Raw genomic sequence first — 133,603 nt, 5'->3', positions numbered from 1 at the left:
TATGGACTAAAATGTCTGAGTAATGATTCCAGGAGCTTGTTGAATCTGTGCCACAAAGAGTTGAAGCCATTCTGAAGGCAAAAGGGGTCCAAACCCAGAACCAGCAAACGTACCTCACAAAGTGTCCAGCGAGTGTATGTTTTGTCTGCCACTCCAGTACAATAAATCTGAATAGAGTTTCTTTAAGGTATTCGAAACACTTAAAATTGAAATCAATATTTATTTATTTTAACCAGAAGCAGCGAGCTGATTGAGCCCAGTTGGGAATTATCCTGAAAAAGATTTTCACAAAAAAACTTAAATTTGAAGGAGTTATTTGATAGTTTTAGCCCTCTAAACAGAGGCTCCTCTAACATCTACTGTGCTGGAGTGACAGTAGAGATTTCCTACCTCATTTACATCTGATATGAACATGCAGTCTGTATCTGGATAACTTATCAGCCGGGCCACATGTGGAGGTGGTGCTGTGATCTCATTTCAACCAGGTGTAAAAGTAATCTGTACAGTGAGAACACATTTAAAAACAAGAGAGAGCGGAAAAAAAGCAAAACAGAAAACCCAATCTCAAAAGGTGAAAGGTCACCTGACTCCACCTCATCTTGCCAACTAAAACAAGGCTGACTGAGACCACAGGAAGAAGCAGCAACTATCAGAGATGTAAGGGGGGAAGAAAAAGCTGTGTTGTTTCCACTTACCTGAAACTCACCATGTGTGGTCAGTCAGTCACAACTACATAATTTGCAGCTTGATATCAGAACAAATTGTGGGAAGGAAGTAGATAAGGAGAAACATTTTAATACCAGGTGGAAATGCAAAGACTCGTGGATTAGATAGCATTCTCCAGATAATCGTATCCAAATCTGGACTGCATTTTAAAATGAGGCTGGCTGATCTGAAATCCTGGATAAGGATAAGACGAGAGGCATTAATTAATTTTAAATGAATTTTCTTCTTTGACACGTTGATATTGTCACCGACCAATCCTACAGTGTGTTAGTGCATATCTTAAAGCCAATGCCTTTGTTCTGATTGTGTTACTAGGCTTCAAGTGCAATGGTTTCCACTGAAGGCAAATCTTTTTAAAAAATAAGAGCAGGTGACTGAGATAAGGAAGGCTGTATAGTTCCCCAGTGCTTCTGGGCTCCATGGCTTCAGCAAACCTTACACTAACAGGAGTAAACAGTCCTATTTGTTTGACACTATTTTCAGATGTGCATTGATACAGGGTTTATTCCTTAGAGCAGAGGTATCGAACATAAAGCCCGGGGGCCAGAATCAGCCCGGAAAACTCTTGTAACCTGGACGGCTTTGGAAAATCTGAAGGAGTGCACAGATTTTGAACTTTTAACTCTATTTTCACAAATTTTAGAGCTTTTTTTCCTTCTCTTAAAAATATCCCTTCGTTCATATAACACCAAATTAATTAAGTAATAGATAAACAATTAAATGACAAAAAGTTCCTGTTTTTCCACTATCTACTATATAAATTTATGCTTTTCATGGTAAGTTCACAGAAAAAAGTACATTTTCTTTTCTTTTCTTTACAGGACAGTCTGGCTGATGAACTACCAGAATTTACACATTTATCGTGTTGTTTCACTAAAAGTGAAACACATACAAGCTACTAAAAGTAGCTTGTATGTGTTTCACAACGTGAAATTAGTTTGAAATTCCTGATTTGGAGGCTGGATTTCTGTGGCACCGAAACCAAAAAAAATGGCAGTGATAGTGTGTTTCACTGATGTGTTTTTGGACATCACTGGTACTTGAGTGTAGAAGAACATTATATGTGCGACAGTGGCGCACACACTACATACTCAGATCAATTCATTGGCGGTTTTGGTCTTTTTATGGCAAACGTTGACAACGAGAACAGTATAAAGCTCACTAGCCTGGATCCTTAGGTGCACAGCCATGTGTTGAGTGTTTATGAAAGGTAGCAGGAAATATTTGAGGCATGCTGCTTGATTTCAGTGTTGCTGTCTTCAAAGCAACGCTGTTAGATGGCGCGACATCCCGCCCCCTCCTCCTTCGCTTCTCAAGTCTCCAGCAGAAGAAAGGCCGGGGTTAGGAAGGCCCTCTCCTGGGACTGAAGGCATCCACACCATAACACACTCATGTTCCGCTATTTATCAGTTGCTGTATTCATCTTTTCTGTTTTCCTATTCACACCACTATCAGGTTGGATGTGACACCACCCCCACAGAAGGTCAGGATAACACCCCGCACCACTACCACCACCGCCACCACACACATACAAGCACACTATAGAGTTATCCTCCTTGAAAGAGATCAAAGATGCTATTGATTGGTAAAGAAGACAAAAGGTAGCTGAGGTGGTTAAAGTAGGCCAGTTAGCATGCCGATGCCTCTACGTCTGTTCTAATGGGGCTCTGACGTTCAAGATAAATTCCACTGGTGAATGTTTAACATCCCATTAATGGGTAGAAGAGACCATAGAAATGTCTCTACAGCCCTCAACAGCTTTCTTGGGCATAAATCACTTTACAGCATGTTTTTGGTGCAAGTTTTGTGTCACGTGTCTTTGCGCAGGCCTTTAGGTGAATAATAAATTGAACCCACGTCCACACTAATCTCCTCGTTGCCAAATTAAGTGCAACTTTTAAAAATGTCTGGAAAAGCAATTCATATTGCCTCTGTTTGAAGTCGTCTGGCACATGCTGGGTGACGATGAATTGTCCCCCAAAGAGTTAATTGATGGAGAGGAGAAAACCTTCAGGGAGGGAAAAGTTCAGTTTTCTACCTCCCCGTCCTGTTTGAAGGAGATGTGAGTTGGCAGTGCAGGAGAGGCTTGAAGATTAATGTTGCAAAAGGGGGCTCTGACAGCCTTTCCGCTGGTTGTGGTTCTCTTGGGTGGCCCGATTGGTCTTGGATGTCACTTTTGCTACTTAATCTTGTGTATGTGAACCAGGCTGATTCAGAGGGCTGGGGGTTGGAGGGTGGGGCTGTCCGCTGGGCAGCAACAGAAGAGAAAACAAGAGTGTCACTCTCCTAATTTTGAGCAGATTACTTTTGGATTTTGCGCAAGTGAATGCAACAGAAATAAAATTCAGATTTGTTGTCGACATGTTATTACCGTTTTATAAAGCTTTAATCAGCTGATCAAATCACCTTCAAGATTTTATAAAATTAAATCAAATGGATTTAATTGGTTTGTGGTGTTTAAATATGACATTCTGTACACTAAAGATGGCAGTCCAATAATTAAATAATGCAATAATACCATGCTGTTGAAACAGATAATATATAAGGCCAGGCTGTAAATTATTAGTGTTTTTAAAATGACTTGTTAAGTGAAAAAAAAAAAAAAAGCCACCTCCGAGTTCCGTACAGTTCTATTATTATTGGATTACTACTGCTGATGCACGTTAATGTGAACAGTAATTATTTTTACCTACTTTAACAAGTATTTTGCAAAAATGAATCATTTTATGCTCATCAATATTCATTTCTTTTCCCCGCATCACGATAAATTTGTAAAAAATTATGAACCGGCTGTTAAAACCATTATTTAAATGTATGATGCAGCCATTAAAGAGAGAGAGTCTCAAATTTGAGTATTTCAGTTAGGTTGATGGGTAGACTGGATCTGCTGCAGGGATTGTGACTGGTTATTACATTGTAAGCTCTGTTTAATAAAAACAAAACACTAAACACGACTAATCAGGCACAGAAACAGTCTTTTACAGTAAGCTTCCTGTTTAATTGCAGAAATTTCTAAATAGAAACACAGACAATTTTATATACTTATAGTGAGTTTGCCTCACTAAAATAATTACTTCTTTTTTTTTTTTTAATAAAAGCAGAAAATGCCAACCAAAACATACATCTATCTGCTGTTGCACTTTAGTTGGAACATCACAAATTTGGGTTGTTGTTGGTCTAATGGCTTAGTCACATTAGAGTAAAAATAGGACATCAACTTTGTTACAGTTTGGAAAAACAATCGGTAAACTTGCCACAACACAAACTATTGCCAGTAGTTTCTGGTCGTCCAGAGGTTGAGTGTATAACGCCTTCAACCTCTGGGCAACCATTTTTGATCGTAAGGAAAACCAGGACGCCTGACTCCAAACTGACTGTAATCACTGTCAGACGGGTTGATAAAGCTTTGCAAATAACTGCTGTCTAATAATCTGTCTCATAAATGCAGACAGATTGGCAACACGTTGCAATCAGTCTGCGTCACTCTACGCTGATGAGCGCAACTTGTCTTCGATGCCTCTCTTTGCAGTAGGGGAAGTGACTCGACTGGTTGCCTTCTGATTTAAATCCTATGTAAAATGTTGCTCAGCACTTGTATCATTTTGCAGGTAAATTGCCTGCAAAATGTATCAACCTGTAACACCTACGTCACGAATTTTAAATCTGTGAGGTTCTGGCTGGACAGCTCATGTGAATCTGTGTTAGTAGACAGCAACATACCTGTGAGTTGCTGCTGATTTACCACTGTTGATTGCCGTAATATCACAAACAGATTGCGTGAAATTGCCAGCCCGACCCCATTAAATCCCAAACTGATGCTGACTGATAGCAGACCTACTCCACCTTATTGCCATTTTTTTCCCCATCTTGAAGCCCCAAAGTTGCTTTTAAGATGGCAACTTACTGGGCGAACACTTCTGCAGGCAGTCACACACCTGGTCCCCATCTTCGAAGCAACCATTTCAAAGAAAACAAGATTGCAAGTTCATCGGACACAGTCACAATAATTTTGGGGCAGTGGTATGGTCTCCAGTCTCTAATGTGACTGAATGCACAAATAAGCACTGTGATAGCCCCACTTTAAGCTCTGAGACTGATTTGTTACAAAGTATCCCTTTTAGATGTTTAGATGAGTTCACAGACCTTCCGAAAATATCTGTGCTTTTAATTGGGGGAGTAAAATCACTTGTTTATTAGCAGTAAAGCAGTTAGGAAAAAAAATCTCCATAACTGACCCAATTAGCTGTCAGACAACCTTTTTAATTCAAACAATCCCAGGAAATACAATTTAACTAAAACTTAATCTGCGTAGGATCAGATCATCTAACAGTGATTGTTCTGATCAAAAAAAAAAAAGAGGAAAAAATAAGTTATTTTACAGCTTGAAAAGAAGGAGAACTATAAACTTGTTATGACTACACAGATGTTAAACACTGAAGGGCCATCTGGTAGGTAAAGAGAGCAGTTTTTCTTTCTTCTTCTGAGGTCCTCGAATTGGCTTATCCTATTAGAGGATGTTTAGGCTCAGTTCTCAGAAAAACAGTAAACAGAGAGGGGATACTGCAATGTGACACCAAAGCAACAGACTGGAGGCATTTAATAATTCTCAAATTGACCAAAAAACATTTAAAAACTGACAACAAAGTGAAGACTGTTCATTACTAAACATATGAATTTAAGCCTGGGATTTGTTTAGTCCTGTGCTTTCATTAAATGTTAAATAAACGCAGAAACTGAACTTTTCTGAGGCTGTAGCTAGGTAAGTACACAGATATGTGTTAACTACACACATGCACAGAACTCTAGCTGACAGCTGACCAATCAGTCAGCGAGCTCCTTCCAGCTAATATCTCTAAGCCAGGCTACACTGGTCTCTTACTTGACCTTACTGACATTTAACCCTAATCCTCAACACCTTAAACGCTATTTCTGGCCTCAGCTCTAATCTTATTCCCACCATGTAACTTTGTATCTACAGCTTGTTACTCTAGCAAAGCTGAATCATCTCAGCACTTTCTCCAGTTTCTATTGTTCCCTCGGATTTTGTCAGTGACCGACTTTGCAGTTTCTTGCATGAGTCAGGGTGCGTTTCGTCATTGCATTAACGGCAACGTGACATTTGCCCGAAACCAAATATGGCTCCGGCAGTGATCAAACTGCTCCATGCCAAAAGTTTGGCAAAACACAGGTGTTCCCTCTCTACGCAGCAACTATGTTTACTAGATTGTCCCTGTGAAAGACTCAGTTTTTCTCCTTTTTCGCTTTCGCGTGAAAGGTTTGTGTTTTGAGAGCTGCAAGCTGCCCACATAGTGTCGTCACTGGAGCTGCTTTCCCCGTAAACTGTTTGGATTCAATGAGCTAATCCACCTACAGCGCTTGGCTCTGGGCCACGCAGCACACCAAACACACCATAATGTCTAAAAGGCTCAAATTTATAGGCAACTGTTAAATATTTACTACATATTAGCGACTGATTAATCACCTGTTGCCTGCACACTCACTGCATTGGCTTGTTAGGCCAAGGCTCGTAAAAACTACAATCCAACAAGGCGAATGGAGTAAATGTCACATTGTTGTGTTAGGTAAAATAACTCCACTGGGTGGTAAATCTATTATTTAATTTCACCTGTCTCAGAAAACACAACTTTGCCCTGATCCATCCTTCCTGATGTTCATGATATGTGTTGAAAGTAATTTAAAGCTGGCATCTGCATTACATGAAAGCCACATTACCTTCTGAGAGTGCAGCCAAACCACAGCTGTACTCTGCACATGTTCATCTGGTCTCCTGCAGAGAGAGGCAGTGCATGTCAGAGCCCTTTCTTTTTGTTATTCCTTGTTCTTCTCCACCTCTGATAGTAAATTCTCTACAAGGTCCACGAAAAAGGACAGTCGGAGCGTCATGTCTGTCAGTCTTCAAAGAGTTATGACAAGGGAGAGTCACTAGTAAAAAGCAGAAACTCTGATAGCCATCAGTGGGACGAGGACTCTAGTAAACGGAGCGCTGAGTCTAGACCACTTGAGACGAGCATGTTAAGGTCATACTCATAAAAGTACCCTAGACACTTCACTCCTTACAGGCCTGGAGGGGAAGAGACGGAGGGGGGAACCTGCACAGATGAGTCAGGAGATGCTGAACTGCAAGCTGCTACTGGGTCCCCGTTACAGAGAGAGCAATAGCTCGCATGTGCAACACATTATGAATGATGCTCACAGCAGCCTACACTGGCTGCGTGTGTGGCAGGTATGTAGGAAGGGAAGGGCAGTGGACTGAAATGTGACAAAGGTGTCATCACATAAAGAAAACGGGGGGGAAAAGGCAAATGAATTTATAACTTCCAGTCCACTGAAGAACTAAACAGATCCTTCAGTGGCCACCACTAATTGACCTTTAGAAGGAATGCAACACCTTCTCCTTGACTGACATTTGCTTTTAGCAGCTCCTGCGGGATGGGGCAGTGGGCTGGTGGAAGGCGATAGTGAGGGAGGGGTGAAGGGAGATCATCTGGAGATAAACCGCCATGCCCCCTGTCCCTCAGACAACAAAGAAAGTGAGTGATGTTTGTCTGAAAACCAAGAGCCGCAATCCCTCGTTTTGATGTGTGGGCCACCTGGGATGCGGGTCTCCGTCAGCACTCGGGCCGAGGAGAGAGGAAGAGAAACAGGACTCACACAGATCTCGTCCTCAGGACAAACAATCTCAGTGACAAGCCGGCCGCAATCCCACGGAAGTCACCCAACAGATGAGGCATTCAAACACGCAGAAAAAACAAGGGACGCTTAGGTGGCTACAAAGGGGCCAGAGCAGCACAGCATGGTTTCCTCCAAAGTTTGAGGATTAAAGTTTGATCCCTGCAAGAAACAAATTAATCTCATCTAAAACTCACAAATGGTAAAAAAAAAAAATAACATCATGAAGGTAGTGCTAACAAATATTTTCTTAAGCACTTTCTTAAGTTTAACTTTGAAGGATTTTACACAAACTTCAGCACCCCTGAGGTAAATATTGTGCTACTTTGTTTCCTTTACAAAACCTCAAATTTGGTTTCAAAATGCCCAATGCATGCATAATACAAAACAGGGGTTTTTCTCCTGCCTAACAAACTTTGGATACTTGGTGGAGATCATTTTGTATTGAGGTACATATCCAAATTTACCTCAATATTCCTGAAAAAGTGTAAAAGTAAGACGGTAAGCAGTATTTTGTCAGTACTCTAACACAGGACCATAAAGGAACAAATTTAAACAAAGACTACAGTTTTGCACATTTATCGTCTGGTGTGAAACTGTGAATTCACTCACACTGACCTGAGCTTTAGTTTTTAGGATTTATAGGTCTTGAGACTTGGGAAGCTTCTCTAACCCGCTCCTGCAGCAGACAATTTTTTTTTTTTTTTGCATTTCCACATTGCAGAAAAACAAAAAATAAAGAGATAATGAGGAAGTCTGACTGCCAGTCATCCTAAACTAATGTGAATAAAGACTTCCTTGTTCCAATAGGATTAACTGGAAAGAAATGACTGTGGCAGCTGTCTGGTTTGGTTCCCAAGGGCCTCAATTTCCACTTGATTAACTGACATGATCAAATTACATGTAGACATTTAGACTAATTTAATATTCTCTAATGTTCATGTTTTTCTTGTGTGTGTGTGTTTTTAAAAAAAATATAAGACTGTCAAATTAAAGTTTAAAGTAAAAAAGCAAACACTCTGATGACTCATAAGGCATAACGATCCCGGCATGTCGCTGCAAAGCGTGAGTGCACTCGCTCACTGCTTGGCAGGGGTGTAACTCGTTAAGATTCTATCAGGTTTGAGCTGTTCATTAGTCTTATGGCTCGACCACAAACCCTTCAGGATCAACGTGTGCGACAGGAGGGATTTCTCTACAGTCACATTTCAGCGTCTAGTGGAGGGAAGCTCTGAGAAATCTAGAAACACAGAAATCTGGCTGACTAAAAATGAGTGAATTACTAAGAAACTGCTGAATTTTTCATTAAAAGCAATTCTGGTTAAGACTCCCATATTCTCTAACAAGAGACTATATATTTTTTTTGGTATTGTCTTTTAACCTAAAAGCAATTTCAAAGAGAAAGGCTTCATTAATATGTATTATTCATCAAATGAGCCACCTATTTTGACGTATGTGGAAACTCTAAACAACATGATTTTGAAATTTGCACCATAACTGTGGTTCATCTGCAACCGCTTTTCCATTAATCATCAGGTTAAGTTTAAACATATGAGATTGACACCTTCAGGGTAAACAAATCTATCGCTTTTGGTGCCGTGACACCAGTGAAAATGTCACGGTGCTGCAAATTTCTGGACTCGCCTCAATCATATCACAGATCTGGAAACCATTATTTAGTCCAGGGTACATTTCGTCACCAGCTTACATCATTTCGATGAGTTTCCGTCATTTATGTTTGTTGTTCAAAGGGGTGTGAGAGTGTTGAAGGCAGGAGAGTGCTGAAACAAAGAGGGAACACCCCGAATAGACCCAAAGGTCCCGCTTGATTACAGACTGGTATCTTTCTCAGATAAAACGTGAGCGAAAGTGATTTCTACACTCGGCGGAGAGCTTTTTTTCTTTCCCCCTCACTACGAGGGGCCGAGAATGGTAAGCGGCCCGCACAGAGCATCGGCTGTGGGAGGCAGAGTCGGGGTACAGGGCCCAGATGGATGTCAGGGCAACATCTGTTCCACCTCCTGGCTGGATCTTATCAGGAGAAACGCTGCCACACACGCTGGACGGGAGAAGCCGGAGAGAAAGAGGCATTCTTTTCAGAGTTTAAAAAAACATGCCAGCTTTTGTTTGTCCTGTAAACGAAAGTTAGGTTCCCGGTCGGGTCACACATTTGCATTTCACAAAGCTCACAGGGTTCATTTTGTGGTGTGTGATAGCATTTGTTTATACTTGTGCTGTATGACATGAATTTCTATCTTTATACATTAAGTAGTAGTTGCCAAAATATGAACATAATCCAGTTAATATTCTTATAAAATTATATTTTGTAAGAATATTCAGTACCTAAAGTGCTTAAATTATAACCATTTTAACCAGTTGGCAAAAATGCTGCAGCTGTTGAATGCTGACATGTTAAATGAATGCTGTCATTTAACATGTGAGCCAACTGCACGTGTACTTTTGTTGATATCTATTGTTTCTGACACCCATTTCAGGACTTCTGAGCACAGTGTGCTTATTCTACTCTTTGCTTTTATGCAACAGAAGTGACATGAAATACAAACAGCATATATTCCATAATGTTTTTGTTTTTTTTAAACAAGCTCTTTGACCTGTTTTTAATTAAAGTGGGAGAGAAAGTGTGAGAGAAAACACACCCAGGCAGCTTTGTCGTCACTTCACATCACAGTTTTGCTAAAAAAGATGAAATGCTGCAAACATGACATTGTTTTATAAACCCACATAGCTTCTGCTTCCAACAATATGAAATATCCTGGAGCACCTTAAATGTTCAAATGAATACCGGCCGTGTTTGAACAGCACCTGATGGAAGATTTCCTGTTAACTGAAGTAAGTGTGTGTGTGTGTGTGTGTGTGTGTGTGTGTGTGTGTGTGTGTGTGTGTGTGTGTGTGTGTGTGTGTGTGTGTGTGTATACACACAACAAACTGTAACTAAGTTGTAAATGTGAGAAGAAGAAAAAAAGCCCAGATAATGACGTGAATGCAGCACTCTTGATGTCAGAAAATCAAAACCAAAAAGACAAATGATAAACTATCATGAAGGCCGCAGCCTCGCATGGCGGATAATTGCTCGTGGTTGGCAGCTTTGAACTGTGTTGCGTAAGTTCAGCGTGCTTCTGTGCAGCGTCAGCCGCAGTCGTTCTCTAGAGGGCAATTTTCCTTGTTTTATCCTTTTGTTACAAATCACACCTTCACTTTATATTGCTGCCAACAATTAGGCTTGCCATAGATTTGTAGATCTCTTTGCATCTTCCTCCCTTCCTGTCTACCATTAATCAAGATTCATTTTAGTAAATTATAAATTATGCCTGCAGAGACTTGAATGTACTGTCTCCATCACAGTAAACATCCAGTTTTGGTTATTGTTGCTAGGTAATGTACTGTGAACGAAAACCGACTAGAAAAGTCTTGACAAACGACGATAGTTTAACTTTGAAGCTTCGTACTGAGGGTCTGCTGCCAACAAGGACGAGACACTCCCCGAGCCAGACACCAGGCATTAAATGAGCAGAGCAGGTGAAGGTTTAGCGAGAAGAAGACCGTCTGCGTCTTCTTCAGGGGAATTAAATCACCTTTACAGACATGGAGACAGAGTGGGGAGAAGTGGAAGCGTGAGAGGTCCCTCGCCTCTCTTCTTTCTCCCGGGAGGGCTGCTCCTCTGAGGTCCTGGCCTCTTCCCTTCCCCTGGGCACTCGGCATGCCCACGCTGAGGGAGGGCTACTTTGGTGTGACCAAAGGGAAGCAGAGCGATCAAGAGTGAGACAGAGAGATGGAAAAAATCTGAGCAAAGAAAAGAGAAAAAAAGAAAGAAAAAAGATAAGGAGAGGGAGAAAAAAGGACTTAAAATAGAAAGTGAGAGCGACAGGAAGAAAAAAGGGGGAGCGAGACGAGCGCAGCAGCCCATGGTTTGTCTCAGGGCTGCAGGAGCTTCCAGAGCTGGTGTGCAGCAGACTGAAGAGAAGCACGTCTGCCCCAGAGGCAGAGACTGGAAAACAGGATCAAAGAGTCGCCAGGGCAACCTGCATGACACACATTGTATTAAAGCCACACGGTTAATTTGAAAGAGAGGGAAGAAGGGCAAAAGGAGAAGAAAGGGGGAGGCAGAGGTAGCACAGAGTAGAGTATATTTATCAGGCACTCCTGTCTCACTCTGTTAACTTTCCACTCAGAACTTTCTTCAGCTGCTCCACTTTGACTCTCTCTTACTCTCTCTCTCTCTCTTTTAAACCTCTGGCTCAAACTCCTCTGTGTCATCTGCATTTTCCTGATTATCTTCCAGCAGCTCAGGTTTCCACGGGTCACGCTAAATCACAAACCAGAGATACTGTGAAGAAAACATGCAAACTTTCAATTCTTTAAATAATTTGTCCTAAAACATGAAATGCAAATAATCCATTATTCAAATATTTTTCCATTCATACCCATTTTGACCAAATTTATGCACAAAAACCCTTTAGCTCCATAGCTCTGCAATTATTCTGCGAATAACTGCATTACGCCCCTCGATAGCATTCAGAGGAAGTAAGAGGACAAATGTATCAGATATTTTACTTCCACAGTTTAAGAAGCAAAAGCGATCAAAATGCCAACAAGAACTGTGACGGTAATTTTCCTTTTAAAACGTAAATTGCCTTTTTTGAGACAAATGCAAGATGAGATAATAACAACAACAATGTAAATACTGAATTTATAAAGGTTTGGGTAATGAAATGACATGAAAAGGCCAACAGATCCCTAGTCAACAGATTTATTTTTCTTTCAAGCGAACAAATGCATCATTCTCACATCAGGTACAAAAAGTGGTTAAATCTCTACAAACCTGACAAAAATACTGATCAAAATAACAACAAACAATACAGAGTACGCAGGAAGGAGGAGGTGTGAACATTATTCATAAGCACATCTTCGGGACAACCACACACCTGTGGCACAATGAACATGACTCATTTTAAGAGGTGTGGAGTCCACCTGAGGGCAGCCGCACTGAACTGGCTCATCTAGGCCAAAGAAGCCCCATCGAGCAGTAATGGAAACAGGGAGCGGAGCTGGAGTGGAGGGGTAGTGTTGGTTTGGATGAAGTGGGGCAGAGGTACGTGATAAACAGCAGACGGGGAGGGGTCTTCAGACAGTTGGAAGGCATTAGTGTGTCGGACAGCGACTTGTCAGATGCAGCTGTTGCTGTGGCTGATTGATAGTTTGTATTTCACCCCGATGGGAGTCTGCAGTCACAAGCCAATGCTGAAAGGGATTATATCAAATTCAAAAGAAAAAAAAAAAACATACTGTAAAAAAACAAAAACATCATCAAAAGTGACAATTTTAGTGTTAAGCAACCAAGTCCATTACATTTCTCTACTTGTGGAGAAATCCAGCCTGGTCAATCATTATTTTTTGTTTCTTTTTTTCTTCTTTGATTTGAAAAAATTCCTAAGTGTGACTCGTGTGTGTATGACATATAAAAAAATCTGAATGCAGCTCTAAGAGGTTAAGATACAGAGCTAGAAAATATATCCTAAGTTGCACATTTACAAAAGCATTCAAACTCATTTCCACTTTCTCTGAAAGAATAATGTCTCCATAAACTCACCTAACACTAGTCACATGATTAGTAGTACTTGTGTATGGCTGCACAGGAGGGTACACAGCAATATACTTGTCTGCATGTACATAAGATACTCCATGAGATACTCAGACTACACTATTCAGATTAGATATTTAGACACGGTGTGACACACCGATATGCAACTACCGTTCATAACACAAGGCTTTGGACTATGCACTCCAATCACATGATGGCATTCGCTGTTACCGAGTCAAAAGGAGAAGCACACTTGACAGCCATACAGTACTTCTCAGTGGAAAGAACTTCAACCATGCCCACCCAAACATCCTGCAAAGTAATTAGTGGAGATGTTAAACATATCTACAGACAATCTGGGCTCCACTGTGTGTGTGTGTGTGTGTGTGTGTGTGTGTGTGTGTGTGTGTGTGTGTGTGTGTGTGTGTGTGTGTGTGTGTGTGTGTGCGCGCGCTCAATAATGACCAAAGGAATGCCATACCTTCCAAATGCCATTGATTTAATCACAATGGCACAAACAGCAGTAAACAAGATTTCTGTTGTCGGCAAAGTTCAGTGATTTCTTTTGACAAACTGCTTTACGCTGGGTGGGTTTAACAGTCGCGCTCCTCTGTCAGGCTGTAGTAGTTGACTGTCGCTTGTGCACGCTCTTCCAATTTGAAAAATGAGACCGTAGTGAAGGGAGGATAACATACAATACACATCTCACAGAGAGAAACCAACAACTGCTGTATTTTCTTGTGTGTGTGTGTGTGTGTGTGTGTGTGTGTGCGTGTGTGTGCGCGCATGTACATGGGCACCAGCAGGATGTGTTGGTGTTTAACCGCTAATGTCTCCTAGCATTAGCAGCTTTAGCATCATATCCTTGCCGGCTCTGTGTCTTTGTCCTCCAACAGGCTAATGAACTGACCGAAGCTCTCCTTCACCGCCTCCATGCTGTCAGTGGTGCTGCCCTCCAGGATCCAGCGCTTTCCTCGGGCCAGCGGTTCCAGCTCAAAGTACTTCTTGATCTGCAGCCAAACACACGATGCAATCAGCTAAAATAATCATTTGAAAAAAGTAAAATCTTATATTTAGCAGCTAACAACAGCTCCTGTTTTCAATACGAATAAAAAAAATATGAATCAACATTTTAATTTCCCCCCAGAACATCTTTGATCAAATTCAAAGTATAAAAAGTTCAAATAAAACAAAAACACAATCGTCAAACTACAGCTTGTAAAGGCATGTAAGCTGGCACATTTTCATCTCATATCCTCACCACACTAGGTCAGTTCACACATTACGTCACCCTCAAACATGTGGCAGAAAGTAACTGTATAATGTTGTGCTTTAGTAACACATAAGACTGAAGACATGGTACGTTTTTTAGACCGGTATCCAGTAATTGCTGCTGTTCGACCCCCCCCACCCACACACACACCTAAATGAAACACAACAGCCTCTCCATCTGAGGAATAAAAGGGTTGGCACTGCTCTTTGTAACAGTTATTATAAAGTTCATATGCTGGCTTTTGGCTGCTCTTGACAGTGGGGGTGCTGTGAGGTTCAGGGGAGAACCAGAACCAGCTGTTACGTAAAAACAAATCTCAGCAGAGGGAAACAATGTCTTAGACCTCCACTGAAGGTACTGCAGGTTGTTAGGGTTTCTGACATTTTCAAGCTGAGAGATATGGAAACAATTTTTTTTGCCCGATGTGAACCCAGTTCAGCCATCTCCTCCTGTTTGCCTTATAGCCAGTGAAGAATGCACAAACCAAATGTGTACTGTCAGCAGCTCTGGGAGAAAAATGCAAAGCTTCAAATGTAACAGATGCAATAAAAACACAATTTCCCACCTTATTAACTAATTTAGTCAGTTTCATGCTCAGTTTGACAATGGTGTATAAGCTTGCAGAAATGTACACAATGTGTACAGACGCTGGGTTGAAATATATGAATATAGGCATCTCTATTTCTCACTCATCTTTATTAGAATATTAAGCTACAAGCTAAACTACTGCGTTTTTTCGAATGCAATATTCACATTGAGTATTGACTGGCTGGAAAGAGGACAGCACAAAGCTATGCTCTGAAGCTATTTAAAACATTACATTAGCTATTATCAATTTAATTGATTTCTTTAGTGCTCATTTCTACACATTTCTGCAAATATCAAACCGAGATTAATGACTGCAGACAACCTCAGTGTTCTGAATTATACAAGAAAACAAGGAGCTATGTGCAGCAAATAAACACCACAAAGTCCACAAGGATCGTCACACAGTCAAATTACTTTTCAACTTCAAGTGAAATTGCTTTTGTCTAGACTGTGCTGGGCTGTCTAGCTGTGCCATGGTGTGTGGCATGAAGAGGACTGAGAGGAGGAGGAGGGGGTGCGCACTCTTTGTGTCTGCTCAAACCCAGCCAGCCATCCATGCCAGCGAGTGGGAGAGTGAGTGCCGTCTCTGCCCCCCTGAGCCGAGTCTCTGTCCGGGTGTAATGTGAGTTTAATGACAGATTAAGTCACCTCAGCCGCGTTTGGCTCAGAGGCCTGGCTAGAAAGCCGAGTGGACCCAAACAGTGTTAACAAATCTGTCTGGGTAACTTGAGCTGCCCTAGCCCAGGCTCTAGCCCCAGACCTAGACTGTAGACGATGTGGCTGGCTGCCTGTCTGGCTGGCTTACTTGTCAGCCTGTAGCCAAGGCCCTCTTCTGGAAGACTTTGGCCCCTACACTGGCAGACAGTCAAAAGTCCAGAAGTGACCTCTGTGCAAGTGCAGACAGGCTCAAGCTTCTCTCACTTCCCCTCACGGGCCAATAGAACACACCCAGGGGCATCTCATAGTGTGGCAAATACCTTCTTTAGCACTGTGCGACAGATGAGCGGCCTTACCAACGACGGCAGATGACTTCTAAAGTTTTCAGTGCAGCTTTACACTTACGTGCGCATGATAAAACCACTAATCTGTGATCTCAAACAATCCCCTTTTTACTTAATAGCCAACTGATATGAACACCTTCTTGCGAGCTACATTTCATCGACACTGCATATCAAATCCAGAGACTTTAATCACACAATTCAGCCATTATATGCTGCTAAAAACACTGCCTCAGTATTACATTACTGAAAGAATCAGCAATGTAATGCAATCAGCAGTGTGGCCCAAACCAGTTTCTCTGAGATTAAATCCTCCTAAGCACACTTATGCTTGCTTAAGGAATTGCGTGAGGCAGTGGTATGGGTAAGCCACACAAGACGTGGATTGCCAGATGGCTCCAAGGATGACCACTGGGTCATCCAGTCTAGCTTCTTCTAGGTCATACAGACCGGAGCGTCTTGCCTTGTGCATGTTAGAAAGCAGCTTATACATGCATGAGGGTGTCAAAAATTCTTTAATCGCTTGTGTCTGTGTCAGCAGAGTTCCTGCTGCTCGAGCCCAGTCATGCTAGCCAACAGTCTGCGCTCTCAGGAGGACAGACATGAAACCCAGGAAAGGTGAACTCTTTGGTAACAGCCCTGAATAGTTAGTACCTTCTGAGACTATGAAAAGTCTAAAGACTGGGAATGTGTAAGGAATCTAACATACCCAAGGGGCAGAAGACAGACATATAAAATAATGTTAAAGCATGATTTCTTTTTGGAATATGAGCCTCGACTTAAGTAAATGAATTATAGATCTATTTTTTAGGTTGTATAATTTGTGACCCAGTGTCCGCAGGGAGTGGCTGTATAATATAGTCAGCTAAGCTTAAGCTCCAAACCTGGCAAGCCTACTTTGGGCTATTTAAGATACCCAATGGGCATATATGGCACGTGCATCCAGCTGCTCCCTGACCTGTGCCAGATTACTGCATGTATGGTCACTCTTGGCATCATAATGCCATGGCAAGAGGATCTCCTGGCAGAATAAAAGAGCTTTAATGAGCTCTGCTCTGGCCTCTTGACCAACTAAACAAACCGTGGAGCCACCTAAAGGGGCAGGGCAGCTATGGAGATACCTGATATTGCTGTCTGATACTACATGTGAAGAAAAAAAAAAAACCCCTAAGAAATTTATATCCTCTCCTCTGCAGTTGTCTTCACCTTCTAAAAAAGCATAAAGTAGAGCAGGTGGCAGTGGGCTCAGATGTCTATATTTTAAATTATAAAGCAGAGAAAAAACAAAAACAACAAAAACTGTCAGAAGTTTTTTCTCAGTATGCTTATTTAGCATATATTTAGGTACACCAGTACAGTTTCAGCTTCTCCCAGCATGCCCTGGATAACAGGTTTACACACACACACACACACACACACACACACACACACACACACACACACACACACACACACACACACACACACACGACCAAAAAGGAAGAAGAGGAAGAAAGAAAGCAGCTTATATCTACATTGATGCACCCACTCAATCCAGACAGATACTAAGCTTCTCTGTCAGGCGGGCCAGACATTCAGGTACTGAAAGTAGACCATGCGGTTGTGATTTACTGATTATTACCTGTTGATTCTTGCACCACAACTATCAAGAAACCCAAAAAACACAGCTCCTACCATAAAAAAAACCCCTTCCGAAATGTATTAATCCATCACACTGTTGAGACAAAACCGACACAGCATCACAGACAGAGTACACAGAGAGCTGATACATAACTAAATGGTATGTAACCTAATGTGACTCACTTTTGTTGTAGTGTTTCCACAGCAGTAATTACCTCCAAAAAGTCAATTTCATGGATCATTTCCATTATTTTATTGGTACGCAGTGTTCCTTGTAGTTATTTCTGCTGTTGAATTTGTGCTGAGTAATTTGTGGTTAAGCACCTTTTCAACAGTGCGATGGCAGAAGTCCAAGTTAACACGGTGACATTAACATGTTCAGGATCTTTCTGATAAAGCTTACTACGGTTCAGTAGGTTGGTGCTATGTGGGTGTATTTAAGAAATCTCAAGTCGTTTTTAACATATTTGCAGAGGTTTACAACAAAGCCAGATGAAAGAGATTTAGATTTGTTGGATACACTCTTACAGCAGATTAGGACCGAAAGAAAGTTAAATGATCTGTGCTGTAAGCTTTCCATTTCTCATGTATGGTTAACACTTTCCTCGGGTTATAAAAGCCTGAAAAAACAATTAAATTAAATAGAGTATTATCAAATAATACTAATAACATCTTACTGTTTAAGTAATAAGACCATAAACAGAAGAACACAGTATGTTAATCTGAGAAGACGTCAAAACCTAAAGAGAAGCCGTTAAAAATACTCAGACAAGTTATGATTTCCTCCACACAACATCAAAACTGTTTTTTGAAACAAGGAGCGCTCATTGGTCAACCAACAGTTTCGGCCTAGAGCTTTTAATTAGGCTAAACTTCAGCAGAACCTTTTTTAAACAAAAAGAGCATCACTTCTGCTCACAGGATGAGAGCAAAACACATCTTTTTATTATGTGTATGCAAATAAATGAATAACATGGCCTTCGATGCCCTTCTCCTAATATTTACCATGACAACATATCTATGAAGCGTCACTGTCACATGTCAAAACCTCACCACACGAGCAGGCACAAAACTGGAGAGGGAAGCAATAGGGGGTCTCTTAACCAGGGAAAGTGGCAGACTCAAATATCCAAGACAATCAATTACACCATCCCTTGACATGTTGGCCCCTGTGAAGATATCAGTCACTTGGAAAATGGCCCACACTGGCGACTGCATTGAAACGGGAGGGTAATGTGAGATCCACTCACCATATAATAGATATGCCTTTGTTTGCTTTTCCGCCTTACCTAAAGAGCCTTAAAGACATGAGAAAGCCTGGAGGTCCCCAAGAGAGGAACACCTGGGAAGCCTGTGAATAAACAAACACTGTGCCTCAAATTGAGGGAGGTGTGAAACGAAACAGCCCACTGGCCAGTAAATAAACCCCAAAGCCTATGTAAGCACCTATTTAAAGCTATAACACTTTCAGTAATGGACTGAAGATTTTGCATCTAAGGTGGGCAAGTCAAGGTAGATCATGACCTGATCACTTGTTTGGTTAATGTATTAGCAGTAAGTAGGGCATGAAGTGAGCACTGCAGAATCCCTCTTTGAATATAGTTGAGACAGCCAGCAGCTGGCACAGCACAGCGAGAATACAATAATAGAGCTCAACAGGATCTCCATACCAAACCCTTTCCTATTGTGTGTGCACAGCAATATATATACAAGGGCTTCCCCCAACCAAAGACTTTCCCAGCCATTAGTCGCGTAGTCATTGCATGTTGTTGATGATATTAATTAAAACATTTAACTATATTTTTGGGATTCTTTTAAAAACGGTTTGAGTTGCTGAGCCCAGAAGAGACACTACAAAGGGTAACACTGTTGATGCTTTGCTAAATCACAGGGAAAGATGTCATATTCTTGGGGTTTTGCCTCTCCAAAAGATCCAAAACTTTAAATTGCCTGCAAATCATATGCACTCATCTAATAACAGCAGACATCAGTCTTTACATGTCAAAGCTGCCACATCACAAAAGGTTTGAGGTTTTGTTGTGCATTTGTATGTTTCCAGTCAAATCCCATTTAAACGCTATGGACTATGAATCTCGTCATCGGCAAGCTTGGGTCCATTTTAAGGGAGCAGTGATATGATTTACATGCCTCCACTGTTGTACAGCAGAATAATAGCTTTGCTTTTAGATGCATTTTGTTCAACTTCGTGTACATAAACTGACTAACGTGGCCCAGTGGACCAATCGATACTCTGACTCCCGGCCAGCGGACGTTTGTTACCGTACCCTACGCTCTACACTGACCAACAGACAGAGGTGAAATGCCAAATACACAAAAACACATTAGCTGTCTGGTAGCAATTATATTTTTGAGGGATACAGAAATGGAAGCAATCAGCTTTTGTATACTAAAGACCAGAGCAATCATCAATAAGAAGCAGTGCACAGCTGAGGACCTTGATGTTTCAAGCTGCAGTAGATTTAGGGCGCACTCAGGAATGCAAAGATCCATGAAGAAACCTACAGCTGTACTTTGAAGCAAATAAAGAAAAATGGATGTAGGGGGTTTAAGAACACACCAATGGTGTCAAAAAGACATATTGCAAAGACTTTAAACCTGAATTTTGAGCATGACAGGAGTGAGTGGGACAAACAAAGATGTGGACTTTGAGTTAAATCCTTTCATTTGCTGTGGAAACAATCCAGGTCTAGCTAGCATGTAAAAGCGCTGAGGCCACCCTGGAACCAGACCAGAGTTGTAGAACTGTTGGAGCAGGCAAAAAATGTCTAAAGTCCCAATGTCACAATGTAAAACCTGAGCAGCCTTGAGATTTACTGTCGTGTTCCACTCAGGTGAGACCACAAGGCTTCCCTTGGGCTCAGCTTAGCGCGGGTTCAAAGTGATTCACTTGCAGTACACTTTTCTTCAAAGCCAACTGACCACTGCCAGATCAGAGTTATCCTCAGAGGCTCTGTAAATCAAGGATGCACAGGGGACATTCTTACAGACTCCTTCACTGTGCTCCTTGGAACAATGTTATTGCTTTTAAGAGGTTACACGGTGATAATGTTCTTTCCATATAAGCATTTTGAAAATTTATCTAGAAGATGTGCATGAGAAAATTCCCATTTGGACAATGAACAGGTAGATCTTTTTTTTTTTTTTGCTTTGTTTTTACAAGCACAGAGGTATTTGCTTTTATTTTTCTTGCAGCAAGTCATATGACTTCCAAAAACGTCTGGCTTCCTCATGGGTATATGATGCATGTTTCAAATTTGGTAGTGACAACATCAGATGCAGTGTTTCTGCAGAACACATCCTTACATATCTACATAGGACAAAAGGGAAAAAAAGAAAAAAAAAAACATGGCATGGTATGTGGCATAGTGAGACAAGGGTCTAGAGGACAGGCTAAAAATATCTAAAGCAATATGACCAACAGAAAAATAAGTAATGACTCAAAAACACCAGAGGGGAAAAAAAAAAAAAAAAAACAGGATGGCAACCTCTTTGGTGTCCTGGTGAACGCACTGGATTTTGTTATTTTTAGCAACTGATTGCAAGAAAACCTTTTTCCAAACAATCGCAGTCCAACTTGGATTAATGGCAGTCACTCTGTCAGACTGGCAAACGTTTGCAAATTAATTTCTAATTTCTATTCTCCTCTTGGAATGGAACAACTAAGGAAGATGTCATTAAGATTTGTTCTCTGAATTTAATAAGCTGATGTAATGAAATGGGCAATTAGAGGCCTTAAAGCTGTGGCTGATTAGTTTATATGCTGATATTGGTACAAAGATGTCCAGAAGATCACTTGAGAAAGGAAAAGATAACATGCTAAAATCATACCTGAAAAACAGGGCGCACTTAATTTCATAAGCTTCTGATGCTATATATATTTAGATCACAACATCTAAGAAACCTCTTTGGTTGTGGTCGCTGGCATATATCGTTAAGTGAAGCTTAGAGATGAGGTGATGTTACAGGCCAGAAGCATGAATGGCATTTTCTATAGAGTGTGGGCTGGGGGCAAAGGGGAAGGATAACATCCGCCCTCTTGTGCAGGCTGGAGAATAATTGGCAGGTTCAGTACATGGAACAAGGCCCCTTCACCAGGGTTTGACCTGCAGGACACTAAGAAACGTCTGCGAGGGTAGAATATTTGGGAAGTGTGTGTAGTGGGGGTGCGTGCGCATGTTTGGCTTGCCTTATTAAAGATTTACAGTATCTCAATTTATGAAAGGCCAAGGGCTCCCTGACAAGGAACATCTGGTCTATGGGACTTAAACGGGTGAGCTGGCGTCCTGCCCATGCTCCCTGCTGCAGGGGCCAATGTGCCAGCACCTTCCTTTAAGCCCGCCCTTTCTCTCTTCTTCTTGTGAAGGGGGCTGCCTTGCTGTAGCAGCCCACACAGAGGGCTCTCAAAGCCCAGGAGGTCTGTCCCAAGCCACCGCCTCCTTCTCCAGGACCCCCCTAGTGGGACTGTCCACCCCTTTCACTCTGAGGCCCCCCTTTCACACTGCAGTTCTGACAGTTAACCAGCTTGAAAGCTGCAGCAGGCCCCCGCTTCAGCACACAGCACGCGGCAATAGAATCAAAGTGTTCCACTCCTGCAAAAGATTTAAACCATGCGTCAAGTTGGAGTCTGTACACACACCCTCACATAGCAACTTCTCTTTGCAACGCTTACTCTCACAGACACAGACGTGCAAATCAAAGGCTATCAAATTTTTTTCATTCAAGGTTGCAGGCTTTCATACTTTTTTGTTGTTGCTTTGGATACCTTCTCATATTTATAATCGTAATCACATATTCAAAGGATTCAAAAGCATACATGAACATGTTTGCTTGTAATGTGTAAACTAATCACAACAAAGCCTTTTCCCCCCTAAAAACAACCAACTGCCAGGCAAAAAGGACGAAGGACCAATCAGAAAACAAAAGCTATGATGAAACCAAGGCTTGTTTGTTCAAAACACACATTTCCCAACATGTGTTCCAGCTGCTTCAAGCAAATTTCACTAATTAAAGTGCACGCCACTCTATGAAACCAATTTTCGGGAAATTTACACATCGGTGGTGTCTCTGTGGATATGCATGGTTCCAAAGCTCATCATCAAACATGAGGTTTGATGTAGTTTAAGAAATGTGTTTGTTTTTGATGCATGGTTCAATACCCTTAGTTGGAGAACTGCTTCTGTCTGGTTTTAATCTCTTCCATAATAAGAAATCAGTAGTGTATACCCAAAACTGTGGATCAGTACAAACAAAAGCAGCCATAGCCACACACGATCATTTTCATACCACAACAGGCAAGGATGAAAGCCAATCCTGTTCTTCTTATCGCATCAATTAATTATCAATAAAGCCAATAATGGCCTTTAACACTAAAGCATTTAAGAAGTTAAGAACAAACTTCTGTGAAGCCTGGATATAAATCTACCAGGAGCCCCACATTTGTGAAACAGTGCTATACCCATCAAACTTTTAGAAAACTTGTGAAAAAGGGTACATTTCAATGGATGAAAAACTCAATGGAAGGGAACCCCCCTCCCGAGATTCCCAGCGTTTGATCCATGTGAGTCAGCAAGGGAACTTTGGGGTCAAATCGCATACTGAATAGGCTTTTCGGAAGTCTTGTCCTGGCTTGTGGCGGCCGGTCGTCCGACCCTGCTTGACCGAAAACAAAGGGAGGGCCACTGACCACAATTGGGAAAGACGGGATTCTTTTCTCCTACAGAGGAAAGTACGGTGCTGAATAGGGTCTGGCTGTCTGAATTGCGCTCCAAACGGATTCTGAGAGTGAGGACCCACTAGGGTCAGGGTTCAGCGGCATTTGACGTGGGCTATGGGAAAATGCGTGCACAGTGCCCACACAACCTGCCAACTGCCCTCTCACCCACAGTGCCCCTTAACCTCCCAGAGGGACAGACCACCTGCCCAGGGATGACAGGACGAGAAAGGCGGTATGGGTGGGAAAAGGAAAGAAAGCAGAAATGAAGGTGGGCGGGAAGGCTGCGCTAGTGGGTGAGACAAAGATGTAAGAGAGATAAAACATCAAAGAAACAAGTAGTCTCTAAGTAACTTCACATACTGGTCTTCCAAGGTCTAGCACACATTCTCCAGAGGGTAATCAATATGTGCTGCTTGACTGATTTTCCAACTTTTGCATCCCAAGGTGGGCTGGATGAAGCCCCGGTTACATGTCTGTAAGATCTCTCTTGAGATTTGCAGTGCTTTTTTTTGTAATCACTCACAGACTACAGCACATGGAAACAGAGGTTAATAGCAACATGGAAATGTATGTTACAGTACCCCTAAAAGTGGCTCATCATTTATCAAAGACTCAGGTATATCTATCAGATAAAACATCTGGAGTCAACTTTTCCCTTCTCAGGAGTACAGTTTCACATGGGACCACCAAGAAAGACAGAGTTTATCAGCCCAGTCTGCTCTGAATCCTTTTTTTTTTTGTAAGCACTTTCTGGTTATCACTACCAGGAGTGACAACATCCTGCTATGTCTGTTCCACCATCTGTAAGAGGATATGACCAAGCAAGAGTCAGGAGCAGTGTACCACATGCAAAATGCAAAGGGGACGGTCACTCCGGTGCTATCACCAAGGATAAATTCCTCTGTCCTGTTGTTAAGAAACAAAAGTGTTTTCACAAGCCCATCTTATTACGGTCACCAAGAAATATTGATAGAAAAAAAAAATCATATTGAAATGCAGTGTGAGTTGAGGGGAAATCAAAAGTATCAATTTAAAGTGTAAAAAGAACCAAAAACCTGACGGGACTTGTAGAGTTCTAACACCTTGAAACATCTCTGCATTAAATTACAATACTACCTGAGTGAATTGGAAAAATGAGAGCACAGACTGATTAATTGTAATAGAAGACGTAAAGGCAGACACTGACATTTAAAGACAGCTTAATTGCAAGAGTCTGTTGGAAAATCAAGCTGTCAACACCGTGTTTTACCAGAGAAGATAGAGTCATCTAAGTGCACATGGTGGGGCCACTGGCTGGAGACACCTCTTAAAAAAATATCACGCGCTGCTTTACATGGAATGTCACACTTCGGAGTGCCATGCAGTTCACCTAATCAACTGACGGGAGGGAACTGAACTCAGAAACTACACCGAACCGTGTGCGGATTGTGTGAAGTGTTAGCAAGCATATCAGTGTGAGATAAAAATCCACCAATAAATGCATGTTGTAGACTTTCATCATCGCTATTCAGTTACAGTTACATACTATTCTAGTGTTTCAGTGCTACCGGAACACAAAGGAATGCAGGACTGTAATCTCATTCCTACTGTATGTTTCCCCAACCAAATGATATTTGTGTGCTCTGTACAACAGCATGGACCTCGATTATGACGAGCAAATATGAAGTGAATACATTTGATGCTACTGGCGTCTGCAAGAAGAAGTTAAATATTACTCACAAAACTGAAAGTCAAACGAATAACAGCCAGCAGAGTGGAAGAGTGCATTTTATAAATCCATAGAAAAGTGTACTCTTATTTAAAAAAACACCTTCAAGAAAAGACACTGGATGAACTTACTCTAATAAGCAACAGATCACCAACATATCGTTTATGTAAATGGCCTGAAAATAATATATATATTTTTTATCATCTGTACAGATAACTGCTGTTACAATGCTGTCAACGTGTCCGGAGGCTAACTCAAGCTCGGCTTTCTGGATGTTGCTACATTATGGTCAATATGTTTATATAATGTGACCACAGAGTCATTTGCACTTGGCAAGAATTAAGGGACAGAGCTCAGCAAGGGCACCTGCTCCCCATCCATTTTTCTCCTGTAGCCAGCAACACAAGTCTGGGGTTGGAGAGAGGGAGGTGGGGGTGGGGAGCACTGGTTGCTGACCGGCTTCAGTCTAGACGGCTCAATACGCAGTTGACTTTTTAAACCCGCTTGTCTGGAAAAGAGCAGACGTGAGGTAAGAGGGGGGTGAGCTGCAGCAGAGAGGTGGTGGTGCATTTTGGCTGCCATAGCCAGCGGGCTAAACTCACTAGGCACAAGCAGAGGGAGAGAGTAAGAGAGGGAGAGAGGGAGAGAAGAGGGGGGGTGGAAGAAAAAAAGGAAAGAGAGGAAAAGAGAGCGAAAGAGAAACAGATAGAGGGGCAGAGAGAGCGAGCAAGAGACACTATCAGAGAGAGCCATCAGAGTCAGTGGCTGGGGCTCCATTGTCAAGGTCAGTGAGCGGCAGAGTAAAAAGTCACACCACCTGACCCCCCCCCCCACACCACCACCACCACCTCCGCCGCCTGTCTGCTTTCCTGCTGTTCATCCCCTGTCCTCCTGCTCAGTACCGCCATCAGTCTTGTCTGCTCACTCAGCACACAGTAAGGAAATCTGATCTAAGTGACTGCAAAAAAAATATTCTATAGTGAAGCTGTCATTATACGGGATGTATTTTACAATTCCTCTATTTACTTAGTTTGATAAGGGGAATACACCCCAGGCAAAAACAGCTGTATATGATTTCGGTTAACATCTGAATACATTCCTTTTTCGCATGAAATAGCCCGTCGATTCCCCAGATCTGTGAACACTATGGTGGTCTCCCTGCTGATGCCGTTTTTAACTCTGCACCAGAAATTTTTATGCAACAGCTGGACCTTTTAAGTTTGGAGTCCATTCATCTTCATTTGGCATCGTGGAGAAAGGTTTTATTGGGAAATTAGTAGAATTCAAAAAGAATGTCTGTTAGAAATGCTGACTGCACTCGAGCTGCAGTTTTCATTAGTCCCAATTTTTGGCAGTCAAGCTGATAAAAATTATTTGACATTGCACAATGATCTCATCTTTACAAGACTGGCAACGAGCCCGTTTGGAATTTGTCTTAATTATTATTCTGCAGAGAGCAGGAGAAAGATGAAATTGGCTCACTTTTACTTTTGCAACATTACTTAACTCTCTTAAGGCGAAAGCAAACCGCTGAAGAATACCGACATCTGCTGAATCATTTGACGAGGCTGCAGCACTCCTTTACCAACGTACGTGATTAAATCTAGATGAAAAGACTAAGACAGGTCATAGCTCTCAGACTGCCCTTGTGGTGATTAAGCACTGACCGCAGCTTTTTCTGCTCATGAGGTATGTGAAAGAACAAAGGGCAAGCCACGCAACACATACATGCCGTGCAGCGTTAAGCATAGCATCACTTTTGTCGTGAGCATCAGTGTTTACAGACCAGCTGAGTTGTGCAAACACTCCTTTCGATATCACCGCCCCTTCCTTTTCCATCAAAGGCAAACTGAGAAAGGACATCCATTATGACCTTTCATAGATTAAAGTCAGTCAATGGAGAGACATTTAACATCATCATATAAACAAATAAATAGCACAGAACACATGTGATTAGATCAAAGTTTCCTTTTCAACGCCTCGTGTCTGTGTAGAGTTAAGACTTGTGAGTGTGTGTGAGGACAATAAGAGTAGCCCCCCCCACTCCAAAACCTAAATCAGTGAGACCAAATCTCACAGATTTTGCCCTAAACCATGTCTTTTTGAAGTTACCTTCAAAGAAGTCAAATTATGATCCTTCACTTCAACTGCACGACCGCGTTTTAACTAAACATGACTGTATTCTGCAAAACGATCAAGACTTTAATGCTCTGCTGTCCGAATGACTAATTTAGCATTTTACTGAAGGACATTTTTAAGGTCAGCCTATCACATTTTTTTTTTCATTTTTCACTCTTTTGAAGACGTGATTTCATGTGTTTCAATGTGACTGTGTGTCTTTTCCCTCCTCTACTCTGGTCACTCCTGCAAAAAAGCTCTTAACGCTGGATTTACTACCTCCCTTTTTGCTTGTGCTAATAATTATTTTCTAGAGGACAAAAAGGAGGAAAAAAGGTTGGTATTGGCAGCCTTTGTAAACTCCTGTTTAATAGACTAATAGAGGGGAGGACTGAATAAAATTAATTGTCACTTTTCAGTCTCATTTGTGACGTATGTGGTGCACAACTTTTATCCCGATGATTATTCTAAATGAGCTGGCAATTATTAGACATTTGCACTCAGTAATGACGCAAATGCAAGGTATTGTAAGGGTGATCTTAACAACTTAGTTATGGCCATTTGGTAAAGGAGTTGCTCACGCTGTGTTGTTTCCTTCTTAAGGTTCATTGATTGGCCCTTACCTGTGCCTCATCTTCTAAACAACCAATCAGCAGCCACTGGGGAATTTTGAGCCACCAGCGTCACAGTCCACAATGACACACACACCATGTGCCAGACGTTTGACGAAAGTTTCAGACACTGGGCGCCACATGAGTCACTGAGCACAGCCACCACCCAATGTGTGCCAAGACCTGCAAGTTCACCATGTGCAAAATGTGACAGAGGACAGTGGTTGACTAGCCACTTCCGTCTGGACTATTCCCAACACAGTTTGATCAAAAGTTGTGAGAGGACTTTCTGCAATGTTAAATTGCTGTCACGGACACTAGAAAAAAAGAATACTGTTCCAGCCACATAAGAGAGTCAAAAACCTATAGGCTCCGTTTAGTAAATTAGGGGTCTTATGCAGCAGAAATGTTATTCTGAGGACCCTGCTTTTCCCCCCCCTCTATAGAAAGCCTAATTTGGTCTGCATTAAATTTCCTTTAAGTCATATTTGCAAACTAAAATAGAATTCTGATGGTTTTATATTAACTGAACAAATGTTTTTAAACTTCAGGAATGTCAGTTCCATCATAACCACATCCGGATATATATACTTCCTGGGCTTTGTGTGAGAATTTATGGTGAGTCATCTTAAAAGCCTCAATTTTAACAAATTACCTGTTTTGGTCATAACTGCCAGATCGCATGCCAACACAAATTATTAGGAACCTCTCCACATTTGGATCACATTAATGCACTGTATATTCAATTAGCAAAGAGTAGGCAAGATTCAGCATGTGCAAGAGCGACATCGTTTGTGCAGGGTACAACTTGCAAAAATGTATTACTAACCCGGCAGTGCACCTACGTACATGCTGCATGCTGAGATAACTTATGAACTAATTAATGGCTAAAAACAAGCGATCAACTGGATGTAACATTCAAGTAGCCATCTGGATGTCTACCACCTGTCGAGGGTGAGTAAGAGCATTATGTGGCTAGGAAGAGATGTGTCATATTTCAAACAACAAGTCAGTGGATTTTACAAACTTTGTCCATTACTACAATTGCTAAAGGGCATATTTTTAAATTTACAGATTAATTTATTTATAAATACTTTTACCATTTGATCATGTGTGTCTCTCTAGTTTTAATTGTAATCTCAGTTTTTGCACAAAATGCGATGCATTCACGTGACTGATTTATTAAATCCAACCTCTGTGCAACAGGTATAGATAGCAAAAAAGGTTGCATAGTAACGTCATAGTCACTTTTCTAATGGTAAAAGAAATTATCAATATATTTCAGTGAAAGTACACAGTGCTTGTCTTTGTGCTTTTACTGCTCACATAAAGATAAACCCTGTAAAGACAGACAGATGACTTGTGTTTGAGATATCCCACAGAAATAAACAGATAAACCATAAAAACAAAAACAAAGGTTTTAGAGTTTCTAGTAAGAACACCAGTGCAGTACATTACTTCAAATTTATGCATCATCACATCACTGGCTTAAAGTAAAGATAGTGCAGGACTTTCTCTGACGTTAAGCTAGAACAAAGATATAAAATATGAACTAAACTGAAAAGAAATAATAAAATGAAGACATGACTTTAAAAAATACACAAGGGTACTGTTTTGTTTCATTTACTGTGTGAAATAAACAACATGAAAATATGTCTGGCAGTTATTCTCTGACCAGCAGTGGTAAAACAACACCCGACTGTAATTAACTTGAATTAATTTAGCATGCTTTTCTAAGTTTGGCTCAGAAAAACATACAAATAAGAATACGCACAGTGAAGAGAGTCGTCACTATCATAATGATCAGCGATGAACGACTACATTAGAAAAAATACAGATTTCAAAAAGTATGATGAAACATCTAAAAAGGTAATTATGACTGCACGTAGGTTTTCATAAGAAACATAAACAGCAGACTGTCAGAGCAAAAAACAACAACAAAAAGAAACAACCGTCACCAGTACAGAGATTTCTGTTCGGTGTTTTTCTGAAGAGAAAACAAGGATGCTGTATCAGTGCTGTAGAAAAAAAAAATACTAATAACTGATGCACCTTAAAAATGGTTTCTGTGACATCCATGAAACAAAAGGATGAGAAAGGAATACTTTCCACGCGTTTCACACCTTCACTCAGTTAATTAAATAGAAAATACTGCTATCAAATGACTCTTGTCAGGTTAAGTGGGCGTTAATGACGATAATGAAATGCCTGCAAGGGCAGAGGTTATTAGTTACTAGAAATTGTATATATATTATTGTGCAACATTAAAGTATCTAATATGCAATTAGAGGTGAGAACCTAGAAAATGAGCTACTTTCTGAAGAGTTACAAGCAACTTAACTTTAACTGATTAAGTGACACAATAACCAGAGGGAATGAACAGTACTTTTCAGATAACTGAAGTAAAAACTTAATCAGAGAAGATGAAGCAAAGCCTGCTGAGTGAGCAACACTTGTGGCACTTGGAACTGCACCAAAACTTACCGGTAACTTTTTTTATTTCCACAAAGTACTTCTCATTTCCATTGTCTGGCTGTCTTTCCAAAGCTTTCATCTTTCTTTACTTAGACCCTTTGGGACTGTCTCTTCAAGTGAGTTGGTCTGCAAGGAAATACTAGAGGGGTATCACCTGCAACTGCCACAAACACTGCAGAAAATAGGCTTGGGAAAGACTGACTCCATCTGAGGTGTCAGCTATACCGTTTGGTGTGCATGACAGGTAAACAATAACATCCCTTAACACCCACGGATTACTTTAAAACGCATCAATTACGAAAGATTATTTTGACGCATCCGTTAAGCATGCCATTATCCGGATGTATACACATTTCAACAATAATCGTGAGAGTTGGAATCCCATCCTCTCTATTGTCAATGACTGGAAGTTCATTTTCACAGATGATAAACAGATTCCATCTGTCTACAGGCTAGGATTACTACTGAAAAAGGGGGAACAATATCATACATGTTTAGCAGAAAGCCCATTCTGCACAACAGATGCTAAAGAAGCCATTTAAAAAGAACAGAAAGAAGCAGAAATCATATTTCAGAAAATAAAAGGTTTTTGGCTTTTTACCAGTTTAACAGCACATGGCACACATCCTGTTTGTACTTCCACATGCTCAGAAAGTAGAGCTACCACAGGCTTCATCTGGAGGCTATGACACCCAAAATCATTTGATTCACTTCCAGACAGTTAGTGCCCTAAACTATTCATCAGAAACACAGTGTTCTGAGTGGATGTTGGCACTGAGGACTGTTCATGCCGCAGCCCACGTAGAGTCCTTCTGGTCATATGGTCATTGGAGACCTTTAACATTTCACTATTAGCTCCCATTAGGTCTTAGGGGGCTTAGTCACATCCTTAGACATTCTGTTTATTCTCTCACAATTACTGGTTAAACCTGAGGGGCAGTGACTAGGCTTTATGATTGACATTTCTTGCCACATGCAAGCAGACAGGATTGCAGTCATACAGATTCACTGATCAAATGTTTTTTGTAATTTGATTCACAAAAAGAGAGAAGAATCGTGGTTAAAAATTAATAAAGTTAACAGTTTTCTGTGCTTGCTTCCAAAACTGCCTCCACTCTGCCAACCAACACCAAAAACGAGCCATGTTACCAGCCCACAATTCCTTCATGGTATAATGCAACATGGCACAGTGACGTTAATGCTTTAAATTTGTGCTCACGTATCCACAATGACTACAAAAAACAAATATGTGGGCTTGCAAATCTGGTACATGCTGATGGTACAGACACAGATTTGTGCTATGCCCACAGTATAGGAGGCAAATTGAAAACAATTACCACCACCCACTTTGGGACTGGAAATAATACTGTTCTGAGTGGGAAATGAGAAAGATTTCCTTCTATATTTGTACTTAATAACACAAGACATGGCATCGTGACGCTATGGCTATGATGCACACTACACTTGTCAGCAATACTTTGATAACAACTTAGGTGTGAAAAGCTACCTTAAAATCTCACTTAATACTTCAGACACAAATGCATATGAAACACTGGTAAAACAACTATTCTCAAATGTTTAGCACAGATCAATGTAACATTTCACCAATGCTGCACTAAGAAGGATTTAATTGGTTTCAAGAATATTTCATAATTTCATTTATGAAATATTCCTAAATGGGTGCAAAAGTTGCAGAGTGAATGAAGTAAACAGTCTTTGGGCCGAAAAACTGCAGAGGCAATTCCTGAATACATCAATAAAACACATTCACCAATCTTTACTTTGATCACATGTGGTGCAACATTCTTATTTTTATCACTTGATATTAATTTTGTTTGTTTTTTGGCAAAAATGTGTATTAGTTTATTAGAACATGTGGTGGAGATTATTGCTCTCTGGATGTCGGTGTTCCCCCAGAGGAAGGTGGTGGGAAAAGGGAAGTCTGGAAATCCCTGCTCAGACTTCTGCAGCTATGATCAAGACCAGTAGCAGAAAATAGATGGATGTCTATAAGTTTCAGAACTTTTTTTATTATCCATTTTAACAAACACAAACCACAGCCATTCTAGTCTACTGTTTGTCTGTACCATGTATTATTTTTCTTATTTTGCATTTTTCATTTTTATACCCTATAAACATTTTGTGGTTAAAGTTATTACCATCTGTGCATCAGAACTGCAGACTGTCTTAGGGCGACATGTACAGAAATGTCTCAGTGTCCATGTTCCTTAGCAGTGATCCAATAAGAGCCTCTAAAAACTTTGTTTAAACACACGCTCAAACTCTCTGCCTCTCAAACGCACCTGTATTAGAATCTTTTTTTCCCCTTTTAGAAGATCACTAAAATCTAGTCGTCTACCTGGTTTTGTTTGTAAAGAAATGCTTAATGGTTGGAAAACACACAAAGGACGAGTTAAGTACCATGTATACATGGCATGGTACTGTGTTGGTGAAACATGGAGCTTTATAGTCCTGCACAAGGATGTTCCATGTGTCTACTCCCACTTGGTAACAGTGTCAAAAATCTGTGGTAAAACTGTTAATGTGGGGTGATGTTTGTTAACCTTAGCTTTTTGGTGGTAGAGTAAAACCAAGAGTTTAAAACTGCAGCCATTGTCTGCGCTTCTCTTCTGAATGTTTTGATCTTTGAAGTCATTTTTTTCTTCTTCTTCATTTTGTGGTCAACTTTGCCGTGGCCATTCCCTTTCATCCTGAAGCAAACTCTTCAACTAATCAACATACAACAAAAATGATGAACAAATTGTCACCTTGCTGGATGTACACAAGCATGACTCCATATCCTCTGTCTTGGCTGTGTCCTCATAGCCTGTCCCTCTGCACAGCCAAGACACAAATGTAGAGAATTAAAACTGTCTTTGGATGAAGACCCACATTAGTCCCAAAACTAACTTATTCCTTCTGACTGAAACATGAAAATGATCAATATATATGGATCTGTGCTGATTTAAGCCAGATTTGCACCTTCACACAAATGTTCCTGTCATGGCAATTCAGACTGAAACAACTGTTACTGTTGCCATTTTATTTGTTTTGGTTTATAATGGTTCACAGATGGGAATCCACCTGATGGATATCCATTAAAAAAAGATGGAGAACTTAAATCATCTGGAACTACATTAATCAACGTGTGTATTACAGAGCACCATCTACATACAGACAAAATCTTGATTTATCAGTTAATTATTCTTTTGAGTTATTGCAGTCTTTGAATTTAAAAAGAACAATCAGATAAACAAGGTGGATCACAGGATTTGGTGTGTATGGGTAAACAAGCAGAAAAGTAAAACGGTCACGACTAGGCTACTTTTTCACAGTTCTTTGTATTTGAGTTAGAAGATGTTTGCATTTAAGACTGAGGTTCAGGTGCAGACCCCGAGGCTTGACTAATCCTACTTGGAGTGCCAGTCCCATTAGACCATGTAATCAGGAATGCACTGCAAAGCAGGTGTGTTAATAATGCTTATTAAACTAACGCCCATTTACTGCTGTCTGCTTTGGATACCTGATGTTTGTGATGTCATGACAGACATGGGATGGGAGGGAGAGAGGAGGAGGTAAGGTTAGTGAGGAGTATTTTCACAGACTGGCAAGTCCAGACAGAGAGGCAGAGCGAAAATAGCTCTAGGGGCAAACAAGGTAACCTTTTTCAAAAGACGCTTCAGGGGGTGTCTGCCAAGTCCCACACAATACTGTCTGCAGTGAGTGTCTGTGCTGCAGTTGTATTGCACTGCCGAACAAAATATCTTAAAATGTCTGGGTCCATCTTCTTGAGGCAGATCAAATACACTGCAACAGTCCAAAACTGCTCATATAAATGCCAAAAGTTCATCACCACCTGCAAATTCACCTGAACCCCCCCCTGTTAAAACTGTTAAATTATTACTAAACAAATGGCACGAGTTCTGCAAGCAAACAAAAAACAAAAAAAAGGTAAGAGTACAATATGAAGCACTGCTCTGGACTTTAATACCGCTTTATTACAGGTTGACTAATGCAGAAAGTTATTACCATGCTGGACAAAAAAAAAAAAAAAAAAAAAAAGCTATTTAGACTATGAGGGAACAAGGTTTAATCATTCCGCTGAATTGTGGTATTGCATTTCCTTAGAGATTACAAGCAGAAAAGATCAAAGCATCTTGTAGATTACATTTTAACTCTGTGATTATAGGACATTTATTTCTTACTGTACTTGTGTTTGATCATTACCACTGCTGTCTGCTGTTATCTGTTTTCTTTTTTTCTGGTCCATGGAAGTTTGGGACATTTGTTTTTTCCAACTGTAATGATAAAAATGTTATACATGTCTATCACACTGTTATACTGTGGAATGCAGACCTAGTCTCCCCACTGGTGCCCCGGATTAAGCCAGGCACATAAACATGCTCCACTGAGGTCATGCATATCTCTTGTGTTCATGATATCATGACCACAAAATAAGCCGTGAACACCTAGGATGTAGCTATAATCAGATGTCCTACATGGTAACTGTTGTTAAGAATAAGACCCAGAAAATAACACTGCCTAAATCATTTGAAAGATGAGCATATCCCTTCTAAGACATCTCCGTGATTCACAGGGAGGGAGAGAAGGGGGGGACATGTACAACAAGTCTGGGCATATCCATGCCAGCCAGGACATCCCCATTAAGGGGCCACTTGCTTCTAAAAGTGGAGAGAGATGGGCCATGTGGATCAGATGGCCAGTTGTTTACAAGGTGGGTTCCCACTAACATAGATAAGAACTGACAAGAAAGCAGGTGATGCTTGACCTTGCCCTGACACTAGGATCAGAGGAAGAAAAAGAAAAGGGGAACATACAGCCCTCTTTCACAAGTGTTGGGACATACTATAAGATGTAAATAAAAACAAAACAAAATGTCACCATTTTCAATTCACCTTTTACTGAAGGACAACATATCAAAAATAGAGATATGACATATACCATATGCTCAACTTTTGCATAAAATAATTACAGTAAACTGCATTTGAATTTAAGATTTACAGAATCAGTGGCCAGAATTATTTTCTCTTTGAGTTCTCTTTATTCTAGGACTGCATCCTCTTTGAGTTTACTGATGTGTTCTGGTCTCATTCACGGGTAATGTACCAGACAGAGCAGATTACTGCCTTTCTTCATTCTCTCTGCTTGGCTGAGGAAGTTCTCCCTGCCCATTTCCTTTTGCCAACTTTCTCTGTTGTCCTCTTAGTCAGGCTGACAGGGACACCAGTAGTAATTCTGGAAAGCCCTACCTTGTTTTTCATAAAGACCAAATAGGTCAATGCAACTCAACCAATTGCATCAGAAATGGGAAGTAAACAGACTTAGTTTGAATTAAACAGGATAGAAACCATTTCAGTTGCTTATTTGTTCTTGCTCCATGACTTCTGCCCACTGTTTCTTTTGAAGCAACAATTCAGCCACAGGGACTGTTTGAAGTGATGGTTACAACTGGATTTCTGTGACTGAGTGATTGCTATCAGCGACTTATGTTTTCTTAAGTCCTTCAAGAGCGAACTGAAGAGTTCCACACTGGCTTTGCACTATGAGAAGACCTGGGACCCAATGCAGTGTTTACATACACTCACTCATCCATCTCTCACACAACAGTGACTGAGGAGTGTTGGGCAATGAGGCGTTCAGATCTTGTCCACGGTCTATTTGTCCCCAATGAGCGGTGGCTTTTTAAATGCAAATAGCTGAAAATATAGTCATGTTTCTTGGCTATGCCATGTAAGGTGTGACACACTAAAAGAAATTAAAATAATAAAACAAATGTCTTGTCTACAATAACTTGTAGAATGGAATCAATAAAACTCCATATTACAAAAGTAGCTATATAGGACAACCCACTAAAGATTGACCAGGCAAAAAGAAAAATGTCATGTATTTTCTCTTACTGTCTGGAAGTAGTTGTATTCTCATCATGCGTGCCTCAACAGGAAGGTAGCTCTGGAGTATTTTACAAATATACAGATTCTACTTTGACACGTACCACCCACCCAAACAGTATTGGCAGCAGTCTCATCCAGCGTGATAATGCACCACGCCACATAATTTTAAAGTGTCCACAGTGGGCTTGGGAACTGCTCAAGAAACATGTAAAAGAGCTTAAAGTGCAATTTGGCCACCCAACTCCTTGGGCAGCCACAGGATATGGCACAACCCATTGGACCCAAGGGATCCACTGCCAACATCTTGGTGCCAGACACTACGGGACACCTTCAGAGCAATCTGTGTCCATGCCCCGACAGGTCAGGACTGTTTTAGCGACATGAGACTGACCTAAACAACATCAGGCAGTCTGTTTTAATATTGTAGCTAAGAGTTTTATATTGACATTGATTAACTCGATACTGATTAAAAGCTTATCTACAATTTGCATCCGTCTACTCTTTCAATTTTGACTTAGGCTAATACAGTACAACAGCCACGTGGACAGTACCTTTTCAGGACCTTTTACCAGTGACTTAAACCCTGCCGGTGTCATGTACTCAGACAGACACAGTGAAAGAAAAGAAGGAGAAAGAGAAGAGCTGGCACAGAAGTAAGGTCCACAGGTTTGGCATTCACTGTGGCTGGCAGAAACATAACTAAAGATGGCTGAGTGCATTCCCAGCCCTGGCAGAACAAATGGAGCTGTTGTTTGAGTTCAGAGAAGCTGGCCATCAGAAAGGACTCTGCAGGAGGGAAGTGGCAGGGTGGGTAAACCAGACAGGGACATACGAGGACACTGGAACAGGGTGGCAGGGTTGCATCGCTGACACCACCCACTTCAGCTCCAACAAACAGCATCGAACAGTTCCCGCAGGAGAAAGCTTATGTAGAAAACAAAACAAAGGGTCAAACTCAGTGTAAGCCGCCAAGTGAAATGCAAAAGATTTTGTACTGTATACGACGAATGTGATTTGCTTTAACAAAAATAAAGGAGTTACAAATAAGATGAACAAACACGCCGTGACATGCTACTTTCTCTAGGCATTTAAACTGCATAATCAAAGCCCGTTTTGTTTATATTTTCTGAGTGAAAATGACTGATTCACAAAACAGAGCTTCAAAATGTTAAGAGATTATTTAACCTCAAATTATCCGTTAGGATAAAACTGTCAGGATTTTCCTGTCTTCTTTTGCTTTCAAGCACTTTGGGGGGGTAATCTAGATCACTGTGAGCTGAGGAGGACCGTCTCATGTGGCACAGATAGCCCAGGGGATTCATCTGTCATCGGATGTGATTAAGACATACACTGAGCTGGAACAGTATCACTGCCCAATGCAACACACACTACGAACTGCCACAATCTAAAGTAAGACCTTTAGGTTGTGTGTGTGGAGGTGATGGATTTGAGCTGACTTGAGGTAGTAAGATGCTTCAAAAACCCTTTGGTCCAAACAGTTCAAGTAACTAAAGTTGCTTCATGTCAAGAATTATAAAGAACGCAATGCTTTTCCTTGAGAAGTAAAATTTTCAAGACGAGCCAAACCAAAGCAGTCACAGTTTAATGTTAAGTGACTCTATACTGGAAACTGTTTCTATTTGAATACTTTTTTTGTTTAAAGAAATATTTTGAACAGTTGTGAAACTATGCCTAAAGTGTTTTTGGTTGTTGACAACCGCATGCAAGTCATATTTAATCCCTTAACTGTGTAGGGTCTGTGGATACCGACTAATGAAAAACTAAAACACGTGTAACAAGACCACAACAATATTGTTCCTATCCATAGAAATATTTATAATTATTTCTAATCAGATGTACATGATGCAACCAGCCTGCTCGCTAACTGGAAATGATGTGAGGACTGTGTAATGGCGTACAGATTGGGTTAAGTACAAAGCAGCCAGTATGGTTCAGTAACCCTTTTAGCATGATACGTTATCTTGTGTGAAGAATGTTTGAGATAATGCTGCAGCTTTAATCATACCCAGGCAGGCTTGTGGTGCTCACAACACCTGGCTTCCAAATCCTGTCCGTCACATCTCCATTTTTGGTAGACATTTTTTAGAGGCATTAACGGTGCCTCGGTGTACGTCTGCAGACAGGGTGGCTATGGCTGTTTACCAGCTTTGGCTACAGCACTGAAACAAAAGAATGCTGCTTTTGACAAAAGACAAGATTTTATTACAACTCATCTTAGAGTCATTTGTTTTTAGGTTTAGGAATTTACAAACAGAGATGGGTTTTTTGCAAAGTCCAGACATGACTACCTTTTTCTATGCTCTTATTTTCTGAAGAAGAAGAGTAAAACCAACATATCATTGGCTTTTAGGAACACACTAAACATTTCATTCTTCAAACACTGCTCAAAGGAAATATTAGCTACTTTACTGGCCTGTTCTTTTTGACAGCACCGATAATGTAAAAGCAGTAAACATGTAATCTGAACCCCAGTGTGTCTGGTCTGAATTGTACCTCAGAGTTCAGATCGTATTTTAAACATATATACGTAGACAAGACTGAGATTACAAAGACTACGAAGAAGACTAGCTTGTTAAAATTCCATGCATCTGCTTAAAGACCCCAGACCTTTTTAATTGTTCATCCATTTGCCTACTATTAGTACCCAATACTTACACATTATGAAGCTTACTTATGTTCATTTGTATAATCACTGGTAGAATCTGCAATAACATGAATGGTAGTCCAATGGTATGGGGAAAAAAATACATGGCTCATTTTAAGTTTAACAGCTTCAAAAGAAACAAATGATTAAAAAAGAAAATCAGAAATTATACTTTAGGAGGTGATATTTAACAGACAGGTTCTAGGTGACTCTGAAGAGGTCGTGTAGCTCTAATACAAAACATTTTGACCGATGTGCACAGAACTTTATCAATCCCCAAAATGTACAGGTGTGCAAAGCTTAACCCTCATGCACAAAAGCCTGTTTCCACATCCAGCATCACAAATCTGTTCTCTTTTTGACAGGTATGGCCATATACTGTTTACATGAAAGATGATGCTTGCTGATGCAGATGAGCACCCCCCAAGCAGCTACCTCACTCCCCACCTCCCTTTTGGCAGAGCATACCAATTTCCACCTGGATGGTCTTCAACTATGTGCCAAGAGGATATCACGGCAGCTCCATATCCTCTGTGTGACAGTGTAATTCCCTCTGCCCTGCAGCCATGTCTGCTAAACTCAGACAGTTTACATGTTCATGTAGCTACATTGCACTGTGGAAGAATGAATTGCCAAGTATTCTGTGCATTCATTTGATTTCTGGCACACACTGTTTAACCCCTCCAACATGAGCTGTCAGAAGCGCAGTCAAAAGGTAAGCGTGTTCAATCTTTCTATCAGTTCAGAATACAAATAACTCAAACACTACTGAGTTATTAATGCACATTCTCCTTTGTTATATTTTATTATATAATTGTATTCTGTAATTGAAATGTATTAAAATATCTCAATTTAATGCAAAGCAGCAGAGAAATGAATATAATACATGACTGAGTGGCTCTGCGGTACAGAGATGTATCAAATTCCACAATAATTAGGTATTATACCATTTCACACTCCATTACAGTACAAAGGAAACCAGTTATATACATTTCAATCACCTAAAGTCAACATTTAATTAAAACTTCCAAAACATGCCAAAAGCTTCAGATAGTTGACAGCTGGAGGTTTTTTTAAGTGGTGTTGAAATATAGCATGATTTCATTTGAATACAGCAAACTATAAAAACTGCACAATTAATTTTAAAGACTGCAAAAACTCTGGCTTAGTTTCAGTAACTTACAGTAACTAAAAGTATAATCCTACCTGCACTGCACAAGTTAAAATGAAGTGTAGTTACAGTTGAATAAATGCACTGGAGAAAACATTCCAGAGTTACTCTTAAACAGAAGAAGTCAGATATTAAATGGGGTCTATTACAGTTTTCATTGTTTTCTTTCATACTGATACAGTTATACTTATAGATGCTTATATTTAACAAGTTATAAGGTCAGCATATCAGCAAGAATTTGCTGTGACTCAGAACCTCAGAAAAAGATTTTTCCCCCCACTTGCGTTTCTGTATGATGTCAAATACAGTTGATATCCCTAATATGGCAAGCAGAGGAGGTGGTTCCCACACATACAAGGTTCTGGTGGTAGAACCTAGGCAACGCCACTTAGAAGAATGTTGCCATAAAGGGAAGATGAGCTTAAATGGAAGGTAGCTAATAGCTAACTTTGCTACAAAAAGAATGAGTGTCAAGTATATTATCACCAGAATTATCACCTTGCACTTGTATTCCTCCACCAGCACGTCTACATGCATGCAGGGTACATTCATGTCTGTCATACAGTAGTTTAACTGTTAGGCACCAGAGTACCCATCTCCTTTGAGTGTTTGAACAATGGCCAAAAATACGTTCTTGTAGAAAATTATGAAGTCACAGTAAGGTTCACCTATGACCTTTTTGGATATGAAATGTCATCACTTCATTACTTTATCTTACTAGACAGTTGCGTAAAATGTTGTCATAATTACTAAATGAATTTTTGAGTTATGGCCAAAAGCGTGTTTTGTGATGTCACACTGTTCTTGACATTTGTCCAATGAATTCAGGTTTGGAGCTGATGTAATGAAATACCCTTCAGATGTACCTGAGGTATTGCATTTACAAGAATGGGACCGACATGACGTCGCAGTGACCCTCACCTCTGAACAGGAAAAAAAAAAGAAAAAAAAAGAAAATCGAATCAGTTCTTCCTCAAGGGTTCAAAAGATGCCATGTTCACGACAACCGGACAGGCAAAAATAAAACCCAAAAATATAACGCTTCCGACTACAGCTGTTCTTTTTGTGGAGGCATAAAAGTCTCACCTGATGTCAAGCATGACTAAACAGGCTCTGAATCATAATGTCACTGACCTTTAAATTTATGGCCGCTTTCAGATGCATTATATTCTTAAATGATTCATAGTGAGCAGCGAATGTAGCCTGACCTTTTAAGTAGTACTGTAAACATATCCTGTATTTTGGAAGGACTGGATAGTCCCAGTGTAACTACAAACAGACATTGCTGATCACATATAACTTGTATACTTCTAATGAATTGAGATGATTCGGGCCTCTGATTAGGCTTGCCTTAGCTGTTTTCTGGCCCAACTGGGAGGAGACACTATGATAGTCTCAGAACCTGTTAGAAAGTTTATCTAAGATGGTCTGGGAATGATTCGCAATCTCCAGGAGGAACTGTAAAGTGTTGTTGGGGAGAAGGCTGTCTGGAATACCCTGCTTTCTTATCCTGTAGTCTACATCAATAACGAAGCTAAAATGCTAGTACTTCATCTGAATTTCAATTTAAGCTTAAAAAACTAATGTATTTGACAAATTTGAATCTAAAACATTTTTCAAACTTAACTTTCCAATCATGTCAATGTTTCATAACGGCCAACTGGGTGCCTTCTCTCAGACGTGTTTTGGGCTTAAAGACAGATAATGCACCCACAAAATGTGAGAATCCATGACAGGTTCCCAGACAGTATAAAAATTGGCTAAAGGGTTTTTGTAAATAGGATGTAACACTCATTTGAAATAGCTTGAGACAGTAACAAACAGACAAGGGCAAACAGAGGCATATGTTCATCAGCTTTTTAGAACTGATTTTCTATCGTAGACAGCACCCAATATCCCCCCACCCTCTACTACTTCAAGCTAAGGCTATCAGACAACTAAAGCTGCAAAAGTAAAATGACCTGGTGACTGTTAAAGCCCTTGAGAGAGTTTCTGTCTGGTTTCTGGGCTCATCCATCAATCCTTAGACTAGCTTATATATACACACACACACACTGTTCCACAGAGCAAAAGAAAGGACTGACTTCTGCTGCACACAGCTCAAAGAATGACATAATTTGATTTTGCAAAAAAAGCTTTCTGGTAAGTGCTGATTGTTGATTTTAGGCATTTGAGTAAATGCTACCAAAAATCGTGCCATGAATAAACAGTAGCTGGTGAAAGTACAACCAAATAAACCTGAAAAAGGGTCCACTGCAGCTTTTATGTGTTTAATCGATACATATTTATGTGTTAACATGTTTTTATTATCTTTACCCTGATGTCTGAGAACACCCGTTGCGCTGGGTACTTTAATTCATGTCCGTGTCCACTTCTATCTCCACATACACACAAGCTAACAACATCATTGTGGGTCCTGCCCTTGTGGCCTTCAGGTCAGTGGACGTGCCGATTACCCGCAAGACCTTGACAGAAGACAAATCTTAGCGCTTTGATCAGTGTCGGTGGGTCACCCCTCAAAGCCTTGTTGCAGGATTGGCGCTCGCCAATTAGCACAATTAGCTTCTGGCAAGCTGCCAAGGGTGTCACATGGGACCAGCTTTGCACTGATGATACCTGACAAGCCCACAGAGCTGTCATGGTTGCTGGAAGGACAGGAAAACACAGACAAAACAGATTGTGCCATGTACCTGCATAGGTCAGTGACAGAACAAGCACTTTTGGGGTGAAAGATTAGTTCAACGTGTAGCAGAGAAATAAAACAACTTTATAGCACATGATCTAGGTTCAGTTTAAAAAAAAAAAAAAAAAAAGCACTGCTTTTAGTACATTCACCATATTGCTGCACAGCAAGGTACAAAAACAGTCCTGAGGAGGCATTGGTTGTGCAATGGACTTGTTAAGTTTTACTCTCGGTTTTTATAAAAGTGGACAGTCATATATCCTTAGCTGTCATTTGCCTTTTAAGACAGGCAGAGATTTTGTTTGTGAGGCCTAGTTCTCTTAATGTTTTATCCAGAATGCTCAGCTGAGGGACTTCCATATCTCAAGTCCTCTGTGGAGATGAAAAACATTTGCAAATAAAGTGGCTTTATGGGGGGAATTCCAACCCATGCAAGGCTTCGCTGCTTTTACACACACAAATGGGTACATGGGTAAAGTATAGAAAGACATCTGGAGGTGGTTGTGCCATAAAGGAATGTAGATATCAAAACATAAAGGCTTGGAAAGTGCAGCGAATCATATCAACGCGATTAAATCTTCAACTGGAGTATAGCTGCTGAAAAAAAAAAAAAAAAAGATCAGCTGCCTCAGTCACTTTGTGGTCATAAACTCACACGCCAGTTAGATATACTAAATAAAAATGTAAAAAAGTTAAATTAAAAAAAGATCAATTGTATAATAATCACAAACCAGACAGCTGCCAAGAAAGGACAAGAAGGCAGGTGCCCTAAAAATCTAAAAGAAATCCTACTTCTCTTTTGTCACCTAAGCAAAAAAGTTAATGTTTCTGTTAAAATTAGATACATAAATAGAAAAGGGTTCCAGCATACCTACAACTTTGTGCTATATAAAAACCACAAGCGAGAACTGTGAGATGTTTACAATTGGTGTGCTGGTTAAAAAAAAAAAAAAAAAAGAAGAAAAAAGAAGAAGAAGAAGAAGAAGAAGAAGGAGGAGGGAAAAAAGCCCCAGACGATGGGCAGAGAGATAAGGAGAAGGGGAGGTCTGGGGCACTGACGTTCTGCCACAGAACCAGTCTCATTTGCAGCTTTGTGTTTCCTTAGTCCTCTCGCTTTTCCTCAGCCCAGTCAGTGTAAACTCTGTGCTTGGCTACACTGAATATCTTAGGTAACACTGCTTGAGATCAGTATCTCCTTTCAAAACAAGAAGCCAGGAAGTGTTTCGTCTGTCTTTATCACAATTCACCCAGGACTGTGGTTTTCCTCTTCACATCAATTCCACTCTTTATGGTTTCCTTCTTTGTGTGAGTTAGGTTTAAACCTTTCCAGCTGAGGACAGTAAAGGAGAGTGAGACCACAGCGTCTGCGTGTGTGGGTATCTACTTGCGGTTTATTCAGAGTGCAGCTGCATTCCAGCGGCTGAGCAGTGAATTGACCACATAACACCATGGTGTGTCCCTGTGTGTGTTTGTGTGTGTGTGTGTGGGAAACACAATGAGGAAGGAGATTACAGTGAAAAGGACTGTTGATGTAAAACTGTTTGATTTCCACCGGTGCACGCTTGCATGCATAAATGAGTACATCCGCACAGCTGCCCAAGGATGGGCGTGTTACAACACACCTTGTCTGACAACACTCAGACGCATCTGGAGGTCTTGAAGAAGAGACAACTTAAAAGAAGGACTTAATTATCTGGCCTGAATACCAAAGACACTCTAATGAAAACATTCCCATCTCTTCTTCTCCTGCTCTTCCTGTCATGTTGCTCCTTCTCCATAAAAGTAGATGTTTGCTATCCACATTAAAGCCTCTAAATAAAGAGCGGCCCAAAACACCTTATCATCAGCTGCTAATTGCACTGGGAAGGAGGCTTTACGAAGAAAGGAAAAACAGTGACCTCAATAAACTGTATTGCAAAACTGTGATTTATGTCAGCGAAACAATAATCAAAGAGAGGAAGCTGAAACTTCAACCTTTTCTCATTATGTCATTATGTCAAAAACTGGTTTCAAAACAACTTTGTGGGATTTATGCACTGTAATCAAATCAAATGGACCACCTGAAATAGTTGCTTCACACCTTGGGTGTTTTTGCAAAAATTATTTGGCCTGAGACACTGTTAATTCATGTCTTCCCTTCTAGTTCAGAAGGCTTTACATGAACTAATAAATATATCAGTTCACAAGAAGTCATCTAACTTTTCTACAAAGGGCTGATGATGATGATGATAAGCTAAGCAAACTGTGTTGGAAATAGACAAACCCTGCTCTTAACGGCTGTTTTGGTGAAATGCACTGTACTACAGCAACAGTCGCGTGCTATCCCCCAATAACTAACATTAGCTTAATATAAAGGCAAAAGGTTTAGATTAATGGCATTCAGTTTATCCATATTTGAATATTTAGTTACAAAGATACAAAGGCATATCCCATTTCTCCCATTACCGTTTTACTAGTAAAATTCGTTTACTTTGCATTAAAGCTTATTTAAGCTGATAAAGATGCTGAAACAGCATCACTGTACTGTTGTTTACTGCATGGCAAATAAAAAGGCTAAATGTCTTTTTACTTTCAGTGCCTAGAACAAACTGAGGCCAAATTGTTTTTTAAAAAATAAAGCACCATATCCACTACTTTCACAGAATTAGTGCATTCTAGTGTGGTTATAAGCCAGATATAACTGTCTAAATACATCTGTCTTTTTAAGAAGCACACAATATCTGATCATTATTCCTCCCACAGTGTCTGTAAACATATTCATGAGTTCATCTATTCTCTTAAAGTAAATGTACCAAACGCACTTGTGATTTTCTGCATCTGTGATTTAAAAAAGCTTAACAATAAATCAATCAATGAATTTTTCACAAACCGTTACAAGTTATTGTGTAAAAATAGTAACATGTATGCACGTCAGCGCCTGAATGTGTTGTTTTTCATCCTGATCAGTCAGTCCAGTCAAAAGCAGTTTAAACTGTGGTCTGTTAATGTTGTGTCATCGTGCTTTATGACTTCATTAAATACAATAAAAAGAATGAGCAATCCCACAGCTATCATCTAGGAATACTCCTGCCTCATTTTCCTCCTGTTTCTACATGTTTTATCAATAGTCACACCTGATTTATTTGCAGGCTAAAGAGATAAATTATTAATAATAAAACTGATAATCATGATTTCTTTGTGACATCCGTGAGCCATCAGAGAGCATAAATATAACCTGGCCAACAAAAACTTCTGTATATTTAAATTGAATTTGCATACATTTTACATGGCTTTTATCTGGATATTAAATACATGAAATTAGTGTAAAAGCATTAACCAACTTGGAAAAAAACCTTTCTCTTAAATCAAAGAATTGTTGACAAATCGGATAAAAGACAGTCAGAAAACTATAATAATGCATATGGCTATACAACCTCCCCCCCCCTGCATTTAGAGCCTTTAGATCATTTTTAGAATTATAATGGATAATTATTACTAAATTGTTTTATAAAACAATATCTCTTATACCCAAGCAAATACCTGACAATAGGGAAAATAAGAACCATCATGGACGTTTTTCAGCAAGATACCACATATATATGAAAGAGTGCAGTTCTGAAGACCAAGATAACATTGTTCTATTAATGTCAATGAAAGTGGTGGCTTGAAAACTTGGGGCATAAAAAAAACTAAAAGTAATTTTGGGGCACATAATTATAATTAAAAGTGTGACCTTTATAAAAATCTGGATATCACTGACTATGCTGGTAAAACCTTTTCCACTCAAGGGAAAAAGCGCCACCCCCCTATTTTCCCTACAGCATCTCCACTCTCTTGATAGTTCCCAGTCGAGATCCACCCCTGAAACCCTTCCTCAAAAAATCCTTCAGGAGGTCAACAGAGAGATTAAGACCCTTCGAATGGGGTCATGGAGATCAATGATCAAACAGAGAGCCAGGGACAGGCCCCATACCCCCCACTCCACCCACTTTATTTCAGAAAGCCTGATAATAAAGACAAAAAGGCTGGCTAACAATTACTTCCCTACACCATGACCCAGCCACCCTCTTAATCTCAGGAGGTGGCCTCACCTATAGCTGTCACTGAAACTTCCACCAATCAGTGATTAGAACATTTCTATTTTGTGTGAGTCTCAAATATGAGCTAAAAAATACAAATGAGGGCAAAAAAAAAAAAAAAAGAAGAAAAAAAGATTTGTCTCAAACACACAGTTTGAATTGCTAACATTTTAAATAAACTAATGCAATACAGCAAAATGCAATTCTGGGCTTTTTGAAAGTGAACTTTCCACAAACCTCTTTACATGGGAAGAAAAAAAAAAAAAGTTAGTTGTGGAGTTTCTATCATTGTGTGAGCCACATTCCTGGGGACCACAGGAGAACAGAAACTGGCTGCGAAGAACCCCACTCAGCTGTGGGGTTGCTGAAGATGTTCCCTGCAGAAAACTTGCCTCCCACTCAGTTACAGCTTTTCACATGCTGGAGTAAGTTCAACATTTTTCTAGCATACTTGGATTGTAAAAGAAAGGACGCCACACAGTTTTGTAAGGACTTGCAAATAAATTTTTGGTATAACCACATATGAATAGACAAGAAATTAAAAGTAAAGTAAGTGAGCATCAAATAAGAGAGGGGCCAGAGATCTTAAACTTCCTGTCCCTAGTGCTTTTGCAGTGACACTGATGAGATTTAGATGCTCTAGATCTCAGAAAAGAGGACAGAAATTAGCCTTAGTTTCTAAAATTTTAAGAAGCTTCACATCATAAAGTCAGATTTACACTGTGAGCGATGAACTGGTAGCGATTCAATTTGATTTTCAGTTTTAAGTTCTTTAATAGCTGGAATCCCTCAACAGACTTGAAAATAAATAAATAAAGGTGAAAATCTGTGCAATGCATATGCAAAGTCTCACTTGACCACTCATCAGATGGCATTTCACGATGTGTAATTTTTTATTTATTTATTTATAAATGAGCGTGTCTCTCATTTATACATATGCAGTATGTGTTACAACGTAGTATACGAATGCAAAAAACAAAAACAAGTCCAAAATGCCAAATGTAAAAGTGGGATTTCCCCTTTTCCCCATTAGCTTAAGCTAAAACAGTAACCACTCTAAAATTTTGTAACTCAGATAAAGAATTCACAGAGTCACAAACCAAGATATTTAAAAAAAAAAAAGTGAACTTTTTTTTGGATACATTTAAGTATGGACAAGGAAAGTTTGTGGGGGAGCATACTGGTTAACAGTAGATGCAAAAAAAAAAAGTTCATTCAGTTAAATGTACTCCTGCTAGGATCAGCTGAAGGCAGAAACCACAGCACATATAATGCATTGTCTGCGTCTGTGTGCCCACTGGTGTCTCTGTGTATGTTTGCATCTGCCAAAACATGGCCAATTGATGATCAATGATTGTTTGCATGTTTGGTGAGGAATCTGTCAATATCTGTGTCCTCTTTCGTGTCTTAATCCTCTAGATCAGGGGTCGGCCGCATGCGGCTCCTTAGTCCTTTTAGTGCGGCTCCGCGTGGTTTGGGAAAATAAATTAGAAGTATTTAGCTGAAGTCTATTTTATTTATGTTAGTTATTTTTTTTAACTCTTAGTTCTAAATTGGAAGATTCTTGTGATATTGAAATATAAAAATAAAATTATATTTTATTATTTTTTCATCGCTCAAAATAAGCGTCACACTTGCGGAAGCCGGTGTACCCGCCGAAAGATGAAAGTACAGCCCCGATTTGCAGACGCTGTGCGCAGAGGTTCAGGAGCAGAAGTCCCATTGTGAACATATCAAGGCAGACCCGACGATGTTTGCATGAACATGCTTTTCAGCATCTCTTTATTGACCACTTTTCACACACGGTTGCTGTACGCATCCAGCCGGCTGCAGCTTTTCAGCTCACAGCCCGACACATACCTACAACAGCATAGATAGCACAGATGTTAAGGCGGCGAGGCATGATTGCGGGTGCCGCTCAGGTGCGTCCGCCTCCCCTGCAGCGGTGCTGCAGACCGCACCTGACCACACACATTAACCTGGTAAAATACATATTTAAGCAGTGTGTTTCATCTTTTAGCAGCATAGTGCTTTTTTTCCAATTATTTTTTAAAAGTCAGGTCAAGGCTCCAAAAGCCCAAAGGCGATATAAGGGTGGTGGCTCACAACAGTTTTTGTTTGCTACATGGATCATTTTAGTTCAGCTGGGTGTCTTTCCTTTTGTTATATTTCTTTAAGAGTTCAAAATGTGTTAATTACATAAATAAAATGTAATTTTCTCTGTAGCACTTCATGGATTTCATAAGCAACACACCTTAGTTGTTCACACAAAGCATAAAAAAAACAATATATACAGTGTTATCTTCATTTTAAATGTCAAAAAGTATTTGCGGCTCCCAGTGTTTTCTTTTGCGTGGAAACCGGGTCCAAATGGCTCTTTGGGTCTTAAAGGTTGCTGACCCCTGTTCTAGAAGGAAAGGCAGACTGGGAAATCATTTTTAAGAAACAATTTAATAATTAACAGACCAACAAAAACTGTTTTTCCTCTTTAAAATGCCCTCCACTTGTCCAGTTATGATGCTTGTCAGTGCAGTGTAACTCTGCAAAGGCAACATCAGATTTCACATGGTACACTGAAAACAGATGTGCTGCAATTCATACCAGACTACAAAATGCTCAAAATGCAAGCATAATGGACTCTTCAGGTCTGGATTCACTTGAGCTTGAGTGTGTGAGTATAAGTGAGGGAGTGAGTAAATGAGGGAATGAGAGTGTGAAAAAGAGAAAGAACAAGAATGGGGAAGAAAATAAAAGACAGTACAGTGTGTGCGTACGTGTGCATATGCGGGCATGTGCATGGGGTGGGGTGGGCTTTTCAATCATCCAGGGAAGCTGACCCCAATGTTTCAACGCCTCTGTCTTCAATCCTGCAGGGGAGCCTTTTTAATGACTCCCAAAGTCAGATATTGCAGCCTGTTCCTTCTTCCTCTGTTTACCGTATTTTTTGTGTTAGTTCCCACACCAGGCATCATGACTCAGTCCAGACCTCCACTGGTTTTCCCACTCTTCATATGCTGTATCATCAGTTTTATTTCTACTTCTGTCTTTTCCTCAGACTACAACTAAAAAACACCAACATCCACGACACTGATAGCATTTTCTAAAACAACAGCACCTCATGGATGCATTCCATTAAGGCCTGCCATCCAAACAGACCTGCTTTGTTGAGGTGTTATATCAACAGGGTGACCTCCCCTCAACACCTCCCTAGCTTCCTTGGGCCCCCCAATGGCAGGAGATTGATGTCAACAAGGAATTTTATCCCACGTTTCCTTCTACCTCCTCCAGACCCAACCTGCTCCCAAAAACACTTGCTCCAGCACAGAGGGCTTCAGTCAGGCCTTAACAGGCTGGCTAAGCTATATTACCCCATTGCCACCTACTCTCACCCCTTGCTCTTACAGTGTCAGAAACACCCTAAGTCACTGAAGTGACACCATAAACAAAGAGTGCCCCAGAAAACAGCACTAACAAATGCAAGCATGTGTGTGTTAAGGAAATGATCCTTGTTCTGTCAACAGTGTGGTTGCTGTGAGAAAAAGGTCAACAAGGAGACGTAATTTGTGTATAGTGTCATCGCCAGAAAAGCTGCCAATAGAGTTCAGACCAACTAAATTTGGGACTGTTTCATGGGTGGTGCTTGTCAAACATTCACAAGAAGCAAGAACCTGCAATGCAGCTGCTGTCTTTGGAGGTTTGTAGAGTTCAAATGAAAACCTGCTGGAGGAGTAAGGGGTCTGAAACAGCACATTTACAAGTTCCAGTAAAAAGTTGCAGCATTACTTAATTCTATTCATCTGTGGCTATAATCTATATTGCAATCTAGATCACAGCCCTGCAATGACAGATACATGATACTGCTTTTTCAGCAGGCTTCCAGAAAAGCTGTAAAATTATGAAATATTCACTCAGAGGCCAATTTGATTAGATGTTAATGACTGCCAATTAAACAGGTGTACCTAACAAACACTGACATGGCAGCAGCTCAATGTATTTAAGCAGGAAGATGACTTGCTAACGTTGAACCAGGCCATCAGAATGCAGAAGAAAAGTGATATAAGTGACTTTTAATATGGTGTGGTTGTTGGTGTCAGACAGACTGGTCTGAGTATTTCAGAAACTGCTGATCTACTGGGATTTTCCCACGCAACTGCTAGCATTTACGGAGAAAAAATAATCAGTGAGCAGAAGTTCTTTAGGAGAAAATGCCTTGCTGATGTCAGATGTCAGAAGAAAATGCTCAGATAGCTTCGAGTTGATAGGGAGAGAAGAAAAATTCCTTGTTGGAGTCAAGCTATGTAGAAGAGCATCTCTGAATACACAACAGTTCAAACCTTGAAGCAGATACCTTACCATGTCCATCCCTTTATGACCACAGTCTACTCATCTTTATCACTGCTGCCTCTATATACACCACGTCATAACGCTTTGATCATCTAAAACTAATGTCCTGAACATTACTTTGAATTCACTCTGTTCACATGACCTCCACAGTCACCAGTAGTGCTCCTTTTGGCTGTGGTGAAATGAAACAGGGGATCTGCATCATGATTATGCAGCTGACAACTGTGTAAAGCCATCATAGCAATATGGATGAAAAATCTCCAAGGAATGTTTCCATGATCTTGTCAAAAATTGGTGCAATGAAGACTTAAGGCATTTCTGAAGGCAGAAAGAGGTCCAGCAAGCACTTTACTATGGTGTACTTCAAAAAGTGGCTGGTGTGTGTTTTTATTAATCATCCTAATTATACACATTAATATCTAGACACACTACCCCTTTAAACTGAATATGCGTGGCGTCATGGGCGCCAAAGGCTCACTGACTGGCACGGGGCACAACAGCTGGCCCATGTGACTTCATTGGACATAAGAGGTGAGACAGCCCAATTTTCGGAAAATCTCAGTGTTGGCTATGACAGGAAGTTGTCAGAACACACATGCATCACCTTGCTGTGTAAGTCTGGGCTGTCCACTGCCTGAGGCACCTGTGACAGACACATATGCATCAGAACTGGACCATGGTTCATCCTTCAGATTCAATACTTATTTTCCTCTTGCATCAAAATGCTGAATAAATAAACACACATAATTTATCTTATGTCTCCAACTAGAACCAATATCATGGGAACCTTGGCAGAAATGGAAACAAACTCCAGGAAGAGACCCCTGTGGACGCTGAACAAATGTTTAGTTAACGTATAGAGAAGTTTTCCTCTCAGCAGTTCTATTTCCACAACTTTTCCATTACAGTATCAAAGATATTTAGCTCTATATATAACACAGAGACAAAGGAACAAAGGGTTCTTTAACAGTTGGTCTAAAATTTTGTGTTGTCTTATGCAAAGATTATTTATGAGTCACTGAACATTAAGCTCCTTCAGTGACAAGGCATGAGTCAGATATGTGCACACAGGGACGGTAACACTCATAATGACCATAGAAATACAAACACACAAACAGATTACAACGAATACAAATATGGACATGAAATATCATTTCTTTGGTATCTAAACTGGATTAACCACTGTGAAAAATTCTGTCAAAGTATATTAATAAACCATAAGAATAATTCAATTAAATAATACACGTTATCACTCACAGCAGATTCCAGTGCTTTATGTTAATCACCAATTTGTCATACGTGCTAGACACGATGTATATATACAAGAGCATAGAAGGTAAAGTAAATAGAAATTAAAATAAAATTGCAACTGGAGTTTCTTATGATCTGTAATCAATTCAAGTGCATGCATAACTAAGTCAGAAATACTATGACAAACACACATAGAACAGCAACATGGAAAACGTTCAAATTCCCAGTGACGTTCAGCTGATAGTAGACATAGTATCAAAACAACTGCATCAATCCTGAACAACTAGTTTTATGCAAGTCTTTCATGATGAACTAAACCGGGCCTTCCAACGGGGTGCAAAAAAGGCCTTCAGGCAACTTTTATCCAACCCCTCCATCCCCATAAGTCAGTCTCACGTGTCATCAGTGTTTGCACACAGTTCAGCCAAATCAGAAACTGATGACTGACTGATAAGGACACATCACGCAAAGACCGCTCAGAGAATATGGGCAGGCCATAGGCAGATTAATTAAGCTGCTATGATTTGAGGGCCAACAAAGGGACCAGTGTTGTCGAGCTCAAAACGAGCAGTTGCCATTTAAATGATCAATAAGATGAGTGGGTTTCCGTGACTATTGTGGCTCATGCTCAAGTGCATCCAATCCATACTAATTAGTTACATTAAGTTAAAACTGATTCTGGTGGTGTTGGGCTCCAGAGTGCAAAAAAAATAAAAAAAAATCTGTACAGAGTCTAAAGCTTTTCATTGGTTGCCTGACATGTAGCACGTCTGTGTGCATAGCTTTTTTCGGCGTTCCATTGCAGAACACTAAATGTTTGCTCTGTGTGTTGCTGCAGCTGATTCTTTTATTCATTTCTGCTGCTCAGAGTGCGATCAACACCCGCTAGCTGATCTGTAAAATTGCACTCCTGTTTCATGCACTTTGACTCACAAGTGTGGCTAAAATTGAACCGCTGGCGTTTGGTGTTCGATTCCTGCGTCATAATATCGAGTACTGATTGTATTTGTGACATTTGTTCATAGCCCTTTTAAACATTGTACCTAATTAGAGACAGGTCATCATGTTCTAACATTGTCTATGAACAAAGTGTGATTATATTTGGAAGAGTTAAGCCAGTTGCTCCACTAAATACAAATGCAAGTAATATATAATAAACCTAGGTTAGAGGTCCTTGCAGCACAAAACAAAAGTTATTATTGTGGCACCAAAGACAATGGTTTGCTTCTCAAATTAACTGCTCGCACACCTAAATGCAATATTTTTCTGAAGCCCAGCAGAGTAACATCTTTGCTTTAGTTACAATTACTTTATGTCACAACAGAATCAGTCTCACAGCTTATCCCTTTTTCATTTCCCACAGTGGATTTCACATCCCTGAAGTAGCAACATTGGTGGTCCAGAGTAGGAAATGCAGATGGTGCTCTCTTTAACTATTCGTCTTTGTCATCATTTAGAAACATCAAATAGGACCCTAAACATGATGTATGTGTGTATATATTTCTGTGTGTGTTTGATTTTGAGAGCGAGTGTCCACGATTTTAAAACGTATATAGTGAGCACTGCATAAGAAATGCTAGATATAACATCCTACTCTAAGAGACTTCTTAGAGTCTCTTAGAACTGAATTTTTTGACCTTTTTGTCCTTTATACCCAAAACACAAGCAGTCATCAACTTTGTCCCAAGGTGAGGGTGTCACACGGGTTGTTCTGATTGATTACATTAAGATCTTTAGAATCAGAATACTTTATTGATACCTGGGGGAAATTATATAATGCTGCTAATTATGTTATGTTATGCTAAATTTTGTTATATGAGATAGGTGACACAGAATGCCTTGCTATAGGATCATTTCACAGCAACATATATAACCAACACCTTCATGTTTGGACTTGGGCATGCTTTGAAATTAAATTAACAGATGGATATTTCTGACTGCTGAACTGATTTTTAAATTAGAGTGTGATGTATATATGCATTTATAGAGATGCTAGTTTATCTTATCTCCTTAACTGCTCTCTCCCCACCCAAGTTATTCAGCAACAAAAATGTGAAAGAGACAAAAAATGGAAAAGACACAGGTCTGGTGGAATTTTCTACTACAAAACTAATCTAAAGAGGTCTTTAATAATCTGAGTTTATCCCTTTGCTGGGCACCAAACTGCCTTCGGAAACAAAACAAAAAAAAAAAAACAAAGTCCATTGACACACAAAAGCCAGAACTCCACTATCATGAAAAACACAGAAATTTCATCCTTAGTCACAATTTTCAATATCTGGCAATATGTTAACATTCAAAAAGTCATTATGTTGTCCACAGTAAACTGTGTGACAGCCCTAATGGGCCTATTGTATACAACAAGTTATTTCAGTGCAAAAAGAAAAGGGTCATCCATGTGTGTGTGTGTATATTTATATGAGCGTGCGCAATGAATTCTGCAAAATGATGTCTTTACTAACCCAGATGTGTAAGGGGCAGTGTTTACATCTGCAAGACAAACTGAACTTTGAGAGAAACATCAAATGGAAACATTAGCAGCAGCACTGACAACAAACTAACTTACCTGGTTCGGCGTTCTTGCAGCAGGCTTGTCCTGATGATTTGCAAGGATGAGGAAAGGTAGTGTGCAGAGCTGTGGGTGTTGCAGAGCCGAGTGGAGCTCATTACGTGCCGCCTCCAGCTCCTCATCTGATGATGCGCTATCCAGTACGAAGACTACACCCTGTGATCCTTGGTAGTAACGACTCCAATACTTCTTGATGTTGTCAGCTCCTGTGGACGGTTGTGATGCTATTAAATGTAGCCACTGTTAGAGCTTTAGAGCTCTATATTAGAAAGTATGACACTTGTAATTGTTGTGTTTGTAAATTAACTTTAATGAAAACAAAATATACATAACACTCAAATATATAAATTATGGATTAAGGAATCTGTTTGGTGTAAAACCAAAACAACCAAAGAGATGCTGACAACACGAGTCAGACATGACCGCCACCTTCCTCTGCTTCCATTCTAATTTGAACTCACAGCAAGGGTTGCAGTTGTAAAAACAAATTTAAAAAAAAAGACTTGCGAGAAAAGACATTAACAATTAGTTAATAACAAAATAACACAAAAAATCTATTATTTTTAGTTTTTAATGTAACCTTAGTGTTTCAACCATAGTATCCTATTACAGTATCATGCTCAAATTCATTGACCTCTTTAGAATGACCCATTCCTCCACAGATGTCTCTAAAGGCCTACTGCATGGTTAGGTGCTAGATTTATTACACCTGAGGCAAAGGGATTGAAAACAGACAGAGGTGTGGCCCATTACGTTTGTCCATACAGTGCAGAGCATTGTACGGCCCTCAGGCCACATCCGGCTCTTTGACTGTCCCTGAGCGGCCCATGTGAGATCAATAGGAAACTAGGATGCAAACATAGATAAGTATACGTCACCCAGTTTGTCCTATTTCAGCCACCAAACACTTTGATAAAATCCTCATCAGTGAATGGCTTAATAATTTTGCTATGTTTTGGATATCACAATACAGCTTTGTTGCTTTATTTTGGAGGTCAATGCTATTTTCTTTTTTTAAATTTACATATATTCGTGTGCAAGTGACTGCAGCTTCACTGTAAATGCATTGGACCAGATGTTTCACAGATGCAAGTTATACTAGCTCTGAAAGACATCAGCTCACATTAAAGAAAAATTGATGAAGAACGTAGAGTTTTTCCACAAGACCTGGACTTCTAAATATTTATTTACTGAAGTCTGAGTTAGAGCTGGGTGCTTACTTGGTAGAGGGCGGATTGCTGTTTTTAAATATTACAGTTTAAAATGTCATTAGGAGACTAAACACAGGGAAAAAAACAAGAAAAAAACAAACAAACAAAAAACCCAAAACCAAACAAATTATTGATGCAGAACAGGAACTGACATCTGATCCTTTGCTAGCAACGTTGCAAAAGCAACAAGGAAAAAGCTTGGTTCATCCCTGGATGGGGCTTGGTCCATCAAGACCAGCTTAGTGATTCGGGACAACAACAGGAAGTGATTTGTTCACAGAGGTAACTCCTCTGGCACCTGGATATTCTGGGGCTCAAAATGGGACAAACTGGCAGGTGTTTCAAGCAATGGCTGTCCAAATCTGACAGTGAAAAATGTTCCAACTTTTAAGATGAACCCAAACTGAAATTCAGATTTTTGCAATGTATTACACCTCAGGAGGTGTTGTGAAAGTCAGTTCTAAAATGAATGTTGTTGATGTAGTATCAGTGCAACTTCATCAGTGCAAGACAATCACAGACAGTTTGTTCCACTTCTGGAGGATCATGAGACTGAACATAGTGACATAGACTACCACACAGCTGACAGAGGGTTCAGCCTGGGTAAATTGCTAAAAAGAAATAGGATCCGAGGACGCAATTTTGAGAGCTTTGTGAGAAGGTAGGTAAAGACCTTCCAGAGCTCTCAGATGCAGAGTAGAAGGCAGATCTTCAATTTACTAGACACTCAATGTGAATTCAATACACTTGTTCAAGTCCAAAACAGACTAGATTTCTATAACTGAATAAGAAAAACGATCTAAACTAACTAAACTACAAACAAAACAGCAACAGCACTTTGCATAAAGTTAAGTCTGAAATTTAGTAGAAACTGCACATACTCATCAAACAGCGATAAAATGCTGATACTTTTATTTTGTCTTTTTCACATTTTCATTGACTAATTCTAAAATCTACAGTGATAGTAGTTTGTAAAATTAAATCAATATTAATAAATTAACACTGAGCAGAACTGAGTTCAGCTTACTGGTGTAACCCTGCACAACAGCCCCAGTTTCCCATTGGGAAAATTAACTTCCCACCCTAGAAATAGTTTAAAGGTCATTTGTCATCTTTGCTTACTTTTAAATGAACATGTTAAATAAATGGTTAATGTCCTTAATTACAGCACCAACTGTTGGACGTCCGCTATGAAAAATAATTCCTAATCACTGCCACAAAGTATCATCATCAACATGCTTGTCAGTTAGAGAATCATCTTCAATAACAAGAAGGACAAGCGAGTCCTGCAACAGATGGTATGGCCACCACTGAGTCCTGTCCTCAACATCACTGAGTCAATCTGAGATTATAAGAAGAGAAGCAATTGAGATCACCTAAATCCACCAAACAACTGTGGCAGGTTCTCCCTGATTCTTGGATCATCTTACCTACATCACTTCTTCAAGGCAAACTTGCACTTTTTCCAGTAGGAACTGGTGAATTTTAAAAACAGGGGGTAGCATACAATTTTTTTCATCTTTAACGCAAACTGTATAAATGGAAAGTCTGAGTATAGGTGTTATATGATTGTATCTATGGGAGTGTCTTTTCAGACATGTAATCATTTATAATGATTTAAATATTCATTTTCAGCTAATAACTTCTGTCTGTTTATTTCCTGGGACTTTTTCTGATGGGCTACTTTAGGGAAAAAAGGTTGGTTTACAATCTTCACTGAACAAACCCCTGCCAAAAATAACCTCAAACAGCAGTGTCCACCCCAAAAACAAGAATCAACCTGTTATGTATTAAGAGCTGCAACACAAAGTCTGGTCAAATCTCTGAACCTCTCTTTTGCAAACCCATCTACACTACTTGACTGTACCTTTGTAATTACAGCAAGTCTAATTGGTGTTATTTATGGCAAATCTCACCATGGGTGGGACGGTGTTGCAGTAGTTACCACTATTGCCTCACAGAAAAGAAAACCCCCAAAAAAACATGCGTTTTAGGTTAAACTGTGATTCTAAATTGAGCATAGAGGAGAGGCAAATAATGTGCCTAAAGGCACAGAACAAAGCATTGTATGAATGTATGGTAACATGTGGCTAGGAATCAAAAGACTAGAAAAGCACTGTATGAATGCCATTCCATGTGCATCATTTTTTACTCTGACAACACTTTTCTTAAAGTCAGTAAGGAATAACCAATAACTGTGATATCTTGGCAATATTCTTTCATTTCTTGGTCCTTTAGCATTGGGGGTCTTGTCTTATGAAATAAGAATAATTCATTTTAACTGATTGAATCCAAACTGAGAACAGCTGCTGATCCTCACGAGGAATGTATGAGGAGGAAAGTACACATTTCCAACAAAATTTTGAAACAAAAAGTTTAGTTTTACAAATTCAAAGTGCACATAAGGGTTGTTGTTTTTCCTAAACAAATCTCTTTCTTATATGAAATCTATAAAAAGCTGAAGTTCCACCAACACTTTACTGCACATCACATTATAAAAAGAATAGCTGTTGTCTGGTTTCACACTTTTAAATGTATTCACTCAAATGATTACTGCCCTTTCCACATGTTTTCTATTAACAGGTGCTAAATGTCTGTTTTACACGCTCAATCAAGTTGTTGTCTCTGTGTACACTATACACACTATACACTATGTTCACTTGATTGTAGAAGATGTACTTTCTCTGGTTAAAATTATCCCTCTCCATCTGGTGAGGTTCCTTCCTTTGCAATCTTGTGAATTGTTATTTTGTTATAGTTGCTCATAGTAAGTTAATTGCCAAGAAGTGACGAACTGTGAGGCAGGCAAATGTTTAAAAATCACGAATTGCTCTCAGTGACATTTACCTCCTTTCTCTCATGCTCTCCTTCTCTTCTTTCCTTCCTTCCTCCCCCACTCTTTCTACTCACACCTCTCACTAGAGTGGAAAGCTATCAGACAAAGTGGCACTTGAGAGATTGACTAGGAAGCTTCTCTCAACTTTGCCTGGAAATGGTGGAATGTCTGTCATGTCTCGTCGGATCTTGTTGGCAGCTTCTGCCACCTATTGGTCTGTGAGCAGGATTTGCAAACATGATGTCATGATTCTTGGAGGAAGTTACTCATATGATTAATTTTTTAAAAGTGCACCATCGGTGCGCCAGACCATCTCTTTGCTTGTTTTTCCCCTCTGTTTTTGACAACTTTCATGTATCGCTTTTATTTATATCCACCAAAAAGAACGTAGAATAATAATTTAAAAACACATTTTATAGTTTTAGACTGCAAGCAGACATAACAAGCTGGAAGTTGTATCACGAGAAGTTAAAAATAGCATGTCAGTAACAGTCACGGCTCCTAGTGAACTTGTCAAGTCTTGACTCATGAACTGGACTGCTTGTTGCCTCACTTATTCCATGTGTAAAACCTGACAAAAGTAACATTAAAATGCCTGCCTCCAATATGACAGATTCCCTGCCTGAACATGACAAATTACATGGATAAACAATACATCTGAACAGAGTCCTTTTAATCAGCTCGTTGAAAGAATCTCACATAGTGCTGTCAAATCTTATGGTATGCTTTGTTGGGTGCTACAGAAGAAGAATTCACAGCTGAATACTATCACTTTTTCCTTTTTCAATTTTATTTGTGTTCCCTTGAATGCCTCCCATTTACTTCTAATTTAAGTTACAATTTGCATTTCTATGAATGTTCAACATCCTTTCTACTTGCCCTCACACTTATCTTTTGGTTCAGCTCTTATTCAAATGTTCCCTTTCAGGAAGAGCTGATTGCACACTTGCTGATAGCAATAGAATTACATTTGCAAATGATCCAAGCTGTTGTGCCCAAACATCGTGTGTGACCAATGTTCATGCAAATAGATATGCAATGCACAGGGGAAAGTGTAATGTCTGCAATTTTCTGTTGTATAATTTACAAATCATAAATGCTAATCACCTGGCAGATACTCCAAGTTACCAGTGTTCCCTGAACACCTCATATGAAGCCAATTGGTTGTTATGAAAGCATAACAGACAGAAACAAGCACATAACATTTAGGTTTTTAGAAGAGAATAGTCATAAGGATGCATTTAGTGAATGGCGTGCATGTAGTTGTGTGTAATAAATGCAAAACACCTGAAGTGGGCCCGGGGACAAAAACAAATGCTAGCCAAGACATTCATTTCTAAATAGTGAAATGGAAACTGACCTTGTATTAGTCACTTGCTTTGACAGACAGGAATTGAGTTGCTGGGGAGACCACTTCATTTATTTTTAGTCTGCCCAAATTTGGCTGCAATTTCACACATGTTGGGAATTTTCTGGTAGTAGTGGGGAGTGCAGCTAAAATTACAGATGTTCCCTAAACACCTCAAGCATTCAGATTTCAGAATTTCTAAAAAAAAAAACCAAAACCAAATAAATAAAATAAATTACACTAGCGAAACAGCTTTATTATGAGTCTGACATCAGAGTCACTTCTCAGAAATTAAACGGCTGGATAACACATCTGACTCGTTATATTTTTTTTGTTTGGCGAGTGCACATTTTTGCAGCATGTGAGGCTAAAGCAAAAAGGAAGGAAAGTACTAACACATTCCATGTACTGCATAAAATAATAAAACATATGAAAGTATGCATGGTTTGAGGTCTGGGACCCATGAATCTTAAATTCATGCCCCAAAGACCTTGAATCTGAATCTTACTTATATTGTAAGAACACTTGCTGTGTTTTGCATGCATTTGATGATTCATTGCACATGCACAGCCAACTGCAACAGGACACTTATGTGAAACACTTATGAAGTTATCATGCATTACTAATGCAGCCAACTCTCCACACGCATAAAACATTTTCACATTCTTTCTCCAAAGTTATTGACAATGAACATTGATATAGGTCTAGGCTTTTGAATTTATTGAAATGTCAGAACTTTTCGACCTGAAAAGGTCAGCTGTTTAGTTAATCATCTATAAATAAATAACTTTTTTTTTTAATCAATCAAACCATTTTCTGTCATATTTCTGCAAATATTTCTCTAAATTTTCACTAGTGATATTTAATGTTCTGCTTGTGGTGAAAAACAAGGCTATTTTAAGTTGCCAGTTTGGGTTTGAAGATATTCTAAAAAGGGCATTTTGACTAGTTTTAATATTTCAAAGACCATAGAATTACAGTTAGTTCATCATCAAGAAAGAAAAAGAATCTGTAGATTAGTGGAGGGTAAAAATACACATTTGTTCCTTCCGTAGTAATCTCCATCTTCCTTAAACAATTAACTTTCCTTGAGTTACAAAATATTGTAAAACCCTAGTCTCAATGTGACAGAAAGTAGTGCACTTTTTCTGTTTATTTTGAAGTATTCAGTGGTTACACTTTACGGACACCATCTGAAGCAAAAAAGTGAAAACACGGCAAAATTAAGATTCTGTCTGAGTTACGATCCCCGTTAGAGGAGAAAGTGGGAAAAGCAGACATTTGCCATTTGTACAAACATGTAACAGCATGTTCTGATTTTGTGTTTGACTTTTAATTAATGAACAAAACTTGGATGCAAATGCCAGCAAAACGTCAAGCAGTCAATACGCAGCAAAAATTAAAAGCAGCTTGAATTCAGACTCTTTCTGTTGCATTCAATAGCCTGTGTTTATGAATTCTTTCATAAATTCAAACAGCATGCCGTGCTCTATATTTCAACAATACATTTCAACAGTTGAAACCCTGCCACCCTATACTTCCTTTGGTATAAATAAGACTACTGTGAGGGCTTGATCTTTTTGTTTTGGTCTCAGATTTACTGTCAGGTTTAGCAATAACTTATTAAATAGTTTTGCTTCTTGGTTTAAGTTTTCTGGCAGCTTTCACCTGAAACAAAAACTCAGTATTAGGTCTTAAATTTTTGAAAAATAAATCCCGGAAAGCAATCCTCTTTGAAGTTATGCTAGTGCCAGAGACTGAGGAAAACGGCTACAACAGAGTGACGAGCGAGCCTGCTGGGACTGTTGAGCAAAGCTGTTGTAATAAAGTTTGCTTACTTCACTAAGGAATGACCTGGCTGGAACTGGAGTGAGGAGTAAAAAACACTTCCACTGTCAGTACATCTGTCAGCCTACACATTAATCCCTTTCATTTATGCACACAATTAACAGCAATTGTTTATAGAAATGCAGCTTCACAAAATATCCTAAATGACTGTGTTACTGTATGCAATAATTTGGCAGATGTTACTATAAGCAATCATTTGACTGGTGTTATTATATGTAATATTTTGGCAGAACTTTTCCTTTTTGGGTGTGTAACCCTGGTCTTCGATGGCTGAGCCATTTTCATCATGTGCCACTGTAACTGACACAGCTGTTTACGGTTATGGAAAAGTAATGTGAGTGGTTCAAAGTGTAATAATCAATCACCAAGCCACTGATGTTTATATGACACTACCCACCCCTCTTACACAAACAGTTTCCTGCACTAATATGAACAAAAATATTTAGATGATCTTGCTTGTTTCTGATCTACGGGTTCTGAAATACTGAAAATGTTCAATATTTCAGAAATTTCAACATCAAAAGTTGGCGTTCCCAGAGCACCCTGAGGATGCGAATGAGTTCTTTCTGATCCACCATTTAACCACAATGAACATGAAGGAAGGTAATATGCTTGAATAAGGCTTCAAATGCAGATCGGTTACACTCCAGACTTCAGAACTCCAAAACCAGAACAGTCTGTGGCTTCCATCATCCGCTTTAAATGCAATGCAAATTACTTCACTGTGGTTGGATTTTTTTCCCCCCCACACAAAGCAAAAGCTTCTTTTCAGGGTAAATTTACACACACAGTGGGGATATTTGATAGGAATGAGAACCGCATATGGTCAGTAGTAACTACTATGTGGTGTTTTTGTTCAGAGATGCGCTTGGTAGCTAAATTTGGCTGTTAAATTTTCTGTCATGTTAATCTGTCTTGCTCATCTCATCTCACTTGTGTCCTAGTTAGTCCATTGTTCTGTGGAGAGTGGGTTGGCCAAGAAGTACTGGGACAGGTTTAGGGGATTAAACTACTTCAGGTTTTGGGGGTAAATCACAGGTTTGGGTAAATGGTGCCCCTTTACACCAGTAAGGCTTCATGTTGAAAAATGATCAATGACATCTACATCTCAGTAGTCCTCTCAACTGAGACATACCAGTGACACTGACATAAATACTCCAGAAATGACAGCATTTGTGCATATTCGTATGTATATAATGTTATGACATGAATATCATTTTACTAATATGATATGCTGAATCATTCATTGTTTGTGAAGGAAGTTATCAGTGATTCATATCTATCCCACTGCTGTAGCCTGACATTCCCTTGAAACTGAAGTGTGTCTGTCCTTAGCAGAAATGTGTCTACAAAATATTTTGAACAATGCAAATCAGTTTTGTTTATTCCACAGCTTTTCCAAGTGGGTGCTACTGAGTGCAACATTAAATTATTTGGGGTTACTGACACTAGAGGGATAAATGAATGCAAACTTGCTTCTAAAATGAGAAAACAATTACAAGTGCTTCTAAATTCTATTTATTTGCAGTGATCGTTTTCCTCATCTTACCAATTACAGGCATAAACAGACACTGTAATTTTAATTAACTACTAAATCTTCACCTATGTGCACGAAATGTGCATTGGCAAATGGCGAAAATTGAATGAGTAACTGTACTTTATTCATACACATGATTAAGCCGATAAAATCCTACTCATAAAAAAAAAAAAAAAATTGGGCAAGGCTCCAAATGCTATTTAAATAAACTACTTTTGTAGTATTTTTTAAATAAACAACCATTATTATTACTTACTAAGATGTTATGGTTTCACTATGTTTTACCTTGGAAAGAGGAACTTTAGGAATTAAGGCCTTTTTTGGGATTTCTTTTTCAACTATATGATAATAATGATGCATGCAGCACCTGTATACAGTCAATAACATGATCACACAGACACACATGCTAATCTAGAAATAAAAGGTCAAACTTAAAAATCATACACCAAATCAATATTCATTAATTATCACCAATAGCGTATGTATAGTAATGAAAAATAACAAAGTAATGTAAAGCCTTGTTTCAAATAGTCTACAGCCCGTATTAACAACACCTCTGCATGTACAAAGATGCACCGCTGTTGTTCAAATCAAATGTCTAAATTCTTAACTCCAGCCACATCGCTACAGAACAACAGCAGTGTGTTGTGACTATTAGGGTCACTTCATCAGCTGTCCCTGCGTGACATGAATGCACACTGTGAAATGGCCCGTCTAGACTTGACGTCACATCACTGTCCACACATGTAGACACACACACACACACACACACACACACACACACACACACACACACACACACACACACACTGGAGGTGCCCTTCCCACCTAATCCTCATACCTGGCACAGTAGCTAATGTGTGTCAGACTGAAGATAAGTACAAAAAAAATGATGCAGTTTTGCTGCAGTGTTGTTGTCCACTGAATAAATGAACAGTATCAATCTCTTCATGCTTCCGTCCTAGAATTAAAAAGGCACAGTTCTCTCTGGGTATCTATTTATTTATTTAACGCCTGATTATAATTTCTAATTAGTCCTGAGAGGGTAATACAGCATGGCATACTGATGACACTGATTGACTGTGTCACTATTTAAATAAAAAGCTAAGACAGAGCAGAAGATTATTTGGATTGTGTCGCCTCTGAGAGCAGACAGACTCTGCAGTGAGATCACACTTTTGCTCTTTTTCCATGCACATTTATCTTAATTTACAAATAACTTGTTCGGAGGTGGAATCCAAATTATTCAGATTCATCTTCTCCAGGCTAGAGTTAAATCAGGCTTGGATGTGTTTATTTTGTCCTTTCATCCTGTCATACTCTTCTCGCAGCAAAGTTTTGTCAATCCTGCATAGAAGTGGAAATTACGAAGTTATTTACAAGCTAAATACACTGACAGGCACGACAGACAAGACTTGTCTGATACGAGCAGGGTGTTTTATCAAGGCCAGACAATGTGTCTAAATCAATAAAGGAAGCTTGACAGGAGTAAAACAAAGTGAGGCATTGTTTTGGGGTGTTTTTTGGTCTTTTTTTCTTGAAAACATCTAACAGCACAACACAGACACAATTTTAAAGATCAGAAGGTATGGTAGGCAGAAGGAAAAGACAAAAATCAGCGTTAAGGATGAAAAGGAGAACAAATTAAAATAAGTCAGTAACAAATGCATGACTCAGACAAACATATCACCCAGCCTGGTAACATCCATCAGGGCATGCCTTCCCAAAGGTTGATTTGTGTCTTTAGTCTATAGGACATTTTGTAGATATGACAATCTGGTCCAGTGCACTCAAAGCACGGCGATTTAAAAATGCATAACCAGACTTATGCAGCATCTATACAGAATCTACAGCGTGAGCAGCATGTTGCCAGGATAGATCGACTCCAGAGCCCCATGCTACGTGTAGAAAGAGTTCAGACACAGCACTGAACTGTAGGTCACATGCTATAGTTTAATGCTATTTTCCTATTCCTATTTCTATTTCCTTCCTTTGGCAAATTTTCCTAGAAATTACCCAATGAAGGTGATTGTGCGTGCAAATGTCAGAATCAGCTGCATGGAATATCTTTAACCTGATTGTTGGGGTTTTTTGTGTAGTTGTAGGGTCTTTACCTTTCAATATAAAAGGACCACGAGGTGAACGTTGTTGTGATTTGGCACTATAGAAATAAAGAAAAACAAAACTGATGCAAAACATCTCCTGCTGCTTGCTACACGTGACAAAGGACAATTTCTGATAATGTCAAGTTTGTATTCTCCTCATATGTTCACGAGTTCAACTTATGAAAGATTTTGCTGCGTGCCAGAAATGTTGACCTTAACATACTCCCATATGCCCTCTTCCAGTTCAGCTGAAACTACCTTTGTCTCCCAGATGTAAAAGGTTGAGCAATAATGAGACTTACAAAACCAAGGAAATGAAGAACAGCACATAAAAAAATAAAAAGCTTGAATGCTTGAGCTTTTGTGAGGAAGTTTTATGTGACTTTGTGTCTTTTAAATGGTTTGCGTGCTCTACTCAAACAAACAAATACTGACAAACAGGTCATCTGACCTAGGGCACATACGCCACCTAAATACGCAAAACTAGCTTTACCTTTCTGACTGTTAAGTGTCAGTACCTCACTGATCTTCAATAGGCTTTCCGGTGGCATGGGAAGGAAATACACGGGAAGTGCTTCACATCCTGACACTTCTCAACAAGAGCGTCTTCTCTTGCCTTAGTCAGGGCTGAGTAAAGAGAACAAGCCACAGAGGCATTGTGTAAAACAAGGGTTTCGGGGTCAGGAACACTGATGTCTGTGCGTCACATCTTGTATCATTTTTCTGCATCACTGATGCAGTGCAAAATAACATAAAACTAAAGCAGGCATGTTTGCTTGTTTTAAAGCCATAGGGAGAGGGGAGGAATAAAAGAATACTGACAGAAGTGGGAAGTGTTGAGTAAGTTTCAAACTGTGCAGAACAAGCCTGCCATAATCAGAAGACACTCTGAGGGTCTCTGCATGAAAACTGACCAGTGGAAAATTATGCAAGAACACAAAAACTCTTCCAATTATATATTTGCGTCATATACAACTGGAAGAAAAGGTGGATGCCTGTGCAGGGAAAACATAATGGCTGCAAATCAACACCTTTTCTTACACACAATATCCAATATCCTCAAAAAAAAAGAAGAAGAAGAAGAAGAAGAAAGAAGAAAAGGTAGAAAAGAATTGAAGTAGAGAAGGCAGAAAGAGAAGAGAAGGAAGAAAAAGAAAGAAAGAAAAGAAGAAGAAAATAAGAAGAATCAAAACAAGAAGAGAAGAAGAAGAAGAAAAGAAAAGAAGAAGGAAGAAGTGCATTGTGTTGTTTTTACCGTCTCCAATACATCCATATCGGATGGCAACATAAATCACTCAACTGCCTGTGCTCTGTGTATTTACAAGGAAAGGAGCAGGGGAGTAAGTGTTCAGGCAGGAGGGCTAAGAGAAAGAGAGAACAGATTTCATCACGCTTTTCTGTGGTGGCAGCCTATACTAACGTCTCTAAATCAAGTGTGTCATCCGTGGGACCAGTGTTTTTCCAACCACAATCATGTTACCACTGTTACCACCAGACTGGCTTTGACCCAATCCAGAAAAACCTCTTTTGAAGAAAAAAGAAAAAAGAAAAAAAAAAAAACCCTAATGCGTTCTGTCCAAATTTGGTAGCTCCCTCGTTGGTGGTCCCCCCCAGTGCCTCTTTTTGCATTTGTCTGAGTGTGTGTGCTTCATCTTTTCAGACGCCTAAGTTGGGTGATCCTTGAAAATATGCACTGCACCTGTCATGCACAGGAAACTGAAATTACAAAACAATCTATTCCTTTTATTTCTCAAGGCTCTCTTTAAGGACTTCGATTGCATTAGCTCTGTTTATTTATCCCATCCTCCACCTCAGGTTTCCTCATCTCAACTTAATGGCTTCCTCGAGTGTTGTACATTTCCAGGAATAATACGGTGCACATTGTTCAGCATTGGAAATTTAAAACACACCAAAAAAAAAACAAAAAACAAAAAACACACTAACACATCTGACGTCTATACACACACACACACACACACACACGTGTCTGAAAGATGTCATGCTACAGGACACAAAAAGAAACATTTTTCCCCATTCTTGATGTTTGTGCCCGCTTGTGTAAATTTCAATTGAAGAGATGGGGTGACGACAGATTAAAGACAGACAAACCATTAAAGTATATATCTAACAGGTCACATATGGACTTTTGTATACCTGTGCAGCATATGAGTGTTTTGTAATCGAGGAACAAAATATTCCAATGATGTCATTGGAAAAAGAAGCTGGTCATAGTTTGGTGGGTAAACAGATCATAAAGTACGGATTTCAAAAAAGAAAACATTCATTATGGCACAATAACCGTTGCCCACTTTATACAGGGAGTGCAGAATTATTAGGCAAATGAGTATTTTGTCCACATCATCCTCTTCATGCATGTTGTCTTACTCCAAGCTGTATAGGCTCGAAAGCCTACTACCAATTAAGCATGTTAGGTGATGTGCATCTCTGTAATGAGAAGGGGTGTGGTCTAATGACATCAACACCCTATATCAGGTGTGCATAATTATTAGGCAACGTCCTTTCCTTTGGCAAAATTGGTCAAAAGAAGGACTTGACAGGCTCAGAAAAGTCAAAAATAGTGAGATATCTTGCAGAGGGATGCAGCAGTCTCAAAATTGCAAAGCTTCTGAAGCGTGATCATCGAACAATCAAGCGTTTCATTCAAAATAGTCAACAGGGTCGCAAGAAGCGTGTGGAAAAACCAAGGCGCCAAATAACTGCCCATGAACTGAGAAAAGTCAAGCGTGCAGCTGCCAAGATGCCACTTGCCACCAGTTTGGCCATATTTCAGAGCTGCAACATCACTGGAGTGCCCAAAAGCACAAGGTGTGCAATACTCAGAGACATGGCCAAGGTAAGAAAGGCTGAAAGACGACCACCACTGAACAAGACACACAAGCTGAAACGTCAAGACTGGGCCAAGAAATATCTCAAGACTGGTTTTTCTAAGGTTTTATGGACTGATGAAATGAGAGTGAGTCTTGATGGGCCAGATGGATGGGCCCGTGGCTGGATTGGTAAAGGGCAGAGAGCTCCAGTCCGACTCAGACGCCAGCAAGGTGGAGGTGGAGTACTGGTTTGGGCTGGTATCATCAAAGATGAGCTTGTGGGGCCTTTTCGGGTTGAGGATGGAGTCAAGCTCAACTCCCAGTCCTACTGCCAGTTTCTGGAAGACACCTTCTTCAAGCAGTGGTACAGGAAGAAGTCTGCATCCTTCAAGAAAAACATGATTTTCATGCAGGACAATGCTCCATCACACGCGTCCACGTGGACGCTTGAAAAGCATGGAAGATAATCGTTGGTCAAGCAAGAGAACCTGCGGCACCTACAGCAGCGTACTGGTTGCGCGGCAGACCACCGCCGCTGGTCGCCCGCTAAGGACGAGAAGAAGACACGCGTCCAAGTACTCCACAGCGTGGCTGGCAAGAAAGGGTATAAAAGAAGAAAAACTAATGACATGGCCTCCTTGTTCACCTGATCTGAACCCCATTGAGAACCTGTGGTCCATCATCAAATGTGAGATTTACAAGGAGGGAAAACAGTACACCTCTCTGAACAGTGTCTGGGAGGCTGTGGTTGCTGCTGCACGCAATGTTGATGGTGAACAGATCAAAACACTGACAGAATCATGGATGGCAGGCTTTTGAGTGTCCTTGCAAAGAAAGGTGGCTATATTGGTCGCTGATTTGTTTTTGTTTTGTTTTTGAATGTCAGAAATGTATATTTGTGAATGTGGAGATGTTATATTGGTTTCACTGGTAAAAATAAATAATTGAAATGGGTATATTTGTTTTTTGTTAAGTTGCCAAATAATTATGCACAGTAATAGTCACCTGCACACACAGATATCCCCCTAAAATAGCTAAAACTAAAAACAAACTAAAAACTACTTCCAAAAACATTCAGCTTTGATATTAATGAGTTTTTTGGGTTCATTGAGAACATGGTTGTTGTTCAATAATAAAATTATTCCTCAAAAATACAACTTGCCTAATAATTCTGCACTCCCTGTATTGTAAGGTAAAGACCCTACAGTAATACAAAGAAAACAGAAAATCCCAATAATCACATGATGCAGTTACTGTTACAGGGGCCAGTTAACCTGTTAATGTCTACGATGGCCCACAGCTTTTCATTGCTGGGTCACTCAGTTTCATCTAATACAGACGTTACAAACTTGAATTCCTGCATTTACTTCTTACCTCCAAGTTCTTTTACATTCAAGATGGCATTTGGAAACGGTACTGCTTTGATGCTGAAACCTGAGAGGAAAGAAAACAATGAAAATCCATCATTGCAATCACCTAAAAAAATTGTACTTCCCTCCGTGTCAGTGTGTGTGTGTCCAGCACATGCTAGGAGTGATGAGAGTCAGCTTTTAGGAATGCTGGCTCCATTTACTTTTCAATAGTGAGAAAGTGGATTTTTTTTTTTTCTTTAAAGAAAGAAAGAAAAAAAGGAAAGAAAAAGAAATCAATTTTATCATTAGGTTTCCCCGGGATATTTGGTGTACCTTTTCCAAACCAGCTGGTGAACACACACAGGACTGACAACATATTTGTGTTATAAACATGAAAGAAAAACACTTTGTGTGGTCCAGTTTTAGAAAAACAGAAAAACAAGAAGAGCTAAACAGAAAAGTGTTTTGTTCTATGTTGGGGTTAGCGGAGGATACAACTAAGTACTATCGTGTATTATGTGGTTTGTTTATGCGGCTGCGTACGGGAAATAGTGGAGAAACCCACTAAAGGGCAAATTTAATGTTGCTCAAATTATGCTAACTTGTCTTGGTGGGAATTCATTTCCTGACAACATTTACAAATAGGAGGAGAGATTTGAAAGCAGATTATGATTTTACAAGCATCTAAATTAATCACTATGTACATTACAACAGTGCACAATTATGAAGCAGGAAGTAAGAATATTAGCAGGAGAGTTCCCCCTTTATTGGCCTTCCTGTTCTTCCCTCTGTACATTTGGCAGATGGACAGTGCTGACAGCTAAATCTGCTTTCAGAGATGAACACTAATTTTCTAATTTATCTATTAAGGCTTACTCATCAGCAGGCGCAGAGAGCTATTCACTCACCCAACACACCCCCTGACACAGAAAAATGCAAACTAACTGTTACAGGCAGCACATTTGGGAATTACGTTATATTTAGCTTCTCCTGGAAAAAGAGTAAATCTAAAGTGGGACTTCTGCAACAGCTCAACACTGCTGCTGTCAAAGCCCGGGAAGGAGACAGGAATGTCAGGGTTCTTGAGGGATTACATATAAGGAAAGCAGAGTGCTGACTACCACAAGAATGATGTGCAAACCCTGAAAACTCCTTCTATTCTGGACATAACACCAGCCTGCCACTTGATTGAAGAAGAAAAAAAAGCAAGTATTGGCAGGTGACATCCTGACATCTATTCTGGCACAAACACTGGGACTGGAAAAAGTCCTTCCTCTATTGGAAAACTAATACCTGGATAATACTATCTATCTGTTTCAAGAACATGATGTCCTTCAGATTCGAATCACAAAGGACTAAAAAGGAGAAAGATCGCAAGAACACATGTGAGCGAAGGGAGATAGATACAACAGCAGAGGGTGCATGCTTAATTTTTTATGCCTTCTTTTCCACTGATCCATGTCTTATAAGCACATACCTGTTGTAGGAACTATGCCATCGGTGCTCTCACTACAGAGGCGTGAGAGCAAGCTGGTCTTTCCAGCACCTGTCAGGCCAATGCACACCACATCATACTCTGGTCTCGGCGGTGGGGGTCCTTTACAGCACAGTGCCCGAAAACACTAAAACAAAGCATACAAAGCAATGAATGCATTGGAAAACAATTCTACGCGACGGGGGGGGGGGGGGGGGATAGGGAATTGGAGGGAGGACCGCTATAATTCTGCATTTGCAATCAAAACAATTCTTAGGATAAATTCTTGCTCCCATAACTCTGCAGGACAACTCTCACAGGCATTTCTGTCTTCATACGGCAAAAATAAAAAATAAAAAAAAAATTCACACCTCGTGAAAAAAACAGGCCGAGTATAGGGAACACGTGCAGCTGATGTACAAGGAGCAAAAAGTATACAAATGATTGAGCAGAAAGCTTAATAAAAAAAAAGAATGCACCATGACAAAGAATGATACTACCATGATTTCTACATGTATGATCTAATTTAATCATGCCACATAGAGAAAATGTCATTGACAAACTATATTCAATCAGGGGGTTAGATGCATGCATCCAAGTGCTGGTCCAACACGTTTTTGTCTGCATGTAAACCTTGTCTGATTGGGCCCTTATGGCAGCCAGAGGCAGACCTGTCACTCCATGAATCACGGCCTGGGACTGAGGGCCTGCTGTGAGACATTAAGGGGCAAATGCAGTGTGAACCGTGAATGAGAACTTTAAACTTGTGTGGGGAGATCAGTATCCAAAACTAAAAAGAGATCTCTTTTATTAGCAAGACAGGAACCAGTCTGGACATGGCAGGGCAGACACGCGCACACGCGCACACACGCACACACACACAGTCTCCTACCCAGCTACGATATCACATTTCAAGTACAAGAACATCAACACAAGATTTCCTACTGCTCATGTCAAAGGACGACCCTCCTCAACACACTGTTGCTGCGCTCAGAGACTTTAACAAGAAGTAAAAACATGCGCAAGTCTACATGAACTGCTGCACATCTGTGTGCACGCTGTCCAGGTGTGCCATCAGAAAAAGAATACCTCGGTGGGCAGAAGCAGTTAAACTAATGAGAGGATAAACAAATATTCATCATCAGTTTTCAAGTAGGTCTGTATGTTTGTATATTCCGGCTTTAAGTCGCTGTAAAAGACTTTTTATCTCAAGTTAAAAGAAGCAAATGAACATCCAATAAAAGAGCAATTTTACAAGATGCATCCATTGCCACTTTTAAATTGGAGGAGAACAAAACAAAGTGCTTCAGCCTCAGTTCATCTACAGAGCCCAAGACATCAATGACTACCGGGGTCAGTTTTCAGAGTCATGCCAAAACAGGACTGCCGTTTGATGGAGATGTGGGGAATCTGCTTCAGCAGAACCAGACGTCGGCTGAGCAACCCGAGCCCCCCCGACTCCTTGGTGAACCCACCAGTCTGCTCAAACAGGAAACATTCTCCTTTTCCAGAAAAACTGTAAGATCAGAAACACACGCGTGTCAGATGGAAGAGCACATGTACAAACTTGGTTTGATTGGGTTATTTTCTTCTCTTCTCTGAAGCCACATGTACAGGTTTCTGTAGAAGGTGAAAACTACCCCAGCTGTCAGCCAAGAGGACTGACAGCTGATGTTTAAAAAGAAGGGTTGAGGAAAGTGAAGATGGAAGAACTCAAGCAGGTACAAATAGATATTGAGTTGAATAACTCGAGTATTCCGAGCCCTATGAAATAATTGCTAAACCAGGTGTAAACATTGCTTTTAAAAAGCCATTGAATCAGGGTGCTGCCCCATTGCGGGAGCAGAATGAGAGGACTACTCCCACCAGAGAGTTGTGATTTCACAACAGTTACTAAAGGAGCATCCAGGCCCTGACCCTGGGGCCCATGTACACAGTGGCCCCTGTGAGAGAGAGATGGCAGCTCCCACCTCTGGCCCTCTTTGACAGCTCAAGATTGACGAGGAGAGCTTGCTCAAAAGGCTCACAGGAGAAAAATAAATATGTCAGAAGGCCTTTGCCTACTTCGAGACATGCCCCTCCCCGTCAACCACATACTCAATGTGTCACTGAGACCAAGAGCACAATCACAGAGATTGTCCAATGATGAGTATTTCCATAAATCTCCAAGCTATTTATTAGAGGTGGGAATCACCATTCAACTCGCGATACGATATTATCACAATACTTAACGCACGATACGATATTATTGCGATTTTTTAAAATATTTTGCGATATTTAAATTCTGCACATAAAAGGTAAACTTTATCAATATTCATTTTATCTAATATCAAAGTCTCACACTCAGTCTTTCTCTCATTTCAGTCAGTTTTATTGTTGACAAACTGAACAGTTTGTATTACAGTCTAGTCCAACTTAACTGAATGCAACCATCTGGTACAATTATAGCTATTCTGAACTATGCAATTTATGAAAACTATGCAGCCCATTCAGCAACTGAAGAATTTGAAAGTAAATTTTAAAAATATATAATTTTACATTAAATAAAAAAGTTTTAAACTTAATTAAAATTAAACATGTCTTAAATTAAAATAAGTAAACTGTCATGTTTATTGCTGCCAAAAAAAAAAAAAAAAAAAAAAGTTAAACACATTTGGACAGTGAAGGAATGTCAGGATTCTTGCTCAGAAAAAGGATCAACATGCTCTGAAGTCAACATGCTCCGACTCCAGCGCATGTTGACTTCAGAGAAAAAAATTGTTTGTAACAAAATATCGATTTCTGCTGTCCCTATATCGATACATTATTAGCAAACAAAATATCACAATACTACACAGTATCGATTTTTTCCCCCCACCCCTACTATTTATACACACAGCTTAAATTGAGTTTTTAGTTGTATTTGACCCATAGAGTAACCTGTACTTTGATATAGGAAAACACCTACGGAAACTCATGAAAAATAAAACCTATGAGGCCACTTGTCAATCCTGCCAAAAGACTCTGGGAATGACAAGCATTTTATATAGACTCTATTGATTAGTTGCCTTTTATAGAATTGGACATGTTCTAGTTGTGCTTTCCTGAAAGACCTGCCTAGACATTACCTCACTGTTGTTGTGAAAGTTGATTAGCTAGGCTTTATGTAAATGAGAATCATATCACAGAAGATGTAGCCAGGCTGCATTTTCTCCTCAAGAGAAAGATGCATGACAGGAAAAAAAAAAAAATGGAAAAAGAAACATCACGCTCCCCAGGCCTCCAATTTTAAAAAGATGCCAAGACTTTTAATGGGTGACACAATTAGGCCTCCTGGCAGCAGAGCATAGCTCAAGTAGACACTGAGCTTATTAGCATTTAGCCTCATCTAAATAATGGGGGGTTCCCATATCAAGAGTTTAAAAGGACAATGATGTATGAAAACTGCTGCAGTTCTTTTTCCTCCCAATGTTTTACTTCACATAATGCTCAAAGCCACACCACATGGTATAGCGAGCACTCCAACAATGTCTCCACAGACCCCCCTGACCTCAAGTTTGTTCATTTGCATATGGTTAACACATGATATATACATTGATTTTGGGACTGAAAAAGATCAAGGCAAAGGGTCCCACTGACTAAAGGATTCAGATAGACTTAAAAAAAAGAAAAAAAAAGAAAAGGAAAAACAACTAATAAATGAAAACATTTTTGTCAGTGACACATAAACTATCATGGTGTAAATTCACCTGACGTGGTTGGATGGAAAAAGAGCCAGGCTCTTTTTAGAGGTAATAAATGTGGGATAGAGGGAAGCCGCTATACCCACAGAAGACTAGTTCACGTTTCACTCTCGTACTCTCTTGCTACTGTGGAGACACCACAGGACCGGAAAATAGGCAGTGGCATGACAGCATGTTCCAAATTGAGGCTCCCAACAAGCTTTCAGTTTGTATGGACAAGCTTTGATCTTGTTGAAGTTATTAAATTAAACTTTAGTGTTGTCAAAGGAGACACAGAGAACATAAATCAGATATGCCAGCTTGGAAACGCCGATTTCATACCTATTCTGTTCAACCGGATCTTTGGAAACGTAACATAACAAGTATGGTTTCTGCATATTGCTAAAACATCTCAACAGGTGTGCAGAGTCAACTAATTCTGCTACAGAAATAATCATGACAGCTACATAAATACTAGGGGTGGGGGGGGGAATCGATACTGTGTAGTATCGTGATATTTTGTTTGCTAATAATGTATCGATACAGGGACAGCAGAAATCGATATTTTGTTACAAAAAAAAGTTTTTGTGGACTGGAACATGCTCTGACTTCAGAGCATGTTGATCCTTTTTCTGAGCAAGAATCCTGACATTCCTTCACTGTCCAAATGTGTTTAACTTTTTTTTTGGCAGCAATAAACATGACAGTTTACTTATTTTAATTTAAGACATGTTTTATTTTAATTAAGTTTAAAACTTTTTTATTTAATGTAAAATTATATTTTTTTAAAATTTACTTTCAAATTCTTCAGTTGCTGAATGGGCTGCATAGTTTTCATAAATTTCATAGTTCAGAATAGCTATAATTGTACCAGATGGTTGCATTCAGTTAACTAGACTGTAATACAAACCGTTCAGTTTGTCAACAATAAAACTGACTGAAATGAGAGAAAGACTGAGTGTGAGACTTTGATATTAGATAAAGTTTACCTTTATGTACAGAATTTGAATATGGCAAAATATTTAAAAAAATTACAATAATATCGTATTGTGCATCAAGTATTGTGATAATATCGTATCATGGGATGTATGGTGATTCCCACCTCTAATAAATACTACCCAGTAATGGTTACCAATCTTTCTGGATCCTTACGATCTTTAAGTCTTAATATTTTTTTTATTTTATTTTATTTTATTTTTTTAAATCAGGATGGTTGGCTAACATTACCCAAACTTAACAAAATCTGACATAAATGTTTTTCCAGAAAAGTTCAGACACAATAATATTCTGCAGAAATACAGTAAGAGATGAAACTTCAACTTCAGCAACTGAGTAACTGCAAATGTTTATCCAGTGTTTTTGAAAAAAAAGTAAAAAATAAAAACAGTTTGGGGAGACAAAAGAAGAAAATTCTGTAAACCTTTGGAAATAAGGTGATAAAATAAGAAATAAGATTGATTTATAGGGAGTAAGTGCCAGATGACTGAGTCAAGTGCCCTCACCACATTATACATTTTGCAAAAAAAGTGGCTGAAAAAGCAGCAAATTATACATGAAGAAAATCTGTCAAGCTGATGCATAAGTGCCCTTTTTAGCCCCTGTCCTGCCCATTAAGCATGTAAAACACCATGTTGAAAGGTAGATTACTCATCAGTGAGTAAGTCGGAACTATTTGCACTCATCACAGTCATGGTGCTAATGAGTATAATAATGCCCGCTTAAAAACTGCTGTATCACATTCAGCCTTTGGTATTCCAGAACACACAGACATACCAAGAAGTAACTGCAGCCTCCCCCTTGGCTGCAAACACATAAGCTGCACATACTGACTTCCGGTACAACAGAAGGGACAGGATAGAAGAGAGGAGGAGGAGGGGAAAAAAACAAACAGAAAGGACACCCAAGACACTGGCCTCAGTAGTCATGCCCACTGCAGACAGACAGACAAAGAGTATGGGCAAGCAGTTTTTCTTCTTTTTTCTTTCCTCCAGACTAAGTGTCGGGACAACACTTGCGTGCAGGGCTCACTCCTGACCTTTGGAAATGACAGTCCTTTATATGGGTGTCCCCATGGAGGAGCAGTGCTAACAGCTATGTGTGCAATAACACACCAACTACAGTCATAACACAGGCCTGCAGTGGAGAGGAGAGGCAGGCTGTGAGGTATGAAGGTAGTGTAGGGAGAAGCAGGGAGGTGGAGAGGGTGTGCAGGCAAAATGGGAGTGGTGGTGGGTGGATGGCTGCATTCATTCATCCTCATTCATCTTCTCCCCCCTTCAGTTGTTGTTATTTGCCACTTTGAAGCTGGATGGGGGGTGAACAGTGGGACACAGTGTGGTTCAGTACAGTGAGGGTAGGGGGTGTGTGGGGCGCACTGCATGCCATTCTCGTTAAGGGGCGAGAGAGACGTGCTAGACACACAAGGCTACTCAATGGACTCTTCCCATGCTAGGTTACTGCAGACTGTTGTTACTCCAAAATCACAGATTGCTTCAGGCCCGGGTCTGCACCACACCAAACCATGCTCCACCCTTTATTTTGCTTCATAATATAGCACATATTTCTGACCATTAATTTGGCATGCTTAAGTGTTACTGGCATTTTTCTAACCACACATGCCTCTCATAGCAGTGGATTTTCTTCCACTGGTGCAGACAAGATGCTACCAGCATTATGCCTATGAGCACAAGCACGAACGACTGTTTTCTTATACCTTAATTGCAAGTAAAAACAAATGCCATGTGGATTTGGCAGTGAGAACTCTGATATGCTTTCAACTGTAGCTACAGGTGATGAAATACAAGATTTACTGCACTTCAAAAATGATGGCCAGTTAAGGACACTAAACAGGTGCCATTCATTATCCCGCATCAGAAATAGATCCCTGAACAAACACACACACACTGAAAGAGTACACTGGAACATTTGGGGGATACGCATCGCTCCTGTTCCATGTGCCTCGACAATACACATCCAGTTGTGTGGAATGTTTTTGATGCAGGGCATGCTGAATATGTCTACTGTTGACTTCAACAGCTTAAAACAAAATGTCTCAGAAGGCTGCTGAACTGAAATGACAGACATACAGCAATAAGAAGATGACCCTGTCTGCGCCAGCTCAACATCCCGTCTGGTGAAGTAGACCGTGTCTTACTTAAGTCGACAAAACAACCCACAACCCATTATGCCTGCTTGTCTCTGTGTTTACGGGGAGGTCTTGTTTTAAAGCTGATTTGCTTGTCACCGTTTTGCAGGCACATCATCCCTTTATTCGAAAGCAACATCCACTCTTTCTCTCACTTTCTCCGTCTCTCTCCCCTATCACCCCCGCTACCCAATTCATTCATCCCACTTCTGTCTGTCTGGCCCTCGTTTCAGAGCTCAAACACTATTGCCCTGACGTTAAGGTGTCTGGACAAGGAGACAAGCTAGAACACACACACACACACACGCACACACATACACAGAAAGAGTGAAGTTAGAGCGCCCCCCAGCTTTTTGCTGGAACATACCACATCTTTTACACTGCAAAAGAAAGGGCAAAGCTTTGCTCCAACTCATTTAATGTAACTTAAGTAACAAGAAATGGCTCTAAAACCTTCATGTATCAAATTTCCACCAATTCTGAGAATCAGTTTCATGGCAGCAAACACAGAAAGAGAAAAACAAATTGGTGCTGCCTGCCACTATCGAACAGAAGCAAAATCCCTTCATTAATTTGGCTAAACAAGTTAACGTGACAGACTCTTTGGAACCTTGAGTCCAGTTTTAAAACAACCAAGATATGTCTAGACTATAAATCTCAACTTCGAAAAACAAACTGAAGCATCTACTTGCTTCCCCCCCCCACTTCACTTCCCCTTTTCAGTAAACAGCTCCAATGTTAGCCTTCTCCTATCTGGCCTGACATGGTAGCTTGTGACCCTGCCTGGATGAGGAGAAGGCCAGATCAAAGGCAGAGGAGCAGCCTTGGAAAAACACTTGGGCTGAGAATGGACGGGATATCTGTCAGGAAGCCTTTCCCACTGGGCTCACTAGTGCTAGAGCCCAGGGATCAGGTTACCACCCAAAAACACCGACATGAAAGAGGGGGAGACGCTAATCCGCATACATGGGGCTCTCTGTCTGTCCTCCAGTTGCACTCCACCACCAATAATGTATCCCTTCTTCCCCTCTGCTCCTTACCCTCTAAAATCTCCACAGCTCAGTATCTCTGAGTCACCGCCAAACCACACCAATTTAACTTACCCATATACCCCCCCGGGCTTCTCTACACCACCACTTCTCCCTGCTTCAACACCCCGAAAACACTCAAGCTTCATCACAGAGGATTAACAGGAAACCCTGACACACCCTTTTGTTGAGGAGACAGAGGGGGCTTGGGTGGTTTGCCACCCCGAGAGGGTCTTTTTTTATCCACTGGGGGTTCCTGATCCAGTTAGAGAAGGAGACGTGAGGACTTCATGTCTCAGCCTTCTTACTAACATCAATGACATGCACACACAAGAACTTCCACAACTCCAAGCTGTATAGACGAGGCCTGCTGGTGGCTATCAGTTTTCCAGTAGCAATGAGCAGGGACTAAGAAAAGAAGGATGCAGTGAGAAAAGAGGCTGGGGCAGGGAGGGAGCATTTGTAGGAGTGTGTGGGATAAAGGGAGTGTTCAAAATGAGGATGGCATATATGTGTATGTGTGTGGCAGGGAGTGGGGGGTGGGTGTCAGTGCTGTAAATCTTGATGTCACTGACAGGAAGACTGTTGCAGGACCATTACCATAAATCTGACAAACGCTAAGTTGATGGGAGGCTGTATCTGTCTGGTCAGGGACCAGTCTAGACGGTCCTATTGAGGGGTCCTACAGCGTAGCCCTGTTTGTTTCCAGCACCATCTGGATGTGGCAGTAAGTACCCGCTGCTGTGGTTCACATATGCAAACAAACACAAAGTATACAATGTGCACCATTCCCATAGCCATTGCAAAGGCCCTGATCTTTGTATCTCAAACAATAACCACAATTTATTTGTGTAGTGTACTGACAGAAATTCTAGAACAACAGGTTACACACAGTATCAAAGTAATATCAAAGTTCTGTGGTCAACTTTCTTGTATAATTATTGCATTAAAATGTTACTCTGAACTTCTGTGGATGATGAATTGGTAGCTAACTATTCAATGGGCTCCTAAGGACTTTTGTTAGATTAAAGCAAATCTACACCACATACACTAAACCGTTAAGGTTGTGAACACGAGAACTCCACAGTGGTGGATGTTTGCACTGAAAGCTGGGTATATGCCGCAGGCTGCACGGTCCTGAACAGTTTTGCTTGTTGGCAGGATGTATTCACTCAAGGAAGCAGCCGCTGTGTGGAAGTGGTGCTGCCATGAGGTGGGTGGCATGTGTCACATAAAACCCGAATGAATGTCCAGCAGAACACTGCATGGCAACAAAATGAGTACTCTTAGTCACTTCACCTGTCAGTGGTTTTAATGTTGTCTACACTCTAATAACTGTGTTGAGGAAGATGTGACTCAGTGATTCATACCGATTACCTCATAGACACGCTATGATTAACAGGGTATGTTCTCAAGTTTAAACCCCCCCATAAAAACACCATCTCCCAAGAGATTGAAACACAAAAGCATGATAGTTCTGCAGTGCTGCTTTTCAAGCATCCATAACATTTGCAAGAGTCACTGTGACACAGCTCTTACAGATGCTTTTTGTAGCCTGCGTTTCCTGCCTAAAATCTTATCTTCATTTTCTACAAACGAAGCTTGAAAAACAAGCTCTTGTTTAGTTTATTAAAGATTTTCTATTGAGGCACCGAACTACCATAAAAAAAAAAGAAAAGAAAGAAAAACAAAAACATCTCCTCTCTCTCCCTCTCTGAGTCTCTCTCAACAAACTGGGCAAGAGTTCACCTGAGGAGAATCTGGGACTGATCAGCACTGCACGGGTTCCACACTTTGACCCAGGCGTGGGTCACAGCGCAGCCTGAGGTGAACACTTTCACTACAGTTTAATACTTACACTTTGTTTTTGATGAATACAGACGTGTCCCCTCATTAACAAAGTCCTTAATCTTCATGCCTTCATGCTTGAAAGGAATGTAACGAGTAGCATAACAAATGACTTTTAATGTACTGCATTACTTTTAAAAAAAAGGTGTTCTGCGTAATATATTTAATAATAACTTTGAGTAATGACTAAAAATAAATAAATCTATCCATCTATCTATCTCACAACAAAGAGGGGAAATACCTCAACAAACATGCACAAACATTTGACCCACAGCAAGCAATTCATTTACATGAATGTAATTTCTTTATTGCTGCTTAGAAATGGTGGTGACTCTCAAAATGGAGCCAACGAGACTTGATGAGGAATCAAAGTCGAGTCCAAGTGATATTGATAATGGAATCGGAATCACTAAATTCGTATCAAAACCTGGATTAAGATTGTCTGAAAGATCTGATGATCTGTAAGATCTTGGTAGGAATAATATAATCCAAACAGCGTGTTCCTCTAGACCCCCAGCCCCCTTCCCAGCCGACACATTTATCTGTCTGGAGCCTACCTTGGAGCTTCTGTGTTTCATGACATCTACTGGAAAATTACATTAGGTTGAGAATAAGAGGGACAGCATTAAGGGGCCCACCCACGGGACTGTTTTCATGTTCTTCTCTTTTTGTTCAAGAAAGCATAAGGGTGAGGTGGTGGCAAGGCAGTTGCATTCACAGTGGACACCTTTACTCCATGGGACATCCAGAGGGTAGATAAGGAGGCCACAGAAATGAGGGGGTTGAAGGGGTTCCACTGGGCGCCATTACGGTAAATAAATCTTCTAAATTGGGGAGAGCGATTAGCTTGGCTGCATTAGCATACTGCGGCGGCAAAAACTTTGGTATCCTGGGCACAGCGTAGGGCAAAAAGATGTTTTTCTGCACCCATATAGAGGATCAAAGCTTAAGGGGCCCCCTTTTGAAGGCCCTGAAACTAGTGTGCGTGAACCAAGGGGGGTGGGGGCGCCCCATCTCACAGACATAAAAAGGATGGGTGGATGGGAAGGGCACTCCTCTCACTTTCATCAGTTAAAGCTCATTTTCATACAGCATTTGTATATCGATGACTAAATCGATTGTTGATTAAAGAAAAATTAGGGCCCCCATTCTCCCTGAAAAACGTGTGGGAACGTTTCAAGTTTGTCGTTAAATGTGAAAGACTTTTCCTCATTAGCCATTTCATGGCTCCGGTTTGACAAAAAAAACTAAAAGCCATCAGAACGAGACAATTTTTATATAGACTGTATGTAACACAACAATAATCATAATATATCTATAATATTGTTTCACTGAAATAGTCCTCACATCATAAGATATAAACAAGGCCCAGCCACAGGGATGATATTAACAGCCTGACCCTGTTGATAACAAAGTGTGTGGATTAGTGTGTGGGAGATCTACCAAAGATGATAAATGGAGGTGTTTTAACCCACAAAACAGAAAAGACATTACTTATTATGAATACAGTTGTGGCTAACGATGTAATCTAAACTCAGTATGCAATCCAAAGCTTTCTGAAACCTGTTATTAAATCTTCTTGAAGTCAAATTGCAAGAAACTGAATTTACAAATAACTAAAACTCATGATTCCATCTACTCTTCTGGGTATATTAATCAATACTGACATTTCTTATTTAGTTTAATTCTTGTTTACAACCTACAGCCCAAACTTGAGTGGATCTGTAGGTTGATGCAAAATGTTGACATGATTAAGAAGTTTAAAATAGGAAGCTGATCAATGGAACTTTAAGCTGTGGTAATTCCTTCTTGTTAAACTCCACTGTAGGACGTGCAGTGATGTGCCCTTTCACTCACAAACAATCTTTGCCAGAGTTCATTCGGGGACATGGACAGAGAGTTTCAGTAAAGTTATTACAAAATTTGTGATTTGTAAGACACAACTCTCTGTTGAACAGGAACAGAATCCAAATGGGAAGCGCTATCGGATCACAACCCTAGGTGTGGCACTAGCAGTGATGCCAAAGAGAAAACAGACATATTTTCACTGAGATAAGGATCATGAATGATGAGTACTGCAAAAAATGAAGACACTAACATCATTACATTTATGTGGAAACTTAACATCTGTGAAAACCATACTTCATGCTGTCACAGATCTGGAAGACCTCTTTCATATCTTGCATCCAGATTGAGTGTGTGTGCTTGACAGAGCTTACAACTCACACATGTCAACAGAACAGGTCTTAAAAGCAGTGACAAACTGAGAAGTTTGCAGTTTCCATTTATCCAAGTAAGTGTTGCCCAACAACAAAAACTTTTGCACATGGCAATATAGTGAAAGGCAGTGAGGCGTCAGAAAGCAAGTACAATCCCTTTGATTCTGTCTGGGTTTGGTTAAGACATCTTGTTGAACTACACATTACAGCCAAAATTCTGACACGACACATATGCATACACAATATACTATACAATTACATGCATCTCTGACCACCTCAAAGTAGGTACAAGCTGACCACAAAATCCCATTCGGTCTTATACACAATGAAAAATGGCCTGGCTTTCTTGGGTTCCTTTTTCCTTGCATAACCTCAAGATAAAGCATCATTAGGAAAAAAATAGGACATTTTATATACTGCAAATACTATAAGAAAAAACTGCAGTAGTGTACAATGTCATTTCTGATGTAAAATGTCAATGCACCTGTGATTCCCTTCTACATCCTTCCTATTAATAGAAGCAACAAAGCTCATGCTAACTGATTTCATCTATGGTTTTAGAAGTGAGAGAGCCAAGCTTTCATTCTATACAACTCTTCTCTCTTACGTCACCACCGCTGAGGTGTGTTTAACTGGCACAGCTCACACAAGAAGTGGTATTTATAGGAAAAAATTAACTGTTTAAGATGCTGGTGTTATTTATTTATTCTTTATTCTTTATTTTCAAAGGGTTTTTTATAGGTTTTTATGAAGAGAAGTTGTGAATCATCCACTTTACAAGGTTATACAAAGGAATGACAACATTATGCTAAAAAGCCTGTAAGCATACGATTCAGGCAATTTAATACCTGAACATTTGCTATCATGAATCTTCTCTAATTTTGATTTTATTTTAATTATGAGTCACACATGAACAGTACTAAAAAAGAAACCTGAGCCATAGTGAAAACATAAAACACTAAACAAAGAATCCAATCCATTTTCCTTATTTTAGAAAAAAAACGGGGTTAACATACAAAGATTGAAAGAAACAGTGGCTTATCACTAATTTCACACAGCTTGTCGTCCTCCTGGATAGTGATAACAGACGTGAGAAACCCAAACACATCAAGTTTCCCATAAATATGCTGACTATGAAATTGTTGAGGTCACTTGGGCATGTCCTTGGAAATAAAATAAAATAAAAAATATAACTAGTTAAATGTCTGGAGGCTCAGAATTTCTTTGCTTAGAGTCTTGACAATGAGAGGAAAAAAGAAAACAGCCGTATAATTGTTGGTACAAATGAGCAGATGAAGACGTAAGAATGGTAATCAGACCTGAATATTTGTGAAAGAAACAATAAATGAAATGATGCTCAGTGACCGTTTGATGCCATCCGTCAAGTGTGGCAAAGGCCTATAAGGCAGTGATTCCTGAACATGTGCAAATATTTACTGAAAACAAATTTTAAAAGGATAAAATTAAGAAAACTACACGAGATGAGACGCCAAAGCCAACCATCTGGAGGTATTTCAAATCACAGGTCATTCTATGCCATAACCTTATCCAGCGAGTGAATCTATAAGAGCTCGGGGCGTTTCGGCACGTTTGTCGGACGTTAACCAGACACATTGTTTTAACCTTTGCCGGAGAAGCTTCTGTCTCATTCCCAGGGGCTGGCTGTGTAAAAGGGTCAATGACTTCAATAGGCCTTCATTAAGCACAGTTAGTGTCAACAGTTAATTATGCAAATTAGGGGACCCCTCATGTGGTTTGTGGGTCCCTGGGCTCCCCCTTTCATTGCAGCCTCACACACACACACACAAAATAAAAGCACCACCCTGCAGACACACATACTTCATATAGCACATACGTTCACGTACACACAGTATGCCATTCACACGTTACTTTTCCTCCTCACTCATTTCTTGCCAGGAATCAAAAATGCAGTGTTATGTGCTGATATATAAATGGAGGCCAATGAGGCCCCTAAGGTCTCCAGTGGCTTTTCTTGCCATCAAAGGACCTCCGGAAGGTTCTTGCTGGGTGAAGCTGAAAGCCCACCAAGTTCTCCTCATCAAGGCTAGTGAGTGGGGGGTGGCATCCATGCTCCCTCAGAAACAAAATGAGGGGAAAAAAAAAAAAAAAACTGCATCAAAACAGTCAATTAGGCAAAAATGCATGACAGCCAAATTCGAGCATTGTTTCTGTGATGGTAATGACAGGCCCCTTCCACACATCTGATGTCTGCGGCCCCCTGATTTTCAAATGGTGGGAAGCCATCAGTAATTAATAGTCACACGCTTCGGGCCCCTTAGTTGTGACTGGCGGATTCTTTGTAGGCCCGGGCTAAAAAACTTCCAGTCCACATCTACCTACTTCTTGTCATCCCATCACTGCTAGTTTGTGTCCATCTCCCTCACAAATGGATCCATCACTGCCTGCTGTTTGCTTCATGTACATTGTTTATCAGCCATTTGAGTGGCTCCACTTCATTGTAGGGGGATTGTTATGGGCGCCAATTGTAACCAGCTCCCCCTGAAGCCTCCATCTAAACCCGTTCACCTCCCACTAATTGTGGAGAGATATGGTCTTTGGGGGGTTTAAAAGGGTGGCTAGATGAAACGGCCTCCGTTGTGAACTGAAAACTGTTCAAACACCACAGTTCCTTTTGGAACCGGTCTCTTGTTTGTTATTTTGTTTGCCTTTGCTTTTTTCCCTAGCAAAGAAAACTTCTCAAAAACAGCAGTCTCAGAGTGATTATGTAATAGTAAATCAAAAACAGACTGTAAGCCACACTGGTCCAAATCCACCAAGTGAAGCTCTGGGAGCAAGTCTCTGTTCTTTCACCATGTGATACAGGTGTCATATTTTTGTGGCTACAGGAAAGAATATCTTGCAAGAACCCCATAACCCCACAGCAGTCTATTCCTGAATCACGGTAGATATTTCAACGCCAGGTTGAGCAATGATGATTGCATTACTGGTTTTCATTTGGCTCATCCAGTGGCTTGCTTACACAGCCAGTTCCAAAATTGTTGCTAAACACGTGCTTGGTCCAATGTAAAGATGTCATACAGTGAATCCATATATAAAACTTCCAAAAGGTGAGCCAAAAGGACCGAGCATGGGCCAGGAGACAGGAAGGGTCTGCGCAATTCATTGCCACCTAACCGAGTGGTATGCATTCATGCTGTGATCATTTTGGTGGAATATAGCACAATCGATTTAAAATAAAATAGCAAATTATAATGGATTTGTCCAACTTTAAAGACAGTGCTTCAGGACAGTGATCTGGAAACTAAGCTATTATGTTACAGCCTTGTTTTGTTCCTAGTAACCCCCCCCCATTATTCGTTTTTAACGAGCAAACTGAAGCATGTTTGATTAGTCCAGTTAGGTGCCTGACCTCAGATGAACCGATTATGTTTTTCACTTGCTGGAGAAACTGAAAATAAAGAGCTCTTTCAACAAGAAAAATAAATAAATAAATAAAGACGGCTGCACAACAGGCCTAGAGGTTCATGACCAGGGCAACAAAACATTTAATATAATGGCTTTATGTTTCATTTGCCCAGTGATTTTAGATCCCCTAATACAAGGGGGTTATATCAAAACCAGCTAATATGGCACAAGGACATAAACCTTAATCCGCTTTAAAATAAGGCTGATCGTCAACATTTTACTTACTATACAGTCACCATTTAATTTCAAATCCAAAGTGCTAGAGTACAAAATCATCAACACCCCTAAACATGTGCCGCTGATACTTTCTACAGGTGTAACAGCATGAAGAAACATTAAGATAGAAAAAGCTAAGGGCTGAGCTGAGGGAAATGTGTCTCTGCGTGCACATGCGTGTGTGTGCGCACATGTGTGTGCGTGTGTGTGGGCTACCACTATACAAACTGTATAACTAAATCCCACACAGGGAGCATTTGACTTAAGCCAATAGACTCCACATGTCTGTCCTACTTCAAAGGGGGCAAAAAAAAAAACCCAAAACCCTCCCCAAAAAAAAACAAAAAACAAAACAGAAAACAACGTCATACAAGCCCGTTCTCATCATCTCCAAGTACAGAGTAAAAACTTGGTGCATGAAGCTAACATTATTCCTCACACAAATAAACAGTTTCACGCATCAACACTTTTGTGACACTGTTAAATATATTAGTAGCTCGGTAAATGGAGGGTTAACTGTATGTGAACTTCTTCACCAAGTCTTGTTTTCAGCTTATATTTGCTCTGCATTATCCTGACACCTACTGGATGACTAAAAATTGTCAATGCCACACAAGTTACAAAAAAAAAAAAAAAAAAAAAAAAGTTACTTTGCTGACACACAGTACACATAGTGATTAAACAAAATCAGGACGCTCTATATGCTTGAGTTACTTTCTGTTCATCCAGTCCTCTGCACGCTTAGAGTGCAACGTCAAGTCTGGGGTCACCTGGATAAGCAGTCATCATATTTAGGCCCAAAGATTTTCTCTGCTATTACTGATAAGTCTAGTAATTGGGTTAATCAGACAAACGAGAATCTTTTTCCTTGCAACTAAATTGTGAGCAATCGTTGAAGAATTGCCCCTGGTAAATGGCTAATAAATAATTTCATAAAAGCAAAGCCAGTTAAAAGACCGTGCAACATCTTGCTTTGATCAAGAATGTTTCAGCATTACTAATAAAATCAGACTTTACCGGAAGAAGGAAAAGACACACACACACACACACACACACACACACACACACACACACACACACACACTAAGAGCCAAGGCTGATGGACAGATGTTGTGCGTATGGAAGTATTGCGCAAAGAAGCTTTCATAAATGACTGTGCACAGAGGGAAACGTTTACTTAGTCAAAGGCAGGAAAGAACAGTCAGAGGCCAACTGTGCCACGATCCATCACAGGCCTGCGTATGACAGTGCACAGTGCAACCTGATTCAAAGGTAGCCTAAGCCCTTCCTGAGACTGGCCCCCAGAAGAGAGAACATCCAACCTACCAATTTTGGATGAATGCGTATGACAAAGGACAGGGAAAACATCAGCACGTCAGAAAATACTGCAAAGATCTAAAGGGTCCGACTTGAAAGAAATCACCTTATGTTAACCTGCCACAGGAAAGATGGGAGGAATTCAAGGTGTTTCTAATTTTGAACAGTATGGGAATAGATTTCAGACTGTAGATGCTAAATAATCTTGAAGAGATTATTAAATCATTTTCCAGGTCAGGTCATCTAACTCTTCAAGTGCTCGCTTTTGTAAAGTCTTCAGAAAACTGAGTGCAAGGAAGCAGATTTTAATACTTTTCTTTATCTTGCGTGACACATTTGTTGTCAAAAATGCCCCATAAACAAATGTAAACACACTTCTTTCACTTTAGTCTTTTCAAATGCAGACAGAACATATGACATTGTCACGAAAAAGACACAGGAGTCTGAGAAACTACAGATGGAGGTGAAACTTAAAATGCGCCACAGCATCACACTAGGAAAGAGGAAATTTCCATCACCTCCGATCAGAGCGGCAGCTGATACATACACGCAACTACAGCGGAGTCATTTAACCAGAGAATGAAAGACAAGTGTACCCTTTCCTCGAAGACAAAAGCCAGATGTTATTGAGTGTTAGTGGGTTTTAAGTCCAGTGTGAAAGGGGCTTAAGATGGAAAGGAACACATTAACAGGAAAGGAGAACATTAACAAGAAAAAAAAAAAAACATCTACCCACCCACACCCACACACACAAAGCATGGGTAATGGTTTGAGTAGAGTCTTGGCAAATACATCCAACAGGTCATGAAAACGTGTTTTTGGAACTTTTCACTTCTGCTTTAAATGAGTGAAAACGATTGCACACAATAAATAAATAAGAACAAAAGACAGTGTGTGTAATAGATGAAACTTCTTGAATAGTACACGTCTTTGGTGTGGTTTCGCATGCTGTTACATCTTGCCACAAACACCTCAAAAAAGTGACAGTGCAGTGACTGTCACAGTTTGCCCTCAGCAGCCCAGAGGTTTTCCATGTATCCTCTTAAAACCAATTTTCTCTTCAAGGAAATCAAAGTCAAGTGTTTTCTTTAAAATATTAATCAAAAGAATAAGTTTAATAACCCCAGGTCCCCCTTTAAATACTACTTTAATAACCTGTCCTTTGCTTTCCATATTATTATTAGTATAAATTCAGGTAATAGCAAATGAGCTACTCAGAAGCTCATGCTTATGTGTCTATTTAATGATAAAGTAGGATGTAGTGTATTTCATATTCAGAAATAATAGTATCAGGGGAAATTACCATAACAAACTCAATAGTAGTAAATCTGCAATTGAGCTAATACAAGAGTGACTGCATGGCTCCACCCAGAGGACACAGCAGTAAATTTTTATGAATTGAATCTTGAGTCTCAAATGAATTTAACAGATTTTTTGTGTTTAAATAATATATTAAAAAACCACCAACACCAACACTAACAACAACGTGTCATTTTTGTACAAACCCATCAAAACGTGCAATTTCAAAAGCAATGGCCGACTCTCTCTTGGGTGTCTGTCAAAGACACTATATTAATAAACTTTACTTACTTTCAGATTTCAACAGATATAAGGCAAAGAACATTTAAATTGTATTTCAGGTCAACAGAAACACAAGTCTCTAAATATTAGTTCTAATTCTGACTGTATGTTTATTTTATTTGTAGGTTGGTTGGCTTAAAGTAAATAATTTGTTTGTCAAGCAAGATAAGTAGTTTTTCAAATATAAGCATGTCCTGTGATTTCTATTATTAATACATTAATGCATTCCTATTGAATCCCATTCTGGATAACAAAGCAGCAGCAGCTTCCAAAAACAAGGTTGAAATATACGCTGAGATGCTGCTATTCATGGGTCGACTTGTGTCTTCTGTTGGGATATTTCACAATTTTCCCACAAGAAATCATTTTTGATAGGTGAAAATGATTTGGACAGTAAATGTGTTGTGCAAAACTATATTCCTGAAGATTTCTGTGAAGAGAAGATCCAGTCTTCTTAAAGATATTTGGGAAGTCTCATAAAAAACAATACTGATTACCTCTACTCACATTTAAGGAAAAATGTTCAACCTAAAAAACTAAAATATCATGACGAGAGTCCTCACAGTGGGCTCATATTTATGCATTATTAGGCAGTTACACAGACCAAGCAGGGAGTCATGTTACACCAACTTAATAAATGACTGCAAGCACAATTAGACATTATGGCTCCAAAGCAGCATTTGACATGATTTCCATGAAGAAGCTTTGAAAATGACTCTTCAAGCAATGCAACTTGTTAAACATGCCGGTTTTATGCTTCATACACCAGGTTGTGGAAGTCTATCAGGATTGGGTAAAAAGTCTTCAAACTTTTTTTTTGTTAGCTCTGGTTCACAGTTAATGAAGTTTCAAGCTAATTTTCAGTCTTACAGTTCAGTGTTTAGTAATCACCTTCAAACTGTATCTCATAGCAGTACAGTGACATCATCAGAATCTCCAGTTCCCCAATTTGTCATATTCATGGACACAAATATTCCACCCTTACTATGAGTTATGCCCACATACACAAATGGGTATTTTTGTTTCACTTTTAAAGGGCAACAACATTCACAGCTGGAGGCTGCAGAGGCTGGTGATTTAGGTTAACAACAGTAGCCACTTCTTTTATGGATCTAATTTCTTGGTTGCCAGGGAGATACATCCCTGTTAAACACTCCAACAGGAAACTCGCCCAACAGGAAAGAGGACACAAAATAGGCTTCCTATTAAAATACATTAGTCAACATAAACCATGCTAGCTGTCATGAACAAAAGTGACAAAATGCATGAATGGACACAAACAGAGTACTTTTGCAATGAGACCTGAAAAATTAAGTGAGTTAGAATGTCTCTGTCTCAGCTGTCTTTGAGAGTTTCCTACAGAAAACAGCAGAGCATTCCTTTTAATCACTCAAAGGCAGACTTTTATAGACTTGTTTTTAAGTCATTATCTTCTGAGGTTTTCATGTTGTTGCAGTTAGTCTTCATTAAGCTGTACTATTCTGTTTCAATACCTCCCTATAAAATGCTGTGTTAACTTTGCAAACCACCTCGCTATGTGAAACAGCTTTGGAACATTAGTCTCCGGAAAAGCAGCAATGTGGGTTTGACCACTGAACTGTTAACTGCCATTTTCTTACAATAAAACACAACAAAACATAACAACACACACAAAAAACAAAAACAAAAAAAACAAACAAACATAAAAGTGATAACTATCACATGTGCCAACACTGAGTAAAAAAGTCAATAGATTACTCTTTTTGTAACAGCGAAGTAGTTACTACAAAGATTGTTTTTGCACTATCACATGATAAAAGGACAAAGACCAATAAATTATTTGTATTTGTGAGTTCAGAGAGACATGCAAGTCAAGCTATAACCCAACTTTACCTGAACTTTAGTAAAGTGTCCTGATCATATGCAGTGTGTTTTAAAGAATGTCTAAGAGAGAGAGGGGTCTGTCCAAAAGCAGATCTTTGTCAACCACAGCAATGTCTGCTCAATAGCAATAGAGGGCGCCATTACCCTTTCTTCAACTCAGCAGCTCATACAAACAAACAGCATGTCCAGACAAGAGTCCTTTACCTCTTTTTCACATCACTGGTGGGAAGCATAAAGCTGGGTGAAAAAGTGCACTGATCTTGTACAAGTCAGATACCCGTGTGACCAAAGAATGGATCCTGGATCTGCAGCATTGTAACTGCAGCATTGTTTCACCAGCACAAAACCATAGGATGATTTGAGATCAGCTGACATATGTTGTGGTCACATAGTGGGTTCCACTAGCATTACATTTGAGTGACCTAAAGACCCATCCCAAACACTGTACATGTATTTAGTTCCATTTTTTCCCTCTTAAAATGGCCATCGAGTTTTGTACTGCAATGTTTGAAGAAATAAAGCATGTTTTTTCCTTTCATTAATTCTTTTGAAATTACATCAAAACAGAAAAACATCTCAATATCTCCAAATTTGGTCTGTTACCAGTTTTGAAAACCGTGCTACAGATTTATTTTGGCCTTAGTCAGCATGAATGTCCTAAGATGCGGCCAAAGAGCAGGCTGTCCCTCCGGATCACTGTGTGAATATTTCAGCTGTCAGTCCAGAGTTTATTTTTAAGATTTTTACCTATAGAGGGAAGCTTTCTGTCTTTACAAATGATCAAATGTGGGTTTTTGCATATGTGTATGCCCACATAGACAAAGAAGAGAAAAAAAAGACACAGCTACCAAAATCACTTGACACTTCCTCCACATGAGGACAGAAATATCTGTCCTCAAAAAAAATAAAATTGGAACAGGAAACCCCTTTTTATGGGATTGTGCCGCTTTCATCACTCATATAAAAGAGGATTACATCTGAGGCCGATAAGGCTTCAGTGGACACAACATTTGTTTGTTACAAGTGTTGTCTAATATCTTCATTTCACAGACTTGATAGCGAACAATACAGAAGCCCCTCAGCAACAACTGTGGGGTTGGCAAAACGATGACCTAATTTCACTTTTGTGGTATAGCAGTAACTGATTTCATTGCTCAAGGAGAGATGTCCTGTATAAGCTGCTGCTGCAATAAAAGAGTCGTCAGAAATAGTAAATGGAGCGCAATTTTCATTATAAGGAATCCCTCAGAGATTCCACAGACTGTGATGCTGATCATCACGGTGAAACTTCTTCTCGCATTGTGAATGTACCTGAAGTCTCTGTAAAAAAGACTGAGCAAAAATCTAAGTTAATGTCTTCTAAATAAATCACTTGTATTGAAAAGCTACAAAGCATTTGGAAAACAACACAGCTATAAATGGAAGCACCAGAAGTGGGTGGCAGGGATACAACTATGGGACGCTTAATCCAGCTGATGGAAAGGAGTGGGCTAGATTTACATCCAGTTTGAGATGGCACATCTTTGTCAATCACGAGCTGAACTATGAATGACACATGCAGACCTGTTGCAAATTAAAGGTAAAAAACTCAATGTATTGACCTAGTAATGCATTGAGTGACTAAAAATGCCATAACACCATCATCATCATCATCATGATCATCATCAACATCATCACTCAGTATGATTGACTTGGGGGAAAAGGTGGGGGGGGAAGGAAACAAAACAAAAATAAATAAAGCAATAAACTTACACAAATACATCACTACCAACAACACCCTGTAGCTAAACTAAATAGTTCCACTAAATTAGACAAAACACAAATTACTCCAGCTGTGGAAGGATTAAGAAAAATATGTCCCGTTGAATTTACAGTCTGCATGTAGAGATTCTTGAATTCACTTGCTCTATGGAGTAACAATGATGCATACTAGAAAAAAAAAAATGATAGAAGAGAAAGAGCCCTTCTGGCTTGGATTAGGAATTTGCAACCCATTCGTGTATTACAATGTCTTGCGGATAAGCATATTACAATATGTGCTTTAGGGTCTGAGCTGGGGCTAAAGATGGGTCCTTGTCATGTGAGGTGGACAAAGACTATTGTGTAACAGAAAGACGCTTTAAGGCGTCCCTTAACAAAAAGTCCACGGGGAGTGTTTTCAGATTCAAGGGCGATGTAAGGGAGGCTTCTGCAAATATAGGCCAACAGAACAGATTTATGTGGTGAAGAAAAACAGATACATGAGAATAAATAATTTAGTAATTCAAATAAACATACTTTAGCTGCATGTTATCAGACTTTATGACGAGCACTTTTTATCCAATTGTGTGAACTGATATTATTATCCACCCATTTTCTTTCACTTGTCCATTTTAGGGTGTTGCCAGTATATAATTTTACTTTTGTGGAACTGCTATTTCTTTTTACTCTTTTTAAATTATGTTTAAAAAACAAACAATATTCAAAACATTCCTGAACCACCCCAGCTTCAAAAGGAATGTGAGCCTGAAAAAAAAAAAATTCTTCTAGTTCCTGATGCACATGGTACACAAAGGCCGAATGCGGCATCGCCCTGCTCTGTCAGCCAATACATCTCATACAGGAAGTTTTTCTTTGTTGTTTCTCAAACATGTGCAGCCAAACTCCTGCCCAAAACGTCCTTGACAAAAACAAAACAAACTAATAAGGACTGGCAGACCGTTTTTAGGAAATGGTACTTGATCGTTGGGGAGTGACCAGTAGGTACTGTGGTTATTTTAAAGTGTATTCATGGCCCAGTCTGGGGCAATAGCTGCTCCCATCCTGCCTTTTTAAAAGGACGGAAGCAGTATGGAAATTTACACTGCGAACACCCTGTGTTAAGAAAGGTTTATTTATGGCAAAATAAATCTGTCTGGCATATGACACAATACACATTTCAAGAAATTGTTTTGTTTTGTTAATCCTGAAACTTATTGCAATGAATTCTGAAAAGGTCAAAGCAACTTTTAGAAGTTTCTCATTCACTCTGACACCATTCAAATAAATTCAAAAAACAAAACGTGAAAATATATGTTATGAAATTATGTTAACTGCTGCACAAGTTGATTACATCCGAAAGTAAGATACCTCAAGATAAGAGAGCTTAAAATATGTCTTCCAGAAAACAGGATGACTTTTTCTCTAGAACTAAGATGTGAATTGGGATTTCCTGCAAGACGGGAATTATTTTTTCCCCCTAAAATCTGCTCTTCAAAATAAATTTGGAGAATAAATGTTAGATAGAAAAGCGCCAACTCTATGCTTAGGTTTATTCATTGTGTGTCAATTCACTTACTTCATTTACATTAATATAGCCTTGTGGAAAAAAAGAAATAATGCCGTTTACCCTTGCCAGATCAACCTATCAGCATTGAACCAACAAAAAGCCAGAAGACAAAGGATGCAAAAGAAAGTACATCTAAGTACAGAGGTAGGAAAAGGAAGAATTTAAAAAAACAAAATAAAACACAACAACAACATTTTCAATCATTTTTAATGATGATAAATTTAACTCACATCCTCACTTTCAGCCAATTTAGAAATGCCAGCCTAACGTGGATGCCTTTTGACTGTGTCAAGCAAACCAGAGCACCCAAGCAAATATAAGAAAAATAGAAACGCCATACAGAAAAGATCCCAGGAGGGTTTAAACCTAAAACCTTCTTTCTATGATGTGCATGTGCTGTCTACTGAGCCAATGTGCTGCTGTGCATAAAAACACAAAGCAGATATCTTAAATGATATTACCTTTAAGATAAGTACTTCTGGTTTATGGGAAAAATACTCAAAAAATTATTTCATCTTTACCGGGACAAAAACGATACATGTGTTACCAGTGTGGTGACAGCTGCACAAATCAGTAAAGTTTAAGAGAAACCCCTCTTTAAATAGTGATGTTTTTCTAATATTTATCTGCCTTTATAAGGTTATTTACTTTGATTCTGAACAATTGAACGTATCTACTGCGTCTTACAAAGACATCTCTTACACAGCACCTTAAACAGTTTTCACTACTATCCAATAAAAAGACTTATTTTCTGACTTTGGTTCAGTGAGTCCTGCATTAATGTGAAAGAATTAGTATGCTGCTTCAGGTTTCTTATATGGGCCACCTTGGGTGTAAAGCTGCCATTATCTTGTGCACACTCTCTAGCCGTTCTTTCCAAATTAAGCTCAAAGCAGTCTTGAGCATCTTGATCTAAATAGTGTGACCTGGGTCTGAAAATTAGAAGCAGCATGTATGAGAAACACTTTTCCACTCCATTAAAAACATAATGAGTTAGCCACGAAGTGACTAATGCGATCACTTAGACCCTTAATGGTTAAAGGTCCAAAGAGCAGTAGCTATGGTACCCATAGCACGTGGCCACATACTAATATCCCAGGGCACCTGCTGCTACAGAGAACCTAACCAACATCTACCTGCACTGCTGTAATAAAAACAGAATAGATACATGGTTTGTATTGGAAAAGTTTGACTGAATGAGCAGATGGACATAGAGTGACTCAGCACAGAGGTTTCAGTGAAAATGTGTCCAATTCAAAAGAAACAGGTAACTCGAGATAAGGAAGGCGTGAGCTGATAGCTGGATGATATCGGTCTAAACCTGTTCTCAAATAGATGAATCCGGTATCAGTGACAACATGCTGATTCTGTGAAATTCTCTGTTATTCTCTTTTAACTGCTCACACATCAGCAGTTGTGCACAAGATGCCAGTGGGAGACGTAGCATAGCATGGAGGAAGAGAACAGCAAAGGGTCAGCAGTTTGGAGGTATTTCATGCCTGCCATGCCAACGACCTCTTTGACAAGACTGAAAAGATCAGATGATGACTGTGGGCTTCTCTCCCTCTCTTTTTACCTCTCGTGTTTAGTGAGAGACAGCAGAAGCTATGAGGACATTGGATAGATGTAATACTTGTTGAGGAGCATTTACGATTACAATAACATAATGCACTGTCAACTCTATTAGTAGCATTTCACATCAGCCATCTCTTATCAGCTTATCAGCTGTGGATGCAAAAAAAGGAGAAGACAGAACAACTGTTTCCCTAATCAAAATAATTCTACATGCTTTATTATTCCTTTATCAACACACAGACACACACACACACACACAGTCCAAGGAGTCAGTTTTTCCTGTCCCACCACACAGCCCCCATAGACCAAGGCAGATGGGGCTATATTAACAAATTTTGCCAAACAATATGCTCCGAGTATCCATGATGGCACGAACCAACTTACTGTCTGTAGAATTGCTAAGCCCACTAAATAAATGTGGGGTTTTTTTTCCTTTTTTGTGAGAGATGTGTTAGTACTCCTGATTTTCCATCAAGATCAATAAGAGAAAAAAAAACTGTTGGGTTAATGAAATACAATGAGTACATTTCTTATTAAAGTGCAGCTGCTCTAATTTGTTATCTTCCCACATTTTGTGATTTGGAGTCAGCTTCTTCGCTTTTTTGTTGGCCTAACTAAAACATTTTGGTTCAACATAATCGCCCTGCTGACAGCAACAGCAGGGTTCAAGTTCAGGTACAAAGCAGGACAGCGGTGTTGACAGAGGAAGGGGATCATCAGACTAACTTTCCCAAGGAGATAGAACCCAACACATAAACCCTGCGACCCAGAACAATAGTTTAACCTCAGTTCAACCTTTCTCACAGCTCGATTTTACTTGGACGAGTTCATGTGCCGCTCATAGACAGTATAAGACGAGTACGTAGCTATTGAGACATCAATCACTGGTTTCTTAAGTTGCACTTTGAAGCCTCGAGATCAGCGTTTTCATTATCTCCCTCTTGGTTTCTAAAAAGTAGATATGACAAGAAAGGGCAGGTCTGACTGCTCACAGCTTATCAATCACTAATCATTAGCCAATGACCATACCACTGATAATCATCCTTTTTAAAGCACAATATGACAGATTTACAAAATAGACTCAGAATGACCCAAAAGACAGAAACGGACACAATTTCCCCAAAGACTTTGACAGAACTTAGCTTTTGCCACCTAGTGGATTTGTCACAGAATGCAGGTTTGAAGCGCCTCCGAAATGGCTTTGTTTTTCTGACCTGAAAGCTACATCTGTTTAATTCTGGCTTTGGAGCTGCTATGCTCAGTTCTCCAAGGCTCCAGAGCAGAACAAGGACTGAAGCATGGTGGCTGTGGGGGTCGTGTGCAGGGTGGTTCATGATCTTGGTTAGATCCAAGAAATCTTTTCTTGTCACACTACAATACCTGTATTTATTTTCCTAGTGGTTTATTCATCCACCCATCCAGATAGTCTTTTATTTATTAAGAACTTTATTCAACTAATTTACACTATTTCAGGATTTGTGTTTTTTTTATGTAACTCCTCTTTGTTATTGGCCATTTTTTTTAACCTAACTGAGCGATTTCTTCATTTCATATTGCATCATTTTTACTGAGCTACTATATTTAGGCTATTTTGTTATGGGTTATATTTAATGTTTTGATTGCTGCGACCCAGTAAATGCTCAAATTTTGAGATAAGTACAGCTTATCTAACAATCAGCTGCAAAGTGATTTGTGACGAGATAAACGCTTTATATGAGAACAGCTTTACTGAGGAGGCAGCTGATTACATTCCTCCAATTACTTCGCAAATAAAATATATTGCAAGTGGCATTATTTATTGAAATATTTAATTTACATGTAGCTGACTCTATGTGGGGAAAAAAACAAAACAAACAAACAGCAGTTTACTTCATTTTGCTACAGATTTCCCTTTGTTAGTCCCAACCCACTCAGTCAATAATATAATAAAAACTTTTCATAATCTGTGTTACAGGAATAACTAGGAGTACAACGGACAATTTGCACCACTTAATATAACTAGCGATCTAAGAGCCCAGCAGCATTGTTATTGTTGTTTGGATGTTGATGGTGCTTCAAGGATTAAGCAAACTGACAGAAGAAAACATTAAAAGCCAGTCAAACAGCAATAAAAAAAATAAAAACAAACAAGTATTACCAGCAACAGTTGCTACATTTTAATTTACAAGGTCTATTAGTTTAATTCCAATACACCTAATACCCATCTGCTTATTCCCACTCATTTGATTCAAGAATGGCTGAAACAATGAGTCAACGATGAGGCACGGCGTTTTAATCAAACAAACGTTTACTGTTAAACACTTATTTCAGAATCAGCCTTTCTGTTTATGTTCATTGAAAAGGCTTTACCAGCTGGTGAGAGAGTAACAGAGGAGCAGACAAAATGCAATGTGAGTCATCAGCTGCTGTTAAAATACAACTATTTCAAAACATGTACCAAATACTGCAGTGCTTCTAAAAATACGTCTATTTGTCTATTTATGTTAACCAATATCTCTCTTACAAGTCACATGGCAGTAGAAACTCAAAAACAAATTTGACAGTTATCACTATTTGAATAATATGGATGGATTCGTTTAAAACTATGATGCACTTAAGACTGCCTGAAGCCAGTTGCTAGGAGCTCAGGTAGAAAAGAGACAATAATCTGTCTTTTTGCTTGTATCCACCTTTTCCAGCTTAATATTATGCCAACATACACATTAGAGCGCACTCTATATTCAGTGATCAACCAACCGTAAAGCACTGCAAGGAAAGATTAAAAGCATACTAAAACTAGTAGTAGTATGTTCAATCTAACACATAAACACACAGACCGCATCCCTCCTGTTCTCCAGCAAACAAATACCAGCATGTTTGCATCTTCTTACCGTGTAAAGCCCAATCCTGCACAAGGCAAGGGACAGCTGCATGTGCTCCGACATTGCGTTCAACAACAAGTGTAACCCGCGGCAACAAACAACCCAAGCCTCTGGAGTAAGTGAATGGGTGGAGGAGGATCAGGGATAGCTGAGCGGTGCCAGGTCAACACCATGAGTCCCGTTCTTCACCGTGTCACGTTCAGCAGCCCAAAGCCACAGTTCAATTCTTTTTTTTTAACACTTGTGATTGAGTTTTGAAAGACTGCAGATGAGCAAGACTGACGGTTGTCCAGTGTTTACTCCCTACATTCATTCATAGAAAGAAAAGAAAAATAACTATTACCACAAGGATCAGCAGACTGACACAAGCTTAAGATTAGTTTGTGAGGATCTCTCTCTCTCCACAGAGATTAAGGGCTCTCTGACAACTAGGGATCCAGAATAAGACTGCAAATTGGATTAGTCACCATTACACACCCACACACTATGGCCATACTGTACGCACAGCTTTATGGAGAAGAGAATATATTGCTTTCCATGCATGGAGGAGGATAAAAGGATCGACCACTTGAGTCTGCAGCGGTCGTGGGGATTTCAATCATTGTTGTGGAACGTTTTGTTGGAAGTCTGTTAACTGTGAGTCATCTTCAAATTGCTTGCTTTGGTCAGCTCGGCAGTCTAGTTCTAGCTGCTGCCGCTATCAACTGACACAAATTTGTAGTTAAAATATAAAATGCTCAATATTAATTCAATACGCTACATGATGAATAATTTCACGAGGAGGAGGCAGGAACAGTTATGGGCAAGAACAGTTATTGTATTGAGTGAAAGTATCTGATATAGGAATGAAGAAAAGTCATGTCTGGGGAACTTATTGCCAAGTATAAAATTGCAAGTGTTACACTTAAAAGTGACAATCTAAACTGTAATTCCAATTATTCCATATAATGTTTTTTCTGCAGTTATGAATAGAAATGTTTGCCATGCTCTTTAGTGCGTCTTGGGCACAAACACTGATTTATATAATCTGAGAATTTCTGGGTCATTCCATTTAAGGTCAACAAAATCTGAAAACAGTTTCCACCTGACCTTCTCAAAAATCATCCGATTCTTAGCAAAATCATTTTAGCATACCTATCAAATCATACAAAGTTCATATTGTGAAGCAGCAGAGTGAGCAACAGTGTTTTTTCACCATTTCACAACCATAAACTGGTGCAGTTTTTCAAGCAAAACGATGATATATCCTTTCATTTTGACGTGTAAAAGGGATTATAGATAAATAATTCTGCTGAGGAAAAGATTCTGGCATTAGACTGTGGTATTTGGAGTAAAACTGCTTAGATTGGATTTCTTTCAACAGAAAGAAATGTTTTTCCAGCCCTGAAAATGTAACACGGCTACGAGGTTAGGAGGGTTCACAAATTCTGGAAAAAATAAAAGATGCTGTCAAATTTAAGAATGACCCACATCTGTACTTCAAGGTCCTGCCATTCAAACAAACTAAAAAAAAAAAATCTTACTTTCAAGGCAAAATTTTGCATGGCTTCATAACATGAAGTTATTGTACAAAAATAATCAATTTCAGAGGGTCAAGTAGTGGCTGGCTGATTTTGTCATGGAATTTTTTGTGTCCTTTTTCTTCATTAATTTAAAAACCAAAGCAACGGTGCAACTTTACAAAAAAAATCAGATTTCTGATCTAAAGTGTTTCAAAAAGTCACTTTCAAAAAGTGCTAAATAAATAAATCAAAATCCTATTGAATACAGTATATTCAATTCATGTCACAATTTTTATAGCAGACACCACCTTCTGTATTGGGATTAGTTATATGACAGTCTATGATGGCCCATTGTAAAGCACTTTATCCAATGATTGTAGGTCAGTAAGATGAACTGTACAATCGAAATCTCGGTAATAAAGCTACATGTATTTAATGGTTTGATAGACCAAGCCATTTTTTATTTTTCAAGTAAAATGAGTATAAATCAAACAACAAACACTTCTCATTTGCATTTCCTTAATCCAGGAGCGTATTTTCCCCAGTAAAGAAATGTTTCGTCGTACCCAACGCTATGATATCATTTATGGACTGAGACAGAGTAAAGGAAGTGGAAATCAAGACAACATATCAGTGGAAGTCAAGATAAAAAAAGGAAGTCAAAGTGCCAGTATTGGATTATGATCCATTATCTTAACAGCAACACTGATCTTGATCCATTCCAAGATACTGATCAGTGGTCCTCTCCATAACACAATGAGCTAAACAGCAGATGGGAAGGACAAAAAACATGCAGGTTTACGATCAGTGAACACCTTAACCAAACTTTACATAAACCCTCCAAGTGAAACCTGACTCAAACTTGTTGGCTCAAGTAAATGATTAGCCTAATATCGACCGAACAATAAAAAAAGCATATACCCTACTGAAACATTTTGAGTTTTCTTATCTGGATACAATAGGTCATTTTTGTTTGCCTCTGGAAAAGAAAAAGAAAAAACTTGGCACAGATCTTTGCCAGCGCCAGTGAGGTGTGTAACACGGTCAGACAGGGGACAAAACATCAGCCTTGTGTCCCATATGCCAACAAGATATATTCATTCTGCCAACAACTTCCCATCAGCTCTCTTTCCTCTGTGCTTCAGCTATGAGATGTCAATCTGCCAGAGCCTGCTGTGTGCCCTTGGAAAGGAGCTCTTCTGAGCCAAAACACATGCAAACTTCAATATATTTTCATAAAGGTGTGATCCTAATGCTGACTGCGTCAACAAAAGCATGGCTATTTTAAATGTTTTATTCAAAAATGTTGCCCGTTGTACCCTCGTGAAATCTCCAAAACACCCAAGGCATCATTTGAGCTTTTAATTCCTGTAAGCTAGTGGGATCATGTACCAAAATGCTTTCAGTGTAACGATAGCAATCATCAGAAGACATCTCATGTGATCCATGGTATCACAATACAGTGAACAGGAAGTATAGCTTTCCCTTAAGCCTGCATTTGTGAGTTTCGTGTTCTTCACTGCAGGTTAGTTAACCTCAGTGACTTGGAGGAGTCATTATAACTCTGGAAAAGTTTACAAAAACATCTAAATGGGCTGACACTTATACAGCACTTTATATAACATGCCTCATTCACACACATTCATACAAGCACTTTTTCTCTGGAGAAGTGCTTTCTATCTAACATTTAAACACATTTATATTCCAACTGATGCATTGAAAAGCAACTTAGGGTTGGTATCTTGGCCTGAACTGAAGCAGCCAGGGCTCAAACCACCAACCTTCCAATTAACAGATGACCTGCTCTCCCTCCTACCTACCCAACATGTGACAAGAAATATAATATATATCGTATCGATATTTTATTCCAGACCAAAAATTAACATATTATACATTAACTTTCCTAAAAGTAATGCAGCATTTTACTTCATTACTCCCCAGAGAAAGTAATCAGTTACACAGTTAAACATTACTGTCTTGTTTATGACCATCACAGAATATAAACCTTATGCTTCAGTCGGACACACCGACAGAAGTCCCTATCCTTTGAAGGACGTACAATCGATTTTTATTTTAGCGTTTGTTTGAAAAGCCAACGACACAAAGCAAAACTGACACACACAGTTAGAAATGGAGGCTACAATGCTACAAGCCTGTGGAAGTTTAGATTCTGACTGCTAGGCTAGGGATGGCATCCACTCAGCTATCATTACTCGCGTTCTTCACTAGCTTTGTATTAGCATGCTGTTTGTGCACATTCTTGCAAAGAGCCAGTTGTGTTAGCAGTATAATGTGGTTGTTTCTGTCATATCCATTACTCCCTAGACCTTTAATACAAGAAAAATAAAAGTTAATGTCCATGTCACATGCACACACACCATTTCCCTACTGACTGGCTCACTCACCAGGTTGCAGTTGTGGCTATGCATGTCAAATAGTAACCTGTCAGGGAAAGATAATGGCAGTGGGTCGGACTGCGAACAAAACATGGATACAGGTGTTTAGTCCTTCAGTAAATCCTTTAGTGTATTAACAGTAAAATGCAAACGTTTGCTCAAAATTTCTAAGCATAAGATGAAGTGATCTCCAAAAGTTCTCACGGAATTTTTGAATGAAAAATGAATGGAAAAAGTACCCTGCGGGTAACTCTTAATAAACTGTGAGACATTAAGAAATGAATTTACACAAGGAAAGGCAAATGCATGAACATTTCAAAGCTTTATAAATACAATATTATACATGACTGGTATACATGACTTTATATTATATATATAATGTCATGTATACCCATTAAGTAGAAGGCATCTCACTGCAAAATTAAGCATTAAAGGGTGGAAATTAACATTTACACAAGACTGATGCATACAGGAAGTAATTCCTGTGCACTGATGAAATTAAAACAGAATTTAGTGGCTGAAATAAGAACACTTCTTCAACTTTTAAGAGTGAGCTTACAATCGATTATAGTTTAAGCTTGTGTTGCAGCTAGTAGTACAGACAATGTTTTACTGGTAGTTGGAAGAATGTATTCGGTTAAATACCAGCTAACTATGGAAGCAAACATCACAACAGTATGTTTTATAAAGCGGGATAATGATCTTAAACGCATCACAAGTGGCTTAAAGTTTTGTCATGGCCCCCACAGTCCCCTGACCTAAATATTATCATAAGTATATAGACAGGCCTCTAAAGAGGAGTGCATCTAAGATAGCGGGAAGGTTTCACATAACTTGAAGTCTTTTCCATGAAGATTGTTTTTAATGGATTTTTGCCCAAACAGAGAGCTTCTTAGCTGATTTACAAAAACTCTTTTCAAGCTGTATGACATTTGCCAGTTCAAGTGTAGGGCGAACAAACCTTAACATTTTTTATTTTGAGATTGTAAAAGACAAAGGTTATTCCATGAAGTCATCTTTTATAGGTTATGTATTCATAGAAACTTTTCCATGCCACTGTGCCCATCTCACAAGTAGTTTAGTTTTACAAACTGCAAATACTACTACTAAGGCCTTAAGTTTTACTTTGTGTTACCTTCTAATTATGGTAAGAACCAAATACAGTCCCGATCAAAAGTGTAAGACCACTTGGGGAAAAAAAAGAAAAGGAAAAAAGAAACAAACAAACGAATTTTAAAACAAGGTTCCAAGTAGAGCTTCAACATGCAACAAGAAGAAACAGGAGTGAGACAAAACATTTTTTGAGCATGTGGTTTATTGAAAACAACGCTTAAACTGAAACAGGCTGTTTTACAGCCGATCAAAAGTTTAAGACCACACCTCCAAAAAACTCGTAAACCCCCCCCCAAAACAGAAATCAAAGTTTCAAACATGAACTCAGTAATGAGTAGCTCCACTGTTATTGTTGATCACTTCAAAAATTTGTTGCGGCATGCTTGATGCAAACATTTCCATGAGGTGAGTGGAAACATTTCTCCATGTGGTGAAAACTGCCGCACAAAAGGCATCTACTGTCTGGAACTGTTGTCCATTTTTGTAAACTTCCCTTCCCTCCCAAAGGTTCTCAATTGGATTTAGATCAGGGGAATATGCAGGATGGTCCTAAAGAGTGATGTTATTCTCCTGGAAAGAAGTCCCTTGTCCTGCGGGCATTATGTACTGTAGCCTTGTCCTGTTGAAAGACTCAGTCGTTACCACACAGACGAGGGCCCTCAGTCATTAGGGATGCTCTCTGCAATATCTGGACATAGCCAGCAGCCGTTCGGTTTGATGTCCCTGCACCTCCTGAAGCTCCATTGTTTCACTGAAGGAAAAAGCACCCCACCGTTATGGCGCCTCTTCCAATGTGGCGCGTAGAAAACATCTCAGGTGGGATCTGCTTGTCGTGCATTGGAAACCATCAAGATAAAATAATGTTTTCATCAGAGAATAAAACTTTCTTCCACCTTTCAATGTCGCATGTTTGGTGCCCTCTTGTAAAGGCCAAACGGTCAGTTCTGTGACGTTTAAAGAGACGAGGCCTTTGAAGACGTTTTTTGTTTTTGAAGCCCTTCAGTCTCAGATGCCGTCTGACGGTTATGGGGCTGCAATTGGCACCAGTACCGGCCTTAATTTGGGTCGAGGAACGTCCAATGTCTTGACGGATAGCCAATTGCATCCTCTGGCTCAGTGCTGGTAAAAAAAATTTGGGTGTCTTCCGCTTGACTTTTTTTGTTCCATAACCTTCAGGATCATTTAAAAAAATAAAAAAAAAAAATGACTGTCTTACTGCATCCCACCTCAGCAGCGACGGCGCACAGGGAGAGACCCCGCTTATGCAGTTTAACAGCCCAACTATGTTCAAAAAGGGAACTTTCTTTGCCTTTGCCATCAGAAAGTCATGACAGTGTGACTACCTGACAGAAAATGACAATGAATCCACATTTTTGCACAAATTTGTCCTTTTAAAGGCATGTGGTCTTAAACATTTGAAGGCTATAAAACAGCCTGTTTCAGTTCAAGCATTGTTTTCAATAAACTGCATGCTCAAAAAAAATGTTTTTTCTCACTCCCATTTCTTCTTGTTTCACATTGAAGCTCTACTTGGCACGTTGTTAACCCAAACATGCAAAATATGACTTTTTTTTTACCATTTGTCCAAGTGATCTTAAACTTTTGATCAGGACTGTATGACTCAAGCATCAAGGCTTTCCATTTGATAAGGATGGTAAGCAACAACTGTTTAATGACAACCATCACAATTAATTTACAGATTTTTCCAATTGTGTCAAAATCATATCAGCTCAACAACATAACATTAACAACATTACATATATCAAAGGATAAAATATTGGGTTTTGCATTTCTTGCAACAAAGCTTCTATTTTCTTAATGTTTCTCTTATGGATTTCTTCCTGAATATGAGCCACATGAGTAAATGTGTGAATCATGTTATCAGCAGTTCAGGCTCTCTTATCCCATTTTTACCACATGCCTTGAGGTGTATGTGTGGCAGTCACTGTCACAGAGTCTTTGCATAACTTAATTTTTTTTTTTTTTTTTTTTAAAGTGCTGGTTGTTTGACATTAAACAACGTCAATATTTATTAATTACAACATTACAGATCTGTCTTTGTAAAGTACACAGCAAAGTTTTCACCAGAAGGTCAGTCCATGAGGGTTTATTCATTCGTGTACGGGAAGTAAATACATCATCACAAAAGGCAAATATTGTGTAAGACTGAGGGAAAATGTGTAAGCTGTAAATCTCACCACACCCATAAATGAGACGAATGAGCACTCTCTCAGACCCGCTGTCACAAGGATAAATACAGAAAAATAATTCTTACCTCACACCACATATTTAGATTTTTCTGTATTATTCCCTAGTTCGTTATATTAAGAGTTTTCTTCATTAAACCCCTTTTACTTTTTTGAGCTACTTTGCCTTATTATACTTTTTTTTTTTTTTTTTTTTTAAGCTTTGTTGTTAAAAGTTGTATTTAATGTGCTGGCTGATGTAACACAGCAATTTCCCAACTTTTGGGATAAAATATTTCTTATATGAATAATACATAAAGCCTTACAGTCTAATAAGCAAATTTCTATTTAAAAAGGTCATGTCTGCTAGAATACCATTATAAATAACCCTGTATGTTCTTGTGTGAGCTATAGAAATTAGCCAACTAACAGTACTGCCATGTTTGTGTTTTCACAGACAGCTGTGGTCAAAACTTTCCACACACTCATCGTGGGAATGAATGTCACGGTAATGTTGGGATTTTAATTATGCACTTTAATTATTTATTTTTTTATTTATTTTTTGGGCGGGGGGGGGTCCTAGATTTAAATGAACTCTATCAAATGTGCCAAGAAGAGTGATTAAATATACATTTAGAATTATGCCACAATTATGCCACAAGCTTGTTAATGGCTCCCAAAAGCCTCTGGTTAAGGTACAACTTGCTAAGGGACATTTAACCAAATATTACTGGGGATACGTATTTATTTGAGAGTGCATGTTTACTTTTTAAACATGTGTGGATTAGAGAAAATCCAAAATAAACTCCAACTTGTCCATGAAATTCTCAATTTTAAAGTAATTAAAGACATATGCTGTACAATCAAACCAAAGACATTGCCAAACACTACAAGTGTACCATGGTAAGACTGCGTCATGGCAACAACTAGCACCAAATTCCTACATGGATGCAGCAGGTCAGTATGGCCTTTTTTTAAAAACACAATGCTGACCTTGCAGAAGTACAGCCTCTTCAACGTGCTCCAGCTCCCAACTGAATACACCACATCTCAACTACTGTCAAAGCTCAAACCACAGTTATTTCCCAGCAATGTGCAGTAACTGTCAGCTTCCATTCCTATTTGTGCTACCGCTCTGCACGAAACCTGATGCAAAACCTTACCAAAAAGCCTGAACAGGAAGCAAGACTAGAATAACTTATTAAAAGTTTAGCAACACATTCAAATTAATATAGGAAAGCGAAAGAGACGCAGTTCTGGCCTAGGCTTGAGCCAGGTCTCCAGTGTTGCACAGCAGGAAAGGAGGCCCTGCGCCTATTGAGTGCCTGACCTCAGAGGAGAGCCAAGCACTCAGCTCCAACAGCCCACAGTTACAGCTGTGCTTTCTGCACAAAACTATTTGTCACACCAAATCTAATCCTTCAAGCACGTAAGCTGGAAAGTGTTTACACTCCTGTCAATATGTACATAGGGGTAATTTTACTTTGTGCTTTATGATGAGGAGAATATGTGGCAGACTGTTTTTTGTGCAGTTGTTACAAAATGATTTGAAATCATTGTAAATGCTGTCATGTCTGTGAAGCACCTGCTGGGTTTTTGTTGGCTCAAAATGGTCATTTTGAGGGGATTACTACACATACAAGGATGACTGGTCCTTATATAACTGAGGCAAGGAGTCTGTGTTACCTGACTTCAGAAGAGTCTGCACATTTGATTTAAAAAAAAAAAAAAAAGAAAAAAAAAGAAAAGTATTTTAAGCTTTAGTACATTAAACAGCACTTTAAAAAAAATGCTTATTTGCAGAAAAAAAAACCCTTACATCAGAAAAACAAAGGAGGCTAAGGCAAGCCAGATTACATTAATTTCATGACACATTGCTATTTTTGACAGCTGTACCTTCACCCTTTGATACCAAGAACTTTCCATTACCATCTAACAGAGTTTACAGTATAACCCAAGTAAACTAAAAGTGTGTCACAGAAGCCACAAGCAAGGTAGACATTAACAGTACAGCTGTTCTGGTGGCAGCTGCTGGATAAGACTTTGTCATCTTTGCTCAAGAAATGTCCCAGCGAAGCCAAAGTTCGAAGTTCCTCTTCGGTCACATCTTGGGAGGCCCACTATAAACAAGCTGATAACACTGGGTGGGCAAGTTCCTTTGCATTTCACACTGTCATGTCCCCCATGTGAGATGACAGCACATTGTTTGTGTACACTTTTTCCTCCGGCTTCATAAATTCCCAGGGAAAGCCTTCAGTTACAGCTTCCTCTCCATTGTTGCACTGTTTCAACAGCACCCATCCCATTCCTACAATGTGGGCAAAGACCCAAAAAACATAATCTCATGGTTTAAAGCTGGTGCACTAAAATAAATCTCTTCTTTTTGTTTTTAATCACAGATATTAAAAAAGTATGCAGGGGAACTAATTTCTCAACCCAGTGACAAACTGTCACTTCGAGTGACAGCTTGACTCCAAATCCAACATAGTGCAGCTTTATCCCCAGCAGCAGCGAGTTTTGTGGAGCATGGCAGCTTCGTGGCACATTACAAACACCTGAAGAGTGTAGCTAGATGGCTAGACTTGTGTCGAACAGCTAGAAACAGCTACCAGGCAAAACCTAGAGGCTACAACAGAAACCTGACATTAGCATAAAACAACACATGTCACCACGCCTATAGTTAAACACAAAATTAGTTAATAAATACACCTGGCTGTTAAAAGGTCACACACCTGCGTGACACCAACAGCTTCATTGGGAGCCCAACTGCCAGGAAAACAAACATTCAAAGCGGTCTCTTATTGGCACAAGGAACCCCACGGCATTTCATTTCACGTACTTACCAGATAATCCATGTACTATCGCTGACCAGTCACAGCAGCACGAACTGGCTCTGTAGCAATTCCGTTTTTTGTTTTCTGTTTTCTTCAGTGAGTCGAAAATGTTACGGATTTTCACCGTACGTCGCTTCGTATCCCCCGCCTTTCGACAGTCAAAGCAAAATAAAAACCAGCCCTTTTCGGAGGGTTTACAGGCAGAATGTAGCCGCCTTCTTCGCCACTGAACCAACTTTCAGTGCAGCAGAGTCTCCGGTTGTTTCAGAAGACGAGGGTCGCCGGGTTGGTGAGTGTATTTCTCAACAAACAGCTCCTTCTTCCACCGGCAGACTTCCAGTTTTTATCACACAATATCAGTTGAGTGTTTGGTTGAGGAAACTGTTACGAAGCCTTCCACGCTACGTCACGCACGTCGTTTTGCGCACGCATCGCGGTCACATGACCAAACACATGGGTTGTCTATTTTCACTGTGAGGCTGAATGTCGCTAAATTTGCCTTTTTGTTTCTTTATTATTATTTAATTTTAAGTAGATTTCAGAGATGATTTCTGTTTATGTTTTCACTCCGAATCATATGATTTAATAGTAAATAATCCCCTGACACTGAAGATGAATAGATTTTCTCACATCCTAATCTGCGTTACAGCCACACGCCAAAGTAAGGATTATGGACTATACAGAGAGCTATAGATTATTAAATCATTATGTAACATTAAACATTTGGCTCACATTTCCTTTTCAAAGGAAGCGGACAGTTCTGGCAGCATCGAGCATGGAATATTAATGTCATGTCAACTGGAATAAAAAAAACATCCTGTACTTATTTACATTCCATCAGATTACTGGTGTTCACGCAGATCTAACACATCTTTCAGCTTCAGCTGCAGTTTTCTACAATGTTATCGAGCTTTCGAGCAGACTAAAACAAACTCTGGCATAATATAGCACACTATGCATAATGAATGAGAAGAGATTACATGATAATCATACATCAGAGTGAAAGACTGGTTCCTAAACGTGGCTATTAATCCGAAGAAGAAGAAAGAATGCATATGCAGGTGCATAACAGCTTTCACGCAAAGGAAATCGAACTTAAGATCAAGAAGCCTCAGAGTATTGCTAGCTACTACTATGGCACCCTATGGAAATATGGTTTCATCTCATCACCTTCCCCAAAAATACTGCAAAGAAAACTATCCGTGGGCAAAACTTCAAATTAGCGGGATAAACGTAGTAAGAACTATCTAGAGCAAAGCACGATTAGAGCTCACGCAATGCAGTTATGTTATATCAATGTAAAAAGTCTGCTTATGTGATGGAAGCTGAATACTGAAGTTATTTATATCTCTGGAGACCACATCCTTCTTCAATATTTAATGTGATGTGCTATTAAGGAAACCTCCCTGAAGTCAGTAAAGTAAGGTGAAATGGATGTCCCGTGGACAAGTCTGTAAGTTGTCTAAAAGTGGTAAGAAGAGTCCAAAGGATAACATTGCTTTTGATCTCATCTACAGAGAATTTCAAACATGTGTAAACGCATACGTGTCTAGTAATGTTCTTTTTTTCTGGAATTTGGCTCACTCAAATGTCAGTGGAGAGACCCCTGGTGGCCTGTAGGTATATAGTGGTTGAGATAACACAGCACCAGAAGTAAAGACCATCAGGACTTTCAAGGACACCTATCCGTATCCACATCCAGGAGAGAAACCCAGAATCACAAACCTTACATGGCTCAAAGCAGACTTACTCTACTACCTGAGCTCAGAGTGATCAAAAATCTAAATGTGGAACAAGCACTTCTTGTGAAAGACAATATGGGACAAGCACGAGTTTTGAGTTCTCATTTTAAAATAAAAATGCAACAAACTGTGCAGGTTATCAGATTTTCATACCTTTTGTGAGGCTTATGTGTCAATTTTAGTGATATTTAGCCACTTATGACAGACACGTACTGTCACTTCACACCATATTTTCGTATCCATCCATCTCTTTTCTCAAAATTTTGAAAACATTCTAGAAAAAGAGAAGAAAACTCTGTGCCAGATGAACCAAACGCTGATTCGCTTCATCTGGATGTCGTGTTTTCAGTGAAAAGGTGAAAAAGTAAATGCTGGCATTTTATTTTCTTTCTGGTAAATGCCATTATATTCATCAGCATCTGCAAAGCTTGTGGATTGGGTGACTGTTTTGATGGATATAACATCAGATATGTTATCCTTCACTTGAATGTAATTTAAAAAGGCTGTCCCTGCTTTCTTCACACGCGTTGGGTAGTAGTCAGACTTCAGAAAAGTGTCCTGCAGAGTCAGTCCAAATATGAGACAACGAGTCAAAATGTGGGACAGGAGAACAAGGGATAAAAATGCTGTGTAGTCCCACATAAACCCGCACGTATGATTAACTTACCGTACTTTGAACTAAAAAAATGTCATTTGTTTTATTATAAGGCCATACACTAAAATAGTATTCTTTTCATTTCATGTTGAATGAATTGAGTTGTGACACAGATGCACACTTTAAAAAAACATCCCCTTATCTTTGCTACTTATTATTAAGAACCCCCCGATGTTTAATCGTTTTCATTTATATTATTTGTACCAATAGCACTTTGGGTAATGTAAAGAATTCACACACTTTCACTGAGAGACAAAACAAAAAAAGTGCCACATGGGGGCAGTGTCTACCAGGCAAAGTGAATTTATGGACGTCCTTGTGCAGTGCACCTCTTTCCCAAGGAAATGCTTACCTGCTATATGTAACACCATTTAAACAAAGCTTTTCAGCTTTTATTCAATTTAGAATCGATAAACAGTACTTGGGATGGAAAGTGGAGCGACCGCATGTAACAATTTTCTGATACTAGGAATATAAGTTCGATAATCGCGTTATTAATCATCAGAATAATTGATAATGGAATCCCGTGTAGTCTCTCCCACACTTTATTGTCTATGTGTCCTTTATAGGTGGCTATGTTGAGGCATGCAAGGTTATCAGTAGGAGAAAACAGAGGAAATTTTACCATTTATGTCTCGGTTAAATTATCCAAAGACTTATTGTATTTTTTGTAGTTTATTAACTTATAAGTTGGACATTAAACTGACTTAAAATACACAGAAGTAATTTCCCCATTGAGCCTTTAACTGAAAGTATGAGTGTTTAGAATGCAAACAAAGTCAGGATGATATCAGTATTTTGCTGGCATTACTTTTGACTGAGAAACCACCGAAATCCGAGCCTGACTCCTGATATCCGAACATCATTTGCGGTCTTATCTCAGACTAGCGGGTCTTGTTGTGTGCAAATATTTGCCATTTGCTTTGATAAGACTGTAAAATTTTAAGCATTGGAAAATTCAATGACTCCTTGGTTTGTTCTCGATTATAGCTACGATTAAGGACAGTGAAGTTAATTCCTCAATATTTTGAGAAATAAGTAAAACTTATAGTTTTGCTGGGAACACTTTGTATTTATAATCACTGACAATAAGATACAGCTTAAGCTTAAGCTGTATGCCATAAAAACATGCAGAACTAAGACTCCTGCTGTATTTTCATATACAGAAATGGATCAAAGTACTTGTGAAATGTAAATTGATGCAGGAGAATGGCCCCTTTCTTCTTCTTGCCCTTGCGCTGCACTGTTAATTATTAACTAGAGTCAACATCATCAACAGTCAGGCCTCTTTTTAAAAAAAATCATTAATAATTATGTATAATCTTAATTTGAAGTAGTTATGCAGTGAAGAAGCTCTGGGATTTGATGCCTATAATAGTCATTACTTTTCTGGAATTTGTAGACTGCATTTAGAGCGTTATAACTGTATGAAACGCCTCTTATTCACTAACACAATATGTAAAACTCCTGACTGTGACCTCAGCGAATACTTTAAGCCTTAAATCATGTGCTGAGGCTTCATCTTATCAGCTGTTATGTCTCTGCCGTTGCTCCCCGCAGGCGCATCGGTCTGTTTCCGATTGGAATCAATCAGTCATCGAGTCTAGAGAAACTCGCAGCGCTCACGGCAGGTTGATTTGTGTCGTCTGGGCGGATCGCGGCGTGCTGTTGCTCCACCCTCGATTATTCGGCCTGGTTGACGTGCGGTTGCTGCGCAGCTTGTGAAGACAGAAGCGTACGAGAGGGATCGGAGGGTGACTGCTGGAGCTCAGATTAGTGTTGTTGTAGAGAGGAAAGAAAAAACACTAATCCAGGTTTGCACGCTGCAGGATTACAAACACCCCAGTGCTTTTTTCCCAACACGGAGGACCGCGCTGAGAGGATCTGCTTGAAGACGCTGTTGTAGAAGTTTGTGCTCGGAGTTTTGAGAGTAGTTACTGTTGGACTGACCGAGCTAGCCCGGCTGCCCGCTGTGCCTTCCTCTGTCCCGGCCAGCCAGCCGTAAGTGAGCCCGCTGTCCTGCTCTCCTTCCAGCTGTGGTGAATCATGGCGCTCAGAGCCAGAGCGCTGTACGACTTCAACTCTGAAAACCCCGGAGAGGTGTCGGTGAAGGAGAATGAGATCCTGACTGTGTACAGCGAAAAGGACATCGAGGGCTGGTTCGAAGGGGTGAACGGCAAAGGGGAAAGGGGACTGTTCCCCGCTTCGTACGTGGAGATCCTGCGGAACGATGCCGCCGGCACCACTGTCAACAACAACAGCTGCAACACATCTGGGGACGCTAACCCGGACTTTAGATACGCCAACATCCCATCCGGAGGTTTTGACGGCTCTTATAAACCTAAAGTTGAGAACTTTTCTAAACCGTCTCCTCCTGGTTTCCCCGCTTTCTCACAGCCGCTACAGCAGCAGCAGCACGGCTACCAGCAGCCCAGCCAAGGCAGCGATGATGACTGGGATGATGACTGGGATGACAGCTCTACTGTGGCAGATGAGCCAGGTACTGTAGGAGGACGGTACCATGACTATGAAGGCAATGGACCGTCCACTTACAGAGTGACAACATCATCAGTGCCACGAGGTAATGCTCAGCAAGCCAAGAGCTCTGCTACAGTGAGCAGGAACCTGAACAGGTTTTCAACCTTTGTGAAGTCAGGGGGAGAGGCGTTTGTGCTCGGAGAGGCGTCCGGCTTTGTGAAGGATGGGGATAAAATCTGCGTGGTGATGGGTAATTATGGTCCAGAGTGGCAAGAGAACCCTTACCCATTCAACTGTGCGATTGATGACCCCACTAAACAGACCAAGTTCAAGGGCATGAAAAGCTACATTTCCTATAAGCTGACACCCACCCACACACAGAACCCGGTGAACAGGAGGTATAAGCACTTTGACTGGCTGTATGCTCGGCTAGTGGAGAAGTTTCCCGTAATCTCGGTGCCACACATTCCAGAGAAGCAGGCCACGGGGAGGTTTGAAGAGGATTTTATCTCCAAGAGGAGGAAAGGCCTCATATGGTGGATGAACCACATGACCAGTCATCCTGTCCTGGCCAGGTGTGATGTTTTCCAGCACTTCCTCACGTGCAACAGCACAGACGAGAAGGCCTGGAAGCAGGGGAAGAGGAAGGCAGAGAAGGACGAGATGGTCGGAGCCAACTTTTTCCTCACCATCAGCCCCCCGCCGGTTCCGTTAGACTTCCAGGAGGTGGAGAGCAAAATAGATGGATTCAAGACTTTTACTAAAAGAATGGACGACAGCACCTTGCAGCTCAATGCCACCGTCAGTGAGTTTGCCCGAAAGCAGATCAGTGGCTTCAAGAAGGAGTATCAAAAAGTAGGGATGTCATTTAAGGTCCTCAGTCAAGCCTTCGAAATCGACCAGCAGATGTATTCTGCAGGACTCAACCAGGCGATCTCCTTCACTGGGGACACATTTGAAACCATCGGAGAATATTTCGCCGAGCAGCCCAACAAGGATCTCGACCCAATCATGGATTTGTTAGCTCTTTACCAAGGACATCTGGCAAACTACCCAGACATCATCCATGTTCAGAAAGGTAACCACAGTCATACACATTTACTAGATTTGTGCCCTCTGAGGAGCCTCAGCTATTTTGCTTTACGTCTTTGGATCCTTGAGACGTCAGTGGGGAATTTATGATGATTACGCAGTAAGCATAAAGACCAAACTGAACTACAAAGGCAGAAAACTATCAGATACACACAATTCAAATTCAGAAGAATGTGCTTAAAATGTTTCATAATCCCAGTGACCCACATATACACTTCAAGTAAAGCAATATGGCAGCTGTGGGATCATTAAGACTTCAGTTTCAACCACAAGTTTTTCTGAGGTTTCAAAGTAGAGAAATAAGCATCTTTTCTTGCTGTGACAAGATAAACAGGGTCATTTTGTCTGAGGCATATTTGCTGTTGTTAAACTGCAGTCAGGTTACTACACAGGCTATTGCACTTTGCAAAACAAATAGCCGTTGTTTGCATTTGGAAATTGGCTTACATGCTGCTGCCTCTGTTTGTCCCACCTGTTGATTGGGTGGAACCCTTCGGCCTATGTTTGAGTTTCCATTGCTGGTGAAGCATCACGTGTTAGTGGACGGAGAGAATGTACTTCCACGGTGAAGCCTCGTCAGTCTTTGCACAGATTAAGTCAATTGTTAGACTAATCTAGGCCATCCTCCTACAGTACCCTGGCCCAGCAATTGTTCATTGTGTGGCAAAATGTCACTCATAAGAGGATACACTGTTATACAAAAGAAACTGTGGAACTGCTCTCACAACCGCTGCCATATATGCGGTACAGTTAATGCAAGAGAAAAACAAAAAGCAAACCACACCTTTGGTCTGTAGGTCATACCTGACAGACTGCTTTCCGCCTTTGTAGATACAAACTGAAAGTCCGGCCTCAAACAGTGCAATGTGGGACATGACAGAGGACACGGGCTAGTGTGCTCTCACAGGCTAATCCTTCTCATTTTTGTCCACAATCCCACTAAAAACATCTTACTTGATAAGACATACAATTTTACAAAAGATGCTAAAAATGGCATTTTGCCAGTGCCACTGCCTGTGCCCCCAAACCACTGGGTCCTTTCACTCCACAGTCGATGACAGAGAGTGAGGAAACAGGACAGACTTTGTAGTGGCTGCAGTGGGTTACAAACATCCCAGTCACTTCAAATCAAGATCACCACGTAGGCCACATACAGCTCCAAATAAGGCGACAGCCATTCACACAGTCTGGTGTGATAAGCCCAGCCCAATTCCACAGATAAGATATTTGGAAGACCTTGCTGCAGGCACAATGTTGAGAAAAGATCAAGGAGTAGTACAAACACACAGCGGTAGACGAAAAATAAAGCTGAAGGAAAAGACGCGATATGCAGGAGATTAAAGGAAGAGCATATTGAATCTAAAATTGCTTTGATCTCATCTTGTTCCTTTATTCTGAGTCCAGTTCAGCCAGTTTTTTTGGGTTTTTCTTCCACATGAGCTTTCATTTCCTTGTAATCATTCTTGTAGCCAGTAATGAATTTCAAACAAAATTACAAGTCTGTTCCAGCTTATCATACCTATTAGAGGCTGTAAACATTTATAATCCTACATAGAAGAACAGTTGACGTGCTTACTGTACAGCCAGTATTTTCCAAACGTGTGCTTGTTTATGACACCTGAATTGAAGCTTGTCACTCAGACTGCCTGAGGAGCATTAAATGCAAATATCTACTGCAAAAGTATTCACGCAGGTATCATCATATTCAGCCTCCAGTGTATATTTATGTCTACTCACTTTAGTATCTTTTATAATTTTCCATCACTTGGCAACGGCTACTGCTGCAGCAAAGCACTAAAATTAAAAAGTTAAAAATCTATCTATCTATACACACACACACACACACACACACACACACACACACACACACACACACACACACACACACACACACACACACTTAGCCTCTCTCCACACCTGAAAAGAGGACTGACCACATCCTTTGTTGTCAGAAGCCAAACTGCACGTTTCTGGAGAAGTGGTGCACAAGTGAAATTGGCTGGGATTGAAAGACAAAAAGTTAAGAGGATCTATATCATGTTCATTTCCTGTTTGCATTTTTCTGTGTAGACTCCACTAGAGTAGCTTCACATGTTCAAAATAATTCTTTTGTCCAGCCCCTTCTCTTCGTCCTCTGTCTGAAGCAACGCATTTCTACTTCCTTTAAAGCCCGCTTTCTTCTGATTGGCTGGATTTTGTAAACAGAAGATTAAAACACCTCTGTGCTCGCAGACGTTTTATGCCTGGTATATCCATATTAAGCAGAATTTATGGTTCAGCATGTTCAGTCTGTTGGCAGTGTGGGGATGGCCTGTCTACCTGCAGAGAGCTCTGCTGTCAGATGGAGGCAGTATACAAAGTATATGGTGCAAACAGTCTGCAGTGTTATTGGTCCATCAGCCAGCCATGGAGAAAGGCAAAGTTATAGCATATAAGAGGCTGAAGTGAACTCTGAAATAGAGTTTCTAGAACACGGTAAAGCCTGAGCTTATTCCACACAGGGATTATTTGAGCATACGCTAACCCCATTATTTGAAATTTTAGACATATTTATGAGCATCCACATGATAACAGCTTAGGGAAATAATGACATGTAAACTTTAAATCGCACACAGAGAGACAAATCACAGTGTCTTGACTCCCTTATTGGAAGCTTATCTCCAGAGGTAGTCTTGCACTGATATGATGGTTTCTATCTCGAAACGAAACATACCAAAGCAGCTGCTTGTCAGACTTTATCAATACCTGCATTCCATTTTTAGCCTCCTGTTCCTGTCTCACTGTGGCCAGAGACTCCAGACAGGTTTGAATGCAAGTGACTTGTGAAATGTGAGCTTTCCCACAGAGGGACATTGACCATCACCCTATTGATCTCCACCTCCGCAGGGACCAGATTAGCTGTTAGAGTGCAGCCTGGCAGCTATAATGCTAGCTCACACTATTGACATCATATATGGCTTTGCTTTCCAAAGCTGTTTAGCTTTACTGTAATCTAATATTGACGCCCTAAGTATTGTGTTGTTTCTAATAACTTGAACCTCTTAAGAGAAGAAAATGTTTATTGTCAGAAAGTTTATTGTTAGAAAGTTTATTGTTTAGGGTCTTACCATGCAGGATTAGTGATGAGTACAATTTGTGTTGATTGTCAAAGAATCTGCAGCTGTTTTTTAAGCAAAGACAGAACAATTCAAATGTTTTTGATCAGTTTAAATAACATCAAAAGAGAGGAAACATGAATATTAATATTAACAAAGAAAAAACCCCAACTTTTGACTGTATATGTTTCAGTCTAAATTTGGTTTAGCTGCCACCAGTATGTAGAAGTGAAAGCACATCTTTTTTTTTTCTTGTGTGCTGACCTTCTGCATTAGCCAAATTTAAACAGAAGACACTTCTGCTGCTGAAAGTTCCTGTTCAGATAAAGCTTGGTGTGAAAAAAAGTGATCTTGTAATTGGTGCTTCTTTAAGGAAAACACAAAAGAGCACAACTTTATGCTCTGAGCTGCGTAGTCACAGTGATATAGTCAGTAATAAGTCAGTAAAAATGCTCAGTCACAAAGTTTTCATGTTTATGAAGGAGGAGGAGTAGTACTATAGATAATACATCATTGTATTTCGATGTAAAGAGGAAGTTGACTGGTGTATGCTATCTATCTATTTTAAATCCCACAGACTGTTTGCAGAGCACAAATTCAGTAAGGGAGAACCTAGAAGTCAAGCTGAACCCTTAATACATTTTCTTTTGCCTCCTTATCCTTATTCACATTTTTTTATTTATGCATTTTATTCCCTCCTTAATTTTACCAGTTCAGCACATCCTTAAGATCAGTATTTTCTCTGCTCTCATCAGTTTTTATCACCACATGGTGTTATAAAACAATGGCAGGCGTGCAAAGGAAAGCATCGATTTACAAGGATGTCAGGCTTTCCTGCTGAGTCAGCCTTTCAGCGTGCACTCCTGTGCAAACTCTGCGGGTCTGTTCTGATATATTGTTAAAGCCTATTTAAAAGTCCTCTGATGTGCAAGTGGGTGACAGAGTGATGAGATGGGCATTGCAGCTGGTTGTGCAGGTCACAGGCTCGCTGTAGCTTGGTGTTGTGTAACTGGTGATGATATAAGACCTGAAACGGCTTCCTGCAATGAGCCCAGGAGGGCTGGGTGCCACCTCCGTGCGGGGAGGACTTCTACACAAGCGAATATCAGGACTAACCTCGTTCATCACAATCTGTGATGTTGGGTTTGTGCATCTATTTGTATTTATATATCTAGCAAATATAAAATAAGCTTCAGCTCAAATATAATGAGTAGATTTTAAAACTGGAAGGTAAAGAAGCCATAAGGAGAAGTAAGTAATAAGAACTAATGAGAACTAAGACATCACATACAATTTGAATATTAGAGTTTAGAACTAAACCGAGTGTTGAAGAAATAACTAAAGAAAGATCATCCTGCTCACTATTTTTGTTCCAATAAATACACTATATGTACAACCACAAATTGGGGTTAACCAGAGCAGCAGACCGAGCACAAGACAAATGAAGAAGAGCGTGCGTGCAGGGTGGAGTGGGTGGAGACGAGTATTAGGGGTGATGCATGACAGAAGGATTGCAGCAAGAGGGAAATGGTAGTGAGAGCTACTGTGGTGTATAGTTTGGAGGTGGTAGCACTGATAAACAGGACAGGAGGCCGAGCTGGAGGTGGCCAAGTTTTCATTGGGCGTGATCAGAATAGACAGGATTAGATATGAGTATATCAGAGAGACAGCTCAGGTCGAGTGCTTTGAAGAAAAAGTTAAAGAGGAAAGGTTGAGATTCAACTATAAGAAGCAAATAAGCTTCATAAAAATGTTGATGCATTGAAAGAAATTCTCAGGTTTTTAATGATTGACTCATTTTACCTGGTGTAACTTATAGCACTTAAATAAGTAGCCAGTGTATGAGTGCTGGCAATAAAAAGACAGATTAAGAGCAATAATAATGAGTCACATGAAGACTGCTCAAGACTCCTTGAGACATGCATGGCTTTCCATTAATCTGATGGCATTTCAGCATGCCAGCCTCATGTCTGATTGAGCACCTGCTGACTTTTCTGTCTGAGTCGTGCAGCAATCACACTAAGACCTGATTTTTATTTCTGCGGGGAAGCTTTGTAAAGCCTACGATGTAACCTAAGGAAGTGGCCCACGTCTCCGCCAGCATTTATGCTTGTGCTGATACATTAAATGCAGATTGCCTCATGGTCATGTCCCAGTGTTTTATATGGGATGCCAGTCAGAGAAGGAAATGAAATTCCAGGTTTTTTCCCCCTCCTACATCCGGCTGCATCCACCCAACCTGACCTGACATTTCTAAGTAGGTGGCAGAGTTTACAGGGTAGGGTTTCAGAGGGGTTTTGCACTGAAGCATAGATCCCCATTAAGTTGGACCTGCTTAACATTTTCATATCATTTTTAACACAGTATTAGCCTGAACTGCATACAGTCACATTTATAGACTTGTTGCATGATTGGGTCAAAGTTTATCAAGCCCAAATTTACCCAGCGTACCAACGTTATTGTAAGACCTATGAAGTTTGCAATGTTGCATCTTCCACACCTGAAAAAAGCTTCTCTCTGTGATCAGCAGCTCTGTTTGTGCAACAGGTCTGCAAAACTTACTTGCAGCTGTGAAAATCATGTAGCTTTCCATATTACACTCTATTGACACCATATCTCTGTGATCAAACTCTTGTCTTTTTCAAAGTCTCCATGGTGACAGTTATTCTGTCTTAATCCATTAGTGGGCTTTAAAACAAAGGAAGCCGGAGACCTTTAAGGTGCAGGTAAACACCATGTTTCCGCTATCATGCCGTCCATCAGTCAAATTTTCAGTTTACTTATTTAAAATGTTTCAAAATTGAGATCACGACCTGGAATTTTGACCTATAGATTGCAAACATTTTTTTCAGTGGTGGAAACAAGCATCCATACTTTCAACATCTGTGGTTAACTTGATCTGGGTTTTTTTTTTTCTCATACCCTTTCACCTCTCTTTCTGTCATATTCAGTCCGCTGTACATCACACTAATGTCAAAGATCTGGGTTAAACTTCAGCTGAAGGAACTATAGCCAGAAGGCAAACTGAGCAGATTTTGGTGGGGGGAAGGGCAACGCATTGTCTTTTTTCAGGGAGGATTTTCAGCATTTTTTTCTCAGTGTGATCAAGTTTGGTCTTTGGTCTTACAACTCGAGTCTAAGAAAAGAAACTTAATGGAAACAAAAAAAGGTAGTGACTTAGGTCAGTGTGCCCTTTGTGGTGTCACATTTCAGGAAACAAGTAGGCTGCCTCTGAGTTCTTGCTGAGTGCTGGTGACTCAGCTCATATAATGACAAAAAAAATTCCCATGACACAACAACACAGGACGTTTTGCGTGCCTTAAGGCCACAAATCACACCTCCAGACTCTGCTCTGAAGCCAGGATTATAATTGGCCATGCTGTTCACGCTATTTCACCGCTCTTGCTACATCTCTTCAGTGTCAACACTCAGTAACTTCCACATATAGTACGTCTTACACTGGTTTCCCACGTTTTAAAGCATGGGGCAAACCAGTGTTTCAGCAAGGACCAGTGAAACACATGTTTAGAGCACATTATTACTTCAAACTATTCAGGGCTAAGTTACTTTGTGAATAATTTTCTTAAGTGTTTGGTCCATCAAATGCCAGATCAAAAATTCCAAACACAGCATCATATTTTGTCCACTCAACAATCCATAGAAAACACAGGGAACGAGCAAGTCTTCACAATCAGAGACCTGAACCACATTCAGGGATTTTTGACAGCATACTTCAGCTGTAAAGCTGATTTCATGCTGTTTAAAAGTCTAACTGAAACATTGGGGCCAAATTCTAAGAACCAGGAATCAAAAAATGATGTACGCACACATAACTTTCATGTCCGCATCCTCACCAGTGGGTCCATGGTCTGTGGCTTTCCTGTTTGCTACCAGCTGTGATATATGACCATATTTAAGTAGTGAGTTCAGAGAGAACATCATTTCCCACCACTTTCTCGCACCGTGCAGCTTAACATCAATTTCTCACGACATTCATTCCTTTCAGCTGGTCAGCAGTTTGATAAGTCATCAGCCACGAGCTCCTGTTGTTGTGACTCTGCTTTCCGCTCTCATTGAACCATCTGTCTGGAAAGCCGGAGGCTAATTTCTTATGTTTTGTCTCTTTTGACTGAAGGCTTGTTTTGTGGCACTGAAAAGGTAGTACTTTCTTGTAAAGGAAGTGTCAGTTAAGCATGAAATGCAGAAATGCAGGGCTGTAAACCATCATTTCTGGTGCTCTAATGCCACAAGACCCCACCACAGCGATGATAGAAAGTAGCTCTTTGTGCATGTGCGACAAACTCGAGCAGACATTTGTGCAACTTTCAGTATGAGTATGATTCTGTGGATTTGTTGCAGTGGGTTTTCGTTAGGAGTTTAGTAAAGGTGCAATCTTAGTTTTTCACGCTTTCCACAAATGCACTGCAAACATCCAACAGTTGATGTCAAACAGTTATTAAAATGAGTGCACTCCTAAATAGCCCTGGTAGTTGAGAGAAACTGCCAGAAAAATCCCTTAAATGGTTCGAGGCTTTGAAATGACTTAATAGATATTTTTAGAGTTGTGCTCCTAAATATAGATACAGAGAGCCTGTCTTGCTCATAAGTGTTCCCACTATTTTTGGTCAGTTTGATAAGTTAAAGTTAAAACTTGACCAAATAAGATAGGTCATGTTTTGTTTTGGTTTTTTTAGGGGGGTTTGTGCTAAAAAAAAAAAAAAAAAGAGTTAGAAAAAAAAGAAACTTGTGGTTTTGTTTTGTCTGGTTGTGTCTGCATGGGTTTTTTTTTTTTTAAACTTGACTGGAAAACTTATATGTGCAGTGTATGCTAACAAAAATCTGGGACTTTCTGGAGTTTTGTGTAAATAAACAATTTGTACAGCGGTTGAACTCTTATTAGTTCAGAATGGTAGGAAAAATGAAGGTTAACACTGAAATTGAATTTCTTTTATTTCATCTATCTTCTCATCCGATTCAGATGGGGTGGACCCTGGATAGGTAACCCTCCTGTCACAGGGCTAACATAGACCACCATTATCACCAGTTAACTTAACAGACCTCCGTGCTGTGAAGTTTTAAATACATGCTCTCTCTACATTTTATTTCTAGCAACATATTTGCTCACTGAGCAGCATATTACATCAACTAGCAATTATTGTTTTTCCATTGCTGAAGAATAAATAACTGCCCAAATATAGCAACAGAGAGCCAGGCTACAGGTGTGGCCAATATCAGGTAGTGACAACAGCAACTTGGAACTTGGTGGAAAACCCATAGACGCTACCATGACATCACCCAGTGATTCATCCTTTCTATTGTTACTATTAAAAGGGACACTAACTATGGGTAGCAAACAACAGGATTGAAATAAAACGGGCCTACCAGAGAAACTGAATAACCTACTCCTTTGAGTGTTTTTTTTTTTTTTTTTAGTGTACACTCCGTAGGCACAGTCACCAAGCACAATCATCCCAACTCCACCTCTGGTCTGCACTTGTATTGTACATGAAGTCATTCATATGGTCCTGTCACGTGCTTTAACTGTGATTTTTCACTGAGGTAACAGTCATAGGGGAACCACTGGACTTCCTTCTTGGGTACTTCTAGGGATCACGCTGCAGGAGTTCCCAGTCCTGCGGTTAAATGTGCCCAGATGTGGCACACAGTGACTCAAAACAGACACACCCCTAACCTTGAATACATTTATTTAAAAAATATTACCCCAAGTGCTGATGTCAAAAAGGGGAAAATTTGCTATAAATACTGAAACTACTTCCTTGTTCCAGGCTGTAAATATTCAAAGTGGGATATAAAGTGGCCAGAAATTTGCATTTTGCAGTTCTGGTTTCCTCATGTTGAAGTCGGTGGGTTTTGAGGTGATTTAGACACTTTCATATTTTGTTCTACAACACAAGTAGGTCAGTTAATGCTCCACTTGTTAATTTTGTACTGCAGGTTTAGTGGTGTGGGTGCTTTTCGTGGACTAGAAAACAGAAAAATATGTATTAGTTTGATTAGAAAAGAAATTCTAAAATTCCTGCTCTTTTGAATCCCCCATACAGGAGCGCTGACAAAGGTGAAAGAGAGCCAAAAGCACGTGGAGGAGGGAAAAATGGATCGGGCACAGGCAGAAGGAATCAACGAGCGCTGCAACATCATCTCCTTCGCTACGCTGGCTGAGATCCAGCATTTCCATCAGATCCGCGTGCGAGACTTCAAGGCGCAGATGCAGCACTACCTACAGCAGCAGATCACCTTCTTCCAAAAGATCACGGGCAAGCTAGAAGAGGCTCTGCAGAAGTACGACAACGCGTAACGGATCGTTCGTCTCGATCCGTCGGTTTAGACCTCGCTGATTAATGGCCAAGCGCTCCCTTTGGCCAGCCTGCGGCATCTTGGCAAACAACAGCCAGTTCCTCACACACACACACAAACACACACATACACACAAACACAGACACACTGCTGATGCTGCTTATCCAGCAGGGAGGGATTTTAAAGGAGATTATGGTCCAGTAACAGCAAAATTTCAACCAAATCCAGGTTTCAGTGTATGTTGGGCCACATTTTCTTGGGCACTGGATGTCCTTGTTTTAGAGACGATGGGTACTTGGGAGTTGGGTTAATTCATTAAAAAAAAAAACACTCAAATTCTTTTAGATTTCTTGAGAATCAATAAAAATGATGGTGCACCAGTTTGGTATGTGGGTGAATTAAATAACCTTGTATTCACTGCTGCCTAAACATCTGGTGCGAGATTTCCTACATTAAGTGTTTTTAGCCTTAAAACTGAGGTTTGAACTGTTGGAGTGGCTGCCGCGTCAGCAGCAGCGGTGCTGTCGTGGCCAACACACTGCCTTCTGGAAACACTCGAGCCCTTCCTGCTACACTTCTTCTTGGACAAACAGGACAAAATGTTTACAGTCTCCTCACTGTCACCACTGTGTCGCTGTGCCTTCTGATCATGTATCTCTGGTTATTTTTGTTAATAGCTACTTCAAAGCTTTATATACTGATTGTGTAGAAATATATTGTATTTGTTATTATAAAGCTACAAATTTTGCAGTCTTTGTTGGGAAATGATATCAGATGATTATTTGAGGACTTGTTTCTTAACACTTGCAGTGTGACGACATCAGGATCAAAGATTACCTGCTCTGATAATGATCATGCTTTACTTACCTACACAGCAAGCTGATTTTAGGGGAGGATGATGATGGACACTTACTGTAACCATGCCGGTTTTCGGCCTTAGTTTTTGGGCGTAGTGTTCATAGGCAGGCTGTAAGGGGGTTCGGGGGTTCCTCACCTGTTTTAATAATGCAGTCCTTTTGATAGCACACTGATGTTTTTAACATTTACGATGCTGGCTGCATCGTAAGGAGATAAATGTAGAAGCAGAGAGGCAAAAATAAATTCCTTCTTCACAGAAATATTGTTTGGTTCTTTGCATTTCTCAAGTACTTGACAAAACTCAATCATTTAATCTTACTTGGTTAAAAGCCAGCAGATAATGGTGTATGTGCTGACAGTTAGCTGCCAGCGGTCCTTCGTCGACAGACAGGTCAGACAAGTGTCATGTATCCGGCTTAGCATTTCACAACAGCAAAATAACAAAGGGAGCGAACTGCACGGCTCTGTGCGTTTCCTTGGCCGCGTCCCCGGAGGACCTCTGCTGTGTTTGTGTTTTATGCTAAGCTCATGCTCAGCTCACAGACAGATCTGCTGACAGCACAGGAGCCTGGGTGGCCACATGGGACATCTGGCCACTTTTAAAAGTGTCTGCAGCTGTGTCACTGTAATTGCTCCCTGCGATAACATGTTCACGATGTAATATTTGTTCATCAATATTTTTAGCAGCCAGCGGGTGGCGACTCCTCTGGTTGCAAAAGGGCACGTGCTTTTATTAGAAGTCTGTGGAAAAACAGCCCCCGCTTCAGTTTCTCTGTGTCAATTTTCTGATGAGCTGATGGGTTCAGCTGCTAGTTTCAGGTCACACTTGCAAAAACATGAAGTTTAAATTGCAAATTACGGTCTGTGCAAAGGGAACTACCTGCATGTTTGTTTAGCAACCTAATGTTTGATAGTTGAAATCTGGTGATCAAAATCCACTTTGGGGTTGCGGAAGGAGATCATCCGATGTAAAACTTTAGCAAATTAAACCCCTTGTGACACCGGAGCGGCCAAAAGTAGCTGCCTCATTAGAGTTTGAAAGGGGAATTATCTAGGGTGTGACTGCTGGCTAACAACTTTTCAGTTTCTGGTTTCGAGACCTCAAAATGATGGCGCTGAAAATGCTCAACAAATGCTTCACAATTTGACTTTAGTAACCAGTGGGCGACATCCATCTTTTATACTGTTCATGACATAAATGTCTAACTTCTGTCTACAAAGTCTTGAAACATTCTCTCAAAATCTACAGCTATACTGGTGCTGTCAGCGTTAATCTCGTTAAAATGATGTTAACGCCATAACCGCATGAACGCGGCGTGGATATTTCTGCCAATTCAGTTAGACATCCCACCCCATTGCATCCATTCTGTACTGCTTATTCTTATCAGGGTCTTAGCTGGTTGTATCCCAGCTACAAGACATTATATAAAAGTTAGATTTATATTTTAAAAAAATGATGGTGATAGATGAAAAATCAGAGGATCGCTGAAGGTTTCATCCTCACATAGTAGAATATCTTATCCAGATTTACAAGAGTCCTTATCAAGATACTGGTCATACTGAAGTAGGAATTAAAACATGACTTCCTCTTCTGAGGTTTTTGTGGTGATGCTTCAAAACAATTGTTGAGACAATTCACTTCAAAGTGAGGGACAAAATGACATGTGGGAGCACTCGCCTTCTCTTTTCCTGTTTTCTTTAGTTTCTGTTGAAATCGTTTTCCTCTCCAGCACAAACTCAACAAGATCCGTTCAGCCTTTGGAAAGCTCATCCTTCAGGCGTTCTGTCAGTCTGCCAATGCCTGAGGAAATGGGTGCTCCTGTTTTTACATTTGTGTTCTGGCTGGCCTGAAGCTTTGGGGTTTCTGAGTGTGTAAAACTCATAAATATTAGGCAAAAGAGGTTCGTTGAGTAAGCTTAAGCACTTCTACTCTTTTTACCTGTGATTGTGAAAAGTACAAACTGGCATGATTTTAAAATCCTCCGTACACACACATTTATCATCACACGATTGTATCGTGTATTTGCAAGAGTGTGTCTTTGTCTAATGTCATCGTAAAGTCTGCAAATGTGATCTGAAGAAAAGGGTTGGTGGTGCTGGTGGGCGGTGACGGTGTTTCACTCACCGCAGTCTAGCCACTGCAGGAAACAAACAGCTCTTAACTGACACTTGGATTGCTTGTGAGACAGAACAGTGTCAGCAGCTGGCCACATTCCACAGAGAAAAAACATCAAGTGTGCAAAACCAACAACAAGCAGAGCAGCGCCGGAAATACCGGCCGGGGGGGTTAAGGGGTTACAGCATAGCACGGTGCAAGCGTAAATGCTGGTGAGTAAAAAACACGGAGTAAGAGTCGCTGCATTTCAACACTAATGAAAAACATCATGTGTCCGAAATAAGTTAGCGCTGCTCCTCTGAGACTTGGCTGTCTTCCTTTTGGATTTGCAGTGGATCTCTGGAATTCGCAGAATGTAACCCCAAATATATTCGGCACCCTTTCCAGCTGCTCTCACACAAGGAAAAAAGAAATACTTAGATAGCATGCTTTCACCTTTTTCATCAGCGAACAGCTGTTTTCACCTTTTTAAATTTATTTTTATTAAAAAAAACCATATTACTCTGTCAGATTTTTAGTAATGCTGACAGGAGGAAGAGTATCAGTTAATTAAAAGGCATTTCTCCTGCATATGAGCCGGCACCGGCGCTGCATTTAACCACATTAATGTCATTAAAACTGAATCAGTGTCTCGAGGTCCTTGCCTGTGTAAATGATATCTTTCAATATTCAGGTCAGATTCTACTGATTCAATTGGGACAAAAAACACTGAAACACAACCCTCTTCAATGAATCCTCCATAACTGGAACTTACCCTAAAAACCTGTGCAACGTTTCACATCTGCTACTCTTAACTCGTACGAACTGAATGGATCGCTTCCCTCTTGAGAGCTCTTGCACTCATATGACATAATTTCACCCTGAGTGCCTTTGTGAGTTTGACCCTGGCTTCCTCTTATTGCTCCAGCTCATTAAAGGCTTCCAAAAGTTACATTATAATACCAGGAAATGCCCTAAGGCAAACCGCAATGATTTCATCCCTCATATTTCCTCTTGTGATATTACAGAATTCAAAGAGGAACAACAAAACCAAACACAGCATTTCTGTTAAAGGAAATGGCTTGTTTCAAATGGCAGTACAATATTTCAAGCTAAGGTGCGACTTTGAAATGACAGAACATGTTGTTCCTGCTTGCCTGTTGAAACTGCTTTTGTGGCTTCAGTTGTTTCAGTAACGTATGATCTCATCTGTGTAATCCAGGACTGTGCGCTTGTACTTGGCAAAAGGTTTCTGGTGTAATTTCATCTTCTGCAAATGTGCAAAGAGAACAGGACAACTTGTGAAGATTTTAACACTCCAACGAATGCTTATAGGATAGAAAATAGTTTTTTTCTCTTCATCAGGTGCAGCATATACAGAAAACACTTTAAAAGATTAGTTCAGTTTAACTTGGTTTAAAACTACAAGACCATAAACCCAACCCATCCTTGTGGGTGTCTCATTAACTGCCATGAATGTAGAGTTGTGTGAAAAATGTAGTATAACCCGTGAGTCAGTAGCTTGTAGAACCTGCTTTAGCAGCAATAATTTGAAGCTAATATTTTCTGTATGACTTTATCAGTCTTTCACATCACTGTGGGGTATTTTTGACCCACTCAGCTTTACACCGTTCCTTCAGTTCATTTAGGTTTGTGATCAATTGTTTATGCACAGCTCTCTTAAGGTCCCACCACAGCATTTCAGTCAGGTTGAGGTCTGGATTCTGACTGGGCCATTTCAACACGTTGGCTGAAATAGAAAAGAATCATCCTGCCGGGCATTCCTCGGAGTGTTTGGGAAAATTGTCCTGTTGGACGACCCAATTTCAGCCAAGATTTAGCTGTCGGACAGATGGCCTCACTTTTGACTCGGGAATATTTTGGTATACAGAGTTCATGATCTACTAAATGGCTGCAAAAAACAAGCCTAAATATCACACGTTCACCGCCGTGTTTGACAGTTGGTTTGAGGTGTTTGTGCTGATATGCTGTGTTTGGTTTTAACTAAACATAGCACTGTCCATTATGGTCAAGCATCTAGACTTTGTTTCGGTCTGTCCAAAGGACATTTTTCCAGAGGTCTTGTGCTTTGTCCAGATGCAACTTTGCAAACCCAACAGTTCTGCCACACTCTTTTTGGAGAGGGTTTCTTCTGATAGCCCTTCTGAGCAAGCCATATGCGTTCAGTCTTTTGCTTTGCATGCTTTTACTGTCAAGGTCCTGGGTCATGTGACCCAGTATTCTGAGTTTCTTGATGTTTTTGTTATTCTTTTCAGTCTAGTTTCATTTCAGTTTATCTAGTTACATTCTGTCATGCCTAGGTTACACTTTTAGTTCATGATTTATCAAGCTCCCCATTTGTCTCATCCCTGTGTGAAGTTTTCTGTGTCAGATTGTCATGTTAAGTCTTCGCGTGTTTATCTGTCATGTTTCATGTCCAAGTTTTCTTTGTTTGTCAAGTTCGAGTCATTTCTGGGTCTCGTTATGTTTCCCGTTTTATTTTGAAAGAGCCTTGTGTTTTTTGTTTATTGTATTTAGTTTCACGTCCCCTGTCCTGTCATTATGTTAATTGTTGTCAGCTGTTTTCCCCATGTGATTCCTCTTCCCTTGTTCATTCTTATGTGTATTTAGTCTGTTTCCGCTCAGTCAGTGTCAGATCGTCTGTTATCCTCGCCGCAGATTTCATACGTTTGCCTCATTGTTTCACTGTGTTTCCTAGTTCACTGAGTGTCACAGCCCTTTGTTAACACAGTGTTCATAGTTTCCTTAGTTTCATGTTTCTTGTGCCATCAGCCACAATAAAGGCTCGCTTTATTTTTAAACTTCGTTTTGTCTCCACCGTGTCTGCATCTGGGTCTACCTCATTGTCACACCGGCGCACCCTGCCGTGACATTTAGTTGTTGACACAGTTGGATCCTAACTCTTCAAGTTTATCACTACAAACACCTCATCAATAAGCAGTTCTAGCCACTAGCTTATGTGATTTTCCCAAAACGCCAAACTACTTTTCTTAATAGCCAGAGTAGAATTTATGTCATGAAAATGATATAAAAGATATCAATTCTCCAAGTCTGCATAGAGAAAGAAATACACATAGATAGAAAAGATCACTTCTGCACACTTCAGTGTTTCCTCAGGCTTGACTCTATCAGGTGTACTGCAGTCAATTTTACCTGCTTGAAAATGATGATCTCATTTCAGAAATTTCAGCTCTGTAAATTTTATTGCTTATAAAATCGCGCGTCTGCATCACCCTGCAGCTTCTTTGCCTGCGTAGCTGAACATCTTTCTTTCTTGTAGAGTTCATGCTTTTGGAATGCGATGTGTTTGCTTGTACTCAGCATATTCTAGCTGGAGGTGGGGGGATTCGAGCTGGATCTGTTTTCAGTTACTGGTCTTTGATCTGACACAGGGGAGAGATCCTGTCCTGACACAGCCGGCAGACTCAGGTGCAAAGGCGATATCAAGCACCGAATCTCGGGGATAAACCGATTCTCTTTCTCCAGGGAAAAACAGACAACCACTCCTCCCAGCACAGGATTCACATCGCAGTCTCAGTGGAACAATTTCTACATGAAAAAGTGTGAATGAAGATCAAAGAAGCATGTTTCATGTTTGCCTGGGAGTTCTTTTTTCTCTTTTAAACTGAACCCTAAGTGTATAGACTTCAACACCTCTGCTATTTCTCACAAAAATAAAATCAAAACCATCCACATTTGTTATTTTTATTCACTTACTGCATATTCAGTGGCAGTGGAAAATTACAATTACATTCTTTGCTGTCAGTGTCTCGTGAGACGTGGTGTCATCACTCGGCTGGAAAGGTTGTTAAGTAGGGTTGTTCCCACAGCTTTAAATATCTGAAGGTAGATGGCAGGATGACGTATAACTTGTTCCCTTTCAACAAACACTACATCTGAATACCGTCCTGTTTTGTTAGCTCATCGTGCAACGTGCCTGGAATATTTACACCCTGTCGTATTTTTGAAAGAAAACGAAAGCACCTAATTTTTATGAAAACAGTTTGAGAGTACAGGATGAGCCATTGGTGTGAACGATTAATGAGGTGTTAATTAAGTCTATCAAGCGCTTGTGTTACTCCCAGGAGTCTGATTGTTTAGCCCACAGGGATACTGCTCACATACTTGAACTCAGAGAACATTGGCGGAATAAACCAAAGGAATTTTCTGATTTTAATTAAAGTCTTTATCTTCCCAACTTCTTCCCAATCAAGCTGACAGTAGAAAACGTTTCTCTTCTTTGTTTATCTATTACGGTTAACTCTACAAGTAGATCTGTTTGTGCTTAGAGATTTTCGTGGTTTAATTTTATTTTGCTCAAATCCAATGCAAGCAGTTCTTATTTGTGCAGGAAGTGTGATTAGACAAACATGCCAGCAGCTCCCATGAGATCATCCACTGACCTCAGCAACAAGCAGCACCCAGCCCACTGCTAGGGCGAGGCTAGTCCTCCTGGAAAAGGCTCAGATTTGCTACACCCTGCTTATAAAACATTATTGTAGGCTAAAAATCGCATTTTCTGTTTCTAAATCTTTCACTGTTCCTAATCTGATTTGGAATGAACACAGTATAGTTTCTGTAGGTGGCTATGGTCTGAAATAGCACTAGAAGCACAACAAAATATTTCATTTTTGGGTTTGTTTAGGTCTGGTATCATGAAATGAACATCCTGCCAGAGGCACACCCACTGGAAAATGTCCAAATACTACGTGCTAAAAAGACTTAAAGAGACCAGCTTGTGGAATTATTTTCTGAGGTGCTCTTTTTCTCTTTCTTAGGACAGAAAAAAGTTAGAAACTCCTGATATTGTTTGAAGAAACATGTTAAGTCACTCATGTAACACACAGCAGGACATGATGCAGTTTAGATCTGTTCTTGCTGCTGAAAATACTGTGTTTGGTTTAAGCAATGGAGGCGCCTGTATAGTGCACGGAGGAGGCAGGAAGAAACCGAGCACCTCTTTGTAAGTCATTGGACAAAAACCTGCACTATCTTCATATGTGGACATCACTCAGATTTGTACTAGAGAGCTTGCAGGGTCGGAACTGTTATCCAAAAACGTTTAGAGCTGCCTTTCATCAGTCAGCAGCTTAATACAGAATCGCATTTTAAATTTCACCCCCATTTTGGCGACCCCTCTGACCTGTCCTCTATCGCTACCATCAGCCCACACAAATACTTGGGGACCTGATGATGAACATTTCCTATTTTGCTTCCTCATAGTTTACCTCTTGCATGAAAGCTTGAGTAAAACCGACACGAAAGACAACGCGTTTTCTGATGGGCTTGTTTAAACCACATGTAGCGCCACAAAAACAGAAAAAGAATCTTTTTCTTCTCTGCTGTCTGCAACATTTTCTTATTGCAGTCTCTAATGACTGTGACAACCTTCATGGACCACCAGCCGAGATTTTAAGTTAAGCCCTGGATAAAAATATGTAGGGCTTTTTGTTTTTCCTTAGGGGTATACATGTGTGTGTATCCATACAAATGCAACATGGGAATTGTTTTATTTCTCAGCTGATACAAGGGAAGAGTGGAGGACATGCTGTATGTCCTGTACCTGGCAGAAGGTTCAGGAATGTGGGAGCACTCTGCATTCTTTAGCCCCGGTTTTGTTTTTATAGCCCTCACACAGGAAGCTCACTGCAGCAGGGCCTCATTCATGTTGTCTGAAAAACGCTGACTGCCATCCCACCCCCACCTCTCTGGCCGCTCTCCAAGACACACACACACACACACACACACACACACACACACACACACACACACACACACACA

General features: G+C 39.9%; 2 protein-coding genes and 2 long non-coding RNA genes across 4 annotated transcripts; 3 read left to right on the top strand and 1 right to left on the bottom strand.

The window, feature by feature from the left end:
- Window positions 1-12,168: 12,168 nt before the first annotated feature.
- LOC120745680 (ADP-ribosylation factor-like protein 15) lies at window positions 12,169-109,892 on the bottom strand. The gene is made up of 5 exons (XM_040050743.1): window positions 109,481-109,892; window positions 71,336-71,480; window positions 69,881-69,940; window positions 54,791-54,999; window positions 12,169-14,025 (listed from the first exon to the last, which is right to left on the bottom strand). Exons 1-5 carry the CDS (start codon window positions 109,490-109,492, stop codon window positions 13,873-13,875), a joined length of 579 nt encoding a protein of 192 aa, XP_039906677.1. The 5' UTR covers window positions 109,493-109,892; the 3' UTR covers window positions 12,169-13,872.
- LOC120745682 lies at window positions 76,109-91,745 on the top strand. Its single transcript, XR_005698691.1, has 3 exons — window positions 76,109-76,119; window positions 87,682-87,689; window positions 91,634-91,745. It is a non-coding gene; the product is annotated as an uncharacterized LOC120745682 (long non-coding RNA).
- LOC120745684 lies at window positions 106,156-106,516 on the top strand. The gene is made up of 2 exons (XR_005698692.1): window positions 106,156-106,232; window positions 106,379-106,516. It is a non-coding gene; the product is annotated as an uncharacterized LOC120745684 (long non-coding RNA).
- Window positions 109,893-113,491: 3,599 nt separating the features above from the next.
- snx18a (sorting nexin 18a) lies at window positions 113,492-125,966 on the top strand. Its single transcript, XM_040050734.1, has 2 exons — window positions 113,492-115,424; window positions 124,596-125,966. Exons 1-2 carry the CDS (start codon window positions 113,915-113,917, stop codon window positions 124,847-124,849), a joined length of 1,764 nt encoding a protein of 587 aa, XP_039906668.1. The 5' UTR covers window positions 113,492-113,914; the 3' UTR covers window positions 124,850-125,966.
- The last annotated feature ends 7,637 nt before the right edge of the window (window positions 125,967-133,603 follow it).

This window comes from Simochromis diagramma, unplaced genomic scaffold (assembly GCF_900408965.1).
Source record: "Simochromis diagramma unplaced genomic scaffold, fSimDia1.1 OVJJ01000131.1, whole genome shotgun sequence".
NCBI classification, from domain to species: Eukaryota; Metazoa; Chordata; class Actinopteri; order Cichliformes; family Cichlidae; genus Simochromis; species Simochromis diagramma.
This window is presented reverse-complemented; position numbering and strand designations above follow the sequence as displayed.

Bases quoted from the DNA above. Each gene is read 5' to 3' on its own strand.
- LOC120745680 (XM_040050743.1), bottom strand. The intron at 55,000-69,880 runs GTAAGAAGTAAA...AACCGTCCACAG, and splicing joins GAATGTAAAAGAACTTGGAG to GAGCTGACAACATCAAGAAG. The intron at 14,026-54,790 runs GTAAGTTAGTTT...GTTTGGCTGCAG, and splicing joins CTGCAAGAACGCCGAACCAG to ATCAAGAAGTACTTTGAGCT.
- snx18a (XM_040050734.1), top strand. From the start codon at position 113,915: ATGGCGCTCAGAGCCAGAGCGCTGTACGACTTCAACTCTGAAAACCCC. The intron at 115,425-124,595 runs GTAACCACAGTC...TCCCCCATACAG, and splicing joins CATCATCCATGTTCAGAAAG to GAGCGCTGACAAAGGTGAAA.